We start from the raw sequence: 121896 nt of genomic DNA on the forward strand, positions 1-121896 counted from the left end.
CAGCACGGAGGCATCAGGGATCTAGGGGATTGGATTAGTCTCCCAAACCAGTCAGGCCAGAGCTGGGCGGGGTGCCCTGGATGGCCAAGGAGGGTGGGGAGCCCCATGAAGCTCAGCCTCTGGGATCCTGGCCAAGTGGGTGGGGGCAGGCCTCCATTCCTCAGTCCAGCCACAGACTGTGGGCCAACCATATCTCCTATAAGGGGCTTCTACTGTCTAATGCCCTCTGGTGGCCTCCAAGACAACGCCTCTGTGCTACCTGGGTGGGGCTTGCAAGTGTGGGACATCTAAGCCTTAGAGAGTTCTGGCTCTACCAGACCAGGACGCTCTCAGCTTCTGTGCTGGCCACGCAGAATCAACACAGTAGGTCTGAGAAAGCTCTGCTGCCTGCCTTAAGACCTAGGCGGGAGAGCCTCCTGGATGCCGAGAGCCTGATGCATCTGTTTGCCTCCCAGGGCTCCACAGTACACCAGAGGGGTCTTCTCGTGCCCCCTCCCCAAGGCCAATCTTCACAACTCAAGTCTGGCCTAGCATCTCTCCCCGAGGGAGCAGTTTATTTGACGGAGAAGGGATGAGAGGCACCTTTGCCCAACAGCAGGACCACAGGGGAAGTGAAGCAAGGGGTGTCTCTGATTAGGGGGTCCTAGATCTCCCCTTTCCTTGCAGGCAGGCTCCTGGCCAAGTAACAGGCTTTGCTGTCCTCAGGTCTCATCAAAGTCTACACCAGCAGCTGGTTTCTTACTAGAAGACAAGAGTATGTAAATACATAGAAGAAAAGGAAGGGACCAGGGCAGGGGAGACAGGTGGCAAGTACCTTTTGAAGCCAGGGTTAATGAGAGACTCCCCTGGACACCGTCTCCTGACCCCAGGCCCAGAGCTGCCTCTCTGGTGATCAAGTTCTGCCAGAAAATAGGATCAGGGAAATCTTGAACTCCAAAGAACCCTGGCCAGAACTCTGTCCACATGGAAAGATTCTCCCATGAGACATCTGGAGAGGCAGTTCCAGAGAAAGAGCAGCCCCAGCCCACATGCCAGGCCCACCCCTTACCTGGTAAGAACTGAGTGCCTGCTGGCTGGGTGTTCTTCTTGGGGCTAGTGATGGTCTCTTCTGCAGCTAAGAGAGAGTCGTGGCATCTCACTCAATGCCAGGAGGGTCTGCAAAAGCATGCCCCTGAGGGAAGGTACAGGTGCCCACACATACAGTACCTGCCAGCCGCCTCTCTAGGTTGCATACATGCTCTGCCAGGCTGAGAGTCAAAGCCTGCAGCCTGGGGGCTGCCTCCGGGCTGGGCACCTTGGAGAGGTCAAAGGCCAGGGCAGGGGTATCCCCTGAAAGGGTTATCAATGCTCTGTCTTCTTGCAGGCTTACAGTTACTGCCTGCTGTTGGCAGGCTGCCCTAAGGAGGGAGATGTGTGTTATGGCCAGGATGTGTTAGCACTACCCCAAGCTTCTCATTCACATGGCCTCCCTAACTGGAACTCACCTGAACCGGGAATGGATATCTTCAGCCCCACTTAGGCCAAATCGGGCTTTCTGCTGGGAACAAGGAATTGTCACTAACCCCGCCCAGGACCCTGGACCCACTGGACATTCCAAACTGCCCTACCCTGGAAATGCTATTAGAACCACTGCCACGGGGAGGGGGAGGGTGGCAAGCTACCAGCTGTCTCCTATCCCCAGCACTGTTACTCACGAGCCTCGCCAGGCTGTCAGGCGAGAAGCAGGTGCTCCAGAGCTCGGCGGCGTCCGTCACACTGGGTGGGAGGGGCTGTCAGGCACCGTGCCCGCTATGCTCCCGCACCCCACATCCCTAGACTCCACTCACTAGAGGTTGAAGTCGTCGCGGTCCCCGTCTCCACCACTATCCCGCTCGCAGTAGCACACCAGGCGGGGGGAGCCCGAACCCGGCGGCAGAATACAAAGCGGCAGCGACAACAACGGAGGAGCCATGACAGCAGGGCGGTCTCGCCGCAGGAGCCAAGTTAGATGTGGGCTGAGGGCGCCTGCGCAGAAGTACAAACTCGGTGACTCACAATCTAAGGTGTTCGCTCGGCGGCGGAACTTCTGGTTTCTGGAGGGACGGAAGGACGAGGCGATGGGCGGTACTCAAGGTTGACATTGTTTCCGGGTACCAGGCATTAAGTAAGAGGCTGACTAAAGGGCGGGGTTTAGCACGTGGGGCGGGGCGGGAAGCACTCGGAGGGCGGGGCTTAGCGCATTAGCTACTCAGTGCTATTCTGGGCTCTGTTCTTTGGCCCTTGCATCCAAACAGAGATCTACTATGGTCTCACTCCTTGTGCTCTTCCGCTTTTCTGGGTCCTTCTTAGCAACATATCTGCCGCTCTTCAATGCCGGTCTTCTTTCCTATCTATCCCCCAAGGGCTTGTACTGCAGGGCCTCCAAACTGTTGGTCACTTGTCCCTTCCTGTCACTTTAGATATAAACACATCTCTTTCTAAAGCTGAGTTGTAACAAACCAAAATACAAGAGTAAGTACAGTACATGTGGAAACGTTTGGAGATGCAGTTTTCTCCCGGGCAATACCCTCCCATTGTCTGAGTCACCACCCTCTGTGTGATACCTGTCAGCCCTGAGGACACCTTCACCAACAGGAGGTCTCTGGAACCTGAGATCTAATGGGAGAGATGACTAGTCCGACAGGACAGCACTCACACTGCAGCAAATGCTCATGAGAATCCACACAGGGCCTGCATAGTAGGGGCTGATGCCACCTGCAGAGAATGGAGCCCAGCAAAGGGTGTGCTCAGGAGGAGGCCTGATGGGAACAGAAGTCTTCCCAAGGCTGTGGAAGAGGGCTAGCATGAACCTATGAGAACCATGGTGAGAGTGGTTAGTAACTTGGTGAACTGTGCTAACATTTGAAAAGTGCCATCAGCCAAACATACTCAATTCCCACTTTCCTCTAGTTTTGCTCAACCCTGCTGAGGCTCCGGACTAGAGCCTTTGCGTGCATGGGTTTTTGCCTGTCTCCAGCCGGGTGTACTTACCTGTAGTTCTTTTGAAAGTGTCCTCTTGAGGATCCATGTAGAACATTTCACCTCTGCTCAAGTCTCCATCCCTCTCTCCCATGTCTTACTTTCCCTGCTTTTCACTGTGTACCGTACATCCTGGTTTTAGGAGTTTCTGGCTCAGCCTTGATGTCTGCCTGCATCTCCACCATTGTCTGACCCCCTCCTAGAAGCTGCATCTAAGGTCTTGCTTCTATTCTAGCCACTGGAATATGGCAGAAATGATGTCTGTCATTTCTCCCATCCCTACTGCATTGCTCACCACAGCACAAGGCAACCCAGGAAAACCTTTGATATTAAAGTATGGAGGCCTGCCTGTGCCAGAGCCAGAGCCAGAGCCAGAGCCAGAGCCAGAGCCAGAGCCAGAGCCAGAGCCAGAGCCAGAGCCAGAGCCAGAGTCAGAGCCAGAGCCCCAGAGCCAGAGCCAGAGGCAGAGGCAGAGCCAGAGGCAGAGCCAGAGGCAGAGCCAGAGCCAGAGCCAGAGCCAGAGCCAGAGCCAGAGCCAGAGCCAGGAAGCAGAGTCCTGTCCAGGCCTCAGGTCTGGGAGATGGTGAACGGCATCCTCTTCCACTCGAGGGGCCTGTCCCAGACCTTAAGGACCTGGAGATATCGCTGCTTCTTGTTCTAGGCTGCTAAAGTCTGCAAGGATTTGTTTCTCAGCCTCCCATGGAGCTGCTGGTTTTGTTTGTTTGCTTTGTTTTGTTTGTTTTACCAATTTGAGTGAAAAACTTTAAACCGACTACAAAGCAGAAATAACAGCATAATGAGCCCCAGATGGACGAATTATCAACATTTTGACAAATTTACAATCAATATTTTTATTAAATTCTATTTTATTTTATTAATTTTTGCATAATATTCACATTACAGGTGTCACTGAACTATACCCTCAAACATTTCGGGACAATTTTGTCTCTTCAAACATTGGTACTTCAGGGCGTGGTGGAACACACTTGTAAATCCAGATGGAAAGGCTGAAGCCCAAGGATCCCAGGTACCTGCTCAGCAGGAGTACACAACAGGGTCCTAGCACACACACAAAAGCCAAACAAGTTATACTGTGTCCAGTATAAACACAGAAATAATACACTTACCTTCCTGTGTGTGTGTTCTACATATTCACATGTACACACATATGTGCAAGTAGAGACCAGAGCCAATGTGAGCACCTCCCTCAGTTTATTATTATTATTATTATTATTATTATTATTAAGCATTTCTATTCATTTTATTGTGAGTGGGTGTATGTGTGTCATGGTACAGAGGTCAGAAGTCAAAGGGCAGTTAGTTTTCTTCTTCCATCCTTAGGTCCCAGGGATCAAACTCAGGTCATAAGCCTTAGTAGCAAGTACCTTTACCTTTAGAGGCATCTCAGTGACCTTCTATTTGATGTACTTGAAAGCTGAATCTGTCTACAGTGGCTCCCGGGACCCAGGGCACACATGGAACAGGGTGGAATGTGGCTTGCCTCATGTAATTGCTGTTCCAAAGCGGGAGCTTCTGGGCAGCTAAACCAGCCGTATCATACTCTTAGGCTAGATGCTGGGGACTACAGGGTCCAAGAAGGGCCTTTAGGCACCTTGGGTCTTCCCACGAAGAACTAAGGTATAGTCCTTTCCCTGAAGGTACTGCCCTAAAGGACCCAGCCTATGTGGTTTCCAGACTTAGACAGGCCTTGCCACCCACCACCCACTCTCTGACTCCCCTATGAAACACTGCTTCTGTCAGCCTCACCAAAGTGTTTATTGTGCCTGGGGAGCTGTAGAGAAAAACAGGGAGCTCTTTGGGTGAAGACTCAGCATAGAGGCATCATGAGCCAACTGACCCCGCAGGTGGCTGGACCCAATACAAGGAGCAGGTGGAGCATTACTGAAAACTCCCCAAACATTACTGAAAGTGGGCAGTAAGGATCTGGAGGAACACGGTAGCTGTTTGAAGCTATGGTGGCCAGGCCTCCCTGCCTTCTCCATGCTGGAAACCACGCCCAATGTAGTTCTATGTTGGTGTTAGAGTGGGGCATTGGGAGGGACCTCTGAGGACACTCATCTGTGCCCAACACACTGATTTGTTGAGAAAGCAGATCTCATGAATGCCTTTGTCCCTTCCCTAAGTCCTCCACCCTCAGCCAGTGATAGTCTCTTGTGTGTACTGACTTGGGCATTCTGGCCCCTCACTTGGCCTAGACACCTGGCCAGCCTGCTACAGACTCATAAGCATGGAAGTCTCAAGAAGACACTCTGAGAAACAAAGTTTCTTTCTCCATGAGTGAGCAGGTGATGAGATGTGTCCTGGGCAGTACTCCCACCCAGGCTGGGGACACTGCTCCAGGAGAAGGAGCCTGTGTCTGGTACTGGGGGTTATCAGGACCAGCTCCTCTGCCAACGACTGGAGAGTGTTGCTTCTCTGTCTTGAAGTACATCACAGCAGAAGCTCTGGTTTGTCCATGAAGGGCACAGGGATGCTACTCTAGGTCATGACTAATAGTGAAAGGTGGGTGCTGGTCAGGACTCAAAGATGCCTGCCTACTTAGGAAGCTCCCCAACATAGAAGCCACCCCTGGGACACTTCCCAAGATGGCCACCCCAGTCCCGCAGCCTACACAATGAGCTTCCCCACCCCACTTCTTTCCCTGCTGCCAAATGACAATCTTTTGGCCATCCAAACTCCTTACCTGGGTTGCTGAACTGCCTGGCTAGGGCACTCTTGGTGAAGGTTGCTTCTCTCTCCTGTCATCTGCCACCTGGCCTGGGGAGAAAGATCTCCACACCCGAGCCACCAGTGACCCTTGAAGGTGCTCAACCCCAAGATCTGCCTTGCTTTTTCAGGCAGCCCCGGTGAGCTGAGGACATTGCCCATGCACAGCTGTCATGGGGTCTCCTGTTGGCCTTCACAAGGGGACTGAGTGCTTTAGTTTACAGGGCGTCGGTGATGGGAGCGGGAAAGGAGGGTGTGTAGAATCTCCAGCCTCCTCCGTAGATGCACACAGACATACAGACCTTGTTTCCTCACACAGGCCATAGGCAGACTTCAGTGTAGGCCAAGGTCCTTCGGAGAGCGGGCTTCTGTGGCTCTTATTTGGGTCTCCACGGCCCAGGCTGTCTGGAGTCTCTGGGTTGTACTTTTGGTATGCCAGAGACAGATCTGATCCCTGCCCCCTGACCTTCACGGAGTTACACACTTCCTCGTCTGAGGATACATTGAAGGTGGGTTTCATAGGATCACTCATGTGAGATACCACACGACAGCCAGGCCACCATTGGGCATGGCGTTCACTAGGACCATGTGTATCTTTCATAGTCCTGGAACCCCTGGTTATCTGATGTAGCCCCAAGTGTGTGCTGGGTCCTCTGAATGGCAGGGTAGGGCAGGGAAGCTGGGTAGAATCCTCTGCATGCTGTAAGAGCCCACTTCATCTTGTCATGATCTCTTGCTTTCCTGCCAAGGCTCAGTGTCCAGTGCCCATAACCTCTGTACCTAGAACAACTGTAAGCCAGTGTTGGGAGACTGAGACAACTTATTCCAACTTCTAGTCCAGGATACTGTGTACACAAGACCATTTATAGTCCATTGTAGCAAATGGATGGAGGCCTTTAAGTCCAAGACCCTGGCAGGCTGGAACCAAAGAAAGTATGCACAAAAGCTTGGGGTGAAGAAGGTGAGACGAGAGGGTGTGGGGAGGGTGTGGACTTCCCTGGCTGACATCAGGCTGTCCTGCCTGGGGACCTGAGCCGGGGACACTCCAAGCAGGGCAAAGAACAAATCAGCAGAGCCACGGCATTCCTAGGATCCTCCAGGCCAAGGGACTGTCATGGCTTCTTCTCAGTGGCCTTCATATCCCCAAGATGCCCTGAGACAGCCGGCCTGTCCTGGAACACAGTGACTGTGCCAGACCGTTGACTGAATTGTACCTGGCTCGGCTCTTTCTACACTCACCACACCACATCCTGTCAGCCCATGTTTCCTGTGGGAGGGGTAAGGAGCTCAGCAGACGGGGGCAGGGGCCTAGTGGCCTCCGGGCCTGAGGGCTGCCAAACAGTTCTGGCATGTCAGATCAGGCATAGTGTAGCCCCCTTCTCCCGGAAGACTTCCCAGAGGCAACCCTCTCCACTGACCCAGGACTTGGTGTGGTCTGTTGGGCCTGGGACCTGTTCACTATGAACCAGGAGGGAAAGAGACAAGGGATTGGGAATAGCTGCTCAGGCGGAAATCTGGAAGAAAAGTGGGGCTAATTAGGTGGCCATCTGTGGCTTTGGTGCCTTTGACTAGGGCTCTAGTCAGAGGGCTGGAGTAGGAGCAGAGGTACAGGCAGCCAGCCTCTCTTCAGCCCACTCTGTTAATCTGTATCAGGATTGTTGTTGTAAAAGGAACAACTCCTTTTTGTCCTTCCAAATGTATTGTCTAATACAAAGATTCTTACCCCACATTGAAAGCTTATGGGATCCGAGGCTCCCCAGATGCACAGGGGTGGACACATGTTTGAAGGATTAGCAATTGAGTGACAGCAGCCTAGCCGAGGTCTGTGACTAGATTGGCTGGGCACGTGGTGAGGTTGCAGCCTCCCTATGCAGAGTAGCTGCTGAACCAGGCACATCAGTCAGGCTGTTCCTAGTCAGGGCTTGAGCAGGAGCAGACATCTTTCTGGTCATTATATTGAGAAATTTATAAGAGGGATATAGGACAGCCCAGAGGCCTAGAGGACAGACAGACAAAAGCAAAGATCTGACTTGCTTTGGACTTTTATTTCTTTGTCAAGGCAAAGCTGGAGGGTGTAGAGGTACTTTGGGGAGCCAGGGCTGGGATCTTGAGAGTGACAGAGCAAAGGAGTCCTGAGGCCAGGTCACCTGGACAAAAGAACAAGAGGCGTCAGTGACACAGCAGCACCCTTAGCCCCAGTGGGGCCCAAACAGCACTTCTGGCCAGGGCCTCCTAGAATATTCCTCCAGAGCCTATGGTCCCAAAGGCACAGTCAATGGCACTAGTGTGGAGCCCTCTGACTTGCCATCTCTATCCCTGGCCATTCCCCTTCCTGATCTTGCCCATCCTGGCTCCTTGGAGACCCCTGCTGCGGGATAGGCTTCACGGGACGGCGGTCTCTCCCCATCGCCTGGACTGTTATCCTTCTCCTCACGAGCCCTGGGCCATTGATACCCTATTTTAGCCATTGGTATTGAAACTATACCTTCTTTTGGACTGCCTCACTTGGATGCGTGTGCTTGGGAGCTGTATCCCCACCACTCCGGTCACGTGACCACTCAGTGGCCACCTATTGATGAGTAAATGGCCAAGTAGCGCTTACCATGTGACCAGCCCTCTGACTGACTTCTCTCACCTGCGTTTACTCTTGAATGCACTTATCTGCCAAGAAAGAAGCCCAGGGAAGTAGTGAGCACCAGGCTTAGACACACATTCACCAGGACTCCATGCTTCTTCCTGGACTCTAAGAAGCCTCCCCAAGGCCATGGAGAACTAGCTTTGGCTGAGCCCCCAAACTTCAGACTCCACCCACCTCTGCCCCAATCTGTCCTTTAAAACATAAAAGGTGTCTTTCTCCATCTGTTTGTTCCAGTATCACCCCTGCACCCCTAGCTAGGGGGCTGGCAGACAGGGGAGCTAGGTGTCCACCAGGAACAGGATTCCCAATAAAGGGGGCTGTAGGTAGATGTAATAATGTCGGACAGACTGACACCTCCATTTATTTCCTTGAAGCCCCCTGGACTAGCAGGTAGTAGGGCAAGGCTAAGCTCGCCCTAGTTGCCCTCACTTGCTGCAACCAGAGGCTGCACTAATCTGACTATAATTCCCTCCCCAGCAGCTTAGCCCCCCTCACCCGGTTGGGGCAGGAAAACAATGTCCTCCTCTGTGAGGCCCTGGGCCTTGCTAAAGGTGGTGAATTTCTCCTTCAGCTCGTCCTTCAGAGTCTGGGTTCTGCCTGGTAGATAAAGAACGGTCTGGTGTCAGGAAGCAAAAAGCCCCCGCCCTGCTCCCACACACCTTTGTTACTGTTCTCTAGGGTCAGGTCTTGGTCTGTTTCCAACCCCAGGCATCTCCCCTGTGCGTGGACCTGTGGGCTGGGATACCTACTGTAGAGGGTGGCCATGCGGAAGTCCTGGCCTGGGCCCTTGGTGCCTCTGCTGAATAGCAGAGCGTACTCGTCATAGTTGGCCTCCACCACTGACACGGAGTGGATGCTGCCCGAGTCTGGGAACCCAAGAAATGACACTGATTGGAACATGTGGCTCCCACATCTCCGTCCCTCTGCTCAGAGCGGGTGGCCTTTGGGGGCTTCTCTGTGGGGGGGGGTCTCAGGTCTTCTTCATCCACCTCTGCTCTGGCTGCCCTCCCTGTCCCCCCCCCCCCGCGTCCCCCCCCCCCCCGGGTGGCCACCAGACAGTTTCTAGCTCCCTGCCTGAACAGCCTGGGAACACTGTCTCCAAACCATAAGTCTTAGGGAGAGAGTAGAAAGCACTTAGACCGAAGACATCAGCAGGCTGGGTTACAATATAGCCGGAAGGCAAAGGGAATAGGGTTCTGGTGGGGAGCCAGAGCTCAGGTGAGGGGTGGAAAGAGGTCCTTGGATAGAAGCTATGAAATGTGGGTAGGATTTGGGGAATGCCTGTATGTGACCCACTTGAGCAGCAGAGTACTGGAAAATTCCATTTGGGCAGGAAAGGGACCTTGAAGAATGTGGGTGGGCCTCAGAGAGGCTAAAGTCCCCAGAGAGAGGTGGCCCCGTGTGCCTGAGGCAGACTCACAATCAGACCTGGCCTTGGATGTGCTGTGACCATTATCCCCACAATTTTGGGACAGAGGGTTGTACCCAGATAAGGAAGTGGCTCACTCACGGGGGCTGCTGTAGGTGTAGTGTCCAGGAGCCCCCGCAGGCTGCAGTACCATGATCTTGGTCTCACACTGGTTTTTCCTGTGGGTAGATTGCCCTTGAAGTAAGGGACCAAGCCCCAGGATGTCTCCCAGAATTTGCCATAACCCCTTGTCTCACCTGAGGAAGGTAGAGGTGAGATTGAGGCCGCCTTCTGTGGAGGGGGCTACCACTGTCTTGCACATATACAATACAGCTTTCTTCTCCCGGAACCAGCTTGAGTTGGAGGCGAGGCCCGCGCTGTACCAGCGCCCCAGGAACTGCGACCAGTGGATGCCTGGGTCTGCTCCATGAGCCCCTCATGGGCAGACCCTGGTGGGCTGGTCTTCCCTCCTCTGACTCCTCCCCACACAGGTCCTAGCAGCATGCCTCTCTCTCCACTCCCCTCCCTTTCTAGCAGGCTGGCTCATCGCCCCATGGAGGAGTGGGTAGCAGAGACCCCCCTCTTTCCCCAGGGTGTTGAACTCCTTGTCTTTGTCACAGCCCTCATCCTAGTCCACTATATCAGAGCATACCACATTCCTGACAGAGTCAGGTGGACCAACCAGGCTGTGTGCCAGGGTGGTTCCAGCTAGCTCCCATGCACAAGCACACAGGCTGACAGTGCCCAGAACACCCTCTTTGGTAAGAGAAAGCCTGGCTCTGGCCTGAGGGCTCTGCTTCTTTGGGTGTGGGGTAGGGGGCCTTCTCACCTTGTCTTGTTGAAAGTTGGGCTGCACTGTGTCATGGCCCTGGGCTGGGGTCTGTGGGAATCCCAAGAGACCCAGGAGGACCAAACCCATCCACAGCATGCGAAGAGCAGCCATTTGCTCAGAGCAGAGCAGGTGCCTGGGCCTGATGCCAGCAATGTGGACAAAGCAAGGAAAACTGGGCAGAAGGAGCAGAGGGCACTGTGGAGACCCCCTATTTATGAGTCAGGCTTGGCCTCCACCCAAAGCCCAAGGACTGCCCACTGAAGGCTCGTGATGTTGGTGTGAGGGAGGGTGGCTGTCCCAGCTGCAGCCTCATCTGCTAATTATGTAAGAGGTTCCAGCTGAGCCCCACACCTCCTAGAAGAAGAAACCTCTGCCTGCCCCCATCCCCAGCTCCAGAGGCAGAACTGGCTCAGACCTTGCCCACTCCTGCCGGCAAAGCCCACATACCTCACAGTGGGGATGGTGCCGGGTGTGTACTCTGGCGCTTCCCTGCTGCTGGAAAATCTAGTCACTTCCCACCTAGGGCTAAGACCTGCTTCTCACAAGCCCTACCTATCATCCCTCTCCAAGTCCCATGACCCCAGCAGGGAACACAAAGCACCATTTGTGCCTTGAACATTTGGTCCTGAAAGGCTAGCAGTCATGAGGCCATGAGGAACCCTCACCAAGATAAAGAAGCTCACGCACTCTACCCTGAAGCAAATCCAAGAACCGGCATGTTGAGTACAGCCTCCCCCGTGGTCAGCTTCTGGGGTTCACATGGTGGCCCTTTGGGCTCCCATAGAGGTGGTGGGTGGGAAGGGTGAAGCGGTGGGCTTCAAGCTACTATAGGTGAGGACAGAGTCTGTGGCTTCCTCCTGGCTTCCAAGATCTGTCTCTGGATGGGACACCAATGACCACAGAAGAGAGAGAGAGCCAGCCCACACTGCCCTTCATCCCGTCCCTGGGGCCCAGGAACATTTATTTATCCTGGGTTCTGGGGCACAGGATCATTTAACATGAACATCTGAGTGGTCTTTGTGAGGAAGGTCTCTTGCTTTCTCACTAATGTTGGGGCTACCGGAAGTGGGTAGATTCCAGAACCCCTTTACTCAGCCCACCTCAGCCCCTCCCTGCCCAGAACACTCAGCTCCATCCATGCCCAGAACCTAAGGAGAGAGGATCTGTCAGAGGGAAGCTGACCACAGAGCCCGACCCCAGCCAGGCCCAGCGGCTGATCTGGGAGTTTTCTCCAGAGGGGCTGAGGATGGGGGCAAGAAGAACAACATGCCAGGTGGTGGTGCCGCACGCCTTTAATCCCAGCACTTGGGAGGCAGAGGCAGGCAGATTTCTGAGTTTGAGGCCAGCCTGGTCTACAGAGTGAGTTCCAGGACAGCCAGGGCTACACAGAGAAACCCTGTCTCAGAAAAACAAACAAACAAACAAACAAACAAACAAACAGAAGAGCAACATGGCAAAACCTGGGAGCATCAACCTGTGTGTGGGGTCCTGTAGATGACTGAAGCAGAGTAATGGGAAGTACTTCCAAGTGTGGAAGCCTCTTGTGGTTTAGATCTGACATGTCCCCAGCACTCTGCTTAAACGTCCTCTGATGGATGACAGTTCTCTGGGGATCTGTGGAACCTTTAGGAGGTGTGGTCTCGCTGGGAGAAGTAGGTCGCTGGAGAAGGGCCTTTGAAGGTGATTTTTGGCCTCTGTTCCTGCTGCTTTCTCTTCTCCATTGTTCCTGGTTCCATGCCTCAAAATAAATCTTTCTTCTCTAAAGTTATTTCTGCCCAGATACCGTGGTTTGATTTTTCCCCCATTATTTATTTATTTATTTATTTATTTACAGCTCGATTGCTGCCCCTCTTCCTAGTCCTCCCTCCCACAGCCTCTCCCTCACCCCCACCCCTTCTCCTCTGAGAAGGTAGTAGCTCCCCCTCCCATCTCTCTCCTCCAAGGTACATCAAGTCTCTGCAGGGCTAGGCAGATTCTCTCCCACTGAGGCCAGACAAGGCAGCCCACTTAGGGGAACAGGATCCACAGGCAGGCAACAGAGTCAGGGACAGCCTGACAATTCCAGCAGTTGCAAGGAATACTGTGGTTTTTAATGACAATGAAGTAATCCAGTCCTCTTGGAAGGACCATGGCACTCAGACTGACTCTTGGTGGTTCTACTTCCAAAGTCAACCCTGCCTGGTGAGGTAGGGGCTGCCTTGTTTCCAAGCCATTATGGGCCTTTTGCTGACCACACACTCCTGTGTACCCCTTCTGGACCAGCCCCAGGACCCCACCTTACTCCGCACCCATCCACAATGCTGCTCAGGCTGGACTGCTCCACCGGAGAAGGAATGGTGCCGATCCTGGTGGGACCTTGGGTAAAGGTCACTGAGAAGGGACAGCACCCTTGGTCCTAGGCTGCCTCTGGAGGGGACAAGCTTCTGAGGTCCGTAGGCTTGCCAACCCCCACCACAGTAGAAGGCTTCTCCCCACCTAGATTTTTGCCCCCGAAGTGTCCTGTCCCAATCTACTCAATGGCCCAAGCCATAGTCATAAGGAGTGAGGTACCTATAGTCCTTTCAAATCCTCCTCTGGCCCTGTCTCCTGTCTGAGAGGGTTGCTGGTTTCATCTCCCAAGTGTGTCTTTATCAGCACCTGCCCCCTGTACCTCCCTCCTAGAGAAGCCTAAACACCTGCAGGAAGCCTTCCAGGAAGTTCAATGGAGTTCTGACTGTACTGGGGGTCCCTCCTCCCCTGCTCTTACCATCCCATTTTGAGGATCCTGGTGTCCATTTTCACTAGTGTCCTGTGAGGGAAACAAGCTCACACAGATGAACGCACAGCATGCCAGAACTCAGCCGGCGCTGTGAAGCAAGTCCCTAGGTCCCCCAGGCTGAGCCTCTGCATGCTCCTGGGTGCCAACTCTGCCACTGAGGTCTTTTCTCCTAAGTTCGTATGAGGTTGAGGGTATCTACTTCCCATGAACCATAGGACAGCTGTGTGTTAAAGCATAGCTTCTCCCCAAATCCCCTCCTGCCTCCTCTGGTGGCTCAGAACCAGGAGGAGATTATCTGAGCAGGACAGAGGTGCCATTCTGGGTCAGCAGAGGCCAATGTCACTCAGGCCAATGTCATTCAAGTCAATGTCACTCAGGCCAATGTCACTCAAGCCAATGTTACTCGGGCCAGTGTCACTCAGGCCAGTGTCACTCAGGACAGAGGTGCCATTCTGGGTCAGCAGAGGCCAATGTCACTCAAGCCAATGTCACTCAGGCCAATGACACTCAGGCCAATGTTACTCGGGCCAGTGTCACTCAGGCCAATGCCTTTATGCACCTCAGTTTCCTTATCTGTGCAAAAGGAGTGGAGCTATTCCTTCCCTGCAGGAGCTCTTGGAAGTTTGTTAAATGTGGGCCTATCAAGTCATGGGGACTTGTTCATGGTAAGTAGGGGCCTCTGTTGGGCTGAGATGAGGCCTCGGACTGTCTTCCTCCCCTCAGCCTGGTTCTGGTCAGGCCTTCCCTCTCAGCCTTACCGGTAGCATAGAAATCAAGCTGCCTGAGGATTCTCAGAAACTGAGGGCAGACTGACCTAGAGGCCCTACCCCCACCTAGTCTCAGGCCTGCCTCGCCTTTCTCCAGGCTGTCCCCAGTGGAATGAGCCTGAGTCAGCACATGGGCCACACACTACTGTTTGGCTGGGGTAAGACCTGGCTACTCTGAGCACCAGGGAACTCTTGGACTTAGCCTTGAAAGGATCTCAAGGTCTGAGCTTCCAGAAAAACAGTCCCAGCCTTGTCCTATAGGGAAGCAGATTCTGCTCTGGGGATATTCAGGACCCTCAGTGGGAGGCCATCTCTGTGACATCTCCAGACATAACTTATCCTCAAGACCTGGTGGGACCTGAGCTACGATAGTGACTGCTGGCTGAGTGACAGCAGGGGCAGAGTAAGTCCCCGAGTCCCTCAGCCCACCAGCTGCCAGAGCATAGGCCCTCTGTATTAAAAGGGCATGAGTGTGTGAGTGCACCTAGGCCCCCACCTTCTCAGGCCTGCTGTCGTCTCAGAGCCCTTCCCAGAAATGTTCCTCAAAGGGCTGTAAGTAGAAGAGTGTCATTGCCCTAGGTCACAGAGAAGCAGCTGAGTGGAATATTTTGGACTCTGAAAGTTGACCTTAGTGTGGTACCCTGGTCTTTAGCATGAGAAAACTAGGGACTGTGTGGAGGTTCCAGGCTGTGCCCACTGACCAAGCTGTGAAGGCCACACTCTGGGCTGTCTCTGAGTCTCCATTCAAGTCCACAGCCTGCTCCTCTAGCAGCTGTGTTCTGTCGCTGCTGGGCTCACCTTTGGTGATTTGGACATGGCTGTCTCTCCCTGACAAACTTCCAGGCTGCCTACGCCCTTTCTCAGCTATGTAGTGTCCAGGACCCAGAGGAAGCAGGAAGGCTGGGGTAAGATAAGTCCCTGGATTGGAGTCTCTTGTGCCAGAATGAACAGGCCAACTGCTGCTCAGAAAGTTGGGTCTGGGCAGGCAGGTTTTGGAAGTCAGGGGATCTGGTGGGACCCTCTCTTCTTGTAATGGAGTATCCAGAAAGCTGGTGAGCTGCCAGGGGGCCTGGCCTGGTCTCAGCAGGGAGCAGGCCCACATTCTTCAGCAGCGGGGCTCTCTGGGCTATCGTTGCTGGGGGATGATGTAGATGGCAGTATGGCTCTCCAAGGCCTACCCTGGCTTCTAGAAGCAGTCAGCAATCAAGACCAGAGAATAGCCTGAACAAGGCATGCCCAGGAGGGCTACAGCATCCTAAACAGTGTTCTGGAGGGCCAGGGAGACTGGGGAACAGCTTGCTCCTCTCTGGCCAGGCTGAGTCTCCAGGGCAAGATTGGCTGGCAAGGCCTTTAGTGTCCCCTGGCTCCCATATGTGGGTTCACAATAGCCACAGGGTCTGGATTTTTATTATCTATCTATCTATCTATCTATCTATCTATCTATCTATCTATCTACCTATCTATCTATCTATCTTTCTATGTATGTATGTATGTATGTATATATGTATGTATGTATGTATATATGTATGTATGTATGTATGTATGTATGTATCTATCTATCTATCTATCTATCTATGTATCTATTCATCTATCCATCTACCTATCTATCTATGTGTTTATTTTTGCTTTTGTTTGTTTTAAGGCAGGGTCTCACTGTGTAGCCCTAGCTGGCCTGAAACTCCCTATATAGAGAAGGCTGACCTTGAACTCACAAATGTCCACCTTCTGAGTACTAGAACTAAAGGTGTATCTGGATCTTAATGTAAGTCCAGCCCTGAGACAGAGCCCTGACTTTCACTATGAGGTCTAAGAGGACTCAGGGAAACTGGCCCCCAGCTCTGAGAAAGCCCGTACAGTGCCTAGCAGGGTGTGGTAGCTGGGCACCACACTCTGAAGCACTGTGTTTGGACACTTCCTTTTCAGCCCCACCTAGGATCTGGGCTTCAGGAGATCCCTGGGGTAACATCAGGCTCTCTGCTCCCTAGCCTGAAGCCAGGTCCTGTTCAAGTGCATGTGTCTATCTGCTTCTGAGCTGAAGGAAGGAGTCAGGTCAACAAAGGAGAATGAACAAAGGCAAGTGCCCCAGAGGACATTGCAGCCCCCAAATCAGATACTCGAGCTTCTGCCTAGGTCTGGCTCACCATGTTGAAAAGGCTGGGAGCCCCCACCCACCCAGCTCACTCTCCCCGTGACAGCAAGGACAGCCAGCCCATTCCTCTGTCACAGGCATTTATTGTGTTGGGGCTGAGTGAGCAGGGACATTGTGGGTCTAGTTGGGATGCGATGAGAGCCGAGCCTTCCATAGTCAGTCAACTCTGACAGCCTTCTAGCCTAGGAAAGAAAGGGAAGAAGGAGAAGAAGGGAAATGAGAGAGAACCTAGAGCCAGAAGGACCTGAGCAGAGACACAACCCAGCAGGAGGGGCCTAACAGGAGCTAGCCTGGTGCAGGGAGAGCGAGAGGAACTAGACATAGGAAGGTCACGGGAGCAAAGGATAGGGTCTTAGCTGATGCCTCCCCTCCCGCATGGCCTTCCATCTTTACCAGACAGACTCACAGATAACTTATGACTGGATCATCCTCCTCTAGGGGGGCAATGTTAGGGAGCCCAGCATTCTAAAGACACACTCGCATGATCTCGCCTCCAAAGCCCCTTCCCTACTCAACCCAGGCCTGGTTTAGCACCTTCAAGTGGAACAGGAAGGATGACCCAGACCAGGGTACCCAGAGACTTGACAGGAGGCACATTTCTGGCATGACCTGCCTTCCTCCCCTGCCCCCAATTTTCATGCATACTTGATTCTGGTATAACTATGAAGCCAAAACTTTGGCTCCAACCTTACCAACCATAATGCCCCTTATGAACCTAACTTCATGTCTCATTTCCAATTCCTTCACAGTGTGTAGCCCAAGTTGTCAGTGTCAGGCCTGGAGGTGGATCTGTACAGTAGACCCCACTCTCACTTTGCACAAGACTCTCTATCTGGTGCCTCCTGCTAGGGTTTGTACCTGCTGAGACCTGAATCATCGAGCCCTGAGTGTATCCTGCCTTCATACTGAGATAGAAGTATTGTATCTCACTCACTTGTGGGCCTTCCTCCTGTGCCCAGGACCTACTGCTTGGCTGTAGGCTTTTCCCCCCAGGCTCTGCCTCAGACATTCCTCTTGAGTCCCAGTACCTGCCCTATGTGTAACTGGAGGACCTTCTCCTAATCTTCTGCCCTCTAGCCTTCAAGGATCAGGGCCGTGTGATTCTCTTAGTTTGTCAGAGTCCCCAGCTCTGATGCACAGTCATCCTCAGGGATCAAGGCCACCTCACAGACATCTGTGCAACCCAGCACCCCCTCCCACAACTCCTGGGCCCCTGGACCAGTTTTGAACAAGAAGGTGACCCAGTCCTGGAGGATACCCAGTGTCTCAGCAAGCTTAATAAGCCTCTTCTCTGATAAGAGTCCAGGTCCTTCCCTGCTGTGTCAGGATGAGAGATGAGCCTTAGGGAGAACCCTCTGATTCAATTCCTTCCTTGGGGGGGTCTTGGGAAGGATCCCTCTTTCCACTAAGGGACTGATGCCTCACCCAGGATGACCCCCCTCTATCCCTGCTGACCCATCTTTCACCCAGCATCTTACCCAGCAGCACGGCCTGGTATCCTCCCTGGTCCTTAGTCCTTACGTGGAGGACCAGAGGAACACTCTTGTAGTTCTGTGCCAAGTCCACCTTGTAACTTTCTGACACTAATTCTTGGAGGAGCAGGCTGGGAAGGGGACTGATGGTCACAGCCACTCTGAGTGTGGAACCAGAATGCTCTCTGACTCAGGGCTGCTTCTGGCCTTCCTTGGGGTTTCAGACAGGAAGAACTCACCTTCCCAGTCTCTGAGGAGGTCCTGGCTCAGCTGACCCAGTGTTCATATGCCAGGGTCCTGGGGAGAATAGAAGAAAGCCGAGAGGAGGGAGCCTTTGGTTGAATTGGTCTTTGAGGGGAATATGGGATGCAATAGGAGGAGGAGAATTTGGGGTCTTCTAGAAGGGCCCTGCTTCTCATGCTTCCAAGACAGGTCATGCCTCATGGCAGCCTGGATTTCCCAGAGCTCCCACTGGTCCCTGAGCTGAAGTCACTCACTGTGTTACCTGGTCCTGACTTTTGTGCCTGTCTTAGGCTTGAGCATCTTCCTGGATTCAACCTTTCACTGTGCCTGACCCTGCTTGCTGCCCTGCTGATTTCTCCTCCAAACCGCAGGTTCCAGGACAAGCAGGTGCATGTATTTGGAAGTTGTCCATGAGCTCATTCAAGGCAGACAGTTCCTACTGTTGTGTGTGTGTGTGTGTGGGGGGGTCTCTCACTTGCCTGTCGATGCTGGATTTTCCACTACCAGCTACCCACCGTTCTCTTATGTGGCAGCGGCCATGAGAACTTGGTCTCACCTGAGTGGAGCAGATGCAGTGGCAAATGGGCTGTCGTCCACATTTAGAACGGGACCCCATATCCTACCCTAAAGGTGTGGCCCATCAAGCCAAAGATGGACTACTCTCCTTGGAACTGTAGGACTAGTGACAGACAGGCCCGGCCCTCTCCCACCCCAGATGTGGCCCCAAGCCACATCTCTTGCATCTGGCAGAGACCTAATGACTTTCAAAGCCTCAGATTCACCACATAGACAGAGAATGTTGTCCCCACCTGGACGGTCTTGAGGGCCACCGGGGAATGTGAAGTCTGCGCCGGGATGCCATTGGGCTGAGCTCCCCGTTTCTTGTTTCTACCCATGGGAACTGGGCCTGCCTGGCCAGGGTTCATAGTTACTATCTCCTTCCCAAGGCTGGGCAGAAGACAGATCTTGTGGAAAGGTATGTTGGGCAGCAGGGCTTGAGGAAGCCCTTCATGCCTTCTTGGGCCTTGGGCCTGGGTCTGCATCATTACCAGCAAGGTGAGACCTATCCCCAGGGGCTCCATGTGTGTAGAGAAGGCTGATCCCAGGCAGTGGAGTCCTGGATAGCAGTGGCCTGGCTGGTGGAGGAGGTAGTGAGGTGTTAAATTCAACCTGTCACTGAGGTTACACTAGCCCTGCCCAAAGCAGACAGCTCCTGCCTCTACATCCAATAGGAGAAAATCTGTACCGGTTGGCTTCCTCACACTCCTGCGCAGGGCTCCATTCCACAAACACCTCTCTGGTCCTTCCTGTCCACTCCTTCTACATGTTCCATACTGTTCACTGCTCATACAAACACACACAGAGCTCTTAGCTCCAAGCTGGGCAAGATGACAGCAGATACCTGATAGGGTCCACCGTGTGCACAGCTTAACTGGCCACTCCAGAATCCACCCCCACTTGTCTTGGTTTGTTGAGCATAGGCTCTGCACCCACTCTCACCCCCTGCCTGGGAGCAGATTGAGCTATTCTTTGGACTAGGCAAAGAGGGACAGAGTGTGCTGTGCCAGAGCTGGCCCAGGGCCACCTGCTCAGGCCACATAGCCAATCTGGGCCATGGCCATTCATGGGGCTACAGCTCTGCAGCTCTTTGCTCTCTCTTGACCTTGAATGTAGCCCTCTACTGGCCCTGAAGCCTCTGGCTGTGGTGGCTACCTGAGGTCCATAGAAGCCTCCTCTTGTCTTCTTCCCCTCTGGCCTCTTTTCCATTTGCTGGGGGAGGTGGTTGCTGGGATTGTATCACCCTGGTTCTGAACTGTCCTCTGGGGAAACCCTGATGACCAACTTAGATGCTTCCTAGATACCTTGGTGGTTCAATTCTCTGCACTACCATACGTAATCTGGGAAACTACATTGGATGCCCAGGCCAAATGGGCTCTGGAAGCAGGCTTCAGGGAGGTTGCTGTCTCTGTTGCCATTCATTCTGTGAAGAGCATGGAAGAACAGGCGCCAAGAGGAGGAACCCAGGCAGCTCAACCTTGGGCACAGGAAAAGGCAACACAAAACACCTAACACAAATCAACAACATGAACTTTAGCAATGGAAGAGACGCCCACGAGAAGGGAGAAGGTGCTGGGAGACCATCAGGCATGGTGAAGTGAAAAGGGCACATAGGAACTCATCTGTTGCCTAGAGACTGTCTTTTAAAAGGGAATGTTCAAGGTGGGGGGTCCTGGCACCGGCTTGTAACCCTAGCACTCAGAAGGCTGATGCAGGAGGATCTTAAGCTCAGGACCAGTCTAGGCAATACAGTGTCTTTTAAAAAATACATACAACCTTAACAATAAATATATAAGGACTGGGAATATAGCTGAGACAATAAAAGATCTTGGCTGGGACTTACGGTACATGTTTCCAATCCCTGTGCTGGGGAGGTGGAGACAGACAGCTCCCTGCACAGGGGGCCAGCGCAGCCTAGTCAGCAAGTTCCATGCCAATGAGAGACCTTGTCTCAGAGGGGAAAAAAAGCCATAAAAGTAACAACAGGTGGATAACACCCAAGATTGTCCTTTGACTTACACATGTGCTTGCACACACAACAACAACAGGTGATACAAATACATACATATATTTTGATTTTCAAACAGTGATAGATTTGGCTGGAAAATGGGACATTGCTCCTGTTAAAGCAGCCGGCACTAGTGGAACACTGGCATAGTTAACCAGGCCACATGAAGCAACACTGAGTATTGAGATGCTAAACCACGGAAAGTTGTATTTTAATCAAAATTCTAGCTCACTTGGTGGAGTGCTGGGCTGGCATGCAGCCTGGAGTCAATACAGAACAAAAACAAAAGAAAAATGCCCTGGCCCATTTAAAGGCTTGTTTAGTTCTGTGTCTGATCCAGGCCCCGCAGGAGGAGTTGCTTCATGGTCCTTGGGCTCCTCTGGGCTGGGGAAGGTCTTTCAGTTATTACTTCTCAGCCATGATGGTATCGGACAGTGCTAGTCAGGTGTTTTGCAAAAGTTCCTGCATGGCTCCCAGATCTCTGAACCTGGCAAGTCTCTAGGAAGGGAAAAAACACTGGTGCAGCGAGCTAGGTGCAGGCTTTCTGGTTTGGCTGCTTTCGGTTCACACTCCTGCCTGTAAGCTTCCCTCAGGCTCTGTGAGTAAGCCCAATAAATCATTGGTTCCTCAGGAGGAACCAGGATTCGTGGTTTGTCGTTGGGGCCTTTGGAGGCAGATGTTGCTTGGGCTCATTTCTCACTGTCTTCTGGGAGGACTGAGATGTGCTCAGCCTGCCCTTCGAATGAGACTGCACTCGGCCTTACAGGGTGCCAGTCTCTTCTATATCTATGTTTTGTTATTCACTAGCTTATCTATCGCAGTATGGACTCAAGGATCTCTGTTTGTTCTCCGGGACTTAACTTTGTACTTCCTTAGTCACTGTGCTGCTTAAATTGTTTCAGTATCAACCAAAGGGAATGCATTGGGACTGTCCTTGGGAAAGAGGGCAGAAAGAACTACTCAGGTGGCTTAAAGCTGCCATGGTGGAGAATCAAGACTGCTTCTGCTCCAGCTTAATGACAGTCTCTGTGACATAACTTTATCTTTGTGGTTTTGGGTTTTATAGGATTTTATTTTTAATTTTTGAGAAGTTACAATAGACCTGTGTATTCAGGAAGCCATAATCACAATGGTGAGATAGTGCATGTGGTGGTCTGAATAAAAATGGCCACCATAGACTCAGGAAATGGCATTATTGGGGGTATGGCCCTGTTGGAGTAGGTGTGGTCTTGTGGGAGGAAGTGTGTTGCAGGAAATGGGCTTTGAGGTTTCAGAAGCTCAAGCTGTGCCCAGTGTCACTCTCTCTTCTTGCTGCCTGCAGATCCAGATGTAGAACTCTCAGGTCCCTCTCCAGTACTATGTCTGTCTGCATGCTATCACGCTCTCTGCCTTGTTGATAATGGACTGAACCTCTGAACTGTAAGCAAGTCCCAGTTAAATGTTGTCCTTTATAAGAGTTGCTGTGGTCATGGTGTCTCTGCACAGCAGTAAAATCCTAATTAAGACAGTGAGAGCATCTACCAATCTACAAAGATTCCCTCATCAGGAGGCAGAGGTAGGTGGAGCTCTGTGAGCTGAAGACAAGCCTGGTCTAGGTAGTGGGTTCCAGGTTTGCCCAGGCTGTGGAGAGGACCCAGGCTTGCCCAGGCTGTGGAGATGACCCAGGCTTGCCCAGGCTGTGGAGAGGACCCAGGCTTGCCCAGGCTGTGGAGAGGACCCAGGCTTGCCCAGGCTGTGGAGAGGACTCAGTAGTCAAGAGGACTTGCTGGTCTTCCTGAGGACCTGATTTTATTCCCAGCACCATGTCAGGAGGCTCATGACCACCTGTAATTACAGAAGACTGAACAGGGCCTTTGCAGACATCCCTCCATTCCCACATACATAAATAAAAGATAGAAATAAGTAGCTTTTTAAAAGAATCCTTGGTGCCAGAGGGTAGTGGTACATGCCTTTAATCCCAGCATTTCAAGACCAGCCTGTTATACAGAGTGAGTTCCAGGACAGCCAGAGCTACACAGATACACAGAGAAACCATATCTCCAAACACACACACACACACACACACACACACACACACACAAACACACACTCATTCCTTGAGGCTGGAGAAATGACTCCAAAATTAGAGAGCACCGAATACTGCTCCAGAGGACCCCTGTTTGATTCCCAGCATCCACATGGTAGTTTACAGTGCACTGTATCTCCAGTCCCAGGGCACCCAATACCCGCTTCTGGCTTCTGAATACACCAGGCATGCAAGCAGTACACAGACAAACATGCAAGCAAAACACCTACATAACATTAACTTTAAAAAGATTCCTTCAGCTCCCTTGTGGATTCCTCCCTCCACTGCTCCTGCTGCCCTCCAAGGCACAGCAGTTGTCAGTCCCTGCAGAGCAGTTGCTCTGTCTGTAAGGGGAGCCATACTGTACACATCCTGATGGGTTGTGAGCTCAGTGAATTGTTATGGTAGCAGCTCACAGCATCTGGCGCCGTGTGGAGCCACCTTCTACCTACAGTTGGTGATTGATGGACACCGTGTTATTTTCAGTTTGGGGTCTCTCACGTACAGCTGCCAGGAACATGCAAGCACAGGTCTTTGAAGGGCCACATCTTGCTTCGCTCATTGGGAAACCCACTAGAACAGCAAAAGAGGTTGGTTGGGTCCCTGGTCCATCCGGAACCACAGGAAGGACACAACAGATCAGGTGGACATTTCCCGCTACTGTAAAAATACAGGCAGATTTGTCACAGCGTGTGAATCTCCCATCTGATGCTGACCCAGGCCCAGGTGAGGGTCAACATCATAACTGAGTCACTTCTGAGAGGTGTGAGCCTCGTGCCTATCTCACCATCCAGGTGGCCACAGCTAGTTGCAAAGAGAATAAAAACCCTGTAAGATGATACCCAGGGGCTGCCATCAGGCCAGAGCAGAGGCAGCCTGAATCCTCACCACAGCCTGACTTTGTGGGCACCCAAGTACCTTTTTCTGTTCTCGCTCCCAAAGGTAGCCACTGCTGCATCCTTGCTATCTCCCTGAACAGGCTAGTGCTTCTCCCAGTGCTCCCTTCCCAGTGTTCCCTTCCCCAGCTCAAGACAGGGTTACTTGAAGTGGCTCCTTCAGAGCCCCATGGTTTGGCATGAGCACTGGCCATATAGAAGACCCATGAAAAGCCCCCTTTAAGCCAAGGAGTAGTGGGTGTGAATCACTCTGCACACTGCAATTCTGAACTCTACCCAGGAGGCCAGGGAGAGTCCAGTTGATTCTCTGGCAGTTCCTGGTCCTGGATTCCAGGGACTTCCTATCCAACTTAAGGTCAACTCCTTGTACTTCCCAGCGTTTGCCAAGAGTATCCTGTGGCCACAAGGGTGCCATGTCATGATGGCCATGATGCCCACTGCCCTAGAAGATGAGGAGCAGAAGAAAACTCACTTTAACCGTAGACCCTTCTCCAAGGTCACTGTTAGCACCTCAACCTGCTTTTCCCTGATCCCAGGTCTAAGAAGCCTTTTCTGGGTCTGTCACAGGAGGTGGGAGGATCCAGACCTTTATGACAATTTCAGGCTTCTCTGGAGGCCCGAACCTAGTGTGAGATCCATCAATTGGAATCTCAGACCCTATGGCAGTCTGCACGCCTCTGGCGCCCCCACCTGGCTATTATCTTACTCACCTACAGAACCTATAGGTTCCTGCTGACTCTGGAAGCAACCTACTCCTAGGTCCTGACGGGGCTGCATCCTCTGCGCCAAGAACCCAGCTTCCTTCTCACCCCGCTGCCCAGCCTCTTAGCCCAATTGTCATTTTCAACTGGGAACAACGTCAAACAGTGGGCAGTGCCTCTGACCAGCTGTTTGAGTTGTTGTCATGGTGGTGACAAACCATAGATAGACAGACAGCCCTGGGGCTATACAGCTTGGGGGATCTGAAGGTCTATGGCCTCCACAAGGCCATCCTTCCTGCTCACCAGGCCTGGCTCCAGCTGAGCCTCTGGTTTCCCGAGGTTAGGCTCTGACTCTGTGACCAGGTAGTCCAGGCTCAGTCTTAAGCCCCAAGCCTGCAGAGCACAGAAGTGAGCAGGGTTGGGGGTAGATCTGCAGCACGCAGAGTCTTCCCTGACCACAGGCAAGCCCTTAGCTGAGCTGATCAAGCATGTTGGCTGATTATCACAGTCCTCAATTACTGAGCATGCCAGGGAACCAGGACCTGACACTCTACACCTACCAACCCAGGTAGTGACAGGGTAGCTCCAACCCCAGAGCTGAGAATGGACCTAAGAGCCAAGGAGAAATCCTCAACTAGGGACTTGACTTTCCTCCAGAGAGGTGTGAGGGCTGCTGCTGATGTTGCCTGTCCCATTTCCCACCCAGGAGGGTGGCTCGTCACTCAAGTAGGTCCTCTCCCTCCCTTCCAACCCTCCGCCCCACCCTGCTTTGGCCTGCTGACCCCCATGTCCTTCCAAGCCCCTCTGCTTCTCTACCCAATCCTCTGTCAGCTCCCATGCCGGCCACTTATCTGACTCCTGCTGAGGCATTAAGGGTTCTTACCAAGCCTGATGGAAAGGGCTATCCCTGTCATTGGTAGAACTTAGGGACCAACCTCCCTACTTCCTCCTCTAGTCCCCCCTCCAATGAACAGCCCAAAGGGCTAGGACTAGACCCCGACATCACCCACTTAAAGCATGGCAGGGTTGTCTCAGATCCACACAGGCCTGAGAAGTGAGGTGGTTCTATCTCCTTACTCTTCCCTATGGGCCATGAAGAGCAGAGGGACCCCTGGGTCATCCCAGCAGCAAAATCCTAACCCTGTAGGTGTCTCCAGGGAGCCTCATGCCTGTGGGGCACATGGGACTGACTCTAAGAGAACTGCAGCAGGGCAGGACCAGGGTAACATTAGGGAAAGCAGTTTCCCCTGGGGAAAGGGTAGCAATAAGACCTGGAGGCCTGGGCAAAGTGGGAGTGGGGACAACATTTGGAATGTAAGTAAATAAATATTAATAATAAAAAGGGGACTGGAGGCCTTAGGGTCCAGAAGGGAGGGTCTTTTTTTTTTTCATTTTTTTATTAGATATTTTCTTCCTTTACATTTCAAATGCTATCCTGAAAGTTCCCTATACCCTTCCCTCGCCCTGCTCCCCAACCCACCCACTCCCACTTCCTGGCCCTGGCAGTCCCCTGTACTGGGGCATATGATCTTCACAAGATCAAAGGCTTCTCCTTCCATTGATGGCTGACTAGGCCATCTTCTGCTACATATGCAACTAGAGATGCAGCTCTGGGGATTACTGGTTAGTTCATATTGTTGATCCTCCTATAGGGTTGCCGACCCCTTTAGCTCCTTGGTTACTTTCTCTAGCTCCTTCGGAGGGTCTTGAGGAAGGGCTGCTCTGTGGTATTGAGTCAGATCTTTCACACGCCCAATCTCCCGCCCAGCTGCAAACTTCCACCTCCAGGAAACTGCAGGTTCAGCTTTGGAGCCCAGCAGGCCCAGGTGGCGATGGGAGGGGCCCCTTCACAGGCCTGGTCCTCATCCAGCTGACCCAATTTCACTTCCAGCAAACTGCAGGCTCAGCTCTAGGGTCCAGCAGGCTGGTCCAGGCCCAGCAAGCCCAGGTGGTGATGGGGAGGGCTGCTCATAGGCCAAAGTAAAGAGACTTATCTGGCCACCTGGCAGGGGCTGGGTTTGTTGTCCGGGCAAAGTTAGGCAGCTATGTGTGATACAGGGTTTCCTTTTGTGGGGAGAACCTAGAAGGGAACCAACCTCATTTGGGGAGCAATGCCAAAGCCCCATTCCCACCCCACATCTAGCTGAGGGTCCCAGATGAGACTATGACGTTTCCAACCCCACCCCTCGGACCCCTCCCCCAATGCCGACCTCTGCCCTCTGGTACAGCCCAGCTCCTGCATGCACACTAAATCCTGCAGGACCTAGTCCCTGCACGCTCGCCTCTGGACATTGACCCCTGAAAGCCTGAGTGTAGGGGAGAGAAGTTCACAAACGTGCCTCGCTCCCATATTGGGAGGCCTCTGCATTTCCTGTGTCCCCATAGCCATGACTAGGAAGAGTGTGAAGGGGCAGGTGGGGAGAAGCAAGCAGGCTGAGGCAACAAAGTGGTCAAAGAGGCCTCTCTGAAATTACCCCTGCCCCTCTGCACTGCACTGCTCCTGTCTCCCAAGACTGCACAAACAAGTGCAGGGGTTCTTGATGTGACAGTCATATCTTACCGGAGGCTGCCCTGGACAGCAGAGATAGAGAGCCTGGCTGCTCTGTTTTAAGAGCAACAGTATGGTCAATCGTTGCCTTCCCACTGCTGGATCCCAAGAGCCAGCCAGTGCAGGAAGGTCCTCCCATTCCATCACCAACTCACAAGGGTTGGTTTTCTATCTGGTCAGCTAGCCTTCAGCACTCAGTACACAAGGAGTCTATCTGACTGGGGTCTTCATACTACAGAACTGGCCAGTCATTGTCACACGACTCAACTGGAGTCATTGTGTTGGCTAGAGGGACTCATCTCTCATTGCCAAGAGGAAGTGGAGTTCTGTTTCAGAGTAGAAGATGCTCACTGTGTAACTGGAGGTGCCTGGGGTACCTTTTGAACCTACTGGTGAAGGTCACAGCACACAAAACACCCAAATTTAAGGTCAGTAAAGGTAAGGTCTTCTGGAAATTATGGCCTTGTGAAGGCAGAGAGGAAGCTCAGCATGGTGCACACGCCTGCGAGACCCTGAGTTCCTGGGATCCAGTCTCACTCAGTATCACTAAAAGGAAGACGAGCAAAGTGCAGCCAGCTGAGGCCACCTCAGCCGGGCAGAGGACACGTGGAGCTAGCTTAGCGACTGGCCTGCTGCTCCTCACTGCTTCACCATGTTGATGGAACGGAAATTGGGAAGAAAAGAATATAAAAGGGACACCACAATGTCTAGAGGCTGTGTGGTTTCTGTGCTGCCGTGTGCCGTCTGCTGTACCCAGCCCCGTACACTGTCTTCTGCACGCTGATATGGACACAGGTCAAAGCAGGAGCCTCCAACTGTGTGAGAGATCGGTGTCTCTCTCTGGAGTAAAAGGTCTGTAGCGTTTCAAATGTGTGTTTCAGGCTGAGAGACACATGTAACACACACACACACACACACACACACACACACACACACACACACCTATCTCAGACTCTAGGGTGGTGGTACCCTCAGTGACAGCCTGTTGTTGTGACCACCCTTCTCTTCTCTGCCTCCTCCATCTATCGCACCAGAATATTTTCTCAGAAATTGCTTGGTTACCCTGTGCTTCTCCAGATTCCTGTCTTCATTATGTCTGTGCTCTGCCATTTCTTCCTCTGACTTCACCAGGGCCTCTTCTGCTGGTCTTTGCCCAGTTTATAGCCAAGGGCTAGTCCACCTGCTTATGGGAGACCCTCATTCTTTAGAAACAATTTACACAGAAGGATTGTTGTTTTCAAAGCAAACATTCCTAAGCAGACCGGAATGGGCAGCTGCTGCCGGGAGATGAGGAACTTCCTGGGGTCCTGCCTTGTGGATTGTATTATTGTTATTGTTATTATAGTTATTGTTGTTGTTTAATATTTCTGAGGTGGTGGCATAGTCTTGTGAGTGACCCTTTCCCCTATCAAGTCATAGTGGAGTCTATCTCTTTTTATAGGAATCATGGCATCTTCCACCCATGATTTCTATAGAAGGATGTGTGAACGCCGCAATACAAATGGTATTATGATGGTGTCGAGTCTAATGAGGATCAGACCTCTTGTTAGTGTTGGACAATGTCCTGGTGCTTTAGTTCCTGTTATGGAAAGAGGAGCCTCACCTCAGCTCCAAAGGGAATTCTCTGTGTCAGGAGACACAGCCATCTAGGAGATCGGCAGCCATGTCTCTGTGGATCCAGCTCTAGGATGAAAACAGAGGTCGTGTCTCCATGGATACAGCTCTAGGATGAGAACGGAGGCTGTGCTGTTCTCAGGTCTGAACTTAGCGCCCAGCGAGGTCAGGCTCAGGTAATCATGGATGGCTACAACCCTCTGGTATGGTCACCTGCCCCTGATGTCAAACTCCCTTCTCTACAAGGAAGGCTTGGTTTATAGAAATGGAGGCTAAGTCCCCTGGCAATGGGCAAAGGGACACATTGTTGGTGGCGCTCACGCCCAGCCTGCAGCAGGAACCACCACAATGTGCATGTATGTGGTGGATAGATGGGAGGGAGAAAGAAGTGGAGCAGCGCGAGTATTATGAAGAGAGATGGAATGGAGACTCGAGGATGAAGAGGAACAGCCTATAGTGAGTGGCCAGCCTGCCACCTGGAGCCATGGTGAGAGCCGAGTTGCAATTGACGGCCATGTCTGGGACTGTCGCTATACAGTGACAGGAGTCAGTGATGATGCCCATGGCTCACTAGAGAACATGGGGATGGCCCTGTTGTGGGCAGCTAGCGTGAAATCTGTAAATGTCCAAGAGCCGTGCAGAACTGCCCCACCCCTCACTGACTGGATCACTCTGGAGAGCTGGCCCCACTTTTTACTGGTGGCAGCACTTGGGAGAGTGTGCCTCATCCAGGCAGCACAGAGGAGCTGGTCCTGGAGGGGTGGGGTGCAGGATGGGCGAGTGAGCTGGCCCCAAGGGTGTGAGTGAAGGAGAGCTGGCCCCACCACACATCTGCCAGTGAGGTGGCTTAGATAATGTAGGTACAGGAGTGATATCCTCTGCCACCTCACACACACCCCGCCCTGCCCTACCACCTGAAACAGTCAGGAGAGCAGGAGAGCTAGCCCTGTCACCTCACTGACTGTACCACCTGGGAGAGCAGGTCCTGCACCTCACCTGTGCAAAACAGTGAAACTGGCCCTGAGGCCAATGGCTCAAATGAACCAGCTCTGAGGGTGTGAGAGTGGGAGAGCTGGACCAGCCCATGCAAAGGCTGCAGCACTTGGGAGAGTGGGCCCCACACCATGACTGGGCAGCACAGTGGAACTGGCTCTAGAGGCGTGGCTGTGGGTGAACCGGTCCCATGGCAGAACAGGAGAGCTGACCCGGCTTCCTGCTGATGGCAGTATTGGGTGGTCTAGCCTGAATAGTGCTGGAGAATTTGCCCTGGTGATTTGGATAAGAGAGGGTTGACCAGTTCACCTACCACCTAGGCCCAGATCCAGGGCTCCAAGTTGGCCCACTCCAAAATCTATATCAACTGTGAACGTTTGGGATGTCTAAAAGGGACAGTCCCGCTGATCCAAAGCTGTAGGATCTCTGTGACATAGGACAACAACAGAATAACCAGGAGGGAGTTCAATATTGAGGGTGTCACAGAAGCCAGAGATCTCAAACCAGACCGATGACTCATGGCCATGAATATCCGCCAAGTGAAGATGTGTGGACAAAGGGAAATACTGTGGGACACGCTGTGACACACTACAGCCTCCACAGTGAGATGGTTTCTATGCTTTTTGTTTGTGTGTGGTTTTTTATTTTGAGGGGAAGGCTACAAAGGTGAAGGGCGGGTATGAGGGAACGTGATGTTAAACTCACAAAGAATCAATAAAAAATTTAAAAAAAGAAGAAAGAAATGAAGGCTAAGCCTGCTTCAGTGCTTGGTGAGCCTGTGTTATTCCTTTTCTCATTGCTCTGGCAAATATCTGACAAGAAGCAGCTTAAGAGAGATGAAAGGTTTACCTCAGTGCAGTTCTATCGTAGGTTCATCACAGTGAGGGAGAACAGAAGCAGGACTATGAGGCAGCTGATCGAGCTGCATCCACCGTGGGAGGGAGGGGGGGTGATTGACAGGGCTCAGCTCACTTTCTCCTTTCTATCTCGTCTGAGACCCCTCCCAGTTTATCCATTCATGCATCTGTTCAGCTACATACCTGTCCATCCAGCCACCTACCATCATGCAGCCACCAGCCACCCATTCATGCATCATGCAGCCACCATCCATCCATGCATCATGCAGCCACCAGCCACCCATTCATGCATCATGCAGCCACCAGCCGCCCATGCATCATGCAGCCCATGCATCATGCAGCCACCAGCCACCCATTCATGCATCTTGCAGCCAGCCAATCATCAGTCCAGTCATACTGAGTCAGGTGCCTGTCACTTTCTCCATGAGAGGTGCCATCTTGGATACATCTGGGACACAATTAAGGGTGAAAGAAACCAGGCCTCCCTTGTTGAGTTTGATTTGGAGGTCAGATAGCAACAGAATGCTGAACTGTGTTCCAAGGCTCTACTTATAGTATCCCTTGAGACTTGAATTGGGGTTGGTCTTATTGGTGTCATCAGGAAAGTCCTCAGGTCTGTACCCACCATGCAGCCATGGTCCAGAGTGTGCTTGATTTCTCTACGACTTGCTCAGTAGGAAGTGGGCATGAGGGCATACACCTAGGGGGCGGGGAAGATCTACCATGCTCAGTAGGAAGTGGGCATGAGGCCATATACCTAGGGGGCGGGGAAGATCTACCATCAGAATAATTGTAAACACTTCCACTCCCACAATCCTTGTGCCACCCTCCCAAACACTAAAGTATTTTTAGAAGGGTAGAGGTTAAGTCTGGTGGCCCGTCTCTGCTGTTTGAGTTCTATCAAGGCCAATGACTATGGAGTCATTGGAGTCATCTCTATGAATGGCTTTGGGCCATGACCTACTCTGCCTGTTTGTTGAGACTGAGATAGGCTTAGGCATGGTTAATGTCAAGCAGTGGCCTGCTGTTGTGGACCAGATAATGTGAACATTATGCTGACAACCTCTTGCGCATTTGAAGCTGGGATGCTTAGGTTCCGAACCCACTGCTTTGGACCTTCTGTGTCTCTCTATTTCTTTTCTTTCTTTCGAGGCAGGGTCTCTCTGTGTAGCCCTGGCTGTCCTGGAACTCACTCTGTAGACCAGGCTGGCCTCGAACTCAGAAATCCACCTGCCTCTGCCTCCCAAGTGCTGGGATTAAAGGCGTGCGCCACCACTGCCTGGCCGCCTCTCTATTTCTAAATGACTTCCCTAGAATGAAGGTCAGGCCTAGAAATGTTTGTCTCCACATCCCATAGAAGGAAGGCATGCCCTGTCCATTTTCCAGCCCGGGGCATCATCATCAAGGGTTCATCTGCCTGCTCTGGGGTTCTGAGTATTCCTGTCTGCCACACGGGACCCAGTGCTGCAAGGGCACGCCCTGGGCCTACCATAGTCCATTATGTCCACCTTGGAGCTCTGCTAGGTACAGGGGTGACTCTTAATCTCACACAGGGAAGGAGTGGAGTCTTGTATGGGGTGAGAAGCCAGTGTGGGGTTACTCAGAGGTCATGCTCATGCCTCTCACCCACTCCATGATCACAGTGGCCACATCTGGAGTCATAGGCAGTGTGTTTATTTGTGTTGAGAGCAGAGGCAGGGTGAGGCTCTACTGGCAGGAACCTGTTCCTTCTTCAGCAGACTTGTGGATCCGGTAACCAGTCTAATGGGGAGGAGACAGTATTGGGATGGTGGATAAGGAGGAGGATCCAGGGAGTGAATTAGGAGGGACAACAGGCAGACAAACTGGAAGTTAGGCAGGGAGATGAGACCAGAAGCGGCTGCAGGGAGGGGTTTAGGAGACATGCCCTGTAGAGTGGCACCAGGCTCTTCCAGAAGCCCCTGCATAGCACTGCCTGTCCCCACAGGATCCTAGACTTGTGGTACATGATAGTAGTATGATACTGTGAGTGCTAAGGTTAGTACAAACACACATGTAATCACATGTGAATGTATGAGATGTGACCCGGGTGTGGTGGCACAGGCCAAAAATACCAGCACCCAGGAGGCTAAAGCAAGAGAATCATGAATCCCAGAACAGCCTGGGCTATGCAACAAGAACCTATCTAGAAATGACAAGGGTGAGAGGTGAAGGTGCATGTGTGAGCAGATGTGTGCAAGCATATGCCTGTCTGAGCGCTTGTAGAACATGCTTGTAGAACATGTTCAAATGTGGCTGGACAGTTTTGTACCGGAGGCAGCATGATGGGAAATGGCCCCGGACTGGGTGGAGATTGGGGAGAGGTCCTAACGCCAGTGATAAGAGGCATGAGGCTGAAGACAGGGCTCAACCCTGAAGCCTCTAGGCCTTAGGATCTCCAAGACTTTCCTACTAGGAATACACTGTCTGCATTCAGAGACTTCTATGGAGGAACTCCAGTGTCCTGTGAACAGGGAACCAGAGTAGAGAGAAGTGTCCCAGAACTGGAGAATCTGTGTGGGGAGAGGGCAGCTTGTGACAGGGACACAGGATTGGAACAAAATGGCCTAGGACTCAGATAGGACCATAAGCCATGAGTACCTCCCTTCTGGCTCAGGCTAAACTCTGTGAACAAGCATTTGGTTCAGACTGCCTGGGACTGTAAGACCCCACACACATCCCCAGAAGATCTGCAGTGCCTGCCTGGAGAGTGGCTATGGGACTTGTGAAGGCCAAGGGAGGTGCCACCATAGTCCAGGTTCTCCAGACCCCATCACCCACTGCATGCAAACCATTACCACTCAAATCAGGAAAGAGGAAGTTATCCTTTGTGAGGTTTTGGGTCCTGGTCAGGCAGATGAACTTGTCTATTGTCTTATGAGAAAGTCTCCAGTTTCTACCTGTGGCCAGAGGACAACATGGCTCTCAGTACTTTTCGGTAGAGAGGTATTTGCCCCCAAGCTGTCCCAAACCCAGGAAAGCACCCTCCTGAGGAAGGTTATGCATAGGGCCCAGGGAAGCAGGGACTCACCCAGAAGGCTGACCCTTGTGATGTTCTGGCTGCTTGTCTGTCTGAGGGACAGCACCAGGGCAAACGTGATGTAGTCTGTCTCTATGACCTGTATATTCTCTCTGTCTGCCCCAGGCCCTGACCCTGAGGGACACACATGTCAGGTTCCCAAGACAGCCATGTCCCTCCCGCACACCCATGTCTCTCTCACCTCTGTTGTCCCTGGTGAATTGCCCAGGCTTGGTTGCTGGGATCAGGGTATAGGACCAAGTGTTGCAGTGCTTGCCCCTGTGGGAGGGATAGGCAGGGGCAGAGGTGGGGCAGAAGACTAAGGAAGTCAACCAGGCCCATCTTGGTAGACCACCAAGAAAAAAAAATATCCAGCTATTCATTTGGAGGGGTCTGCATCCCAGAAGGATGGAGAGGACTGGAGGCCTCCCCCGTTCCCCAGGCCTTGGCTCTGGGATCCTCTCAGCTACTCTGTGCCCTTCCTAGAAGTCTGGCCCAATGCCACAAGAGTGGCTCCTGCTCAAGCAAGCACAGGGACTCAAATCTACAGGGACTTGTCATGTTAAAAAGAAAGCGTTTCTGGGTCTCAGCAGCTAGCCCCCTCTGGCACCCAAGCCAACTAGCTCCAAAAAGGGTCAAGAACAGACTACAAATTGGAGCTGTCTGCCACTGTTGAGACTAAGAGAACAAGAACCTGCCCAAGAAATCAAGGTAGGGCAGGCAGAACCAAGACAGAGACCGAGAAAGGGTTCCCTGACCACACAAGAGTCTCCAAAACCCATCTGGTAAGTCACACTGGCCCGAGTAAGTCACCAGATGCCTTCCTCTGGTCTTCAGCCCATCAGCTGGGTTGGACTTTATGTCATTAAGCAGGCTGTGCTAGGCATGGCCTCCAAATGTGGTTCCTCAACCCGCAGTATGTCTAGGCCATGCCAGGCTCCCAGAACACAGCCCCAAGTCCTTGACTGCTTGCACAACAGACACCCCACTCACCGAGTCATGGAGTTGGTCACCTGAAACTGACTTTTCTCTTTCAGCTCAAACAATGTAGTGAAGAAATTCAGCAAGGCCCGGTGCTCTCTCCTGAAGGTGTTGTCTGCCAGACCGAGGACAAACCACTCTCCCTGAAACTGCATGGCTGGTGGTGGGCATAGGTAGCCCCTGCCCACCCTACCCTGAGCAGCCCACAGTCAGCTAGGACCTCTCCTTAGGAGGCAACTGCAGGCCAGGTCTATGTCAGTGACATTGGCAGACCTTCAATCTGCCTTTGATCTGCCAGGTAGAAGGTGGCCTTGGCCGGGAGCCAGGTGGTGGTCCCAAGTCTCTGCTCATCTCCTTTCATGGAGGAAGCTATTAGTGTAAGTACAGAAAGTTATTGGTCATGGGTTCACTCTTAATTCAGGTTCTGCCCTGGCCTCCCTGAGCAGTGCCCACAGGCCTGCATGCTCCCTCCCTCCACAAGCCGGGACCCTGGCCAGCTGCCACCTGCTTCTTCTCCTTTGAAAGCCCTGTACCTGGTCACTTTGGAAGCTTGTCATCTGGGGAAAGCCTTGAGACATGGCTGAGATCTGACTCTCCAGGATTTGGGGCAGGGTGAGTATCAGCCACAGAGCCCACCAAGGGCCCATCCCAACAGCCACCAGGCTCCAGAAGGACACAGCCTGCCCGAGGAGCGGCTGCTGGTGAAGCTTGCTCAGAAACCTGGTTCTTCACAGCCTACGTGGCCAGGGCCCTGAGGGTTACAGCAGACAGGTGGGTGTAGAAACAGGGCAGGGCTGACCCTCTCAGATCCTAAACACTTGCCAGGGTCTCTTGATTCCTAGCCAAGGAAAAGAAAACTTACTGGACCCAACTGGGGTCATCCTGTGACTCCAAACACCTGTTCTAAGTGCACCTACAGGTGAGTCAGAAACGTGCCCACATTCACCCTATCTAGCCTTTGTGCCAAAGAACAACCTGTTCTAGGTGGGCATCGTAACTCTCTCTAGTGTCCACGGCTTCTTATCCATGGATCAGGCCTGCTGGCCCCCAGGCCGTTCCATGCCCCCCACTGAACTTGTGCTAAAACCGGTGTGGGCTTAAGCACTGTCTGTCCATTATCAAAACACAGCGCTGGTCAGAGGGAGAGGGAGGGTCTCGGGAACCCCAGGGTTGGGTAAGAAATACTTGAGGATTTCAAAAAGGCCTCCCTTGCAGATGGGAGGGGTGGGGCTGGGGGAAGGACAATGTAGGAGACTTAAGAGAGGAGGCACAGTGGGAGCAGGACCTTGTAAGTCTCATTCTTTAAGAGCAGGACCCTATAGGAGTGCAGGCCCCATGGGATGGTCCAATGGGGATGGAGCGCTATGGGCGTAGCCTTCAGTGAGTGGGGTCCTATAGTTCAAGGTGCTATAGGAGCAAGATGCTGGTACAAGCCCAGCCCCAGAGGCTGTGAGCGGTTAGTGCCATCTTCTTTCTGGTCACAGGTTGTTGATTCAAGAGAGAAGCTATGCAAACTTAGTGTAGGTAGTTCCTGTCTGAACGTCCTGAAAGAGGTTCAGTGCCATCCCAGCCAGTTCTCCGTGCTGTCTTTCCTGCAGAGCAGGGCACGTAGAAGACTTGGAGAGCAGGAAGGCCAGGCTTGCAGGTCTGGCTCAAGCTGGCCTTTGATGGACCAGGCTTTCCCACGCCTGCTGAAACTTCACAAAGGGGACTTGGCCTCAAGAGCTGAGCCCTATGGTGACCCAGTGTCCTACACAGTGTCCTGGCTGTGCTTTTTTTTTTTTTTTTTTTTTTTTTTTGTTTTCCAAGACAGGGTTTCTCTGTATAGGCTGTCCTAGAACTCACTCTGTAGACCAGGCTGGCCTTGAACTCAGAAATCCGCCTGCCTCTGCCTCAGGAGTGCTGGGATTAAAGGCGTGCGCCACCATGCCCAACTAGCTGTGCTCTTTCCCAGGTCTTGGAGGTTGAGTAGTTATTGTACTCCATTTCCCTTCAAGCCTGTCCTGAACTGGAAGCAGCGCAGCTCCTCTCACCTTTAATATAATTGGTGGAGTCTCCAACCAGTGGGGTTTACAGCAAAGAAACTGTCTGACCATCTTGGGACAGAAAGAGATCTGGGGTCCTGTGTAATGTTCTGAAGTTGACCAGTCCTTCATACAAGACCAAGATTGTGAGGAGGGGGGGCCTCACATGATAACATCACAAAGTTCAGACCAACCCACTCCACAACAGCCACCCTGGAAGCCAGCCCTCCTTCCCTCCTTCTGGCTCCTATGCCCTGTCTAGGATCCCTCCCTGGTGCTCCTCTTTCTTCCTCCTACCTGCCCACTGTTCTCCTTGTCCTCCTCAGCCATCTTCCTCTTTCCTTACAACAGGAACAGGCAGAACAAAACACCTCTTCAACGTGCTCTGTCTCCTCTCTCGGTGAGGACTCACTCCCTTGCCCCAGAATTCTTTCCCAGGACACTGGGCTGAGTGGCAGGAAGCCCCTGAGCTATCCTCATAGCCAGGGTGCTACCTGTACATGAAGCACCTGGGTGGACAAGAAGGGCATGTGCCCTACTGCTTGGCCCAGCCTCTTGAGAAGGGGCACAACCCCCTAAGTCCAGGTAAGCAGAACAGGCCACCTTCTCTGCAGCCCCTAAAGGTCAAGTCCTCTAACCCTGTGGCCGCTACATATTTTTAAAGGTATTTTCTTCTTAGATGTTATAAACTACCTATTAGAATTCAAAGGTGAGGGCTGGCAAGATGGCTCAGCGGGTGAGAGCATTGACTGCTCTTCTGAAGGTCCTGAGTTCCCAACAATAACATGGTGGCTCACAACCACCCGTAATGAGATCTGACGCCCTCATCTGGGGTGTCAGAAGACAACTACAGTGTACTTATGTATAATAATAAATAAATCTTTGGGCTGGAGAGAGTGGAGTTGACCTAAAATTCAATTCCCAACAACCACATGAAGGTTCACAACCATCTATATAGCTACAGTGTATTCACATACATTAAATAAATAAATAAATAAATAAATAAATAAATAAATAAATAAATCTTTAAAAAATTCAAAGGTGATATACAAATTAGAAGAAACATTTGTGTATGAATATGTGGATGCTCTGTATATACCTCTGTGTGTTTGTGTGTGTGTGTGTGTGTGTGTGTGTGTGTGTGTGTGTGTGTGGCTGTGCAAGTAAGCAGAGCAAGGGGACACTGGTGGCCCTCTGCCTATTCCCCGGAGGTGCCATTCTCACTGGAACCTATGCTGAATGCAGCAGACTCTGTAGTCCTGCCTCTGGCCTGCCTCTAACTCAGTGTAGGGTTGTGGGTGGGACCAGCCGTGCCAATATTTTTAGGTTAATTCTGGAGCTCCAAACTCATGCCCACATGATTGTGCAGCAAGCATTCTTACTCACTTCCAGAGGTCCTGAGTTCACTCCCAGGAACCACACGGTGGCTCACAACCATCTGTAACGGGATCTGATGCCCTCTTCTGGTGGATGTGAAGACAGCTACAGTGTACTCAGATACATAAAATAAATAATTAATTCTTTGAAAAAAAAGAGATAAGTAAAAAATATGTGCATGGCTAGTGAGTTAGCCCAACAGGTAAGGATGCTGCCTCTAGGCCTGGTCTTCTGCATGTGATCCCCGGAATCTATTAAACATGGAAGGAGAGAACCAACACCTGCAGGTTGTCCTCTGTATCCACAAGTATCCTCACACACACACACACACACAACGTGTATGTGTGTGTGTGTAATATAGTTATCACTAAAATACCTAATACTTTCAAATTTAACGGAAGTTTTTGTTTTGTTTGTTTGTTTTCGAGGCAGGGTTTCTCTGTGTAGCTCTGGCTGTCCTGGAACTCACTCTGTAGACCAGGCTGGCCTTGAACTCAGAAATCTGCCTGCCTCTGCCTCCCGAGTGCTGGGATTAAAGACGTGCGCCACCTTGCCCGGCAAGACACTTAAAAAAAAAAAAGAAGAAGACTAAAATGGGTGTCAATTCTAGAGCTCTATGTCAAAAGCTAATGGCATGGCCCATGCTTGGCCCATTCAGACCCATAAGGCAACGAGGCAAGGGCCACATGAGCCCAACCCCTACCAGAGTGGAAACATCACTTTCTGTTACAGAACACAAGAAAAAAAGGGAAAAGTGTCCCTGGAGCTAGGGTAGTGAGCCCAAGCCAGGCAGCACAAGTTCATGGTGCTCCGTCAGTGAGCTCTATGTTTGTGGACAGGACAGTCTCCTAAAATTCCTCCTTCTAAGGCCCCTGGTGGTTCACTTACTCTCCAGTCTATTTTCCTGCTCCCCCAAAGTCCAGCTGCCCAGAGACCCTGTGTGATCAGAGCCTCCTCTGGGACAGCTGTGGCCCCGAGAGCAGCCACCCACCAGGATTCCTGTAGCTCTTGTTCCTAAAAACATGTCAGCAGACAAGGCCTCTGACTTTGCTCCGGGAATCATACAGCAGTTCTGCTAGTACTGCAGCTCACTTGGGGCACTGCTAGAGGGGAGGACATGGTGGACTGGGGAGCGGAGGGGTTAGTCTACCTCTGCCTTCCTGTCATCAGTAGGTGGCTGAGCCTGGACTTCACACTCCCTGGAAGAACAAGGACTTGCCTATTTTGTGTCCTCAGGGCTTGGGGCATTTGAGAAATGCTTCTTAAATAAGTGCTGGAAGTTGTCAGGCCAGCAGCAACGCAGACAGGAGCCCAGCTACATCTGGGATGATGCCCAGTTCCCTGAACTCCAGCCCTATAGGGCCAAGCAAACCAGCCCAGGTCTTGAAAGAACACTGCTTCTGTCTGGAGAAAAGGCCTAGCTCCTCCTTTAAGGGCACGCTGTGAGGCTTCCTGCTTCCTGTTCCCTGGAGCTGGTAACCTTGACTACAGTCGGTCAGGTGATCCTGGGGGCCAGCTCTATCAGAAATGAAACCCACATTCCAGGAGCCCCATGCTCACCTCTAACCGGTTCATTAAGTAGTCTGCCCACTCCTTGCTCCTGGGGTACAGCTTTCCACTCTATGTGCTCCAACCACGTCCTCAAAAACATCCTGGTATCTCCCTAGCAAGTGCCCCTGGGCCTCTGGCTCTTTAGCCTCCAGGGTCAAGGATTAGGAGGGGTCTAAAGGGCTTCTTGGTAGGCCTACGCCCCTCTCCAGGGAAGATACCCTAGCAGGACCCTGAGTCCCACCCCACCCCCATGGGCACTAAGCCAGAGCAGAGGGCTGGGGTTGGAGAATAAGGGAAGGTATGTGTCCTCATTGCAGAGAGGAACAGGCTCAGGGAGAGAGCAAGAACTCAGTGCTGTTTCTAGCCCCACCACCCTAGGACAGAATCCTCAAATAGCCAAGGTGTGTGTGTGTGTGTTCGCACGCAAATTCCCTTCGCACCTGGGCCTGGTGGAACTCCTATCCAGGTTGACAAAAAACGACAAAAGACCCAGGGCCAAGTCTGATGTTTAATGAAAAGACCTAGGACAACAGAGCTGTATGAAGGGGTGCTTCTGGGGACAGAAAGGAGAGACTCCAAGAGTGCATTCAGGATGCTCAGAACTCTCTGAGGGTAGCCCACTGTCCACAGCTTCTCCACTAGATGGCCTTATCGCGGCACCTCTGCAGTAGATAAAAACCTTAGCAGGGGCAGGAAAGACCTTGACCACAGCCCTTCACTGCTCTGCCCTACTGACCACTCACCGTTCAGGATGTGTAATTGGTCCGCAGTCTCGCAGAAACCTAGGGGCCCAGGCAGTAGTAAGAGGGGGTCGGGCGTCACCCAGGAGGGTCACGGGCTGGGGACACTCACCATACTTGGGAAAGAAAAGAATCTGATCTTCTGTCAGGTTGGCTTCCCTGACTCGCCGCTCAAACACATCCAGGACAGAGTCATTCACTGGCAGTGAGCGGACTGTGGGGTAGGCAGAGTTCCAGTGCTTTCAACATGGCAGGGAACCCAGGACACACAGCCAGGTCAGCTGTGTGTCCCTGCCCCATCCAGTTCCCACCCCATCCCATGTGTAGCTGTTCATCAAGGGTGCCTACTGCCAAGAGTATGGGGATAGAAAAGGAATGAGAAGGGGTGTGTGTCCATCTGGGGACGCCCTGTCCATCAAGGTGGACCTGGAGGATGCAGAGCACAGGTCATGTGTGAAAAGCACAGGCCATGTATGATCACAGGACTAGTCCGCACCGTATAGTTTCACAGACAGCTTCCTTCCCTGTTCCAGGTACAGGATGGCAAAGCTCTGATAGTCAGTCTCAGCAACCACCATATGCACTGGTCCACGGGCCCGTGAGACTGCGGCAGAACCACAACAGCACATCAGTCCTTTCCCCTCTGCCTCCAGCCCAGAGCCCTCTCCCTTGATGCCCCTGCCTCACCTTGGAACAAGAAGCGGCCAGGGACCCCTGTGTTCTCAAAGAGTTGGCGTACCTGCCAACATATCCCATCTCTGGGGAGGGGAAGAAGGTATGTCATAAGAGGAGGCACCCAGACTCTAGGAACCCCAACCCAGGAGAGGCCATATGGGATAGCTATCTAGGCCACAGAAGAGCTAGAGATGAGGTTTAGAGTCAGGAGGGCAGAGTAAGATGGGCTCAGGGGCTGGGATGAAGTCCTGCTGGGACTCACAGCTTTCGGAAGGTGCTGACAGCCATAGCTGCACCCTGGGGAGCTGCGTGCAATGTGGTGGCCTCAGCTCGGTGTCCCTGCTCCTGAAGAAAGCGGCACGAAGAGCCCACAGCCACCAGGAGCCATGTCCCTGCAAACTGGAAGTTGACTATGAGTGCTCAGGACTGGGGAAATGGGGCACCCTGGACCAATCCCGCCAAGCTAGGCAGGTTCTTATTGCTCTTTTACCTACCCCCACTCACTCCCAGATTTTACCTTCTGAGCACTGAAATTGACCTGGGCCTGGATAGTGCTGATGGGGGAGGTAGACCCAATAGGCTTTCGAGTCCTTTGGCCCAGCGAACTGGCTGTCAAGAGCAGGGTGAAGAACAACACAGCCCCTGGAGACAGCATGGCCAACCTGCTACGGACAGTAGGTGACAGGACAGCGAGGTGGAGGGGTGCACTGTCCTAGGTCAGAGTCCACTGTCCAGTGCCACAGGAAGCACAGTCCAGGAAGTCCACATCTGTCTTCCGATTACTGAACCCCTAACCCAAGCCAGGGTCCATCCTAGAACCTAGCCTTGATAGGAGCTGGGCATTGTGTCCCAAGTGCAAAGTTAAGAGTTGACCTCTGCACCCCTATTTCCACTTGTGGTCAGTGCTCAACCCTATGCATGCAATAACTGTCTTTAACTCCACAACCAACAAGAACGTGCTCATAAAGTCACTTGTTCAAAGCCCAGCAGCAGAGAGAGCAGAGGCAGAGTCTCGAACCGGCCCAGCTGAGCCTGGCTCAATCCTCCGTCCTTTAGGGTAGCCAGGAGTGAGTACTGTTCTGTGAGTCAGAACGCTCGGAAAGTAAGAGTTTGCGCAGGCGCATAAGAAACGCTGGCTGCTAGTCGGAGCCTGAGGCGCAGGCGCAAGACGGGGAAGGGGGGGGGGGGGGAACGGTCCATCGATGCCTCGGGGCTCTCAGCGTCGAGCCTGGCGCCTCCATAAAGACGTGGAGGTGGAGACTAGAGCGGCGGCGGAAGCCGGGCGCAGCGCAGCGGGCAGAGGCACCGCGGTGAGTCCCGGCTTTGGCCCCGCCGTGCTCACTCACCTGTGTCATCTGCCCTGTCCCCAGTCACCAGCCTTGTGCCCCATTACTCCCAGTCCTGCATTCACCAGCCTTCTGCCACCTTCGGTGTCCCTTGTCCCCGATCGTGGCCTTCGTTTATTTTCTCGGGCCTGGTCCCGGTCATGGGCCTCGCTCTGCCTTGTCCTACTTTAACTGGCTTTTGTCACCTTCACGGGCTTTGTTCACTGTCACCATATTTTTTTCCTGCAATGTCTACACTTGTACAGCCTTTGGTGGCCTTATCTGGCCAGTGATGGCCTTGGCAGGTTGACGTCGTCCCAATCCACCCTCCGGTGTTCAGTGGGTGAATGAAGGAGCTGCTGCCCACTCTAGCTAAGCAGCAAAGCGTGGTCCCTGATGTCTCCTCTGACATTCAGAAACCCCAATCACTCTTAACCACCCTCCTGGCCAGGCTGTCTCCTGAGTCCAGAACGACATATGCCACTGGCTAGCAGGAACCCCTTCTCAGAAGAAAGTCAGCCTTGGCCTGAAGTCCTATAGCAGCAAGGTCAAAGACAGGGTGGGCTGCTAAACCTTGGACCTGCCAGTTTGAGCAGCCCAGACCTGTTTGCTTGTCTTGTGCTCACCTGCCTCCCTGTGCCCTGTAGCATTGGGGAAGGCATCAAAGGCCCCCACCTGGAAAGTGGGGCTGCCCCCCACTTCGCAGGTTCTACCTGGCCTAGTAGTACTCAGGGGCTTGCTGTCTGGTCCAGCAAGTCCTTTGGTGTCCTGGAGAATGTAAGGTGGTGCAACGTTACTGCCTGGGTCCTTCAAGAAGTGTTGGGTCTGTGGTGGGGCAGTGCTACTTGTACACACAAAGAGAGATGCACACATCCCTCCCCTCCCCCCGCACATGCTCAGTGCAGTGGAATTCTCCGGTGGGCAGTTGGTGGGGCTAGCTAGGACTGCCATGTCTGGAACCCCAGACTATCAGTCTCTCCCTGGGGTTGGCGATGAGGAGGCTTGGGTTCAGAGCCGCCACTGGTGGGTTTCAGGACCGTCTGGGCAGAATGTCACGATGGATGAGGGGGGCCTGCCCCTGCTCCCCGACAGCCTTGTCTACCAGATCTTCCTGAGTTTGGGCCCTGCAGATGTGCTGGCTGCTGGGCTGGTATGCCGCCAATGGCAGGCTGTGTCCCGGGATGAGTTCTTATGGAAGGAGCAATTCTACCGCTACTACCAGGTGGCTCGAGATGTGCCCCGCCACCCAGGTCAGTACACACACCCCTAAACCTGCTGGCTCAGGGCAGGGGCTCATGGCCCAAGGACACACGGGCCATATTGGGGAAGAGGGAGTCTCTGTGAGCAGAAGGGTGCCCCCTGTGGCTGAGACCTAATTAGTGAGTCGTGAGTTCCAGAGTCCCTACAAAACATCTCCCAGTAGCCATGCTGTCTGTCGGCTCTCAATCTTGACTAGTGAGGGAGCCTTGCATGCAGGAGTGACACTATATTGCCCACAGCGGCCACATCCTGGTATGAGGAGTTCCGGCGGCTCTATGACATGGTACCCTGTGTGGAGGTGCAGACACTGAAGGAGCACACTGACCAGGTCCTGCACCTCAGCTTCTCCCACTCGGGGTACCAGTTTGCCTCCTGCTCCAAGGACTGCACGGTGAAGGTGAGGGTGCCTCTCCCATGCAGCAGAACTCAGTGGGAAGAGAAGCCAATGGTGAGAGAAGCAGAGAGGGCCACATAGTGCCTGGAGGCCTGCTCTGGACCACACAAGACCCAAAGCTTAGAACAGCTCTAATCTCTAGCTCCCAGGGTCAGCCCTCTACATTGGTACGATGTCATAAGAGTGGGTGGTAAAGACCTAGGCCAAGGTTCTTGCCCCATGAGGACCCAGAACCCTCAATGGAGAAGAGTCAGGATTTGCTGTGCTGCCAGAGTGAACTGGCCTGGTAATTACCCTGCAGCCTTTCTGGAACAGATCTGGAACAACGACCTGACCATCTCACTGCTGCACAGTGCAGATATGAGGCCATACAACTGGAGTTACACCCAGTTTTCCCAGTTCAACCAGGATGACTCACTGCTGCTGGCCTCAGGGGTGTTCCTGGGGCCACATAACTCCTCCTCAGGCGAGATAGCTGTCATCAGCTTAGGTAAGTGTGGGCATTGGGTTGGGCTACCTGTCCCATTGTGCCCTGCCAGCAGTCTGCCCAGCTGTGGCCTTCCCCCCAGACTCCTTCGCCCTGCTGTCCCGTGTGCGAAACAAGCCCTATGATGTGTTTGGCTGCTGGCTCACAGAAACCAGCCTCATTTCGGGGAACCTGCACCGCATTGGAGATATCACCTCCTGCTCAGTGCTGTGGCTCAACAATGCCTTCCAGGTTCAGACCGGGACAGGGACAGGCTGGGCAGACAAGTGGGGTAGGGCAGGGAAATAGAGAAGAAGGCATGGGCAGGGCTGGGCATGGAAGGGCAGATGCAGAGCCCAGGGTAGGCTGCTCCCCAGACATGGCCCTCTGACCAGCACCCAACTGTTATCCACAGGATGTGGAGTCAGAGAATGTCAACGTGGTAAAGCGGCTCTTTAAGATCCAGAACCTCAATGCCAGCACCATCCGCACAGTGATGGTGGCTGACTGTAGCCGCTTTGATAGCCCGGACCTCCTGCTGGATGCTAGCGACCAGGCTGGGCTCCCCTGCCGAGTCTTTGACCTAGGTGGGGACACTGAAGAAGAGGCCACTGACCCAGGTTTGCACACTTCTGGTTCTGACCACGTCAAGAAAGGTTTACGGCGTGTGTTTGATAGCGTCTTGGATGGACACGGACAGCTATCGGATTGTGCACTGGAGACCAAGGTGGCTGAGCTGCTGGCCCAGGGCCACACCAAGCCTCCAGAGTGCAATGACGCTGACACCAGGAATAAGTACCTCATCTTCACCACTGGCTGCCTCACGTACTCACCGCATCAGATCGGTAATGGTGGGCAGGGCAGGGCTGGGCCTGGGACGGTCACCAACCACTGTGTTGCTCCCCAGACCAGCAAGTCCATAGGCAAAGCTTGGCTCATGCATTGAGATACTGTTCTGCCTTGGCACACTTGATCCTGTGTAAGAGTGGTGAAAACCCAGGCAGGGGATTGGTCAGCAAGTGAGCGGGTGCACAATTGTGCTTAAGTCTGAGTGTAGACAGTGTTTGTGGACTCTTAGGGCTGTTCTTGGATTGGGAGTGCCCTGGTGGTAATGTCCTTGCAGGCTCTGGATGACCCCTCACCCTGGTCTCCATGCAGGCATCAAGCAGATCCTGCCACACCAGATGACAACTGCAGGGCCCGTGCTGGGCGAGGGCCGGGGCTCTGATGCCTTCTTTGATGCCCTGGACCATGTCATTGATGTGCATGGGCACATCATTGGCATGGGCCTGTCTCCTGATAACAGGTGGGCCTGGTGAGCCAGGTGGGGCACCACAGCTGGCCCTGTATCTAATAGCATGCTTGTACCTAAGATGTATGCTATCCCTTGCTCAGGTACCTGTATGTGAATAGCCGTGCCTGGCCCCCTGGCTCAGTGGTAGCCGACCCCATGCAGCCACCACCCATTGCGGAGGAGATTGACTTGCTGGTGTTTGATCTCAAGACCATGCGAGAGGTGAAGCGAGCTCTTCGAGCGCACCGTGCCTACACACCCAATGACGAGTGCTTCTTCATCTTCTTGGATGTCAGCAGGGATTTTGTGGCCAGGTGTGGGCTCAGGTGGGCTCCAGGGCTTGGGTATGGGCTTCAGCAGGTGGGTGTGGGCTCATCCAGATGCTATCCCACAGTGGGGCTGAAGATCGGCATGGCTATATCTGGGACCGCCACTACAACATCTGCCTAGCCAAGCTGCGGCATGAGGATGTGGTCAACTCCGTGGCTTTTAGCCCCCAGGAGCAGGAACTCTTGCTGACAGCCAGCGACGATGCCACTATCAAAGCCTGGCGTTCACCACGCATTGTTCGTGTTCTGCAGGCTCCACGCCCTCGCCCCCGCCCTCGCCCCCGCCCCTTCTTCTCCTGGTTTGCCAGCCATAGGCGCTGAAGGCTTCAGTGATTTGAGCCATTGGAACCTACTGGGGAAAATGGTACCCCGTGGTTCTTTATTGCACTGGGGCAGAGTAGCTCATAGCAGCAATGCCTTAGGAGGGGCAGCCTGACCCCAACACACACACACACACACACACACACAAAACCTGCTCACTTAGCCATAAGGCTTAGCACTAGGGTAGCCCTTGTTGGCAGCACCAGATCCCATGCTAGCCTCTTGGCTAGCTTGGGGTACACAGGTCATTGGGAACCCTGTTCTTCACCTACCCTCTTCCCTTGGGTTGGCAGCTCACACAGGTCCAAGCTGGCTTCTGCCTGGGTACCTTTCATATTCAGCCAAACCCACACCCTTGGATGTCTTGAGTGTACCCTGGGCAGCAGGCCACAGGCACTGGTCTCTGATAATTCAGTTTTTGCTACTGAGTGGCCTGCAGTGGACTGTGGGTGCTGCATGCTGCACTCCTGAACTGTTTGGGCCTGAATAAACAGTTGGCAACAGCACATGCCATCTAGTCTGTTTGTAGCGAGGGGCCCCAGGCCTTGCTGGCCAATGTCGTCATGGTGATGTCTGCCTCTGGTCCTCCAAGAGACTGAAGAGTGAGCTGGTTCGGGTGCGTAGTCCTTTGACTTCAGGGATGCCTGTGCATGGCTGTGAGTGCTAATGGGTGCAGGAAGATTGACCAGCCCAGCCTGGACAAGCACCCAAAAGAGGGTTGGCTCCATCCTCCCTCAGGAGAGTTCCCTGGGCAGAGTATAGTGATACAGATCTGTAATACTTGCTCCTCGGGGGGCTGAGGCAGGATGATGGGGAGTTAAAAGCCTGCTTGGATACAAAACAAATCCAAGGTTGATCTAGGCTACTTGGTTAGACCCTGGCTTGAGAAAGTAAGAGGTTTGGGAATTGTGGTTTGTGTTAATAGTGTTTGCCTGTCATGCCTTGAGTTCAATTCTTGGTGCCACCATAAGCTCTGAAAATGTGTGAGGTCCCAGGGTGCAGGAGGGTAGCTCTAGGCCATCCTAGGAGCTTACGTCATGCACCTACACTTAGCGGCTCCATGCATGGTCCTGGCAGTAGGGAAGATTTGGGACTTTGACAGGGCCAGCCTCCAGAGTGACCACAGTGTGACTGGGCAAGCAGCCTGGTACAGTAGCGTCTCATTTAAAAGCTGCTCTCCTACCAAGAACAGAAAATGTACCCAGGGCAAGTGAATGAACAAGGCAAGTGCCCTTCCAGGTCCAAGCTAGCAAGTGAGCAGGGATTACTTCCCATCCTTCCGCATCTGGCTGCATCAAGGGGACTAGGGCAGAACCCCAGGGACATATGGGACCAGAGAAACCAGGCCTGGTCTGTGACCCATTGCTGATGTTGGAGAGCAAGATGCAATAAGCATCCATCAGCATGAATAGCGGTGCCAGCAGGATGGGAGGAGCCTTGGCTGGAAAGCACCAGGCCTTGAGAGGATGTGAGGAGGACCAGTGGTGTGGAGGCTGTGCCAGGGCTCGGGGTGGTACATGTGTCTAGCATGGTTACCCCCACCTAGGCCCAAAGGCAACAGTGCTAAGCATTCTTCACAAGGTGAGCATGAAACTGAATTCCGAGCCCATAAGAACCTGTTCTTGCCCTAAGAGAGCAGCCCAAGTTTGAGTGCAAATATACTTCTGAGGAGTTACAGCAAAGTCCCAGAAAGGACTTTGGATTTGTCTAAACCTAAAGTAAAAAGAGAACAGTGGTATCTGTAGAACTGAAGCAACACATTACACAAAACCAAATAGAAACCAGCGGCATGCAGAAATTTGAAATTGAACCGTGAAAACTAACAGTAACAAACTACAAGTTCAGCCTTTTAAGTGTTGGGCTTTACACAGCGCAGGCAAGATGGCTCAGTAGGGGAGCCTGCCACCAAGCCTCAGGACCCACATGTTGGAAGGAGAGAACCTCTATTGGCCAGCCACGAGGTATGTGTCCCCATATGAACAAAATGAAAATATAATAACTTTAAAGGAGGAGACTTTAAAGGAGGAGAGATGTCCATACCCCACCTGTAGCGGCTGGGGTGAGCGATTGAGTGTTTAACTTGGCACATTACACACATCCCTGTGAAAAGCAGCTCAGTGAGGACTCAGGAGAGGTGGCACAGCTCTACAGATGGCGCTCTAAGTGATGGATGCAATGGCTGAGTGCCTGGGGACTTGCAGGGCAGGAGGCCCCATATCCGCAATGTCTTGGCACCCTGGTGGTGGATGCAGACCTCTGCACTGTCTTGCAGCTACAGTCCCAGGAAGGTGGGTTGTGTATTACTCTCCCCCACCGCCCCCCCCATCTTCTTGCCATATGAACCCTACTGTGGTTCAGTCAGGAAGGGCAAGGCAGGGCAGCCAGGTGGTTAGAATTCCAAATACCTGGCTAAATGGCCAAATGAGGAGCGTGAAGGGGAACCTCAGAAAAGTGAAAACAACAACAAACCCTCAAGTCTGTTGGTGGAGTTTAAGTACAGGTGTAATTGAACTGTGGGACTTCTACACTGGACTTAAAGCTCAAATAACAACTCCACGGAGACCACTGAAAACTTGGTGTGTATTTAATTTTTTTCACTTTTTTTTTTGGGGGGGGGAGCACTGATGCAGTACTTCGGGGGCCAGAAGGCAACTTGCAGGAGTTGGTTCTCTTTCACCTTGTGGGTTCTGAGGACCCTTAGATCATAAGCTTAGCAAGCCCCTCACCTAATGAGCCTTCTCACTGTCCCTACAGAGCAAAAGAGAGATAGTTAAAATTGTAATAAACTAAAGTACACTAAAATGTTCAATTAGCCATTCCATTATAGGTAGGAAAACCAGAGAACAGTGCACACAAAAACTAAGCATATCAAGTGTCATATAAAAAATAACCTTTCAACTTTCTCATTTTTTAAGATTTATTTATTTTATGCATATGATTACCAGTAGAGAGCATAGGATCCCATTATAGATGGTTGTGAGCCACCATGTGGTTGCTGGGAATTGAACTTAGGACCTCTGGAAGAGCAGTCAGTGCTCTTAACTTCTGAGCCATCTCTCCAGCCCCTCAAGTTTTTCTATAACAGGGTATCACTGTGTAGCTCAGGCTAGCCTGAAACTTGAGGGCCTCCTGAAAGGTAGGATGGTAGATGTGAACCACCACACACAACTCAAAACACATACTGAATAAAAACTCTGATGTGAGGTCTGGCAGCAAGCCTGGGGTCTCCCTAAATAAAGCCTGCCAGCACAGCTGGGTTAGAGGAGGGACAAGCGAGGGACAAGTGTCACCCCAGAACCCAGGTCAGAACTTTTAACCACCTTAGGCCATCAAAGTCGGCACATGGAGAGGCAGCACATGGAACAGTGCTCTGTGGAGAGGAGACTTTTAGCAAGAGCCTCAGATGGAGCAAAAACTAAAGCAGCCCAGGGCAGGGAGGCAGCCCAGCGACAGCCAGCATCCAAGACAGAGCTGCTGCTGCTGCTGCTGCTACTGCAGCAGAGGACACTCCAGGAGGCACAAATAATAGGTGGTGTGTTTATAAAAAGATAGAAGGAATATGTTTGGTGGATGTGTAGTCAGTTATGGGGGAAGGGGGTACCTCCGAGGGCCCATGCTGAGGCATTCCTTCCCCCTGAGGGACCAGCCACATGACGGTATAGTATAGAATAAGAGTTTATTCAGGGCATGGGGAGGGAAGTTGAGAGGTAGGAGATGGAGGGAGGAAAGGAGGGAGGGAGGGAGGGAGGGAGAGAGAGAGAGAGAGAGAGAGAGAGAGAGAGAGAGAGAGAGGAGTTGAGGCTGGCCATAAGCATGTGGAGGGGAGGTGGTGAGAAGGCACAGGGAGCAAGAAGGTAAGAGAACAAGAGAGAGAGGAGGGGGCAAGCAGCCCCTTTTATAGTGAGTGAGTTGACATACCTGGCTATTGCCAGGTAATTGTGGGGCAGAGCTTAGACAAAATGTTAACAGTAGAGTCCTTGGTTCTGGGGAAGGGGGGGGGGGGTCAGCAGGGCCTGGAGTGTTGTCCTTGCTTTCCTTGGCTTCTGGTGACTCACCCATCTTGGTTTGTGGCAGTTCCCCTGTTCTCTCCTCACCCAGGTGTCTGTCCCTATAACCTATCACTTTTGCTATATGTGTCTATGTCAAAAGCTCCGCTTTCACAAAGACATTGGCCATAGTGGATTCGGAGTGACTGATGACTTTTTAAAAGTTGCTCAGCATTCTAAGGGCCCTAGTTCCCATTCTGAGGCCTGGTTCTCAGGGGGTAGTGGAGGGCGTACAATTCAACCTCTGAAGATCAACTACCTGTATGGGACAGGTGTGCACAGGCAGAACTTCCTACCTACTCCAGGACATACCCTTCTACAGTTCCCATGGAAAAATCTACCAACCTAGACAACAGCTTAAGTCACCAAGCAAATCTCAGCACTTCCAAGCATTTTATTTAAGGCTGAGCAGCCCTATGTCTTAGACCACTCTATTGTTTTGACAAGACACCACAGCCTGAGAGGCTCACAAACAGCACAAGTTTACTTCCTACAATTCCAGAGGCCGAAAGTCCAAGACCAGGTGAACAGACTTGGGGCCTAATAAGGGCTGTTTCCTAGGTAATCAAAGGCCCTCTTCTGACCAAATTCACATGGTGGAGGGCTGGATACACTTCTCCAGGCCCGCAAAGGCTCTATTTTCATAATCCAATCACCTCCAAATACTGTCTCTTTGGAGACATGTTTCTACATATGAATCTGTGTGAGTCAAAAATCTTTAGTCCTGCTGGGCAGTGGTGGCCCACGCCTTTAATCCCAGCACTCAGGAGGCAGAGGCAGGTGGATTTCTGAGTTCGAGGCCAGCCTGGTCTACAGAGTGAGTTCCAGGACAGCAAGGGTACACAGAGAAACCTTGTCTTGAAAAAAAAAATTTTAGTCCTGCCTGGCAGTGGTAGCTCTGCGCAGTTTGGGGTGACAGCCTCAGGAGCTCACACAAGTCTGTTGACTGCAGGTCCCCTAGGCAGGGGTTGCACCTGGCAGCCCTACCTACAGTTTTGACAGCCCAAAGATTTCCAAGATTTCACTAGGTACTGTCCGGATGGTCAGGAGGATTTGCCCCTGTAATGTCTAGTGCCCTTTACTGACTGCAACATACTATGACAGCCAGCTGGGGTCACTATGGCTCAGCCGCTGCCAGAGTCAGCCATAACATATTTCAGATGTTTCTAGGGCTACCTTCTGGTACCCTCACTAGAGTCTCCCTGGTCACCCATTGATGAAAATCCAGGCCTTTCTGGTCAGTTTTTCTAATCCTCCCAGTTCCAACCATTATCCAGTTCTAAAGCCATGTCCATGCACATACACATGTTAAAAGCAAATCTGAAAGGCATCTGTGGCCAGCCAGGGTTACACAGTGAGACACTGTTTACAAACAAAACCAAAAACGGAAACAAAAAATCACCAAATCACTTGACTTGGTGGTGCACACCTGGAATCCCAACACTCAAAAGGCAGAAGCAGACAGATTTCAGAGCTTGAGGCCAATGTGCTCTGCTTACTCTGTGAGCTCCAGGTCGGTCAGGGACACAAAAAGAATCCCTGTCTCAAAACAGGGTATCTGTGTCAGTCGTTGTGATGCACTCCTTTAACACCAGCATTTAGGAGGCAGGTGAAGGCAGACCTCTATGAGTTCAAAGGCCAGCCTGGTTTACAAAGCAAGTTCCAGGCCAGTCAAGGTTACATAGTGAGATCCTGTCTCAAAAAATAAACCAACCAACTAAAGGTATTGTCTTAGCTAGGGTTTTACTGCTGTGAACAGACACCATGACCAAGGCAAGTCTTATAAAAAACAACATTTACTTGGGGCTGGCTTACAGGTTCAGAGGTTCAGTCCATTATCATCAAGGTGGGAGCATGGCAGTATCCAGGCAGGCATGGCTCAGGAAGAGCTGAGAGTTCTATGTCTTCATCCAAAGGCTGCTAGTGGAAGACTGACTTCCAGGCAACTGGGGTGAGAGTCTTAAGCCCACACCCACAGTGACACACCTACTCCAACCAGGTCACACCTATTCCAACAAGGCCACACCTCCAAATGGTGCCACTCCCTGGTCCAAGAATATACAAACCATCACAGGTATCTATGTGTGTGTCAAGAAATGGCCTCCTGCTGCCTCCCAGCAGTGAGCTTCTTAGCCTAGGTCCCAGCAGCCTTTGTTTCCAGTGGCTCACTTGTGGCCACTCGGGACCACCACAGGTGCCAAGGGCCTGGGCCCCTGGTTCAGCAATAGCACCTGTAGAAAGTGCCATACTCAGGGACACAGTGCCCCAGCACTTAGGCTTCCCAAGGCTGATCCTGGCCACTAGTCACCCACTCCACTCCCCCATTCATGGGTACCACCCCACTGCACCCCGCCCCACCATTCTGCAGTATGCTCACTGGTGGCCTGGCTCCTCAAACTGTGCCAAGCTAGCCAGCCAGCCAATCCCCACAGGCCAACATCAGGCCTCACTCATCCTGACCTCAGGGCTCTGTGGGGCTAGGCTGCATCTGACTCCCTGCCCCTTTCCTCCCATCCCACAGAGCTTCCCTGATCCCAAAACTGTCACCTGCACAAAACAGAAAATAAGTTGCAGGCAGCTGTCTTCCCTACTCCCAAAAAAGTAAAGATATAGAGAGAAGACACATGATGTCAACTTCTGGATTCTACATGCACATATACCACTTGTACCTACAAACACATTTTAAAAAACCAAAACCAGGCTGGAGAGTTGGCTCAATGGTTAAGAGCACTGACTGCTCTTCCAGAGGTCCCGAGTTCAATTCCTAGCAACCACATGATGGCTCACAACCATCTGTAATGGGGTCTGATGCCCTCTTCTGGTGCATCTGAAGACAGCTACAGTATACTTACATACATAAAATAAATAATTCTTTAAAAAAATACAAAAGCAAACCCCTCCCACTAATGAGTACTTAAAAACACACAATAGACAAGTAAGACACTGCAGCCCCAGTGTCTCTCAGCAGGCCTGAATGGCAGCAGCGCTGTGCTCAGGCAGTCACTAGGTAAAACAAGGTCACAGAGATAGAAGGCCTCCATGCACATGTCCTCTGGTCCCTGAGATGGGCAAGTGCCCAAGCATGCAGGAGACAGAGTGGAGATGCTAAAGGGAATGGGTCACATCTCAGGTGCCACGGGTGGGAAGCCGACACCAGGATGGGATGAGATTTCATCACAACACTAAGAATTTACAACTTATGGATTGTACAACCTAAGATGTATGAATTGCTTATTTTTGAAAACTTTTCCATTTAATTACTTTTGGCTCTCAGAATTAATCCAAACCCTACACCTTGTGCAAACAAATGGGAAACAATATACCCAACTGTCACATGAGAAACACTGTCATGACAAGAGATCACAACAGAAAACTGTCATGATCTGATGTTAACAGAGAGTTTTGAAAGGCTTAGGGAGATATTTCCGTTGGTAAAGCATTTACAAGGCAAGCGTAAGGACCTGACCCCAATCACTCAATCTCCAGAAGTGTACACACACACATACACACACACACACACACACACACACACACACACACACACACACCAAGCTGGGAGAGCCCTGGGTGGCTGTGGTAGTGCACACTCCGGAGGAAGGGGCAGTCAGATCTCTAAATTCAAGGCCAGTCAGGTCTATAGAGTGAGTTCCAGAGAGGCTACATAGAGACACCCTGTCTTGAAAAACAAAATGAAACAAAACAAAACAGGCTGGAAGTGGTTGTGTGTGCGCATGATTCCACCACCAGGGACACAGAGACAGGTGACTCCTACTGTTTATTGGCCAACCTAGCCTACTCAGCATTCCAGGCCAGTGAAAGACTTGGTCTCAAAAAAAAAAAAAAAAAAAAGTGATTGGTGCCTGAGGAAACCTAAACATGTCTCTCCCCAGAAGTACGTGTCATGCATGCTTGCACGACACACAAATTTGAGACAAGACACTGAAAACATAACCCACACAGAGCACTGCTAAACATCCCATCAAATCTAAAAGCTTTCCCTACAGAACAGACATAAGATGAAAAGATAAAGCTAAAAAAAAATCCAACTAAGTTATGTATTCAACCAGACTTGTATCCAGAACAAAAGTCTTAAGCTCAACCTAAGAGAATATGCAACTTAAACATAGGTAAAACACATGGTAATTTAAAGCATGGCAAGACAGGACATGCTGGTTAGGGGCTATACTGAAAACACACTGAGGCCCAAGGGCTACTGGGGCTGTGGGGCAACAAGAGTGCAGCTTGCAGGGTACTTCACTGGGGACACAGCCACATTTAAAATAAATTCGCCAAACCGGGGGTGGTGGCATAACCTGTAGCCCCAGCTATTCTGGAGGCTGAGGGAGAGGAGCCACTGAGTCTGAGATCAGACTGGGCAACACAGGAAGCCTATCTCAATAAGCAAAGGAATGAGATGAAATGTATTCTCTATGGGGCATGGTACTCTAACCCAGTACTAGGGAGTCTAAGGCTCTGGACAGTAAGACCCTGCAACAACAACAACAACAACAAGAATGTATTTACAACCTGGAGACGCACCTCAGGGAAGTGCTCACCACAGCATCCCAGCATTCAGCGGGCAGGAGCAGGCAGAACTCTGTTTGAAGCTAGCCTGGTCCAGAGCGAGTTTCAGGACAGCCAAGGCTACAAGGTGAGAGCCTGTCCCTAAAATGGATGATAGATAGGTAGACAAACAGAATCGCAGCACTGCATAGATCTGGTGCTGTGCCTACAATTCTGGCATTTGAGAGGTGTCTCAAAAGCAAACCAAGTCATATGAACTTAACACATGACCTAGCAGCTCCCCTCTTAGGGTAAACGTTTGAGAAATGCTGCTTGCCTCATGACAATCCCAAAACACCGATGTCACCCTGCAGAAAACCTGAAAACCACCCAAGTAAGCTCCCCCAGGTGAGCAAAGTGACACACTCACACAGCGGGACTAGCCTGGGAAAGAAACACATTCAACAGATTTTTTTTTCTTTGAAATCTCATTATATAGCCCTGCCTGGCCTGAACTTGCTATGCAAAGCAACCTAGACTTGAACTCACAGAATCCAGCTGTGTCTCTGCCTCCCAAGGGCTAGGATTAAAGGTGTGTGCCATCATTCTCTGATACAGAGTGTTCTTTAAGAGGAAAACCTGAGTGTGCTCAACAGTTTGATGTCTACGTGGCACAAACTAAAGTCACCAGTAAGCAACACCCCTCATAGCCTCTGCATCAACTCCTGCCTCCAGGTTCCTGCCTGTACTGGCTGGTTTTATGTGTCAACTTGATACAAGCTGGAGTTATCATAGAGAAAGGAGCTTCAGTTGAGGAAATGCCTCCATGAGATCCAGCTGCAAGGCATTTTCTCAATTAGTGATCAAGGCGGGAAGGGCCCATTGTGGGTGGTGCCATCTCTGGGCTGGTAGCCTTGGGTTCTATAAGAGATCAGGCTGAGCAAGCCAGGGGAAGCAAGCCAGTAAAGAACATCCCTCCATGGCCTCTGCATCAGCTCCTGCTTTCTGACCTGCTTGAGTTCCAGTCCTGACTTCCTTGGTAATGAACAGCAGCATGGAAGTGTAAGCCGAATAAACCCTTTCCTCCCCAACTTGTTTCTTGGTCATGATGTTTGTGCAGGAATAAAAACCCTGACTAAGACACTGCCCTGGCTTTGATGATGACCAGTGATTTGGAAATGTACACTAAAAAGACGCAGAGCAGGCTGCTTTGGTCATGGCAGTTCATCACAGCAAAGGTAACCCTAAGACAGGAGGACAGACTGAGGTCCTCCCAGTGCTGGCCGGGCAGGAGGGCTCATCTACATCATGTTTACACTGCACTGCTCATGGCTTAAACTTTTCATCTCTTCACCAAGAAGAAAATCTGATTTTATTAATGATGTTTAAAGAAGAAGAAGAAGAAGAAGAAGAAGAAGAAGAAGAAGAAGAAGAAGAAGAAGAAGAAGAAGAAGAAGAAGAAGAATCAGGAAGGAGGCCAGCCCATGCCTGCAGTCTCAGCACTCAGGAGAATCTCACAAGTCTGAAGTTATCCTGCTCCCATCTACAGTTTCAGGTCAGTCATGGCCACACTGAGACTGAGCCAAAGGGAGACAGGGGGGAAGCAAACAAAGAAAGAAAATTAGGGCAGGGGCTGTAAAGTGCCCACTTAACAGCTCCATCTTCCAGGAACCCCACACCCTCTTCTGTCCTGTCCAGGCACCGGCACACAGACCCACGTACACAAAAGAATAAAACCTTTAGAGGCTGAAGAAAAAGAAGCTAACAGCATGTGTTCTTTCAGAGGACACAGGTTCAGTTCCCAGCAACCACTGGGTGGTTCACAATCACTTGTAACTACAGTTCCAGGGATCTGAGATCCTCTTCTGGCTTCCTTGGGCACCAGGTATGCACATAGTACATATACATACACACCAGGCAGATATGCACATAGTACATATACATACACACCAGGCAGATATGCACATAGTACACACACATACACACCAGGCAGATATGCACATAGTACATACACATACACACCAGGCAGATATGCACATAGTACATACACATACACACCAGGCAGATATGCACATAGTACATACACATACACACCAGGCAGATATGCACATAGTACATACACACCAGGCAGATATGCACATAGTACATACACATACACACCAGGCAGATATGCACATAGTACATACACATACACACCAGGCAGATATGCACATAGTACATATACATACACACCAGGCAGATATGCACATAGTACATATACATACACACCAGGCAGATATGCACATAGTACATATACATACATGAATACATGCATGCACTAACACATACATCTGGGTGTGTTGGTGCTCAGGAGGCATAGGCAGGTGGATCTCTGTGAGTTCAAGGCTAACCTGGTCTACACTGTGAGTTATAGGACAGCAAGGGCTACATGGAATGATCCTGTCACAGAAGAAAAGTCAAAAACAATTCCTTGGCAGATTATGCAATGGTGTGGCCATGTAAGAGCTTGGCACTTTTTAAAAACAACAACAACAACTTGTTTTCTTATTTATTTATTTATTTATTTATTTACTTACTTTTTAAAAAAGATTTATTCATTCATTTTATGTATATGAGGCATTACAGGTGGTTGTGAGCCACCATGTGGTTGCTGGGAATTGAACTCAGGACCTTTGGAAGAGCAGTCAGTGCTCTTAACCACTGAGCCATCTCTCCAGCCCTGCACTTTTTTTTCATTTTTCTGAGGTCTGTTTGCATCTTTGTTTATGGCAGGGTTTTTAATGTAGCCAACACTGAAGCTGGGCGTGGTGGCGCAAGCCTTTAATCCTAGCACTTGGGAGGCAGAGGGGAGAGAGTGATGGCAGACTCTAATAAACTTCAGAATTTCACAGGTACTCACAAATGTGTACACAAGCACACCACACACAGAAAAAATACTATCACAGGTTGGGCAGTGGTGGCTCACACCTTTAGCACTCAGCAGGCAGAGGCAGGTAGATCTCTCCGAGTTCAAGACCAGGCTGGTCTAGACAGAGTTTCAAGACAGCCAGGGATACACAAAGAAAACCTGCCTCACCAGGTGGTGGTGGCGCATGCCTTTAATCCCAGCTCTTGGAAGGCAGAGGCAGGTGGATTTCTGAGTTCCAGGTCAGCCTGGTCTACAGAGTGAGTTCCAGGACAGCCAGGGCTACACAGAGAAACCTTGTCTCGAAACAAAACAAAACAAAACAAGAAACCAGCATGTCAAAAGGCATTGTGATTCTATTACTATTATCCCAAATGTGCTGACAAGAGGCAGTGGTGTGGTTAGAGGGCAATGCTGGTGACTTTAAAATCTGGGGGCCTGTGAGGTGCATGTGTAGGCAGTCCCCTCGCTGGGAGGTGATGCACAGCGATGCACACACCTGCTTATGAGCTGTCTCCAGAGAGCCGGTTTGGCAGAATCCCCCCCTTCCCTGTAGAAGAGGACAATTCGACATCTGTCTCATTTGACAGCAAACTGACTTCCAAGGCATTGCTCAGAAGTTCCTCCCCAGCCACAGGGAGTCAGTAGGCAGAGAGCTGACCACCCTCACTCAGCCCTGTTAGTCCTCCTTGGCCTCAGATAGGTTCAGATTCTGTCTGTCACAACTCCGTTCCTCACACTGCCCTATGGATTCTGGTCTTTTTGGTCTGGGCTCTTGAGAAAGGATCTCACCGTGTAGCACTGATTGGCTTGGAACAGATTTCCACCTGCCTCTGCCTATTCGTACCGGGACTAAGGGTGTGTGCCAGCATGCTCGGCCCTGTCGATACCTTTCTATTCTTCCCACTCCACAGTTTCAGCTCCTGTGTGCTAGATGCACACACAGTAGGGATGGAACCCAGGGCCTTGAGCATAAGAGTGTTCCACCACTGTACTACACCCTGGCCCCCTCCATTCCCTTTTAAAGGAAAGAAAACACCTTTAATGTAACAGTCCGCCACTCTGGGGTTGGAAATCCAGCCGAGTTGGTAGAGAGCTTGCAGGAGGCCTGGAGTGCAAGCCCCAGTACCACACTACCCAGGCACGGGGACATACATTTTTGGTTTTGTTTTGGCTTTTGGTTTTCCAAGACAGGGTTTCAAAAACCTGTATAGCCCTGGCTGTCCTGGAACTCACTCTATTAGACCAGGCTGACCTGGAACTCAGAAATCCGTCTGCCTCTGCCTCCCAAGTGCTGGGATTAAAGACATGAACCATTACTGCCCTGCTAGCTTTGAAATTTTCCACATCAAAAAAGTTCAAACACGGAGCTGGAGAGATGGCTCAGTGATTAAGAGCACTGATTGCTCTCTTCCAAAAATCCTGAGTTCAAATCCCACCAACCACATGGTGGCTCACAACCATCTGTAATGAGATCTGATGCCCTCTTCTGGTGTGTCTGAAGATAGCTACTTAAATAAAAAAAAAGAAAAGAAAAGAAAGGTCAAATACAACCAAGAATCAGTCTTAGATCAAAAATGTTTACAAAGCAGGAAGAAACTAAGTAGAAAAAACGGACAGAAATGGGCAATGTCTATGGAGAAATCCTAGAGCAATAATCCTGGTTAAAATGTCCACTAGAGTCCTCAGAGAAGTACAACTTACTCCAGAGCCCATGTAAAATGCTTAGGTCCTGCCCACATGCTGTGAGGTCCTAGATCTCTGCAGAGCAAGCACAACATGTGTAAGAGATAACCAGCTCTTCTGGGTCCACTAGGTGACAGGTAGGCCTAGCTTCCAGCGTAAGAACTCACAGGACAGAGAGAAAGAAACAAGATGCACCCTTCTCCAGCAAGTTACGGGGCCCAGCCAGAGTGAGGTCAGTTTGCCGCCACGATGACAGCTGTGCTGTTTCTGTACCTTTTAAAACCAGTAAATCCAGTGTGAAAAGTCAGAGAAGCCATGAGCACAACAGTCCACAGGGGACATGAAGGGGTCTAGAGGGCAGTGTCTCCTCCTCCTCCATCACAGCATGCTCGCAGCTGGGCATGTTTGCAGCTGGGCCCCGGCAGGGTCCACCTCCATCACAGCATGCTCACAGCTGGGCATGTTTGCAGCTGGGCCCGGCAGGGTCCACCTCCATCACAGCATGCTCACAGCTCACACCATGCTGCCCACCACATTTCCTATTGTGCAAACCAGGCAAGGATCCTGAGACAAAGGCCTGTACATTGGCCAGGTCAAGGTCAGACCTTCATCTCTACCCAGGCAGACTCACAATGGAGTGGTCACTGGGCTTGAAGGATATAAGGAATAGAGGTGTCCAGAATGAGTAAGGCAGAAGTGATAGCCAGAGGGTCATCACTACCTAGACACAGCAGGAGCCAGATGAACACCACTCAGCACAGACATCTCAACATTTAATCACTTCTCCCCCATACAGGCCACCTGGCAAGGCTGTGCAGCCCAGGCAGGCCCTTCTCCAGTGAGGGCCTATGTCTCAGAGAGCTTCTCTCTTGGGCTACACCCTGCAGGCGCATGCCTTCTCCTGTGTAGCCGCTACCTCTTTTCCAAAGGATGGGGTGGGGAAGGCCAGTCACTTTGCTCCTGCTGCAGCTCTTGAGACTCTCTCTGGAGAGGCCCTTTCTGAGCACCCACCTACAGGTCTCTCCCTTCCCCAGACAGAGGAGACAGCAGGAGCTTTCCTATTGGAAAGCTGAGAAGCTCCCCAGCGGGCTCCACCAGGCCCTTGAGCTCAGTGGACCGTCCAACTCAGTTTGCCAGCTGAAGGCCAACTGGAGGCTTCTTCCTGCCTTTCTGTGTGATGGTGATTGGCTCTAGGCTGAGGCCCTCCCCAGCATTTACACCAAGCCTGCCCACCCGTGTGTGGCAGGGCCTGGCTGGCCTAATGTGACAGCTCCTCACTGAGCTGCTATTCTTAGCAGGGGTGGCTAGAGTCCTGTTAGGTCCACAATAGCTTTGATGAAGATCGCATCATCCCGCACATAGGAATTCTTGGCCTCCATCTTGGACACAGGGCAGAAGAGGGGGCAGCCACTGGCGATGTTCATGTCACTGACAGGCCTCTGGAAGGAGGACGAGGTTACATCGGGCCTGAATGCGTCGATCACATGCTCCCGGTTGTTATGGTCCAGCAACATCAATGTTACCTGCGAGAAGTCAATCCAGGGAGGGAACATGCTCATGAGTCACCTGAAGCCCACAGCCATCCTGTCCTGCCTCTCCCTCAGCAGTGTGCCTAGACAGCTGGCCCGTCTATTCAGCTTCTCATCCAGAAACAACGCATGCCCACGGTGGTACTGGGTGCTCACAGGGCCTGGGAACTGAGGCTAAAGCTTAGTGCTGTACACATGCTCCCATGTGCTGTTTCTTTGTAGTGTTCGTCTACTGATTCTGAAGCTTGCCTGGGAAGCAAAGTACTTCACATGAACAGGGGTCTGAGCAGTGATAGCCAGGATCTCTGGGCCTGCTAGTCCTCATCCCTTGCTCTACCTCCTGTATGGCTTCTAAGGAGAGAGCTGGGCCCTGAGCGGTGAAGGAAAGAGACCATGTTCAGTAGAGTCTACTCTCTGGAGTTTCAATTCCTTAATTAAGGAAGTCCTGGTTCTGAATACTGACAGAGGGGCTCTGGCTGTGGCCTCCCCTGGAAGCATACTTCCCCAGGAGATTCAAACATGTGTGGGTCATGAAGCCAATCAGGTGTCAGAATCGGCACTGAGAAATAATCACTGCAGAACCACAGCCCGATGTGCATGGATTCATACAGCGTCTTGGAGAACCTGGCCACTTGGAAGCTGTACCCAACGCCACCCACAGATCTCCTAGAATCCCGGGGCTGCCTTCTATACCTTCTGATTAAAAGGCCACTGCAACAGAGCATCATTGGGGCCTTTCATCACCACGAAGAAGAGAGACAGATGAGTTCCCCGCCCAGTGCCGTCGCCATTCAAGTAGACTCGTAGACACATCTTGTAGCCATATCTGCTTGTGTAGAAGGCTGGAGGTATGGAGACGCATCAGTGAGGACAGGGCAGGACACAGCTCCTTCCCTGCAGCCCACCCTCAGGAAGGGGAAAACAGGAGCCATCACACAGCTTTAGCTAAGTATCAAGAAAAGGGTTTCCTCACAAAAGAAACAAACCTCCGCCGGGCGTGGTGGCGCACGCCTTTAACCCCAGCACTCGGGAGGCAGAGGCAAGCGGATTTCTGAGTTCGAGGCCAGCCTGGTCTACACAGTGAGTTCCAGGACAGCCAGGGCTATACAGAGAACCCCTGTTTCAAAACAAAAACAAACAAACAATCAGACAGAAAGCCTCCCTCCACCCAGAGACTCTTGCCATGCAGCTCAGGATGGCCTCCAACTTCACTTCTTCAGGAAAGTCATTACTGTGTGCACTCATGTGCAGTCCTACGGGGCCGACCCTGCCAGGGTGTGTGTGGAAACCAAAGGAGAGCTCTGGGAGCTGCTTCTCCTCCCAGCCTTTTGTTTTGGCTTTTGAGACAGGGTGTCTATGTAGTTCTGGAACACTTTTAGGCCAGGCTGGCCTCTGCCTTCCTGTGCACTGCTTGCTGCCTGGTCTCTCCTAACATCTATTTTTTAAAGATATTTTCTTTATTTACATTTCAAATGTAATCACCTTTCCTGGTTTCCCCTCCAAAAACCCCTTATCCTCTTCTCCCTCCCCCTGCTCCCCAACCCACCCACTCCTGCTTCCTGGCCCTGGTATTCCCCTACACTGGGGCATAGCCTTCACAGGACCAAGGGCTTCTCCTCCCATTGATGACTGACTAGCATCCTCTGCTACATATGAGTCCCACTATGTGTACTCTTTGGTTGGTGGTTTAGTCCCTGGGAGCTCTGGGGGTATTGGTTAATTCATATTGTTGTTCCTCCTATGGGGCTGCAAACCCCTTCAGCTCCTTGGGTCCTTTCTCTAGCTCCTCCATTGGGGACCCTGTGCTCAGTCCAATGGATGGCTGTGAGCATCCACTTCTATAATTTTCAGGCGCTGGCAGAGCCTCTCAGGAGACAGCTATATCAGGCTCCTGTCAGCAAGCACTTGTTGGCATCCACAATAGTGTCCGGGTTTAGTGATTGTATAGGGGATGGATCCCCAGGTGGGACAGTCTCTAGATGGTCATTCCTTCATCTCTGCTCCACACTTTGTCTCTGTTAACTCCTTTCTCCCTCCATCTTTAATGTGGGTTCCAGAGATTGAGCTTACAAATCCAGTCAGGCATCTTTCTACGTCCATCCTTTAAAGCTAACTGATAATTCCAATAACCTCAAAGTGACAAAAATGGTGGCAAAAACCCAGTAGCTAGGGTCCTCAACAAGCTATGAAGGGAGACCAGGCCACAGGAACCCTGCCTCAGCAGAAGCATCCGAGAAACAGAAACTTAGAACAGCACAGTCAACCTTCCTCAGGCCCTAGAGCAGCGGCTCTCAACCTGTGGCTTGTGACCCCTTAGGAAAGCACGTATCAGATATGTACATTATGATCTATAACAGTAGTAAAACTACAGTTATGAAGTAGCAACAAAATCATTGTATGGTTGGGGTCAGCACAGCATGATGGCCTGTAGTGAAGAGGTGCAGCATTGGGAGGTTGAGAAGCACTGGTTCACAGGTAACAAACAACAGCCCGGACATGGGAAGGCTGCGTAAGAGGAGACTTGGACGTAGTAACACAAGCTTCCCAACATGAGTTCAGGTTCAGCCTGGGCTACATAATGGATCGGAGTCCACCATGGGCTATAGTGTGAAACCATGTCCCAGCACTCGGGAGGCAGAGGCAGGCGGATTTCTGAGTTCCAGGCCAGCCTGGTCTACATAGTGAGTTCCAGGATAGCCAAGGCTACACAGAGAAACCCTGTCTTGAAACCGCCCCCCACCCCCCCAAAAAAAAACAAAAAACAAAAAACAAAACCATGTCTCAAAAAATAACAAACGATACATGATCTACGTAACTAGTTGGTTGTGAGGCTGACTGGGTCAAGGAATACCTACGGCTGGAGCAGCACTATCCCTGAACGCCTTGAGGACACGTTCTAAGCCACTGTACATGGGTGGTAGACCTTGTGCGTGGGAGCAGCACCCTGGGGCAGGTGCAGCCAATGAAACTCAGAACACAAATAAGAGAAGAAAATCAAACTGGTCTCCTTGCCCTGAGGTAGGACCTGTCTATGAAGTTAGACAGCAAGCTTTTCAGTATTTGGACTCCAGAATTTATACCAGCATCTCCACATAAAGTTGGTCTACTGTGGACCTCAGCCTCAGTAATCACAACCCTTAACAACCCTTAGGCACCTGCCACTACACTCTTTAGGGTATGTAGGTCCGCATGTTCCACCCCATGCCCATTTGTTAAACATCTGGCGCTGCCTGCAGATGGAGGAACTTTCTAATGTGGGGCCTGAGAGGAGGTGTCTCAGTCACGGGAGTGGGACTTGAAGAAGACAGTGGGCTCTCCACTCATTGCATCCCTTTCTTTTGCTTCCTAGCTGGGAAGTGAACAGCTCTGGACCACAGGCTGCTTGCCATGATGTGCATCCATAAGTGAAAAGCAGAGAGCTGTGAAAAGCTGTGTCCTCTGGGCGGAGAACCCAACAATACAGTCTCAGCTGGCTTCCCAGCAGCTCTCAGCCACACAACAGGACTAACCCATGCTCTACTCACCAGAGCTAAGCCTCTGCAGGCAGTGTCAATACCCACCTTCCTGTTCCTTGTACCTCTGCCTACTACATGAACCCGATTCACCAACAATATTAAAGCAGACCTTTACACAAACCAGCTTTTGCCTGGCTATGGCCCCAGGAGACTGCTGCAAGGGACTTGGGCTCCTGATGCTGGACCCTTAGCAGACTCACTGTGGAACTCTGTTAACCTGGGACACCTCCCAAGTTAACATTTACTAAGTCACCTATGGGGGTGGGAGGCAGTGCCAACATGGACTACCCAACTCTAGAAATCATATCTGACTCCCAGGCTGCCCACATGTGCCTTCGGTTCCCACCTAAGACACTGGTTTCCTAGTCTCCAGGTTTGTTTACTGCTAGCCCTCACTGAAGCCATGTTACAGAGATGAGTAGACTGCTCCATCTTCCCACCCAAGGGCAGGGACCACCAGTGTCAAGGCAAGCCAGTAAGGAGAGGGTCTCCTAAGGGCTTAGCCTTGATCCTAGAACCTCTACTGCAGAGAAAGTTTTGTAAAGGAAGCCTAGAAATAAATGCTGTGCAGGTCACTTTCTGATAGACTAGACGATGACTAAGTTATGAAGCAAACTACTGAGCAGGAAGAAGAGGCTAACAAGGGAGAAAGACAAGGCCTGGCCCCTCACACCATCTGTGGGGACCTCAGGGGTACGCTGAAGTCCACAGAAAGGTAGCCACTGTGGTACGGTAAGAAGTGCAAAGCAGGCAGCACAAGGGAAGCAACCATACATAGCCTACAATGACACACCCAGTCTCTAGCACGTGGCAGGCCCTGCCAGAGGAGCTCCAGAGCCCCTCCAGAGCCCTGCAGGTGAAGGAGAGTGAGGAACATTCTCACAGGGCTCCTGCTTACAGGAAATACTAATGCTCAATCCAACTGGGCGGGAGTCAGGCAGGCTTGAAGCTGTGACCGGTTTGCAAAGGTCTGTTTTCCATTATCTACTCTAAAGCCACCATGCTCATCTGCGCAGGTGACAAGGGGCATACTCTGCACATCTAACCTGGCACCCCATAGCTCCTCATGCCTAACTCCCAGGAGGAGTTAGATGCAGACACTCCTGGTGCCAGCTGAGCATGTGCCCTGCCCCAGCTAGGGAGCCGTTCTGTTGGGCCTCTGAAGCTGATGGGAAGAGCACAAATGGCACCTGGGGAGAAGATAGCTGGTGTCCGGCCAGCTACGGCTTCCTGACGCTTTCTGGTGAAGTCAGAGATCTTCCAGATGAAGACCCCATCATAGGTGGATACTTCCAACTCGGAGACCTTCTGCTCCAGGTCAGCCATGGCCAGGTCCTTGAGGCCGATGCTCCTCTCCAGCTGTTGCACCTGCAGAGCAGAGACCACTTAACTCTGACCGTCATGTGATGTGGCCCTGAGCCCCCTCCTCCCCCACTGCCAGCCTCTGGAGTCTTTTCTGTCCCCAGGGTTAGGAACAGGTTCCAAGTTCACGTGGACGGCTCTGGATGTACATGCACCCGGGAGCTCCACAGCCCCAGCACAGTGTCATGACTGATGCTGTACCCTCCTAGGCCAAAAACCAAATGCTCTGACTGAGCCTCACAGAGTATAAGATTCAGAAAGCAGATGGCCAAAGCCCAAGTCATGCAGTGTAGACGGGTTTGACACTGTCCAGGTGCCAAAGATCCAGGACTTACTACTCCAGCTAAGTACAAACCTTGTTACTCAGGGCCTCAATCTTGTCCTGGTCTAGCCGGTGCTGCCGGCTACAAGCCTCTGCAGTCACTGCTACCCTCTCTACTTCACGGTTCAAGACGCAGACAATGTTCTCAAAGGTTGCTATCTTCTGCTCCAAAATCTGGCACCGCTGGAGTAGCTCTGGCCCCACCTGGTTCAAGGTTCCTGGAGAGGCTTGGGCCTCCAAGAATGAGCTCAGCAGTAGGGCTAGGTGTTCCCGTAGCCGCTGCAGCTCATGATCCTGCAGGTTCTCAGTCTCCACCTGTGGGACAGGACAAGAGCTCTTGGCATGGTGTCTGTACAGAACTAGCCTGAACAGTGCGGCACCATGAGCCACACTGGACTGACATCCATTAGGACATGTGCTTCTCTCTCAGGATGTGAGCACTCAGCTATCGCTCCAGCACCATACCTGCCTGCCTGCCTACCTGCCTGCCTGCCTGCCTGCCTGCCTGCCTGCCTGCCTGCCTGCCTGCCTGCTCCCGTGCTGCCCATGATGATGGACATAGATTCTAACCTTCTGAAACTGTGTAAATCTTTACACAGCAACAGAAAAGTAATTAAGTCACAACTAGGTACTTTCAAACTTGCTTTTTTGTTTGTTTTTTTTTGAGACAGGGTTTCTTTGTGTAGTCCAGACTGTCCTGGAACTCACACTGTAGACCAGGATGACCTTGAACTAAGAAATTAGCCTGCCTCTGCCTCCCAAGTGCTGGGATTAAAGGCAAGCCACTATTTGAGCATATTCAAGCTTGTGCAAAAAAATTTAAGGTCTTACATTTCAAAATGACTATAGTACCATTAGACTATATGCTAATTAAGAAAGATAAACAGGTACAGTGGCAAATGCATTCAATCCCAGTACTTAGAAGGCAGAGACAGAAGAGTTTCTATGAGTGCAAGGCCAGCCTGGGCTACATAATGAGAATCTGTCAATTAAAAACCAAACCCGGAGCCGGGCAGTGGTGGTGCACGCCTTTAATCCCAGCACTTGGGAGGCAGAGGCAGGCAGATTTCTGAGTTCGAGGCCAGCCTGATCTACAGAGTGAGTTCCAGGACAGCCAGAGTTACATACAGGGGACAAAAAAAAACCCTGTTTCAAAAAAAAAAAAAAAAAAAAAAAAAAACCAAACAAACAAAACAACAAAAAAAAACAAACTCAGGGCTCACATGGTGGCTCACAACCATCTGTAATGAGATCTGATGCCCTCTTCTGGTGCATCTGAAGACAGCTACAGTGTACTTAGATATAATAATAAATAAATCTTTAAAAAAAAAGAGCAGCAGTATACTCACATAAAATAAATAAATAAATCTTTAAAAACAAAGCAAAACAAAGAACAAACAACGACAACAACAAAAACCAACAAACCCAATCTCAAGCAACACTAGGGAAGGCTTAGCATGTAGATGTGCTGTCCGCAAGCCTGATCTTTGAGTTCAGCCCGGGACCCATGTGTTGGAAGGACAGAGTCAGCTCTAAAAGCTTCTTCTGGTTTCATGTGCATGCTGCCATGGCTTACATGTACCCACAGATGTAATAAAAAATAAAAATCATAACAAAATAAAATAATTTTACAAAGACACTCAAAACGTAAGTAAACAGAAAGCAAGACATCTGTGTTCCCAGTGGGGGCACAGCCTCCTGGACGACAGGGTACATAAGCAGGTGACCCTGCACCTCCTGGGCAGGCACTAGTCAGCTTAGTGGCTTCCTCAGCATGGGTCAGCAAGGTTCCCACAAACAAGGTCAGAGACGAACTGGAGCTCCCCACGAACTGAACACGCACAGATCCTAGGCTCAAGGTTACAGCAGCTCAGTTTCCTGGTAGCTTCTAATCTACCTTCTGCAGGGAACTCAGCTGCCTTGAAATCGAGGCTGTAACTATCCCCACCACTACATATAAGAGAGCAGAGACGCCCTGCCCCAGACACGGCATCCTCAGCTTGCCTCCTCCTCTTCCCCTGAATGTTCACATCCTATAGGCCCACTGTGGACCAGCACATGTTCACTCGTCATGAAAGGACATGGGGGGTCCCACTGTACAGAGAAAGAAATAGCCTGTGACAGGCTGAATATGAAGGGGCAAGATAGGCTAATACATAAAGCCTGTGTCCAGGCAAGAGATGATGAGGTGACAAGATAGCAGTTGGAGGGACAGGATCCATCTGCCAACAGCCAAGGATTTGTCAGTATGCATGTGAAATATGACACAAGAGGAAGATCTGCCAGACCTCTGGGCTCGGGGACTTTGGCTAGGCAGCTGAGCTAAAGTGTGCTCTCCTTTCATGGGAGAGATGGGAAGAAGTAGACAGCAAGAACACAGAAGACCAAGGTGTGGCTCTAAGGCCTCCACTAGGCATTCTGGGAAGTGCAAGGTGCCAGGAGCACATATACTTGTGTGTTCTTAGATCTCAAGAGGGCAAGCCTGGACACCTGAGGGCAGCAAGAAGGGGTGCTGAGAGATAGCCAGGAGAGATAACAGAGAGGTGGAAGAACCTAGGAGGAACCAGAGCTGGAGACTGTTTATCATAAGGGAAAGACCCACCCAGGTTCCTAGTCCCTAAGAGCAGCCCCATGGCTTACCATCTCTGAACAGCCAACGGTGTGGAATCTGCAGAGAACCCGGCATTTGCTGCATGCTCTAACATGGTCCTGAAACTGGAAGGTAAGAAGAATGAAGTTACCAAGGGTTACGACAGACAGACACACACACACACAAGAAACTCATTATTTGGGGTAACTAAGTCTATGTCCTTAGGCCAGTCTTTTGTACTCAACTCAAAAATAAACCCTCTTATTTCTTTGTGGTGAGAGGTGTACTTCTGTCATCAAGAGGGAAGTCCAGCTCAATGGGAGAAAGCTTTGAAGCCCTGAATTACAACCCCACACTACACGCCCCCCCCAAAAAGGAACTTGCCCAACAGTAACAATATAAACCAGGATTATGGGTGTATGCCTATAATCCTAGCACTCCGCAGTTGGAGGCAGGAGGATCAGGAGTTCAAGGTTATCCTTAGCTTATACATTAAGTTCCAGGCCAGCCTGGGCTACATGAAATTCTGGTAGAGGGTGGGGTGGTGGGGAACATCAGACATGGTGAAACATGCTGTTAAGGCAAATCTCCATGACTTTAAGGCCAGCCTGGTCTCCAGTGCAGTTTCTAGGCACTCAGGGCTATTAGTAAGACCCCTGCCTCAAAACAAATGAACAGCAAAAAATGTCAAATGAATATTGGAGGATAAGCCACCGTGCCCAAGAACATGCCCATCGTAGCAATAGCACAGAAACCTCACTCTGCTGCTTCTGGCCATAAACCACCCCCCTGGAAGCAAATGCTTTACCGTCTCCCGAGGGATCTTCTTCTTGCCACAGCCATCACAGGTTAAGGGAAACTTGGGGCAGACCTCATAGTGTACCTTAAAGAGAAACAGGAACATTAGTTGGGGATGCCAACATCAGGACAGGGAAGTAAAGGAGGAGGGAGACAGGAAGTAGTGAAGATGGCAGCCTGCACCTAGGAGAAGCCTGATATGCTCATGGTCCCTCTGACTCTCTTGAGAGTTGTGACTAACCCTGAGTGAGAGCCTACAGGCACCCTCACAACTTCACACTTAAAGACTTCTTCCTCTGTAACCTCCAGGAAACACAAAAGGGACCAAGGAACACCATCTTCCAACACCTGACTAGAACAAAGGATCCATGTAGAGATCAAAATGACTGCAGCACTTAATGTTAGCACTAGACTATCCTGTCTTCACATGGCCCCAATGCACAGCCAAACTTCCCTGAGGAGAGACCCTGATAAACCACTATAGAGCACCCAACATCCAATATCATACAACAGAAGAACAGTGCCAACACCCAAGATGTGGAAAGCAAATTCAGCAGGCAGCTAAGAAAGAGAAGTTGACGTCCCCGTCTCCAGCAAACCTGAGTGATGGCTACCTTCTCACAGTGAGAATGGGCAAGCCAAGAAAGGGACACAGCAAACACTGTTAAATTTTAGATATGCTCTGGCTTGCCAGTGTCCCCCAAAGATCTACGTGTTGAAGGCTTGGTCCCTAACATAGGACTACACATGGGCATGTGATGCAATCTAAGTGGTGGGGTCATATGAAAATTCCTTAGGCCACTAGGCGCATGTCCTCACAGTCCCATCCTCTCTCTCAGTCCAAAGCCAAGGTACACCTTTTCTCTATGGAAGGTGACCGTCTCAGACCCTTGTTCAAGTGATGGCACATTGCTACCAATAACGCACCCTGAACTCCATAGATGAATGAGAACCTGTCTTGTAAGATCTAATCGGATCTGCTCATTAACAGTCTAGAGAAGTGACACATAGCTGCTGTTTTCTCTGCCTTCTGTGCTTCAACTTTTCTAAAATAAGACATATTTTTCTTGTCATTTGGAGAGAGGTGGGATCATGACAGGGTCTTACCATCCAGTTCAGGCTGGCCTCAACCTCCTGAGGACTGTGATTATAGGCACCAATTCACCACACTCAGGTCTAAAATACCTGACAATTCTTTTAGCCCTGTAAGGTGGCAGAAGTCATTAATCCCAGCATTTTAGAGCAGAGACACAAGGATCTCGGTAAGTCTGAGGCCAGCCTGGTCTACATAGCAAGTTCCAGTTCAGGGAAGGCTACAGGTGAGAACCTGTCTCAAAATATACATGTTCTAGATTTATTTATCTTGTGTATATGAGTGTTTTGCCTGGTAAACCATGTGTTTGCCTGGTGCACAGAGAAGAGAGAAAAGGGCTCTCATAGAACTGGTGCTATGGGCTGGTGAGATGGTTCAGTGGGTAAGAGCACCCGACTGCTCTTCCAAAGGTCAGGAGTTCAAATCCCAGCAACCACATGGTGGCTCACAACCATCCATAACGAGATCTGACTCCCTCTTCTGGAGTGTCTGAGGGCAGCTACAGTGTACTTACATATAATAAATAAATCATAGAACTGGTGCTATGGGATTGTTGTTAGGCACCTTGTAGGTGCTGTGACCTGAACCCAGGTCCTCTGACAGAGCAATAAGTAATTTTTGGTTTGTTTGTTTTTGTTTTTGAGACAGGGTTTCTCTGTATAGCCCTGGCTGTCCTGGAACTTACTTTGTAGACCAGGCTGGCTTTGAACTCAGAAATCTGCCTGCCTCTGCCACCTGAGTGCTGGGATTAAAGGCGTGTGCCACCACCGCCAGGCTATAAATCACTTTTTAAAGTAAGTCAGTACTAATTACCCAGTTCCACCAAAAACCTTCTAAACTCCATGACGACATGGAGAGAAATATGAAGAAGTTAAGCAAACTTCAACCATGGCAGTAAATGCTAGGCGACTGCCCATGCTGTGGACACTGCCTCCTAGGCTGCCCTGCCCTGCCCCACCCCGCCCAGCGCACCTCCAGGTCCACGTGGCTACAGGGTGCTCTGCAGTGCTGGCAGCTCAGGCTCCTTTTGGGGCATTCCTGCTCAGTGTGGTGCTCCTTCTCGCTGAGGCGGACCAGGCCTTTACATGCAGGACACTCCGTCAGCAGGAATGGGCAAAGTCCTTCGTGGCAGCTCTGGCAACAAAAGAAGTAAATGAAGATAGCACGCAGACACGCAGGTGGCCACAGCACATGCAAGTGGCTTGCTGTCCATGCTGTCCAGCCTGCCCATCATGGAGACTGACCCCTCAGAACCACTGTATAGACACAGGCCACTGTATCCTCTCTCACTTTCAGAAACCAAGGATGCTGACTCCTAGCTGTGCTAGACTGAGCTGCTTCATTACAGCTGCTCTCTAGTGAATGATACCCCCAGGACACCCAACTCTTCAACCATACACACCCGGACACCCCACCCCACCCCCATATCAGCTTCTGTGGTGATTTGAATAGGTATGGTCCCCATAAACCTATGTGTTTGAATGCTTGGCCAGTAAGGAGTGGCACTATTAGGAGATGTGGCCTTGTTGGAGGAAGGATGTCACTTTGGGGGCAGGCTTTGAAGTCTCCTATGCTCAAACTATGCTCAGTGTAACAGAGCCCCCTTCTGCTACCTGTGGATCAAGAGACAGATGTCTGCCTGCATGCTGCCATGTTCCCCACCATGACAATTAGGGACTAAATTTCTGAACTGTAAGCCAGACAGCTCCCAACTAAGAGCAATCCCCCAATTAAATGTTGTCCTTTATAAGAGTTGCCTGGGTCATAGTGTCTCTGCACAGCAATAGACCACTAAGACACAGGTGACCAGAGGAACATGGCATTAGCAATTTGTTGGCTAAGCTATCTTTTTGTTTTCCTCCCTATACTATTGGGGGTGTGTGTGACAGGGTTTCTCTATATAGTCCTGGCTGTTCTAGAACTCCCTCTATAGACCAGGTTGGTTCTGAACTCTGAGATCTGCCTGCCTTTGCCTCCTGAGTGCTAGGACTAAAGATGTGTACCATCTATGCCTGATGGCCTACATTAAGCACACAGGTCAGTACAGGAAGCACGGTGTAGCCTCCATTGCTCATCCACAGAACTCCCTTCTTCCTAAGTGCTAACTCTATCTCCATGCACAGACTCCTCCACCCCTGGAAACCTTCACCATTGTCTCTCTCTTGCTACGGTCTTTTGTGTGTGTGTGTGTGTGTGTTTGGAAGCAGAGACACAGAGCGAACTACAGAGGAGGAAAACTTCTAGGAGAAGGTTAATAGGCAAGAGGCAAGTTCCTGAGGCTGAGACACAGTCCAGAGTAGGCGAGAAAAGACCCAACAGCAGAGCCATAAAGATCAAATCAGCTGTTCAGAGTTATCCAAATGACTCTGGAGGAAGGTTGCTCTAAGAAGACAACAGGGTGAGAGACCCTCAATCAAATCCTAGGACGGAGGTGGGACTGTAGTCGGGAAAAGCAGAAGTGGTGCATTCAGTCTAAGTGCTTGGCAACCCCCAAGCTAGGACACATAAGGGCTTAGACAACCACACTAACGCTCCAGCCCAAGGGGCTCTGTGTGCCATGATCCTGTAACTCCCTGAGTGTGCAACAACTAGTTATTAAACAAGCACAAAGAGGGGCCTCAGCCAGGCATGGTGGCGCACGCCTTTAATCCCAGCACTCAGGAGGCAGAGGCAGGCGGATTTCTGAGTTTGAGGCCAGCCTGGTCTACAAAGTGAGTTCCAGGACAGCCTGGGCTATACAAAGAAACCCTGTCTCGGAGGAAAAAAAAAAAAAAGGCCTCAAGCTATTATGCTATAACAGTTTACAGAAGGTAAGACTAATGTACAAAAACAGTTAAGTTGGGGCTGGAGAGATGGCTGAGTGGTTAGGAACACTGACTGCTTCTCCAGAGGTCCTGAGTTCAATTCCCAGCAACCACATGGTGGCTCACAACCATCTTTAATGGGATCTGATGCCCTCTTCTGGTGTGTCTGAAGACAGCTACAATGTACTCATATACATTAAATAAACAAATAGTATTTGAAAAAAATTAGTTGTTACTATAATTTAACTAAAAGGCTACTTATGACTTGGGGCTGGGGAAATGGCTCAGCTGATGAAAGTACATCCCACACAAACATTAAGACCTGAGTTTTGACCCTCAAACCTCCTATTTTAAAAAGTCACATATAGCAGTGTGCTCTTGTAATTCCAATGTTGGGTAAACAAAGGTAGGAGGACCCTCAGGTAAGATGGTCAGGAATCCTAGACTAAGTGCTGAGCTTAGGCCAATAGGAAACTATCTTAGTAAAGTGGATGGCTCCTGAGAAATGACACCCAATGTTAACCTCTGGTCTCCAAATGCACATGCACACATGCGCAGCCACATGGAGACACACACACACACACACACACACACATACACACACACACACACACACACACTATACAAAGCTGTTATACGGTAGAAGAAAGCCTAGAATGCACAAAACCCTGGAGTTAATCCTCTATACTAAAAAATAAACAAGAAAAATGACGAGGCATCTTACATTTGCTTTGAAGTAGTCCACAAAGGCCAACACGGGCTGAGAGACAGCTGACAGAAGTTCTGGAGGCACCAGGAGCCTAGCACTGACTTGGCTCTCAGTCCTCTGCTCAGAGTTTCTCTATATTTCTCATACTGGTTTTTTGAGACAGGACCTTATGCAATTCATTCTATGAAACCTGGATTCTGACAAATTTCAATAAACTGTTTCTCTCCTGGGACAGGTGAGGCTCAGTGGGTGAGTATGTGCTTTGTGTGTTCATGGCCCTGTGTTCCATGCCCTGCACTGGCTGCTTCAAATCCCAGCTAAACTCAGAACCTGAGAGTGACTTGAATATTCACTCAATACTCCAGGCTGGCAGGCCACCAAACCCCAGAGATGTTCCTGTCTCTGCTTCTCCAACTTTGAGATTACAGGCGTATGCTGCCGTACCTGACTTTTTTAGATGAGTCCTGGGGGAGACCAGGGAATGAATGCTTGTCCTCAGGTCCTGACCATAAAGGATTACAGAAGACACACTTGTAACAACACATTCAGGCAACAAAGACAAAGCTCAAACTCCCCTAGCAGACACAATCTAAATCTATCAGCATTTATTCAAGCAGAATTCAAATTTAACATTTTAAGAAAATATAGTTGTTAAAACTGAAATTTTGGGGGGTGGGGTGGATGGGTGTGGTTGAGAAAGGGTCTCACTATATAACTTTGCCTGGTCTGGAATTCACTATGTAGACTATAATGATGGGCTGGAGAGAGAGCTCAGTGGTTAGAAGCACTTGTTGCTCTTGCAGCAGACTCAGGTTCAACTCCCAGCTCCCACATGGTGGCTCACAGCCAACCTTAAGTCCAGTTCTAAGGGAGCCAGTGCCCTCTTCTAGTCCCTCTTTGGGCACCAGGTATGCAAGTGATGCACATATACATATACAGATAAAAGCCCATACACATAAAATAAATAAATGTGAAAAGCAAGTCCACGATGAGGCCATGCCGACTGGCACACCTGCCTTCCCAGTTTCAGCTGTTCCCTGGAATCTGTAGCCTGGCTGGCCTGGAACTCACTATGTGGGGACCAGGCTGGCCTGGAACTCACAGAGATCTGGCAGCCTTTGCTTTCCCTAGTGCAGTACCAGGCTTTGCCTTCAGGACAACAGACTTTAATACAGCTTTCAATTCATCTTCAGAATGAAAGACATTATCATAAAGGAAAACAGAGCCAAAGGCTAAGCAGGATTTTTTTCCCATCTTTCAAACATTTTAAATAATTCAAACCATAAAAAAAATGTTTTAGTTACAACCTTAGTTCCAGTGAAAGCTAAGAAATAAAGAGATTTGTGACAGGCAGAAGAGAGGATTATCTGTGGTGATGACTGCACAAAGAGGGTGTAATTTCTTCTCTGGCTTGTGACATTTGCCACCAGCGACAAGTTTTTATCAATAAAATCAGCTAAGGCTGAGCTGTGCCTGCCCTCCCATGTGACCAAACCCAACTCATCTCAGGGACTTTCCAGAGCTCTCAAAGGGTGCAGCCAGGGACTTTCCACTCTGCATGCCTACAAAGCCACATGGCACCAAGCCCATGGCCTGGCTGCAGTTCCTGGCCATCAGTCAGAGGCCCACACAGTCACTGACCTACAGTACCACAGGCCTGGAAGCAACAGAAATCTTGGGGGAATCTAAAGCCTACCACAGGCCTGGGAAGAATTATTCCACTTGCCCCAGGGGTCTCTCAAAACACCTTCAAGAGCAAACAGGTTCTATAGGCCACCATGCCCTACACCCACATTTTCCTGCATCCACCCAATACACCAAGCATGTCACTTCCCTAGGAGCCGTCTCTTTCACAGGCAGCACTAAGCATTTCATTTTAAGGATACAGTGTGGACTATGACTCTTGATCAGGTCCTGACACCATGCTTGAAAAAAATGAGTTTCTTGTTCACCCAAGTGAAGCCCAAACTGCTCAGCTAGAGACTGAAACCTAAAGTGTGACCAGTCAACAGGTCACGGGACATATAGCCAGACACAAGAGGCAGGCATAGGAAAGACAAGGCCTCACTAGCAGCCTGGGCCACCTCTGAACACATGGTCCTCCTGTCTCAGCCTTCTAAGAATAGGGATTATAGGTGTGCATCACCATGTCCAGCGGAATCAAAAACTTCTTTGAAGGTTGTTGACTAAAGCAACAAGAGGAATGAGAAACTTGGTAGACTGGAGGAGTGTCACTTAACCACGTGGCCTCTGTAATGCAGGTTTAACTCAAGATGCCTAAAGGTGACATACTAAAAAAAAAAAAAAAAAAAAAAAAAAAGCTCATGCTAATGTCCACACTACACTGGCCCCTTTCATAGACCACCTCTTCCTCTGGCCTTCTAGATGACTTTCTGTGACCAAAACAAATATACCCATTAGTTAAATAACTTCCAGAGTCAACACAATTCACAGCAAGAAAACTCTTGTGAGTGAGGCAGGGTAGTGCACATCTTTAATCCCAGAACTCAAGAGGCAGAGGCAAGTGGATCTCTGAATTCCAGGACAACAGGGCTATAGAAAGACTGACTCACACCGAGTGTGGTGATGCACGCCTTTAATCCCAGCACTCGGGAGGCAGAGGCAGGCGGATTTCTGAGTTCGAGGCCAGCCTGGTCTACAAAGTGAGCTCCAGGACAGCCAGAGCTATACAGAGAAACCCTGTCTCGAAAAACAAAACAAAAAACAAAAACAAAAAAAAAAAAGACTGACTCAAAAGAAATAGAAAACAAATAACAATAGAGAAATCCCTGGTGGGTATGATATACACCACAGACTCCCACTGAGCTTAAAAGCTGCAGCTTCCTGCAAACAATGAAAACTTTGCAGCCAAAGCAACACAAAGGTGTTACCAAGGCCAGCCTGGCGCTAGCTTCTTATGTAAGGCACTCCCGTCCTACTGTACCTCTGGGGAACTGGAGTAGGACGTGGAAAGAAGTGACAGGCTTATGGTACAGGCCTACCTGCACTATTTGGGTTTCAAAAAGGGTACTCTTTAAACAAAGAAAGAAACAAAATAAAACAAAAACAAAATTCGCTAGGTAGGCCCAGCTAGCCCTCAACTCAGCATTCTCTAGCCTCACCTTCCCAAGTGCTGGGGTCACAGGCATACTCAGAGAAAAAAAGGTCCTTCTTTTCCTTTCTTTTCTGTTTTTTTGAGACAGGGTTTCTCTATGAAGTGATGGCTGTCATGGAACGTTCTCTGTAGACCAGGCTAGCCTCAAATTCAGAGATCTACCTGCCTCTGCCTCCCGAGTACTGGCATTAAAGGAGTGTGCCACCATGGCCAGCTCTGAGGAGGAACTTTTTTCACATACATTAGCCAGGCCAGTTCTAGCAAAACTAGAACACGGCTTCTATGAGAAATGTTTTGTAGGGGTTGAAGAGATGACTCAAAAGCATGGGAGCTGGAGAGATGGCTCAGCGGTTAAGAGTACCATCTGCTCTTCCAGAGGGCCTGAGTTCAATTCCCAGCAACCACATGGTGGCTCACAACCATCTGTAATGGGACTGGATGCTCTCTTCTGGAGTGTCTGAAGACAGCGACAGTGTGCTTATATAAAATAAATAAATAAATCTTAAAAAAAAAAAAGAAAGAAAAAAAAGTTAGGAGCACTGACTGCTCTTCAGAGGACCCAGCTCAATTCTCGGTAGGCAGCTCACAGCTGTCCATTATTTCAGTTCCAAGGGTCCAATACACTTGCACAGACATACATGCAAGCAAACCACACATGCATAGAAATAAATTATTTTTTAAAGTCCACTGCTGGAGACTCAGCCACCGGGCCAGAACAGAAATGTCCATCTACCTCGTATTCTTTCAAGGTCCCCTTCCAAGTGCATCCATCATTGGGACAGACAGCTGGCAGGCTCTCCACCTCTCTGCGGGCAGCGTTATCTGGAAAGGCCTGGAACAGGAATGTCCTTGGGTTACACCCTCTCCCAGTACCCTACTGTCGATGAAGCAACGTCTAGATCAGAGACCCTACCCAAAACTAGCTGAGCCACCCTTTTCAGCAAGCACGTGGGGCAGAAGGTAACTAAGGACCAGCCGGCCCACACTTAGCCTTTCCAACCCTAAAGGTCATGAAGAGGCCACTCTCAACGCCCAAATCCTCATTCCGTTACCAGTGTTACAGAACAAAACCGCTTGCTAAACATTTCTGTTCATTTTGACATGTTTCTCTCAGCACTGAGTACTTACCGAACTACTCTCTAAAATAGAAATGCCTTCTTCATACAGGCCTTCATAGACACAGGCAGCACAGTTCTGGGGCCCAGAGCTGGTGGGAACACAGGAAACACAAAGTCCGCTCAAATGCCCGCTCTGGAGAATCTCTGAGCACTGCCTGCTCAGCCCACAACCCGGCTCCACACTGTTCATTCTTTGTTTTTCTCATCTTTGAACAAACTAGTATATCAACTGTACAATATCATGAAAACCCACAAATGAGAAGCTTCAATATAGAAAAGGGTATCGGGGCCTGAACTTGTAAGGCTAACCATCTCCTCCTTTTTCTTTTTGAATTTGTGATGTCAGGGATCTAGCTAAAGCTTCATGAATGCCAGGTAAGTGCTTTGTCACTGAGCCTTGACTGTAGGCCCTGGCCTCCAAACTACATGGTAGAAAAATGTGGGTGTGTTTATTTCTCCATGTGCACTGCTGCTGCCCTTTCAGACTATAGCAGTGACACATGTCAGCCACCCACTCGTGTGACATTCAATCTACCCACCCAGAGCAGCCTAAGGGAGCTATAATCCTCACACTAGCTTTCTAGTGCCTGTGAAACCAACATGCAATATTTAATCTACATGTCCAAAAATAGTGTTCCAATATATAGCCAATGTGTGTGTGGGGGGGGGGGGAGAAAATGAATATGGGTGCATATACATGTATCTGAGAAAGCTCAAGGTCACATATCAGGTACTGCTCCTTAGGTGCCATCTACCTTTTTCAGATAGAACTCTTACCGGGACCTACAACATGCAGATTAGGCTAAACAATGAGCCCCAAGACCCCTCCTGACTCTATGTCCAGGCATTTGATGTGATTTCAAGTGCATATTTCCATGCCAGGTTTTTACATGGGTGGAGAGGACCAAACTCAAGCCTTGATTTCATAGGAAGCACTTTATCTACCCTGCCTCTTTAATTTTTTAGTTACATTTTTAAAATTTACTGTGTGTGTATAAACATGTACCAAGGTGTGCTGATGGAGGTCAGAGGACAAGTCAGCTCTCTCCTTCATTAAGTGTGGATCACAGGGCTCACACTCAGCCTGTCAAACCTGCAGCAAGTGCTTTCATGCACTGAGCCAGTTCTCTGATGTCTTATTTTTTGAGACAGAGCTGAGGTTGGTTTTGAACTTTCTACATAGCCAAGGATGACCTGAACTTCTGATCTTCCAGTCTCTACCTCCCAAGAGTTGGGAACAAAAATTTAGAGAGAGACAGAGACAGAGACACCAGACACACACACGGGGGGGGGGGGGGGGGGGGAATATACTACCATACATTGCTATGATCAGTTCTCCATTCTTTCTTTTTTTAGGTAGCCCTAGAACTCAGTTGTAGGCCAGGATGACCTTGAACTCAGAGGTCTCCTGCTTCCGCTTCCTGAGTGCTGAAATTAAGGGATGTTTCACCTCACCCAGAAACAATCAATGTTTTTTATATTTTTTAAAAAGAATAATTTATTTATTTTACGTATATAAGTACACTGTAGCTGTCTTCAGACACACCAGAAGAAGGCATCTGATCACTTTACAGATGGTTGTAAGCCACCATGTAATTGCTGGGAATTGAACTCAGAACCTCTGGAGTCAGTGTTCCTAACCGCTGAGGCATCTCTCCAGCCCAATAAATTTTACATTCTTGATTTGAGCTAAGCCTCCAGAATCCATGAAGAATTTGTACTGGCATCCACTCTACAGGACAGTGTGCAATCTGACTTCAGAGCCACCCAGCTGCCCCACCCACCTGGAGAGAATGGATGCACACCTGAGGATGCTGGTCAGGCAGAAGGAGCAGTAGCGGTGCCCACACTGGGCCTGGAAAGGCCTCCGCAGGATGTTTTTGCAGGCTGAACAGAGGTACTTGGCTTCTAACCTGGTCCCCAGGAGGGTCTTGGAGAAGCCAGGCTGTAGCAGTTCTAGGGAGCCAGGGGAAGTCACACTGGCTGCAGCCATGTGAGTTACAACCCCCACACACCACAAAGCCCTAAAAAAAAACACAGACCATATCACACCTCAATTCAGAACAATCCTCTAGAGCAGTGTTCTCAACCTTTCTTACTGTCCCTTATGCTGTGGTGACCTCCAACCACACAATTATTTTCATTGCTACTTCCTAACTGTAGTTTTGCTGCTGTTGTGTAATGTAAATACTTATTTTCTGATGGTCTTGGGCAACCCCTGTGAAAGTATTGTTTCACCCTCCAAAAGGGTCTTGACCCACAGGTTGAGAACCACTGCTCTAGAGGGAGAAAGAGAGGAGAGGAATCTACCAGGAGGCAACCTGGTGAGGTACCTGGGTCATTATACTACACTGACCTTGTAAAAGGATCTAAAAACAGGATTTTAAAGTTCTGGAAAGCTTCTGAGATAAGGCAATTAAATCCCCTGCTACAAATGTGGGAAGAGATGTCAATCAGGGTGACAGATCTGGTGGCTCCCACAATAACTAATTAATGAGCTTCCTACCTGCTGGTACCAATCCTGGCTGGAGCAAGTACTTCCCGCTGACACTAACAGTCAGCGTCTTCCACCCCACACTCACGTCTCTACAGTAAACATGGAGACGGCGACTGAAGCTTACCACAGGCCAGCAGGGCAGGTCCTAGACAACACCCTGGTGGTGGCCTTACCTGGGCACAAGACACAACCAGACCAAGACACTGACCACTGTGCTTCCTCTTCAGCATCAGTTCTCCACACACACAGCCTGCAAGCCCCTCTTCCCGGCAGACTAGATCTAGCACTTGTCATCTTCTCCAAGACACTTTGCTCAAAGCCAACTGGAGCCCATTCTTCCTACATCCTTTAAACATCCCCCGCCATGCCAGAAGAGCCACCTCAGCCTGGTCCATCGCGCTTTCCTTTTCTATCCACTTTGGCTCTTCAATGCCACGTTCCTCCCTTATCCTCTAGCACAGCAGCCTCTACTAGGCTCCCTCTCAGCTCCGAGTAATTACACAGCAAGTGGGCTTTCCTCTCACCCATTTTCTCAGGTAGCTCTCTGGGAAGAAGTCTACTCGGGCTGAGGCAAGTGTCCTGGACTACCTAAGGTAGCAACATGGTACACTAAGTCTTCCAATAGCTTCTCACATCTGGGGACCACCATTTCCCAGTGACGACCTCCTTGCTGTATTTCCATCTCCAAGACAGTGTAAAGGCTGGGGGCAGCTGCTAACCATCCTTTCTGCCAACCAGGGTTCCTTAGAGCCTTTGAAGGGTGTGGGAATACAGCTGGTTCTCACAAAAGAGCAGGCTAGTCCCTATGAGACAAGGAGGCATCTGGGGATGTGGGTTGGGAGGATGGCCACGACCTCCCAAGGTCTTAGCTCTGAAGTAGGGGTTCAGTCTCAGCTGAGCTTAAGGAAGAGGTGGGTTATATGTCCTGAGATATAGATTGTAAAGTGTCTGGTATCTGAGGTGTGCTGAAGGCAGGGAGGTCATGAGCAGCAGCAGCCCAGAGTCCTCTTCCCAGCAAAACCCCAGTCACATTTCATTCAGTTAATGAATCACCTTCCAGAACCATTCCCACACTTAGTGCCAGAGGCAATCACCCGGCTCTAGGACAACAGCAGCGATGGCCACCTCACGCCTGTACAACTGCTGGACAGGGTCTTGCTGTCCTTCAAACCTTGTTGGCCCCACTGACCTGCTGCCCTGCTGTCTTCATGTCCCTCAAAGCCTTGGGGCATTCACACCCTGACATGAACAAGGCCTTGTCCAGCAAACCACTGGTGGAAAGCTACGGTGTGGGAAATCAGACTGTGGGTCTGCTGCCACAGTGAGTCACTTGGCTCTAGGTCTACTGGCCTGCAAAAATGAGTGACTGGCAAGTCAGCCAAGGCTGGACCTCCCTCCTCCCTGCCCTAGTGTTGGGAACAAAAATAAAGGGGGTCCCTGGGGAAAAGTGGGGAGGAAAAGGGGCCTAACGTCCGGCCAGAGTTCCTGTGCTCTGGGCAGGTAGATGCAGGCAGAGCTGCGGGACACTTTTCCACTTGGCCCCAGGTGAGCATGCCTGACCCATGCAACATGGGATGGAAAAGGGGCAGCCCCTGACCGGGGACCCTGGAGCTACCTTGCTAAAGCCCCAGGGTTGTAGGAGAGAGGGAATAGGGGAAGAAGTTCCCAACACTGACCAGAGTGCGCAGTGGGTCTTGATGGAGCAGAGACTCTCTATGGTTTAAGAGCTTTATTATAGAAATGCATGGAGAAAGAGAGAAGGTAGAAAAAGGGGGGGGGGGAGACAGACAGACAGACAGAGAAGGCTAGAGAGAGAAAAAAAAGAGAGTAGAGGAAAGAAGAAGACAGAAAGGGAAGAGGAGAGAGAAGTGAGAGGTAAAAGGACAAAGGAATAGGTAAGAGAGCAAGGTGGGGGCTGAACAGCCCTTTTAATGGTCTTCACTGTTGCTAGGTAACTGGGGAGGAGTTTAGCCTGAAGGTCAGAAGCTTGGGCCATTGCTTATGTGACTACTGACCATGCTTCTCTTGTGGGGCTGTGGGAGGTGGTACCTTAGGCAGGGGCTAGAGTCCCAGGAGCATGAGGGAACGCCTACCATGTCATGTAGGTGAATTATGACCATCGGGGTTCAGACCTCAGCTCAACTGGATACCAGCCTGCAATTCCCCACACCCTAGGGACCTATCAAGCCCACAGGTTCTGAGTCTGCTCTGTGCCCAACCCTTGCAATCCTGCCTCCTCTGACGGACACCCTGCCCTCTGTTCTGCACACCTAAACATCACTGCCCACAGCGTCGAGCCACACTCAGAACAACACCAACTACACAACTGCTACACTGACTGTGCCCTGACGCCTGACCTTGACCCCGCTGCTTCCTTGTGCTCTCAAACACTCCAGCCCTAGGCCCTCCTTCTCAGGTGCTCAGAGACCCAAGCACCAACAGGCCATGACTGAATAAACAGCAGCATGGCCTTTCAAAGCGATGCTCATCATAAAGCCAACTCTTACAAGTAGCTCACTACTCCTTCAAGCGTACTTTGATTCTGATGACACATATTAAAACAATCCCACACCATTCACAAAGCACTGGGGACAGCTGTCACCTGCCACCTTCTTTTCATTCACCACATGTTTTTCATGAGGCTCAGAACTAGTGTCTTGTTTCTGCCTTTCGTGCTGGTTTCTATGAACCAACCTTTGGCTGAGGGTGAGTCCAGAAGCCAGAGTCCTAACCTGAACAGAGCCTAGCAGCCTGCAGAGCTCACATGAAACTGTTCTGTGTGTCTCAAAGAAGAAAATTCATCTGTTCCCCGAAAATGGGGGAACTTACTGGCGAGCACAAGCAGAAAGCCTTGAGATCTAAGACAAGTACACACGACTTCTGCACCATGAACGGCTTGTCCTCTCTCCCTGTCCACCCCTGGGAACCACTCAACAGCAGCACAGTGACCCCTACACACTCATGGAGGTACCCTTTACAAAGGCACTCATCCCTGTCTAAGGCTGAGATTCCCGAAGGGGACCTGCACAGTGGTGACAGCACCAAGACAAGTCTGTATTGTCTGTCACCTGCAGGACACAGCTGGCACATCCCCACAGACAATCATAATCCTGTATCCTAGCTCACAGAGAATATCTATAACTTACATCTGCTCTAAGCACCCAAGAGGGTGACTAGCCCTGGTTAGGAGGGCAGACCTGACTCTGTCCCTTTCTCTGTGGTGGCATCACATTTATATCTGCTTTGTGAGATGAAATTCGCTAGAGCCAAGGAGCTTACAGGTGTCCGGAGCAGCTCAGTGAGACCCTATGCCAAAGCCCCCAGCTGGCACAAAAGAACTCTAGCAAGACTTGAATGCAGGGTAGGTTTTATATGGAACACTGACCTGTGGGGGGTGGGCACCAGTAATCGGAAGGCATTTATATACACAACTGTCAAAGAGCAAATTAATTTAATTAACAGAAAATGTAGGGCTGGAGAGATGGCTCAGCAGCTAAGAGTGCTCCCTGCTCTTCCAGATGACCAGGATTTGGTTCCCAGCACTCACAATGGTAGGTAACAATCCACCTATTTAACTCCAGTTTCAGGGGAACCCAATGCCCTCATGTAGCCTCTACAGACACTGCACTCATGCGGTGATCATGCAAACAAACACAAAATATAAAAAATAACTTTCAGTAAACCTTAATTTTAAAAAGGCCACAGGGCTGGCAAGATGGCTCAGTGGGTAAGAGCACTGACTGCTCTTCTGAAGGTCCCGAGTTCAAATCCCAGCAACCACACGGTGGCTCACAACTAATGAGATCTGATGCCCTCTTTCTGGGGTGTCTGAAGACAGCTACAGTGTACTTATGTATAATAATAAAAAAATAGGATTTTTGGCGTTCAGTAGTCGCGGTTGGTGGCAACAACCGGGCCAAGATGTTGTGGAGTCTGCTGGCCGTTCGTCAGATTGCCCAGAGGACCATCAGCACCACTTCACGAAGGCATTGTGAAAACTAAGTTCCAGAGAAACAAAAGCTGTTTCAGGAGGACAATGGGATGCCAGTCCATCTGATGCCCTCCTCTACAGAGCCACAGTGGCTCTGACAGTTAGTTGGTGGCACAGCCTATGCCATCTATCTGTTAGCTACGGCTGCATTTCCCAAGAAGCAGAACTGACATCGTCATCCCAGTCTTCACATGGTTCAGTTTCATCAATGCTCGATGAACCAGGAACCTGATGAGTAACTGAGCTCTTCTTTGGGGATTAATATTTATTGATGTCTATTAACTGCCACCAATAAAGCAGTCCTTAGCCAAAAAAAACAAAAAAACAAAAATAATAAAATAAATCTTTGGGCTGGAGTGAGCAGGGACTGAGCGAGTAGAATTGACCTGAGTGAGCAGAGGTCCTAAAAATTCAATTCCCAACAACCACATGAAGGCTCACAACCATCTGTACAGCTACAGTGTACTCATATACATAAAATGAAAATAAATAAATAAAAAAAAGAAAAAGGCCACAACACACAGTAGGGCTTTAAACTCCATGTCTATCCTCCCAGATATGCCCCTTAGCAATCTCTTCTGCTTCAATCTCACATGCCTAGCAATAACAGATTTGGAATCTCTCCCTCTCCCTCTGTGTGTGTGTGTGTGTGTGTGTGTGTTTGTGTGTAGCACCAGGGCTCTGTTAGAACCTCAACACTCAAACATAATGAACGGACAGCTCCAGCTCTGACTGCATAGCTTCTTTGCTGCTACTGTGGTCTCCTGAGTCAGAGGGACCTTTATCACAGCATGAAGTCTGGGCCTACTCAGCTCAGAACCTCAATGGCTTCCCAGCTCTGGTCATTAAAGCTACAGCTGCCCAACTCCACCTGTCTTCCCTATCCCTGGTTCCCATCAGTTCTTACAGGTTTGTACCATGCCCAACATAAGCCCAGGTACTGGCCGTCAGAAGACAAGGAGTGCAGAGCTAGAGAGAGGAAGGAGGAATGCCAGCTTCTATAGCTCTCCCCTCCTGGATCCTTTACTGACGGCTGCAGCCACATCAATAACTAGATGGCCCAGCTGGTAATGCCATAAAGTGATAGTAGGTACACAGCACAGAATCTGTTTGTGCAACACAACTGTCCAGCCTGTCACAAACTCACCTCCTCTCACAACCCATGCCCTGTGCTCTAATTGAGCACGGCAACCCTAAGACTATGTCCAGGTTCCAAATCCTTGACTTTCTTTAGCTGAACCATCCACCAAAATTACAACCTGCCCCAAATACTAACTCCACTGCCCACCTGGGTCCCAGATCCTAGATGCAGCAGCCACCGTGTCTCCTCCTCTATGGACATGAACAGGGCGAGCACACTACAATTATGAGATGGATGTCCAGTGTGGCATCCAAGCTGTCTCCAACCCTCTATGTAAAGGGGGCAAGGCCAGTACACAGGGACAGATGTTCAGCATAAGCCTGGAAGCCGCACAGCCCATCCTTGGCATAATCTGGAGGATCTATGGACAACTCTTTCTAGATTTTTCTTTCTTCTCCAGGTCATCCTGTCCATGCCTGTAAAAGCTCCCACCCCATGAAACCCACCTGCCAAGCTACACTGACAATCCATGTAGCAACCACATGGGAAGTGGAGGCCTGACACCCCACTGTCAAGAAGGAAACCCCAAACCAACTCTCAGAAAACAGTAGTGAGAGGAGAGGCAGGAAGCATCTCCTTCTTGGAAGAAGGTTTTCTCCAAGTTGGCTGCTGCCATGTCCTCTGTGCTGTCCAGCCTGCTGCTACTTCATGGGTGCAGGAGGAACCACAGCAGGGATTCCCAGAGAGCTCTGACTGGAAGTGCTCAGTGTGCTGCAGCCCAGGAGCCAGTGAGACTAGGTTATGAATGCACATGGCCCTTGCTCAGGTGTGTGGACATAGTGGAGAATCTCCTGAGGAGCCCATGGTGACTGGCAAACAGGAGAAGAGTAACAGGGTTCCAGGCAGCCTGTATTGTCAGAGAATAGTCAGTTTAGGTACGGACTAGAGGGTCCCAGGGAAAAAAACAGCCAACAGGTAAACACCTCACAGACCTGCTAGGCAGGCAAGGAGCCACCAGTTCAGACCAGAGACACAACTGCTGACAGCACTCAGCCTTCCAGATGTACACACAAGGCTTGATAAAAAACAACCCTTCCTTCAGCTTTTAAAACTCAAGTATTTATAAATCCATCATTAAGTATTCAGCAATAAAGTTAATTTTTAAGACTTAAACATCAATTTGAGATTGCTTGGGGTCTCCACCTGATAACAGTTAACTTTGGGTCACTAAATACCACCTTTCTCAGTCAGTTACGCAGGCAGGAAGGGGCCGTGGTGGCAAGGTCAACTGTGACTTCTCTGGGGGACTGGTAGCCAAGCTAGTGAGTTGCACACAAGACAATGATGACATTGCATTGTGTCCACGGAGCTGAAAGTTTGTTTCTCCGATTTTGGGGCCCGCTGGGAGTACGTCTGTGAGTTCTAATCAATCTCATGTCCTTTCCACCTACTCAGGGCTTCAAGTCCATCATGTGGAATATACACTAGGTCCAACCTCCATTAGGCAGGCGTCAGGAGGTTAAGGGCCCTGGGATCAGTCTCCACACCCTGACACATATGCATCTATCCCATCAACATAGTTTCCAGGGCGGTGGTGGCGCAGGCCCTTTAATCCCAGCACTCAGTAGTTCGAGGCCAGACTACTTTACAAAAAGCAAGATAGTTTCCAGAGAAACAGAGGTTCTGAGGGGCAGAAAGGTGAGATCTGAAAAAATAAAGGAGGACAGGGAAGGTAAACCACCAACAGGGAAGAGGCCTTATGGGGGAGGTGGTGTCCGTGATTTGTGTAGCCGGGTGTCAGAAAAGGCGACGTAAATTTGGCAGACCAAATTTGACTGCCCCATCCAAAAAGCATAAGTGGGTGGGAGGTGAGCGGTAAAAGTGGCCTGGGAGACCAGGTATTCGCTCAAGGCCAGTAAGGGCAAGTGGGGCTCGTGGGTCCCTCGGGCGCGATGCCGGACCGAGATCTGGGGCAGGGACCGTACTGCTGTAACCCCGAGCCACCGCGGTAGGCGCGCAGCCAAGCACCGCTGCGGACGTCGCGAACTTTTCCGGCCCCCCTCCCGCGACTTTCAGTTTCCGGCTCCGCGGCTCCGAAAAGTCTACCCACCCACCTCACCCAGACAGCGGCGGCCCCGCATCTGACCCCCAACCGCCACTCCCACCCCGCGCCTGACCCCAGCCCGGCCGCCGCTGAGAGTAGACCCCCCGCTTAGATCCGCGCCGCCTCACCCAACGGTCTTCGCGCGCCCGGAACTCAGCGCTCGCCGGGAAACACCCCCGCTGCCGCGGCCCGCCCCGTCTGACGGACAGACGCACGCGCCTACCAGGAGCTCACAGGGAGCAGCAGCGGCCGTCGATTTGTCAAATAGGCCGCCTTGACTCTGCCCGCTGACAGACGGAAGCAGGAACCTACCAGGAACGAGCACGGAACCGCAGAGAGCGGTGATTAGTCAGAGCGGCGCAGGGGGTGGGGGCTAAGCCGGTTTCTCCGGTTCCTAGCAAGGTTGTTGAGGAAGCTGCCTTGAGCCTCTCTTCGTGGACGTCAGTCACTTGCAGTCACTTGCCACCAAATGTAACTCGAGTTCGAGCCCTGGGTCCACATCGTGGAAAGAGAGCAGGGGTTTATGCATTATTTAGTCATACACACAAATAGACGAATAAGTGTAATTTAAAAGTTTAAAGAGTTAACATTTCAATGAATATTTGCGAACAAAGAAGTGTAGACAAAAGGGTATACTGTGGAACAAACTGACATACTACAGCTTCCGCGACGAGATTTTTTTCCATCTGTTGTGGGAGAGGTTGCAAGGATGAAAGGCAGGTACAAGGGGAGGGGGAGATGGGTGGGATGGGGTGCATGATGTGAAATGCACAATGAACCAATAAAAAGGTTTTTAAAAAAGTTTGAAGGATTCATCAAGAGCACCTTCAACCACATGAACAGGGAAATGTCCCCCAAGAAAGCTTATGTTTGGAGACTTGAGTCTACGTCAACATGTAGATTTGTACACCTCTGACAATTGTCTATTCTCATCTCTGCAGTCCTGTTAAAAAGGTATTTTAAAAAAATTATAAGTATGTATGTCTGTGCACATGAGTGAAGTATCCAGGGATTCCATACAAAGAGGCCATTGTATCCCTTAGAGCAAAAGTTATAGGCTCAGGGCTGAAGAGATGGTTTAGTGGCTAAGAGTACCGACAGCTCTTCCAGAGGTCCTGAGTTCAATTCCCAGTAACTACATGATGGCTCACAACCATCTGTAATGGGATCGGATGCCCTCTTCTGATGTGTGTCTGAAGACAGCTACAGTGTACTCATAAAATAAATAAATAAATCTTAAAAAAAAAAAAAAAGTTACAGGCTCTTGTGAGCTGGGACCCAAACCAAACTTCAGAACTCTGAGAGAGCTCTTAACTCCTGAGTCATCTCTTCCTGCAAAAAAGAAAAAAAATATATATATATGCTGACACATATCTCTATATATCTCTAGACATCACACACACACACACACACACACACACACACACACACACACGCTACACACATAACCACATATAAACAACACCATACACATATATGTATATACACACAAAGTATTTAGAGCTCACCATCAGGGGTGTCCAACCCACAGCATGTATCCCAGGATAGCATCCCAACATTTGTAGCTGTTATATCACAGTGTGGAAGGATGGACACCTCTGCACTCTACCCTCTGTGTCTTGCCTGCATTCATTCTGTAACTGACTTTAAGAGATACTTATGCTCTTCTCTTTGGCAACCAGTCTCTTGAAACAATGTACCCCAGGAAATTTAATTATTCTCCAGGAGTCTCAGAAGGAGAAAGAAGGCTGAAGCCTGGGGCCAACCGAGGAAGAAACTTGTCTCCTGGGAAGAGATGTGCAGCTTCAGGCCATCTTGCAGGCTAGCCGAGCTCAGACAATGATGGGTCAGTGATGGACAGGACCACACCTTGACCCAGCCTACTTAGTGATGCATACCTCCAGCCTCTACTTGAAGTTAATTACTTCATCCAGGAGCTGGAAGGTAGATATGGTGAAGGCTGTGTCATTGAATCTCTTTGTTTTTCTTTCTAGTATGGATACATTGAATAGATCTTTTCTGCTTTTCACTGGTAAAGTTCACCTCTGATTAGCTTATTGAGGACAAATGATTGAGCAGGGCTTGTTCGGGATGCCAAAACAGGCTCTGACCCTAATAACTCTGGTAGCAGTTTAATGAAGATTGCAAGGATTCTGGGAGCCGAGGGAGTCCAAGTGAGATCCTGCAGCTATGAAAACTGTTCTGGGACAAGAGCTGCTTGCAGCAGGCACTGCTGATCCAACCACATTGACTGCACACCCTTGCTCCTGTGGAAGTTGGAATTCCCCTAACTGAATCAGGAATCCCACCCATAGGACAGCAAAGTTGTCCTCTTCTGCTGAAGTTCAGGCAACTGCTGGGTCACGTAGCTTCCTGGAGCCTTTGGGGCTTATTCACGGTAGTGAGTCCACACCTGTGGAGCCTTCTTTACCAGTGGGAGGAGGTGTTTCCTGAGAGCCCCGAGGAGCCTGAGAAGCTAGCCTGAACGTAAGCTCATTCGCTGAGAGCATCTGCTCCCTCAGGGCAAAATGCAGGTGTGCTCCATGCTCCAGACCTTCCCTCACCCACATCCACCAAAGATCTCATTGGCAACTGTGCCCACAGACCTTAAAGGCAACAGAGCCAGAGACCATCGTTGCCATAACAACCTTAACCATAGCCTACCAGTACAACACCTGCTGCCACAAAAATGTCACTTTAGACTTTTCTACTTGGAGATTTTATGTGCACTCTTTGGGGGAGGGGATGAGAGGGGCTGGTCTGTAGAGTGTGTACCAGAATTAGACCAGATCAAGAGAATGGGAGGTGCTCTCACTGCCCCACCCACCAGTACAGAATTGGGTGACATCCTGGGGACTCATTTCACTCACTGGCTGGGAAATGGGTGAGTCACTGTGATTGTTGGGGATTCCCATGTGGGTTTCTTCCTGCTAAAAAGAAAGCAAAAGTTACTCAGCAAGACAGCCACTGAGGGCGAGGCAGAGGTTGGGGTGTCCCTTGGGCAGACTCAGGAGGACCCACACAGCACCTGCTCACTCCCTGAGAACTAGCGTCAGCCAAGAACCACTGACAGCAGGACCTGGAGGCATGTGACTGTACCCAGGTGCCAGGGTACTAAAGAGAAAGCTGCTGTCTTAGGTCACAATGTTGTGAGCTGAGGGCCTGTGGGCTTGACTATAAATCAAAGCCGATGTAATGGACACCAGCTGCCTTGACTTGGCCAAGACCAGGACACTAGGCAGCTTCCCACTGGTTCTGAGGAGTCAGCTTCCAGTGTGACCCTCCTCCCACCCCTGTCCGAAGGCTTCTCGAAGCAAACTGTGGCCCTTTGGGCAACGTGGTTCCCTGCTGTCTTTCTCTTTGCTGTTCTTGCCTCTTTGGTGTGGCTTGTGCACTGGGGTGCCTGGTTCTGATTGCTCACTCGGACCTCCAGGCTGAGCTGTCCCTTTAGGACCCCTCACCTCACTTCAGATAGTCTGCCTTTTGGGACAGAGCCCAGTTTGTGCCAGGGACAGGAGGCGGAAAGGCTGACATGGTCCCTCACAGTATCCTGCACAGGGGATGCTCCTCTGGTGTTGACAGTGGTCCCAGAGGTGCCGTGTCCACTCACCTCAAGAGTTTACTCTTGTGTTCCCTTTCCTCGGGCATCTAAAGTCCAGCCCCATGCTTGCTTCCGAGAGAAGACAGTTTCCACACTTACTCTGCAGTCAGCTGGCTAGAGCTTTCCAGAAAGGCCCATGCCAGTATTAATTCGCAAATCGCCTGCACTCATGCAACTGCCTGGGGAATACAGGAGACTTGAGGGCCTTTCTGGATGGCTCCTTGGGGGCCATTCTAGGGGTTCATCAGGCAGTGATGTTCACTTCATAGTGAGTACTTTTAGACCAGTGTCCTCCTGGCAGCAGGAATGAGGGAGTCTCTGGAGGCACAGGAATGCAGGGTAAGTGATGAGCTCTGTATGGCTTAGTAGGTAAGATGCTTGCCGTGCAAGTGGTAGGACCTGAGTTCAGACCCCCAGGACCCGTGTAATGCCAGATGCAGTAGTTTACCGCTGTAGTCCTGTGTGCCTTATGCAAGACAGGAAGCAGAGATGAGAATTACTGGACGCTTACAAACCAGCTAGCCCAGCCTAAGTTAGCAGTGTCAAACAAGAGACCCTGTCTCCAGGTGTAAGGTGAGGAACGACACCCAAAGTTGTACTCTGACCTCCACATACATGTTACTGTACACACTTGTCCTGTCCAGTCATCATAGCCCACCCCAGCACGCTCTGGCAGATCACTTGGTTCCAACCTGCTTCAATGTGTCACATCTTCAGCACACATGCCACCAACCCCAGGCAGAGAGAAAGGCCCAGCCTGGCTTCAAAGCCTTTGCATCAAGCACTACTACCCTTGTTGCGTTTGCCTTAGACCGTCTTCAGGTTTTAGAGCCTCAGGATGAAGCTGCTGTCTTTCCTGGTGATCCTGAGTTCTCACGACCACAGACCCATCATCTGTACAAGATGTAATGGGAGCATTTATGAACTGTGGCCCATGTGGTCCAGGGCCCCGTGACATCCATCCTTCAATCTGGCTGGCTGTCAGATGATGGGCAGAGAGAGCATAGGTCTTCCTAAACTTCCCAGAAAACAGCAAGTATGCCACCTGTTGGCCAGAGAGGAAAGTGGCGTGGGAACACTGAATGGGCCATGGGCAGAATCTTGGCATCAGACAGGTGACTGGGATGTCACAGGGCAGGCTCACAGTGACCCACCCACCTGCACCGGTTCTCCGTACACTCAGACCCAGCAACTGGAGTCCCAAGGCCATTCATCCACATGTCTGAGATGCCTGTGGTGACTCACAGCTGTAACTCAACACAAAAGAGGTCCCAGGGTCTCCTGTCTACAGCTCCTGTCACAGCTGGGTGTCCCTGCCCCTCCATACCATATTCTCCGTAGGTCCTCCAAGCATATCAGCCTTTACCACCAGCATCAGAAGTAGCTGTGACTATTCACAGGTGATCCTCAAGATACACCCTCATAGAAGAAAGGGCTTGCGATCTCAGTCCCTCCTTCCTTCAACCCCCTGCCAGATGTGTGCAATTCTGTCTCAAATATTCATAGTCTTTGTTCTCAGGAAGTGCTAGAGTATATAAGGAGGAAGGCTTGCTGAAAGGGAGACTCCATCTATACAGCCATAAGGAAGTCAATATCTGTGCTGGGGTGAGACTCTTACAGATGTTTTGTTTGTTTTTGTTTTTGTTTTTGTTTTTGTTTTTGGAGACAGTGTTTCTCTGTGTAGTCCTGGTTGTCACGGAACTTACTCTGTAGACCAGGCTAACCTCGAACTCAGAAATCCACCTGCCTCTGCCTCCCAAAGTGCTGGGATTAAAGGCGTGAGCCACCACTCCCGGGCTCTTATAGATGTTTTGAGATTTGCTCCTCTAAGTAACCAGTCATCCATGCTTTGTAAATATCCAATAAACTCATTGGTTTGCCAAGCTGGACTGCAGTAGACTTGTACTTTTGGCTGTTGTTGGTCCCTTACTTGGAGAGAGTAGGCACCTCTATATGTCTCTGGGAAAACAGAGCACTAACATCCTCTCAGCCATTATGCCCTGGGCCAAAGAACAGGCCAAAATGGAGCCTCTGGCCCTGGCCCTGGCCCTGGCCCCGGAACTTGGACAGTCTTCTGCTTCCTTAGATGTTAGGCCATCCTGACAAACTCGTTCAGCTAGCAGGATCCTCTCTTGTAGCCTCTCCTTCTCATGGCACTTTCTGCATCTGGCAGGGGCTCACAGTCGACTGGTGGAGAAGCACAGCTCCATCACCATCGTTATACTTTGTCTGCACCTTTATAAACTTTATGGTGGGTTAAACATTCATTCCTCCAAGCATGGCAGTGTATGGCAGTGTATGCATGTCGTCTCAGAACTCAGGAGGCCAGCAAGCGCCGGGGCTTGAGGTACACAGGAAAGCAAGATAAGCGTGAAATTGAAACCAAACAGATCAGTATTTCTGCTTTGGTTTGTTTTTGGTTTTTCCAAATGGAGTTTCTTTGTGTAGCTTTGCTGGTCCTGAAACTCTATCTGTAGGGCAGGCTGGCCTCAAACTCACAAGAGATCCACCTGTCTCTGCTTCCTGAGTGCTGGGATTAAAGGCCTCTGCCAACCACTGCCTAGCACTTAACCGAGTTTTGAAATAACAGTATAGTCCGGTTTCTTTTTCCAGGTTTGGGGTGTCTTGTTTTGGTTGGTTGGTTTTGTTTCTTTGATATGGTGGTTTGAATAGGTATGACCCCCATAGACTCATGTTTGAATGCTTGGTCTATAGGGAGTGGCACTATTAGGAGGTGTAGTCTTGCTGGAGGGAGGTATGTTACTGTGTAGGAGGACTTTGAGGCCTCATAAATGCTCAAGCTATCCCTAATGTGGCACACAGTCTTTCCTTGCTGTCTGTGGATCAGGATGTAGACCTTCCTATTCCACAAGATTCCCTGAACTCTGCTTAATGTTTGGCTGTGGATCCCTGCCTCCGTTTCTATCAGCTGCTGGGTAAAGCCTCAGATGACAGCTATGCTAGGCTCCTGTCTGCTAGTATAGCAGATTATCACTAACAGTATCAGGGGTGGGCTCCCTCTCATGGCATGGGTCTCAGGCTGGGCCAGTCATTAGTTGGCCATACCCTCAATTTCTGCTTCCTCTTTTTTTTTTTTTTTTTTTTTTTTTTGGTTTTTTGAGACAGGGTTTCTCTGTGTAGCCCTGGCTGTTCTGGAACTCACTCTGTAGACCAGGCTGGCCTTGAACTCAGAAATCTGCCTGCCTCTGCCTCCCAAGTGCTGGGATTAAAGGTGTGTGCCACCACTCCCAGTTCATCAGGGATATTTCTTAAGGATGTCTCATGGTGCTTGGATTCTTTTATTTTTATTTTTTTTTTTTTTTGGGTTTTTGAGACAGGGTTTCTCAGTATAGCCTGGCTGTCCTGGAACTCACTTTGTAGATCAGGCTGGCCTCGAACTCAGAAATCCGCCTGCCTCTGCCTCCCCAGTGCTGGGATTAAAGGCGTGCACCACCACGCCCGGCCTAGTGCTTGGATTCTTAAGTCACCTGGAAGTGAAGGGGAAAAGATCAGCAGCGGGGAGTCTTTTCTTCTGTTGTTGTTGTTTTGTTTATTTGTTTTCATTTTACAGCTGAACTTTAATAGACTGTAAATTGGAATTGTTACATTTAAGACAGAACCTTAAAATTATTGACTGATTCATTAGTTCAAAATAGCTTTATAAAAAAAAATTAATCTGAGTCGAGCGTGGTGGCGCACGCCTTTAGTCCCAGCACTCGGGAGGCAGAGGCAGGCGGATTTCTGAGTTCGAGGCCAGCCTGGTCTACAAAGTGAGTTCCAGGACAGCCAGGGCTATACAGAGAAACCCTGTCTCAAAAAACCAAAAAAAAAAAAAAAAAAAAATCTGTAACAAACTTAACATCAAATGCAAAGGCTCCGATGTTTTTGAACAAGGCATAGGTACAAAGGTCCAGGGACAGGACCAAGAACAAGGGGCTCAAACATTTACCACAGCCCCTAGGATAACTTCATCCAAACACTGGCTGGAGGCCTCATTGTGTGAGTGATGAACACTCCAGGTATTTGACAGCACGGATCTCTTTTGCCCTGGCTAGCTCCTGCAGGTAGGTGATGGGAATCAGCTTCTTCTTCAGCTTCTCAGTTGTGTCCTTATCATCCCTAAGATCAAGCTTTGTCCCCACTGGCATGATGGGGGGACTGGTGTAGCACGTCAGGATACCACTTTGCAGAGACATTTTCAAAAGATGCAGAACTCGCCGGGAGTCTTTTGCAGCCAATCATTCAAGGTACAAAAGTTAAAAAGAATTAATCCCTCCCGCAAGCCACATCTGAGTAGAGTTAAAATGCTCAGGCTGTTGAGATGGTTCTGAGGGCCAAAGCACTCGCTGCCCAGCTTGCCGACCTGAGGCCTTTCTCCATGACCCACATGGCAGAAGAGGACTGAGTCTCAGAAGTTGTCCTCTGAAGTGTGTCTCACTACTCCTGGGAAGCCCTCCACCCACACATGAATGCATGCACAAAATAAATACAACATTTAAAAAAAAAGAAACACTCCTACCAGCCAGCTACTCACCTGGGTTTCCAGGGGGCTGAGAAAGGAGCTGAGTTCCAGGCCAGACTGAGCTCCATAATGAGCAGCCAAAAGATCCTTTACCGTTCATGGACGCAATTGTATTTATCAGAACTCTTGTCTCAGGGTCAGCCCTGTAGTGCCTGTTACCACTGAGCTCATCAGTGAGATGTCTTGAATTTTCTCAGGATGGAGAAACCTGGACGAACCCTTGGAAAATGTCTGAGTTATCCTCTTAGGAAAGAATTCTGCCAAGCTCATGAGAGGGCAGAGAACACAGCTGAAGACAGCAAGCAAAAACAGAGAGAGGCACACAGTTTATACGGCTTCATAAAACTTATATTTATATATATATTTATAATTTATATAAATATAAATTATATAAGTATATAGTATATAATTTATACTTATATGCTATGTATAGAATATATATTTATATGCATATAATTTATATAAATATAAAATTTTATATTATCACTTTTTTATTTTGAGACAGGATCTCACTGTGTATCTCTGGCTGACCTGGGACTCTGAGAGATCCACCTGCCTCTGCTTCCCAAGGGCAGAAATTAAAGGTGTGTGCCACCTTGTCCTCTGACTTACACACATACCATCCCTCCCCAAATTGAAAACAAATGCACATCAGGAGGAAAAAAAAAGTATTTCTGTAACTTACTGTTAAGATTTGTTTTAAGGGCTGGAGAGATGGCTCGGGGGTTAAGAGCACTGACTGCTCTTCCAGAGGTCCTGAGTTCAAATCCCAGCAACCACATGGAGGCTCACAACCATCTGTAACAAGATCTGGCGCCCTCTTCTGGAGTATCTGAAGACAGCTATAGTGTACTTACATAAAATAAATAAATAAATCTTAAAAAAAAAAAAGATTTATTTTAAAACTTTTTAGCCAGGAGTGGTGGTGCACACCTTTAATTCCAGCCCTCCAGAGGCAGAGGCAGGTGGCTCCCTGTGATCTTTTAGGCCAGCCTGGACTACATATCAAATTCAATCCAGCAAAAGTTACATACTGAGACCCTGTCTCAAAACAAAACAAAACAAAACAAAACAAAAACCCCACAGATTTTAAACCTTTTATTTTCTATTTATGGATACTTGGTCTGCATGTAAATCTATGCACAGCATGTGTTCCGTGTCTGTGGAGGCCAGAAGGCATCTGAGCCCCTGAGATGAATTATAGATGCCTGGGAGCCACCTTGTAGGTGCTGGGAATTAAACTCAAGTCTTCTGGAAGAGCAGTCGGTGCTTTTTACTGCAAAGCCATCACCCCATTTTTTAATTAAAAATAAAATTAAAGTGTGATTTTTTAAAAATTTTATTTTATTTTATTTTTTGGTATCCAGAGTGAAGGTGCATGCTTTTAATCCCACTAGTCAGGAGGTAGAAGCAGGCAGATCTTTATGAGTTCCAGACTAGCCAGTCCACACAGTGAGCCTTTAAACAAACAAACAAACAAACCAACCAAACCAAACCACCACCACCATGTATGTGTGGTGTGTGTGTGGAGTGTGTGTGGTGTGTATTCCATCTTGTTTTAAGTGTATGGGCATTTTGCCTTTACATGTCTGTACACCAACTGTGTGCCTAGTGCCCTCAGAGGCCAGAAGAGGGAATCAATGCCGCTGGAGTTAGAGTTACATCCTGCTGTTCTCAGGTTCTCTGCAAGAGCAGCAAATGCTCTTAGCCACTATGCCTCTATAATCATTTTGTTTTCCTCCCCAAGCAGGGTTCCATGTAGTCCTGGAAGGTCTCAAACTTGCTTTGTAGCTAAAGATAACCTTGACCTTCTGATCCTCATATCTCCACCTGGCAAATACGGGTGTTGCAGAAGTAATTTACATTATTATTATTATTAATTTAATGTATATGAGTACACGGTAGCTGTCTTCAGACACATCAGAAGAAGGCATAGTATTCAAATACAGATGTCAAGAACCACTATGTGGTTGCTGGGACCTCAGGATCTCTGGAAGAGCAGTTCCTGGAGAGAGAGCATCTCTCCAGGCTCCTTTTTTTGGTGTGTGTGTATTTTTGTATTTATAGGGTGTTTTTGTTTGTTTTTTGAGACAGTTTCTCTATGTAGCCTTGGCTGTCCCGGAGCTCGTTTGGTAGACTAGGCTGACCTCGTACCCAAAGATTCTTCTGCCTCGGCCTTCCGAATGCTGGGATTAAAGACCACCACCTCGAGGCTGAGTTGCTTATTTTTAAAGTAATTTTGTTTCTATGTATTCCAAAGAAGCCATCAATGGTTCACATGTTTCTGGCCCCACAAAATTTGCCAGCTGCTGTTTCTCTCCCAGAGAGCACCTCCAAAGGAACTTCGAAGTACTGGTATAATGCCAAGCTACAAGCACAAGAGAACCTGGATTCTATCCTGGGATCTCCTAAGGCGTGGCCTGGAAGACAGGTGTATACCCACTGGTGTGGGGGACGCTGGCCCAGGTTCTCCAGAAGTAAGGTGGTGGAGACCGGCTGGGATCAGTAGGATCCCACTTGTACGGCACCTGTGCTAGCATGGCGTGTGTGTAGGTCTCCAGGGCCCCCTTCTCCGTGCCTCACTCCCCTCGCAGATACCTGTGTTCCCTCTCCGCCCCAGCTCTCTTCCGGGTCCCCACTCTTTTTACTAAGGTTCTTCTCTCTTCTGCACTTTTTTTCTCGGGATCCTCCACTCTCTTCTTCGGTCCTCCCGTCTGCTCTCCATGTCCTCTCCGCTCTTCTCTCCTTTAGGGTCCCTCACTCTCCGCTCCCTTCGATCCCCACACAATTCCCACCCCTGGCGCTCCGCCCTGCGCAGCCACAGGGACACGGGACTGGAACCGTGGCGGCGATCAGGCGTCGCCCTCCACGCGCCGCCCGCGGGCAGCCCCCGCGGGTCCCTAGACTAGCCGGGTGCGGATTGGCCGCAGAGCTCGGGAAGTGCGGGCTCCTGGAACCACCGACCAATGGGAACCAGGGGCGGGACCGAGGCGCTGGCGCCGGAAGCGGGGAGGCGACGAAGGGACGTCGCGTCGCCGCGCCGGGTCTCGAGCAGCTGCCAGAGCCGCCGGACGGATCGCTGCCCCCGCCGCGCCATGGCCGAGAGTGACTGGGACACCGTGACGGTGCTGCGCAAGAAGGGCCCCACGGCCGCACAGGCCAAGTCTAAGCAGGTGCTCAGCCAGCGGGGGGCGGCGGGAAGCTGCCGGGCCGCACGGCGCTCTGCGGTCGCTGGGCCGAGCCGGGGAATCCGGCAGTGGGTGGGGACCCGAACGGATCTTTCGAGGGTGGAGACCTTGGGGGACAACAGGTACTCCTTGGAGATGGAGTACGGGAAAAGACTGGGGTAGAGGGCAGCTGACCTGCGCGAGGCTGGGGCAAAGGTCGGAGCAGGGGGATGGGAATGTGGCCTGGGCTCTGGACTGGGACAGGCCTGGGTGAGGACCTGGATGGAGATGAAAACAGGATTGAGAACAGGTGCAAGTGTGGGTCAGAGAACCTGGCTGGTCACTAAATGTGGGGTGGGCAACGTGGGCATTAGGCGCAGGAAACTTGGGAACCAGGGTAGGGGCAGTCCTGCTGAAGGTTTTGCCCTTACCTGGTATCAGCCTGTGCTGGCATCACTGGTGGCTTCCTGCCCATGATGCCCACCCAGGCGATGTCAGCCTATAAAGAGGGCTGTGTGAGACATTGGTCTGATGTCCTCTCCATAGGTGAACTCTGTGTCCCTGAGCCCTGGATGCTGTGGTTCCCTAAGTGGTACTGACCAGAGCTGGAGTTATTTGCCATAGTTGAAGCCAAGTCCACAGTCCTCTTTTCAGGAGAACTTGGAATCATCCTTAAGTGTGTAGAAAGTCTGAGCATATTACACAGAGACGCTCACATGCCACTCCTCTGAAGCAGGATGTTAATACTCAGTTACTGTGGCCCAGGCATCATCGTTAGTGGTCCTACTTCCCAGGGAGACTACTGAGACTACTGTGGGGTGTGTCATTTCTCATTAGGAACCGTACTGGCCGAAGAAGCCAGGGCAGCATTCCACACCTTTCTGCTTTATAGCAGAGTTTGGAAGAAAACTAGCTCTGTTTCCAATAAAGAACCTGGTCGCCTGTACTGTGTGTGCGCATGCACGTGCTCTGATATTGATTTCTGGGTCTAGTGTATCTAGCACTAAGAAGGCTTGAATCAGCCTTCTGAGGGCTAGGATCACAGTCCTGTGCCACCATACCCAGCTCACACCTGTCTTAGTGTAAAAGTGAGTTGGTTCTTTTAGCAGTAGTTCAATGCATGTTATCTAGATATGTGTGTACAGTGTACCCCTGTTTCTTTGGGGACACATTCTGAGGCTGCTCAGTAGATGCCTGAAACTGAGTTGTGCTGGATCCTGTATGTAGTGTGTGTTCTCCTACTCATATATACCCACCCATGAAGAAGTTTATAGATTAGGCACAGTAAGAAATAGTAATAAGGGTTGGAGAGTTGGCTCTGTGGTGAAGAATACTTGCTGTTCTTACAGACCCAAGGTCAGGTACCAGCATCAACATGGCAGTTCACACCTGCCAGTAACTCCAGGTCTGGTGGACCCCAACACCCGCTTCTGGCTCTATGGGCGCTGTATGCAGACAAATACTCATGTAAGCCAGTCATAAGTAATGGTTGAAAAGAACAGCTGTAACAGTACACTGTAATAGGAGTTGTGCCAGTGTGGTTTCCTGGGGTCCTATATGCACCCTTCTTTTAGGGATGGTGTGAAGTGATAGATTATCTCAATGATATTCTGAAGCCATGCGAATCACCAAGCCGTGATTATGTAGCATCAGGCTCCTCCATCATGATTTCTCGAACATGAAGTCTGTTTTGGTGCCTTGACAGTTATCTGGGATCCAAAAAGGTTGACAGATGGATGAGTAAGAGGCAGGTAGCATACACTGCTGAGACAGCACTGGACAGAGGACAGACACTGGACACTGTCTTAGGTGAGACAGTGGGTACAGTATGAAAGCGCATCACACTTTTCAGAAAATACACAAATTTTAAAATTATGAATTGTTTATTACCTGGAAATTCCCAGGTATGTGTCTGAACTAAAGATGACCATGTGTTTACCAAAAACATGGGAAGTAAAACCAGAGCCAGGCAGGGGACACTCTTATGGTGAGTTTGGTTGGCTTTACCTAGCATTGGGTGGCAGGCTTGTAGATTTAGCACCACATGATCTGTAAACAGCTGCTTAAATTGTGCTCCGTGCTCCCCCAAAGCTCATTTTGATTGAAAACTACTTTTTGGTTTTCTAGGCCATCTTAGCGGCTCAGCGACGAGGAGAAGATGTGGAGACATCCAAGAAATGTAGGTACTCAAGTTTCTACTTGCAAAGCAAGGGTGTGCTGGGAATTGCTAGTCTGATGATATGGTCTGGTGCCCTGGGGTGGTACCCTGAGGACCTGTCAGGAGCAGAGACTGGACAGCCAGGAAATATTCTTGACTTGTCGGCACAGCTCTGTGTGGCGTGAAGTCAGTGGGGACTGTTAACTTTCTTCCTACCACTCTGGGAAGATTCAGATTCAGGGCTCTGAGGTCTGGGAAGCCCACCGGACCTGGCCTGTCAGTCTGGTTTTTATTTGAAATCTTTCCCGTGTGCTGATTGCAAGCCGTCATTGCTCTGTTCTGCTCACATTGCCTCCAGGGGCTGCTGGCCAGAACAAGCAGCATTCCATTACTAAAAACACAGCCAAGCTCGACCGGGAGACCGAGGAGCTGCATCACGACAGGGTGACCCTGGAGGTGGGCAAAGTGATCCAGCGGGGCCGGCAGAGCAAAGGCCTGACCCAGAAGGACCTGGCCACGGTGAGGCTCTGGCAGCTGTGGTGCGGGCACAGGTGACAGGTGACTAGACAGGATAGGGAAGGTGGGCTCACTGCATGGTAGCTTTGGGACCTTACCCTAGCACTCCCCAAATCCTCTGGGAAAGCCAGGTCAGAGAAGCTCTCTCTTGCACAAGACCTGTCTGTATGGGGCTACCAAAGACCTCAAAGGTGGTTGCCTGTGGCACCTCCCCTGGCTTCTGCAGCACATCTCATTGAGTTAGCTTGGCTAAGGTGCATCTTTTCTTCAGAAAATCAATGAGAAGCCGCAAGTCATCGCAGACTATGAAAGTGGACGGGCCATTCCGAATAACCAGGTTTTGGGCAAAATTGAGAGAGCCATCGGTGAGTGTCTTCCCTAGCAGGTTTGGGCAAAGCATTGCCCTTCTGTAAGGGGTGGTGAGGGCTGAGATGGCAGGCCCTCGTCCTCTTGAGGCCATACCACCAGAGTCCCTCCTAAGGGTTTGATTGTTGGTGGGACTCCAGAACCCTAAGCAAATGGTGTCTTGGGGTCTTCTGAAGCTAGCGTCCAGCCAGAGCACACTGCTCTCAGGATCCCTAGGGGGGGCTTGTGCTTACTTCTGCGTGCCCCTCCGTGGAGGTCTGATGCAGTGGTCCAGATCTTCTGGGGCAAGATTACAAGATGTTTGTCTTCTCATCTTTTTAGGTTTATTATTATTATTATTGTTGTTGTTGTTATATACTTAATTACTTTTTGGCTGTCCTGGAACTCAACTATGTAGACGGACTGGTCTCGAGCTCATGGAGATCTGCCTGCCTCTGTCTCCTATGTGCTGGGATTAAAGGCGTGCGCCACCACGTCTGGCTTAGATTTTATTTTTTATATAGAGACTCACTGTAGCTCAGGCTGGCTGCAGACTCACATCAGCCTGCCTACCTCAGTCTCCTGAGCTCTGGGATTGCTGCTGTGAGCCACCATGCTCAGCCTGGCCCTCAGCCCTTTCTGAGATGCTTGACCCACACTCTGAGGTCAGATGTGAAAGCAGCCTTGTGTGTGTGTGTGGAGGCCCTGTGAGGAGTGGACAGTGGTGATGGAAGGCTCAAGCCGAGCAGGGAGGTTGGGTGGGTGCAGGAAGTGGCAGAGTGGTCAGCATCTCGCTGGCTCGTTTCAGGCCTCAAGCTCCGGGGGAAGGACATCGGGAAGCCTATCGAGAAGGGGCCGAAGGCGAAATGAACACAAAGCCTCGAAGCCAGTGGTTCCGGCTGAGCTCTCCTGGCTGGTCCCCCAGGACCACCAGCACTGCCGTGGGTCTCCTCACATGGTCAAACGGAACACGGGGGGTTAGGCCTGTGTGCCCCCTCAACCCATAACTGCTGTCAAACAAAGCAAACCTTGTAAAGTGATAGCCTCCTGGATTTTTCCTCCCTGCCTTCTGACGCTCAGCAGGGGTGTGAACCTGCACCTTCTGTCCGATGGACAGATGGCTGCAGAGGGAAGTTCAGGCCTGGGAGGAGTGGATGTCCTCGGCCTTTGCCTCCTGTCCATCTAAGGGCCTGTGCTCTGCTGGAGAGAAGCAGTACGTAGCATTCTGAAGTCTTCTCTCCTCACCGTTGACCACAGTTGTGGAGGGTGGAGATGAGTGTCTCCCTTCATGATACGTACCCCAGAGGGACCTCGGGAGTTTGAAAGTTCTTTCCCTGTCCGCTCAGAGAAGTGGGCATCAGTCAACCTTTGCCTGAAGATGCAGGGTGGCGCCTGGCCACGCCCCACCGCCTCCTCCCATGCAGCTGAGTTTTGGATAGGCAGGAGCCTAGCTTGAAACACATAGTATCTTTGGTGAGGACAGGTTTCCTTTGTGTAGGAAGGGATCGTCTGGATGTCCACTCTCCCTGAGGACAGCCCTCGGGGGCCCCCAGTCCTCAGTGAAGCCACATCTGAGGCATCATGTGGAGGGAGCCATTTGTGGTTCAGATGTGTCACCCTCACGTCATTAGGCCCCTGACTGGGTGTGACAGTACCAGATCTGTTCATAAAGCTTTAGTCCAAAGGCTGAAGTGCAGTTTGCCTTCTGGTGCCCTGCTTCGAAGGGGAATGGCCACACCCAGTGACCTCAGTTTCACCATCTGCAGCCCTAGGGTTGTTTATCTGGGCTGGTAACGTTTCTCCTTACCAGATCAGTTTCATGGTACCATATCCAGTTGCTTTTATACTTCCAAGACCCCCATTTGTGGGGTAGCTTTATCCTCACTGGGTACAGAACCGCCTGGTAAGTTAATGCCACGCACTCCAGTCGAGTCAGCTTGACAGGCCTGAAGCCTTAAAGCCAGCCACTATTCCTTGCTGGCATGGGTGGTGGGTTCTTAGGGTCCTATAGGCCAGCTACAATATACCCTGCCAGGTACATAATACATGTATGGAGTGCAGCCTGAATATCTGGGTTGCCCTCACTGTGTAGAGCATTTATTCTTGGTACAAGGACCCCTCTACCCTTCTCCATCACACCAGAGGGCAAAGACACCAGATAGAGAAAGAGCTGGCGAAGGTAAATATGACTCAGTCCCTACATCCAGGCCCACATGTAGACAGTCAGGTGCTTGTGAGGTTTAGATGCTGCAAGAGATGCCATGTCAGGCCAGGTCTGGAGGGCTCTGTGGGTTGCTGGTGATTGATTCTGGGAGGGTAACATGATCCTAGGAAGAAGGAAGGAATATTGGACAGCTGCTGTTGAAAGGCAGTGTGGTTCTGACAGGATGGGACATGGTGTCTCTTCCCGCGTCCTGGCCCACTACTGCTTTCCCCTCATTAAACATGGAGGCAGGATCTCCCATGTGCCCACATTTGGTGGTTCCTACCGCATTGAAGAGGATATTGGCAAAGCCAGAGGCTGCTGCATCTGTACTCCTCTGGCCGGGGCAGTGCTGCTTCTGCAGCCAATGCCAGCCCCCAAGGCCCATGAGCACCAGGAACATGAAAAAGAGGAGGGCTCCTCCAACGGCAACTGGCACAGACACGGGTGCTGCCACTTCACCTGAGGACAAAGAGGGCCATCTGAACCTCCACATAGTTCCCAGTTCTTTTGTCAGGTTCTGTTCCCAGGATTACTGTCAAGGAGTGAGCCTGGGGCTGCCTGATCCCTCCAGTGCTTGCTGGCGCCAGGATTCTTGTTGATCTGTATGCACAATTCGGCAGACCTGTTCCACCTCTTCCTCTGGACATACATGATGGTAGCCAGTGACTGCCACACCCACTGGGGTTTCTGGTGTAACCTGGCAGTTCCTTCGAGATAGTTCTTACCCAGGAGGAGACAGTAAAAGCTGATATAGCCCCTGTGTTCAGCCCGTGAGGCATAGTGGGGAGAGCACAGAACTCAGTCTTGGTTCCGCTGGTCTCCCGAGCAGGGCACAGCGTACTTCCAGCTATCTGGGCCGCCAGCCTAAGCCTGGCAGGGTCAGGGCAAGTCTGGCCATCCTGGAGTCCAGTGCTTACCCTGGCTAGGTGAAGGCTGCTTGCACTGTTGTCCAGCCAGGTACTGCACATCATCAATGGCAATGGGCCCCAGAGCTGGCTGGCCACCCAGAGTGGCTTCAAAAACAATCTGACAGAGAAGGGAAAATCTGAGTATCTGGAGGTACAGACGAGACGGAAGGGAAGACAGCTCACCTGGGACCTCACCTGGAACTCCTCAGAGTTGGACAGTTCAATCTGGACTTGTAGCCACTGGTCCCGCAAGTGCCCACCCTGGTACCACACAGCTAGCTGGCCTCGGGCACTGCTCAGGAGCACTCTCAACTCACCCTTGTCTGAGAGTAAGGACCAAGGCAGGTCAGGCTCCTGGAAGATGCCTTTGTGCCTAACCTGAGCCCCTGTTCCCCTATACCCAGGGCCCAGCCACTCACAGAAATGCTCAGGAAAGCCCATGTAGTACCAGAAGCGGAGGCATGAGACTGTTGTTGCTGGCAGTGGCTCACTGCGCAGCCAGGCTGCCTGGCCCCCAGGACCTAGCACGCTGGTTTCAAAGAAAGCAAAATGGCCTGGAAATGAGAAGGGGAGATGCATCTGTATCTCGAGCTTGAGGGAAGTTGAGTGAGCACTGCCCGGTTTTGTGAGATGGTACCAGCCCATGCCCTGCTCCAGCCAATGCACACCTGCTTCTGTGCCCAGGGTATGGTCCACTGAAGGCTGGGGGTAGCGGGATGGGGTGGCTCCACTACTCCAGTCCCAGCTGTACCCGCCCAGGCTGGGCCAGGGCAGGTGGCTCCACCCACACAGGCCAGTTTCAAAGTCACAGGAACCTGCAAGGAACTGGCAGGTGAGCATAGCTGCCCCAGTGAGTAGCACTACTCCCAGGCAGGGCTAGGTGGAAGTCAGAGTTTTGGTATAGATATAGTGCTACTCAGGCCATAGCAAGCAACTCACCTGGCTGAGGACAGGGCCCATCTTGGAGGGAAATGTCATCTAGAGCCATGTAGGAATATTCTACACCAGCAGCCACAGCCTCAAACACCACCTATAGGATACAGAGCCACACAGATCCTGCAGGCAGGTCCTGGCAACCCTTGGGAAATAAGGTGGCTCTCCTCTTTTCTGCTCAGGTACTCACCTTCCAGGCTTGCTCAGCCTGCACATTGACGCTGCCCAGGCGCCAGGCAGATCTACCATGGGCACTGATGCTGAGCTCTTGACGCCTTGTGCTCTCTTCCACGTGGACCCTCAAGGTGCCTAAACACCAAGAACCAGCTAGATTCACTGCCCTGGTAGCTCCCAGTCCTGGACAGGGGTCCTTCCCTTTCCTATAGCTTCTCACCTGGATTGGGGACGCTCATGTGGTACCAGAAGGTCAGACAGGCAGGCTGGGACAGGGGCTGGTGTTCCTCTGAAGTCAGAGCGGCCACATGACCCTTGGGCAGTACATTTGGGCTGGTGTCCACCACCATGTAGTGCCCTTGGGGAAGAGAGACCAGCATCAGCTTGCCTTGCCCTGGTTAGCCCTTTCAACAACCTACCCCCACCCCCGTTTGCAATACAAAGTACCTTGGGCTGTCCCTGTGGTATGGTCTATCCAAGGACCCCAAGAAGCAAGGCCTGAGGCATTACTCTGGTGCGTCCACAGACCCCAGCCCCCTGGGGAGAAGCCACAGTCAGAGTCTTCAAAGGAACAGCTCTTGGGGGCCCAGCAGGGGCCAGGCCGCACAGCTATGTCATCCAGGGCCATTGTGCCATGGTACCCATTCCGGAGGCCTTCAAACAGCAACTGAGGGTGGAGAGTGGTAATTGGCAGGGGGGGTAGTGGTGGTGGTGGGGCGACCCTACACTGTTACCAAGTGCTAAGCTTGCCCTCACCTGGTACTTGGTGCTGGCCTCTGGCTGGTGATGAAGAGTGACCCAAGCCTGGTGCCAGCGGTTGCCATGGGTGCCCGACCGGGACCACAGTAGTATGTCTTCCTCCCGCTCCCTCCTCATGGCCAGGCACAGTGTCCCTGCAAAGAAGTGAAGTTTAGACGGGACCAGCCCCAACTCCTGCTGCCTCGGGAAATCGAACAGAGGCTCTGACAGCTGAGGCGCTCACCAATCTGGGGCCCATACAGGCGGTACCAGAAGCTGAGACATTCCTTGGGGACAACTGGCACCTGAGGTCTTGTGAGCAACAGGGCACCTTGGCCTCGAGCAGGTGGGTCCGTGGGATCCAAGAACATGAAAAAGCCTTCAGGGAAGGAAAACTGAGCTACAGAAAGACTCAGGTTGACCCCTCCCAGGCCGGAGAGACTCCCCTACCTTGGCCAGTTGTGTGGTCAAGCTGAGAGCCGTGGCTTTTTATACGGTGCCAGTGGGCATCTGTGAGGTGGCCTGTATGCCAGCTGCAGGAGTCCCGTTCAAAGTTACAGGAGAGCTCTGGGGGGGGGGGGGGTAGGGGGTTGAGGGGGGTGAGGTCAGCACTGCTGTCTGCCCCCTTCCCAGCTGTCCTAAGACAGGATTAGAGGTGGGCTAGGTAGTAAGTAGCTCCTGGGTAGGGATGGGAGATGGGCCAGAGAAACCTTGGTCACTTTCAGTGGTCACCATGGGGTTGCAGTCTCTCAGAGTCACATTGTCCACCCCAGCCCCCTGCTGGCCAGGGCCATCCAAGTCCACCAGACTGACAAACTCCAGCTTTAGGCAGATAGGGGAGAACGACTGTCAGTTAGGGGCTAGCTCAGTACAGATTTCCCATCTTGCACTGCCAGCCTCACCTGGAACGGCCGGCGCCGTGCCCCGAGAATAATCTTCTCCTCTGTCCAGCTCCCGCTGCCGCCGCCTGGGGCTTGCCACAGCAGCTCCCGGAAGCCATTCTCCACCACAACCAGTGCCAAGAAGCCTGATGAAGGGAATTAGTATGGATGGGGGTGGGTCATCCTAAGAACCTGTCTGCCATGCAGGAGGCTTCTGGGGACTGGGACCAGGGACGTGTAATACCTTGGGGGTGACTTTGAAAATAGTAAGCCATGTGGAGTTCACAGTGAGGGCCAGAGGGGCCCAGAGCAGGTGTGAGAGCCCGGGCCTCAGATCTTAGCTGCCCCCAGGCCTTCTGCAGAGATAGGAAGTGCCCTGTGGGAAGAGCAGGGTACCCCATCACTGCTCAGGTGCCTGTAATTTACAAACGCTCTGAGGAGGGGCTCCTGTGGGGACGTGCGGGCCTCACCAGGAGCATCCCGATTGGCATCCCCGGCAGGCTTGCTCTTCTCCTGGGCTTCAACCCATTGCCACTGCAGCTTCCCTACACTGATGTCCTCCCAGCCCCCAGCAGAGGCGGACTCAAAGTCTGTGGTGCCTGTAACAACAGTAGCCTGCTCTGAAAGCCCAGCAGTGTCGCGTTCTCTGGCCAGCTTGGGCTCCCTAAACGTGTGGAGCCATGCAGGCTCTGACTGGCCTCACCACACTTGTGTTCATCCTCGCCCTCTGCACAGTGCTTCTGGAAATCACACAGCTGCTCAGGGGGCACACACAGGTCACCACAGGAGAGATGTCCTGGCTCACAGGTCTGCTGGGGCAGCTTGATGGATGTCTGGGGATAGAGGGCTAATGGCACAGGTCCAGAAAGTGATGACTGCAGGGTGGACATAGCTACAACAGAATTGAAGTCAGGTCAGAGTGGGTGATGGCCTTGCTTCTCCTGGGCAAGCCAGGGCAGGGCCTTGGGCAGCTCACCTGGAACAAGCATGCAGTGGCTAGACATGATAAGGTCGTCTAGGCCCACGACGCCTCCTGGACCCGTCTCCCCAGCTAGAAGGATCTGAGGACAGGGAGGGCTCAGCAAGGACCAAGGACTATTCTGTCCTGTCTTCTCTCTGGTACCCTCCCCATCTGTTTACTGCTATACTTCATAAATTTCCCAACACTCTGAGCCTCTCCCACTGAGCAGTCTTCAGGAGTGACTAAAGAATCCTTGCTGTTCTCCTGTGTGTGCTCTAGGCCAGACTCCCTGGACCCTGGATCCCACCCCCAGATCTCAGTCACTGCCTGACTAGCCTCACCCGAAATGGATGGGCACTTTGAATGTCAACCCGGTCTCTGACCCAGGCTGTCCCCAGTTCTCCATGGCGGCTTCGAAGTAGAACAGGGACCTGGGGGGTGTTGAGCCCCTGTGCCTGCAGGAACAGCTGGAAGTGGCTGGCCTCAGACCCGTGCAGGTAGTAATAGAAGGTGAACTGGAACAGAAGAAATCTCAGGTTGTGAGGGGTCTCTGGCATCTAGAGAGTCAGAAAAGGCAACTCAGTGTATCTCATTTTCTGACACATCCAGCTCACCGAGCAGTTGTTGGAGACTGAGCCTTGGAACTCAGGGCTGTAGAGGACAGCAGTGGTGCCAGGCTTGGCCACAGAGATGAGGAAGAAGCCTATGAGAGGCCAAATATGGGCCAGGGTCATTGCAAGAAGTTGGGTGGAAAAGGCCATGGCCAGGGCCCCTTGGAGACCTCACCGTATGCACTGTTGCGGCTGTGATCTCGGTGGGGCCAGGCAGGGCTCACCATGCTGCCAGCACTGTGGTTCCGGGTCCAGCCCTCTAACTGGTTCCACGGTCCCAGGCCTGTCTCAAAGTCAGTGGCCATGTGGTGGCCTAAGGAGTCAGAGTTGGGGGGGGGGGCTCTCAGGGCCACTGAGCAGGGCTTTCTGCAGTCAGATGGCCCTGTTTCCAGGGAAACAGTGGCTGCCCCACCCAGATTGAAGGACTCAGAGGTCAAGGTCTAGTCTCCCATGTTCATTCTGTAATCCCTCACCCTGCCCGGCCCTAGATGGCCCCAGCCTCACTGCAGATGAGTGGGTCTTCATCAGATCTGTCTCCACAGTTGTCTTCACCATCACAGAGCTGGTGGGGCTCCACACAAGCCTTGTTCTGGCAGTGGTGATGCCCCAGGGGGCACCTGGCCTGAGGGACTGGGGTGGGAAATAGTTGACACACTCTCATTCTCTTTGGCCCCAGGATTCGGGGGGTGGGGTAAGGTGGGGGGAGGTGTTGTGTTCAGGAAGGTGGGCAAAAGGGGGTCTCCCAGGTTTGGACAGGATCGTGTGCAGCCTTACTGGGTAGCCCACAGTCCCGGAACTCCACATCATCCAAGGCCACAGCGCCCCTGTGTGTGGCATTTCGGGTGGCAGAAAATGTCACCTGGAGAGAGGAACAGTCCTTAGGACCAAAACCCTCCCCACAGTGTCCAGCCTGGCAGACCACCCTGCTTACTTTGAAGTCACCCTGGATGCGGCCAGTGTTCACTGCCAGCTCCTGCCAGCCAGGGCCCCAGGGTCCTGAGGTCTGCCATAGAGTCAGTGTCTCCACACCATGGGTCAGGTCCAGCCGCAGCTCAGCGACATCTGTAGTATTTTGAGTGGTCCTGAGGCATCTTCAGCCCCTGGTGTCTCCCTCCAGTCTACCAGCTATACCTTGGCCCTCATTTTGGAGCATCCTCCTGTTTCTCTAGCTACCTTTTCTTCACCCAGCCTTTTCCCAGAGCTACTCAGCTTTGGGTCTCAGGGATCCAGAGCATGTACCTCTAGAGGCAATGTGGTACCAGAGCCTCAGTTCACAGGTAGGGGCTGCCTCACGCATGACAGGAGAACGCAGAGTCGCAGTAGATGGCTCCTTCCCACTGTGGGTTCCCACAGCCATATACCAGCCTGGTCCAGGTTGAGAGGTTAGGAGACCAGACAAGAAACCAAGTTAGTAGGGAGGGGATGAGTGGACGTGGATTCCCTAGGCCTTACCCAAGTCAGTGCCATGTGTATGGTCAGAATGAGGCCCAGGACCATGCAGCACTGCCCCTGCCCGGTCTCGAAGCCATCGATAGCCTGAGGTGCTGATGTCCTGCCAGCCACAGGAGTCCTGCTCAAAGTTGCAGGTGAAGGAGGTGCTTGGGATAGTTGAGGCTCCATGGAAACCTATGAGAGTGGGTTAGGGGTCATGGGTCTGCCTTTTATACTACCACTCCCTGACACGCCCACCGGCCCAGCTCACCACACTGAGTTTCGTCTGAACAGTCTCCACAGTCACACACAAAGTTGCATACAGCTTTGATGGGGCTTCTGCAGTGGTTGGGGAGCCAGGTCTTGCCTAGCGACTGTGCAGCTGGCAGGGTAACTGTGGGGCCAGGTAAGCAGAGGGCAAGGTGATTACCTATTTGTGTACATATATGTGTAGTGCAACAGGCGTTAAGGTCAGAGGACAGCTGAGGTGGGAATCTTTTATTTCCTTCCACCATGTGGAACCTAGGGACTGAATAAATGCCATCACGCTTTGCAACAAATGCCTTTACCTTTTGAGCCATCTTGCCAGCCCTGATTGGCTATTTTGAACAGTATGAATTCTACATCCAGAGAAACCTCAGACCTGAACAGGCCAGGATACTTGTCAACTGACTTTGGAGTTCAGCCCTATAAGGTTATATAGAGAGGAACCTGACATATACCAAGAACCGCCACAGGGGATCTACACTGAAAGTCAACAGAATGCCTTCCCACCTCCCTAGCCCCTGCATGCCAGGGACAGGAAAAAGGGTCGTAAGAAGGAGCCACATGACCAGGAACTAGAAGGTAACCAGTAGGGTCGTCCCCACCCCCCACCCCCCAAGCAGACACATAGAGCCAGGCACATGCCTTTAATCTCAGCACTTGGGAGGTAGAGGCAGGCAGTTCTCTAAGTTTGAGTCCAGCCTGGTCTACAGAGCTAGTTCCGGGACATCGAGGACTACACAGAGAAATCCTACCTTGGAAAATCAGAAAAGAAAAAGAAAAGGGGAAAAAAAGAAAAAAGGACGACACACTGATGGATAGATGACCAAGGGACTTGTACAAGTTCTACAATGGGAGCAGCAGGCAACGGCTCAGAGAGCCAGGGAGATGGTCACTTATGATATCCTGTGGCCTCTCCTCTAGGACAGGGAGATAAGATTTAGGTGGGCAATCTGCAGCCCTGTTGGCTTGTCCTGCATGTCCCCATCACACCAACTAGCATCAGGCAACGGTTTACTCACCCATAAACAGGACCCAGGTTGAAAGAAGGTGGCTAGGCAGGCACATGGCCAGGCTAGAGGAGGTCCCAGTTCAAGTGAGGCTGTGCAGTCTAGAGGAGACTTCTCAGTTATCAGTCCACCGTGGCCTCACAGGCTGACTTAGCTCTCACTGGGAAGGGCTCAGCTCCTTTATACTTGCAGCCCCTTGGCTGGGTCCCCATCCGATGATGACAGGCCAAGCATCTAGCTGTAAAAGTATTCCTAGAGGGGGCCTCTACTTGGCTCTTTCTGACCAAAGGTCGGCTCTTGGACATCCTGTGTGTCTACCCAGCCCTGCCTTACCCTTCCCACTGAAAGTTTCTATTGGAGCTTGGAAAGGCAGGGGACCCCACTCGCAAGGCTCTAAGATTCTCTTGGGGCCTACAGCCTACCCTGGTGCAGGTCAAGGACATCTGGGCAGTCTGCTCAGTGGCTACACATGGCCATCCAGCACATGGTCCAGAGCTTCCTCTGCTCTGTGCTTAGGGGGACCAGATCAGGACAAACCCAGTACCAGCAGCCTGCCGCTGTGGACCAGTACAAGTCCCATGTTGGGGTGTGGTGTCTTCTCTTTCACAGCACCTATAACTCAAGCTGTGCCACTCTGCCAACTGTTCTGATTGTGTGTGTGTGTGTGTGTGTGTGTGTGTGTGTGTGTGTGTGTGTACTGACACAGGGTCTCACTTAGACCAGGCTGGCCTGAACTTGCTACGTAGCTGGGAATAATTTCCTTCTGCTTCCACCTCCCAAGTGCTGGGATCATAGGTGCACTAGTTTATATGGTACTCTAGGTTGAACATGGGGATTTCCTGTTCCTGGTCAAGCTCTAACAGCCGAGCTCCATCTTTAGTCTCCTATTCATCTTTAAAAACTGCCCTGAGTGGCCAAGTGTGTGGTGCATACCTTTTATCCCAGCACTCAGGAGGCAGAGGCAGGGCAATTTCTGTGAGTCTGAGGCCAGCCTGGTTTATAAAGAGAGTTCAGGGACACAGAGAAACCCTGTCTCAAAGCAAAACAAAACAAAACAAAAAAAACGAACAAGGGGCTGGAGAGATGCCTCAGCAGTTAACAGCACTGACTGCTCTTCCAGAGGTCCTGAGTTCAAATCTCAGCAACCACATGGTGACTCACAGCTGTCTGTAATGGGATCTGATGTCTGTAGACAGCTACAGTGTACTCATATGCATTAAATAAACAAATCTTCAGAGAAACCCTGTCTCCAAAAAAAAAAAAAAAAAAAAAAGGAGGAATCTTTTAAAAAAATGAAGCAAAACAAAAACTGTTCTGAGATATCATGTGCTGTGTGGTTGGTGATTGGAAAAAGTCTTGATGAGCCCACAAACTCATTCTCCCATGAAAAGGCCCACAGCTGAGGCAAGAGGAATGTCAGAGTTATGAAGATCTTGTCACATGGAACTAGAATCTGCCTATGACTGACTGACTGAGACCTTGGGGCTTGTCTCGCCTTAGGTCAGCCCCCTAGCCTATACAGGGTATCTCAGCTGCCCCCTAGCCTATACAGGGTATCTCAGCTGCCCCCTAGCCTATACAGGGTATCTCAGCTGCCTCCTAGCCTATACAGGGTATCTCTCTCAGTAGTGTCTGTGTGCCGTCTACAGAGCTGACGAAGGCTGGCTCAAGTCTGGTGAGGGAGGCCCCAGCCCTGGCTCTCCCTAGGACTCACTATAATGGCACAAGGTGTGTGAGACTTTTTAGAGCAGGGGTTAAGCTGGTGCCTACCCACTGTCCTGTATGGTGAAGTGGGGTTAGTGCAGAGAATTAGAGTGTAAATGGTCCTGGGACTAAGATCCATCTAAGTTAAAGTCCCAAGTGAAGGAGACACAAGCATGACTGTTCCTGCGATCACTCAGGGATATCAGGCTTGGCCTGAGAACAGATGAAAAATGTAGCCTGCCAGCTGGCGGGACAATGGCTGCCAGGACCCTTTCCTGGTGGGACTCCTGGATGAACTACAGGAAGGGGGCACTTGTGGGCACCCCAGGCCTTAGGTGGCCAGGAACTGACTTCTTGTGCAAGGCCTGTGGGGCCCCCTCCCAGATGTCCTTGGGGATAGCAGCTTCATGGAGGAACAATCAAGCCATAAATGGCTGCAATGCAGGGGCCCCCTTATCTGCACCTAGGGGGCTGAGTGTGCACCAGTAGTTCCCAGGGCCCCTGAAGCTGAGCAGGTCTGTCCGGTGCAATCCAAAGGTAAAGAAGGCAAGACACAAGTCAGGGACTAGTAGGCATATCAATGCTTTTAATTCCTATGGACCAGATTGGTCTGGCCTCTAAGGCCTGGCAGGTGCTATGCTGCCTAAGGTACAAAAGGAAAGCACAGGGCCAGCCCCTCAAAACAGAACACAGCAAGAGCAGAGACCTGACTTAGTCCGGGGGGTGGGGGGTGGGGCAGAGCTTCAGTAGCCATCGTCAGCCCAGGTGACCTCATAGTCAGGATACTTGGCTTTGATCTTCTCAGTTGAAACAGAGTGCTGGGCACGACCGTAACCCTAGAGAAAGGATGACCGCCAGTTTGCTAGTTTTTTGCTTTGGGAGCCCACCCAGAAGCCGCAGCAATAGCAGCCCTGGGGAAAGTTAGCAGATCCTACCATCCTAATCATACTGGGATCATGATGAGGACTGAAGAGCTCTTCAGGTGATGCCTGAGGGTCTAAGGTGGACTTTATGAAAAAGGATCAACATAGAACTGTGAATTTGACCCCAGTACTGGTGGCTCCAAGGGCCCCTAGAGAGTCAGGACACAGACCCATCAGGATCTGGAGCAAGTCGGGGATGTAGCCCAAGGTGTCATTTGGAAAACGTGGGGAAAGGAAAACCCATTCAGCCCTTAAGTAAGGGTTCTGTAGCTCCAACTTTCAGAGTCCCAAAGGTGGCCTGAATGGTGGTGTGAGGGGTGGGGTGGGGTGGGGTGGGGGTGGGGTCAGGCTCACAAAGGTGAGCTTTGCAGTCTGGCTGAGACCTGGGGACTGGAGCTCACCATAGAGTAGCCATACACGTGTATCTTCCTGTCCTGGCTCTGATGGGAGATGCGCCCGCCGCCTAGGCACTCACAGTCATAGCCATTCCTTTGCAGCTCGCCTGACACTTTGTCATAGATGTCCGCTGGGGTGGGGAGAGTGGCCTCAGGATATGCCCTAGCCGCCCTTGTTGGCCCCACACTGAACTCTAGGGCTGGATATGGGGTCAGAAGCTCCAGCTCTTGGTGGTCTTTTTCCCAGAGAAGATGAGCCCTTCCCCCGCTGGCAAAAAGATGAACGGGAGGAAGAAGACACTTTCGAAGTGAGAGACGGGATTAAGAAGATCCCAGTCATGGCACTCCTTTCTGCCCAAATCCCGACGTTTCTAGGTCAGCCTAGCTATGTGTTAGTACAAGTCATGATATATTAGCAGTCACTACTCCGCTACCAGCAACTGTAAGGCCCCGCCCCTAACCTTCGTCCCGCCTCCAAGGGCACAGAGGCCCCGCCCTCACCGTGGTACTCAGCCCATTTGTAGCCACGCACGATTTCCTTGCACTCCTTCGCCGGATCCCCAGAAGGCTCTGCTAAGTGGACTCGAATCAGCACATACTTGAAGACGCCATCCGAATCAATGTCTACATCAGGAATCTGACCGAGGTCCGCCGCCATGTTCCCCGAAGCGCTCGATCTCTGGGCCCCACAGCCCCTTACCAAACCCGACCCAGGCCTATGCGTAGGGAGGCGGGCCCTTTGGCAGCCACGGCCAATCCCGTGAGGGAATGCTTACCTAGCCCAGAGCCTCAGCCAGTTGTACCTCCAATCTGAGGCACGGACTGGCCAATTGCAACCCAGTTCTTTGCAGCTTTGGGATCGGGCTCATGAGTCCCAGTTAAAGGAGCCGAGGCATAGGTTAACCCGTGGTGCTGTAAATCAACCCGCTGCAGGGCAGCAAAAGGATGCAAGGACGCACTCCGGTTCCACTCCTGGGTCCTAAGGCTTCAATCCGTAAACCATAAATCCGAAGTCCTCTCTTCCCCAACACCTGTAAACCGGAGGATCTCTCTCCGGTCTCTCCAAATTCAAGTACTCCCCTGCATACTCCACTTCACACCCTCGGGCCTCCCCTTCCACAATACTCCGGTTGCGGGTTGTTAAGCTCCTACTCCCGGAAGCTTTGACGCAATGCTCCCCCCCCCCCCCCCCCCCCCGGCCACGACGACGACCACCACCACCACCACTACCGAGTTATTAGCAGCAGCTACATTCAAGTTCTATTTTACTTGGTTCGAAAGCACTTGCCCTTCTCGTCAGAGGCGTTCTTGCCAGTCTGCCGCAGGAGGGACTGTGGAGCCCCTGGGGAGGGCGGCAGGCGGCGGGGCAGCAAGTGTTGCAAGAGCGGCATCCGGGCATGTGCTAAGACAGGGGCCAAGGAGAGAGAGCTGGAGTGTCCCGGGGACATCCAGTCGAGGGTAGCTGGCGCGTGTGCACACCCTCGTGCATAGGTGTGTGTCCCAGGTTCTTGCAATTGAACTTTCAGAGCTCCTAAGGGCTTGGGGCTTCTTCTTCTCCCAAGATTCTTGGAGAATCTGGTCGCAAGCCCTCTCTGGGTCACACCCTCCACAAAGTCCTGGGCTCAGATCCAGGTACGGGGTCAGGCAAGGGGCTTAGGGAAGCCTAGACCTCTCCACAACACGTCAGGCTTTGGCTTCTCTCTCAGCTTGGAGTGCAGCCAGGGCACTTTTGCACACAGGATTGGATTCGGGGCAGGCCTCGGCACCGACTCCTTAACCGTACCCACACTTGGTGGCTCACTACTAAGCACCTTTCCTAGTCCAGTTCCTAATTAGGGACAGCCCTGTTCCTTACTCATTCCCAAGTCATTCCGTGGTAGGAGCTGCTCTCAGTAGGGTTGTCTGCTAATTCGTCAGCACACGCTTCCCACCTCTCCATCTTCTCTGGAAGGCAGATTTTTAAGGCCATCTTGTTGGGTAGGTGTTGGGAGCTCAAATCCTTACCCAGATCTTAACTCTGGTTGGGTCGCCGCCCACACTGCTTCCCCTGCTCAGGCTTCCATCTGGCAGGGTGGATTGTACCTTGGCCTTAACCTGAAAATTCCCCAGTATTCCAACTTGTCTACAAGTGCCCAGACTAAGGTGAGAGTATTGAAGGACAGGCGGCACTGGTACGTGTACAGTGCTGGCTACGCCCATTGCCTCAACCTCATAGGGGTGCACAGGGAGTAGCCCTCTGAGCCTGATACACCCCAGACAGGAGGGTTAGGGGAAGTGCTCGAAGTAAGGACATCGGGCTTTGGTTAACATGGATTTCTGGACTAGAAGGGTTGGAGAGCTATAGCAAGCACCCACAACATACACCAACTGAGTTTGTCCCCATGGGATGAGTGTAGCAGGCAGAGCCCAGAGGTCCTCAGTCCCACCCCACCTCCCAGTGGGGAGCACCGAGGGCGAGGACCGGGCCCTTGGGGAGCCCCCTCTCCTTGACTGGCTTGGGGAGAGCCCAGGATGTGGAATTTGGATGGCCCGGTTACGAACAGAGAAGAAAAGAAGCAGCTGGTTGGAAACGGGACAGGGGTGGGGGTGGGGGCTCCCAGGCAAAATTAGAGGTGTGGAGTGGGTGGAGCTCAGGGCAGAGAATTTGTATAAGACTAAAGGAGGCCCAGGGGATTTGGAAGGCGCTGAACCAACTGGTCCAGACTCTGGGGGCCTTCGTGATGGATCAGGCAGGGCCTGAGTAGAGTAGGCAGGGCTCGGGGTCGGGGCCTGGGCCTAATAGTTCCATGGTTCACATGATGTCGTCCAGCAGGTTGGCGCTGGCTACCCAATCTAGTGCACGCGGCTCCGATGCAGCCATGATCATGCACATGAAGGGGCGGCCAGTGCGCCGATCCGTGGGATAGATGGTTGTGGGCGTGAAGCGCCGGTTAGCTTCCACAAACTCACAGAGCTGCTCATAGACCCGTGGGAATTCGTGGCGGAGGAAGACGCCGCGCATTCGAAGCTCACGTTGGATATGGATGAAGGCTACTTCACGTGCGCGCCGGCCGGCCTCACCTTCTTCGTCCAGGCCCGCAGTACCTGGGGGTGGCGTCAGGATCAAGGTTTCCATATCTGGCTCTCCGCCACGCGCAGGAGGAGGACGCGTCGGGCTGCCAGCGGCCAGAGCCACCTTGGCGAACTTGCGCACCGTGGGCCCAGGAGTGCGCGGCGCGGGCCGGGCAGCGGCTCCGGGGGGTGCAGCGCTGGGGCCCACAGCCACGGACACGCTAAGCAGGAAGCACTCTGCCGGCTCATAGAGCCTTCCTGCTGCCGCCAGCTCTCGTGCATAGCTACCCAGGGGCGCCGCATGTGTAGCCAGCTCACGCAGCGACAGGTAGGTGGGCGATAACAGCAACCCTTCGAGGCCAAAGCGTAGGAAGTTGTCGGCAGAGCCTGGGCTCGGGAAGCCCAAGAACAGCACGCCACGGCCTCGCGACAGGAATCCGACGCGCGCTATGCGAGAGAAGGCGCGATGCACTGGGCTGCTGTCGCGGCAGAACTGCAGCACGTGGCGGCACACGCTGCCCACGCGGCCGTACACGCAACGCGCCTTGTGCGCGTCCCAGTCCTCTCGGCGGCACAGACGCGAGCAGTAGTAGGTATAGCAGCTGTGGCACGACTTGAAGTAGAGGCAGGCGTTGAACATGGTCTCTGTCCGCCGGCAGCGCGCGTTGGAGCAGGTCATCAAGTCATCCTCGTCTGCGCTGGGCTCGGGGGAGGCGTCCGCTGCCTCCCCCGAGCCGGTGGGCTCTTCAGTGCTGCCAGCCGAGGCCGGGGGCGAGCGCGATGGCGCCAGCAGGGTGGCCCCTCCAGGGCCTGCAGCCCGTGAGTCCAGCAGGCGGCGTAGTTGGCGGCCTAAACCTTCGGCGGCAGGCTCCGGGGCCTGGGCTGGCGACCGTGAGTCGATGACCAGGTCAGTGATGAGCTCGTCCAGCTGCTCGAGGCTGCGCTGGCGGCTTGAAGCAGGACCCTCAGGGACCGTGGATACGGGCTGCCGTGGTCGGCCTCCAGGCAATTCCCAGCCCTTGGCAGTCGGGCGATCCACTGAGCGCAGGTCGTTGTCTGTGATGGTAATCTCTGGCGTGACGTACCAGTTGCGGCCCAGGCTCTCTCCCGCGCGGCCCTTCTCTGTCAGCGACGTCTCGGACAGCGACAGTGCTGCATAGCGTCTGGGTGAGGTGGACAAATTCACTACGACTGGTGGACGCCGACCTTCAGGGGATGAACCCCTCGTATCCCGAACCTCGCGTCCCAGGAGGTTCTCATAGCTGCGGCCGCGTCCTAGAGGATCTTCACGACGAGGACCAGGAGCTAGGATGTTGTCCCAGGATCGAGAGTAGTGGCGGCTATCGGTGGCCAGCCGGGGTGGGCTTGTGCCGGTGCCGCCGTGCCACGAGGCCAACAGTGGTCCAGGGGCGGGAGGCGGCATTACCTGAAGGGTGCGGTAAGGCCTCGGACCCCAGTCAGCCCAGGGTGGGCTGCTGCGCGGGTGCGGGTAAGTCCGAGCCAGTACATCGCGTTCTCGGTACCTCCCAAAGTCCTCGGTGTAGAAAGTGCGGGCTCCAGGGTGCGCCCGGGGCTCTTCTGGGACATACCGGGGAACGAAAGGCATACCGTAGGCTCGAGTTGTCTCCCCGTAGTAGGAGCGGGAGGGGGGCTCCTGGATCGGGAAGGTGCGTACTTCGCCAGCATAGTAGCTGCCCCCACGCCTTGGACTGGGTCTAGGGGGTTCTTCGGACAAGTAGGGCCTGGAACAGTAGCCATCAAAGGGAAGGCCGGGGCTTGTGGTAAAGCTGCCTGCGTAGCCCTCTGGCTCCTCGGTGTAGAAGAATTGGGTGGGACCTGGAGGCGTTGTGAAGGGTTGACTGCGGTGCTCCAAGTAGTCCCGGGGCCCAGGCAGTGGCCCGTCACAGTACAGAGTTCTGGGGTCAGTACAGTACAAGTCACTGGGGGTAGGAGTGCGTGACAGGGCCACGTGGCGAGGGCCGGGAACTGTGAGGCCATGGAACTGTGGAGCTGTGCGAGCCCAGGACGTCGTCTCTCTAGGTGCGCAAGATCGCGAGCTTCGGGCGGCGTGCTGCAGCACTGCCTCGTCCGGCTTGATGTCCAAACGGCAGCGGACATGGGGGACAGGTCCAGAGGGTGGTTCCGGTGGTGCGCAGCGGCCTGGGGTGGCGCATAGAGGCGCGATGCGTCCGGGGCCTCCCCGCTGTGGCTGGAGCTTGATGGGGTGCAGCTCATTAGCGAGAGCTCTCAGCGCAGGATACGAGGGCTCCCGGCGCGGCGACCCCTCCACCCGCACTGCACGCTGGGCTTCCCGACCTCTGCGTTGCAGTACGGGCGGCGAAGCTGGAGCAGTCGCCAGGCCTTGGGACGCACGGGGCGCGCTCTTGGAACGGGTGCGGCGCCGAGGCTCGCTGTCTCTGGGTCGGGCGCGCGGTGGCGCAGGTTCAGGAGGTGGCGGCTCTGGGTGTGTCTCCATGGTGGGCTCGTCCAGTGCCTCTAAGAAGTCAAAACTACGGCAGTGGCGCTTGTTGAAAGGCGTGGGCGCAGCAGGCCGGGCCACGGATCGCTCACATGGCTGGCGTTTGGACGTGAGCCCTGGGTCCACCACCTTGATGTCCTGGTACACGGTCGACACCAGCAAGTCCGGCGGGTCCGTGCGGGTCATCTTAAAAGACGTCCCCAGGCTGGCAGCTCCAGTCACACGGCCTTTCGGGGATTTTGCCCTGGGAGGAGATACCGGTCAGGGCAGCCTCCTCTGCACCCCAAGCCCTTTACCCCACCCCACCCCACGTGCTGGTCCGGCTTACCTGGGGCATAGGGGATGGTGCAGCCTTGGCTGCAGGTCATGGTCAAGGCTTCTGGTGCTGCCTCCATGCCTATGTTAGATGTACCTGCAGGAGAAAGCTCACAGTCCATGCGACCTGTGGGGTAGATGGGCCAGGAGAATTTAGGCTACTGTGGACCTTCTTTGTAGAGGGAACTCCTGAGTTAAACCTGCCAGGCATTCTCTCCCCCTACTAGGGTCGGTTGGGCAGGCTTAGGTAGATCAAAGCGGGACGTGATCTCAGCACTACTGCCCTCTGGTGCCTACAGTTGGAACGATGCACTTTTAGATTTCCTTACAGGTAGACCCTCTGATAATGCAGAGTCCCAGGTGAGTCAATGAATGGTTCCTGCCTGCCGACTAGGCTGGGCAGAGAACTCTTCTCCTAGCACTCAAGTCCTTTTTAACTAAGCGTAAGTCCCCTCAACTCGATGAGGTCCTAGGCAGAGGAATGATCCCAGAGTTTTCTTGGGTCTCAAATCCCTCTTCCTTTTGCATAAATCTTGGACCCCAGTTGCTTGAATGAAACCCACCAAGCTTGCTGGAACAGAGAAGGCTACAGCAAGACTCTCCTGCTTTGCAGAATTGCACATGGACCCTTCCCCCACCCCCAGTGTGTGCTAAAGCCAGGTTTAGGCTACAGAACCACGTGGGGCCATGTGAGCCACGAGTTCATGGTGTCCTTCCTCTAAGCTGAAAACTACCACTAGTGTACCAAGCCAGGAGGCTGCTAGCTAGGAGGAGGCAGAGGAGAGGGCGGGAAAGCCCCTCCCCAGGACAGAGTCCTTCCCACTCTGGCT

At 51.5% G+C, this 121896-nt stretch overlaps 10 protein-coding genes, 2 long non-coding RNA genes and 1 pseudogene across 38 annotated transcripts in view; 3 read left to right on the forward strand and 10 right to left on the reverse strand.

The window, feature by feature from the left end:
* Paxx (non-homologous end joining factor) overlaps window positions 1-3694 on the reverse strand; it is a 7535-nt gene extending 3841 nt beyond the window's left edge. Inside the window, exons 1-7 of one of the 11 annotated variants that reach the window (XM_030249613.1) lie at window positions 1827-3694; window positions 1695-1755; window positions 1485-1534; window positions 1207-1397; window positions 1049-1114; window positions 815-955; window positions 522-741 (exon numbers count right to left, since the gene is read on the reverse strand). In XM_030249613.1, coding sequence (XP_030105473.1) covers window positions 719-741; window positions 815-955; window positions 1049-1114; window positions 1207-1397; window positions 1485-1534; window positions 1695-1755; window positions 1827-1951 — 657 coding nt within the window. In that variant the 5' untranslated portion in view covers window positions 1952-3694 and the 3' untranslated portion in view covers window positions 522-718. Of the gene's footprint in view, window positions 1-516; window positions 956-1048; window positions 1115-1206; window positions 1398-1484; window positions 1538-1694; window positions 1756-1826 lie in introns of those variants that run through there. The other 10 variants (XM_006497866.4, XM_017317186.2, NM_153557.1 and 7 more) reach the window with 10 other exon arrangements.
* A 4054-nt stretch (window positions 3695-7748) lies between these two features.
* On the reverse strand, window positions 7749-11150 carry Ptgds (prostaglandin D2 synthase (brain)). Of its 3 annotated transcripts, none has more exons than XM_006497787.3 (8): window positions 11050-11150; window positions 10600-10774; window positions 10028-10167; window positions 9873-9949; window positions 9112-9228; window positions 8858-8959; window positions 8360-8385; window positions 7749-7871 (listed from the first exon to the last, which is right to left on the reverse strand). In XM_006497787.3, exons 2-7 carry the CDS (start codon window positions 10711-10713, stop codon window positions 8366-8368), a joined length of 570 nt encoding a protein of 189 aa, XP_006497850.1. In that variant the 5' UTR covers window positions 10714-10774; window positions 11050-11150; the 3' UTR covers window positions 7749-7871; window positions 8360-8365. The 3 variants fall into 3 exon arrangements, with proteins under 3 accessions (XP_006497850.1, XP_006497849.1, NP_032989.2); XM_006497786.4 differs by having other exon boundaries at window positions 8327-8385; window positions 11050-11149; NM_008963.3 differs by lacking the exon at window positions 11050-11150 and having other exon boundaries at window positions 7752-7871; window positions 8327-8385; window positions 10600-10789.
* A 5193-nt stretch (window positions 11151-16343) lies between these two features.
* Gm35287 lies at window positions 16344-19588 on the reverse strand. 3 transcript variants are annotated; one of them, XR_374157.4, is made up of 4 exons: window positions 19394-19588; window positions 18801-19127; window positions 17988-18045; window positions 16344-16458 (listed from the first exon to the last, which is right to left on the reverse strand). It is a non-coding gene; the product is annotated as a predicted gene, 35287 (long non-coding RNA). The 3 variants fall into 3 exon arrangements; XR_374156.4 differs by lacking the exon at window positions 19394-19588 and adding an exon at window positions 19238-19377; XR_866042.2 differs by lacking the exon at window positions 19394-19588 and having other exon boundaries at window positions 18801-19227.
* Window positions 19589-31884: 12296 nt separating this feature from the next.
* On the reverse strand, window positions 31885-35101 carry Lcn12 (lipocalin 12). Of its 3 annotated transcripts, NM_029958.1 has the most exons (6): window positions 34783-34951; window positions 34262-34398; window positions 33471-33547; window positions 33281-33403; window positions 33048-33149; window positions 31885-31992 (listed from the first exon to the last, which is right to left on the reverse strand). In NM_029958.1, exons 1-6 carry the CDS (start codon window positions 34894-34896, stop codon window positions 31964-31966), a joined length of 582 nt encoding a protein of 193 aa, NP_084234.1. In that variant the 5' UTR covers window positions 34897-34951; the 3' UTR covers window positions 31885-31963. The 3 variants fall into 3 exon arrangements, with proteins under 3 accessions (NP_084234.1, XP_011237513.1, XP_017174826.1); XM_011239211.1 differs by having other exon boundaries at window positions 31885-33149; window positions 34783-35101; XM_017319337.1 differs by lacking the exon at window positions 34783-34951 and having other exon boundaries at window positions 31885-33149; window positions 34262-34404.
* A 4588-nt stretch (window positions 35102-39689) lies between these two features.
* On the reverse strand, window positions 39690-42817 carry C8g (complement component 8, gamma polypeptide). Of its 3 annotated transcripts, none has more exons than NM_001271777.1 (7): window positions 42568-42759; window positions 40879-41015; window positions 40629-40699; window positions 40438-40545; window positions 40054-40155; window positions 39945-39983; window positions 39690-39863 (listed from the first exon to the last, which is right to left on the reverse strand). In NM_001271777.1, the coding sequence occupies exons 1-7, from the start codon at window positions 42601-42603 to the stop codon at window positions 39850-39852; spliced, it is 507 nt and encodes a 168-aa protein (NP_001258706.1). In that variant the 5' UTR covers window positions 42604-42759; the 3' UTR covers window positions 39690-39849. The 3 variants fall into 3 exon arrangements, with proteins under 3 accessions (NP_001258706.1, NP_081338.1, XP_011237473.1); NM_027062.2 differs by lacking the exon at window positions 42568-42759 and adding an exon at window positions 41134-41546; XM_011239171.3 differs by having other exon boundaries at window positions 39691-39863; window positions 42655-42817.
* Window positions 41790-46510, forward strand: Fbxw5 (F-box and WD-40 domain protein 5). 3 transcript variants are annotated; one of them, NM_001356408.1, is made up of 9 exons: window positions 41790-41926; window positions 42976-43191; window positions 43441-43598; window positions 43897-44085; window positions 44165-44313; window positions 44477-44906; window positions 45220-45367; window positions 45457-45669; window positions 45750-46510. In NM_001356408.1, exons 4-9 carry the CDS (start codon window positions 43956-43958, stop codon window positions 46003-46005), a joined length of 1326 nt encoding a protein of 441 aa, NP_001343337.1. In that variant the 5' UTR covers window positions 41790-41926; window positions 42976-43191; window positions 43441-43598; window positions 43897-43955; the 3' UTR covers window positions 46006-46510. The 3 variants fall into 3 exon arrangements, with proteins under 3 accessions (NP_001343337.1, NP_038936.1, NP_001343336.1); NM_013908.5 differs by having other exon boundaries at window positions 43911-44085; NM_001356407.1 differs by lacking the exon at window positions 43441-43598 and having other exon boundaries at window positions 43911-44085.
* A 12511-nt stretch (window positions 46511-59021) lies between these two features.
* Window positions 59022-87980, reverse strand: Traf2 (TNF receptor-associated factor 2). 4 transcript variants are annotated; one of them, NM_009422.3, is made up of 11 exons: window positions 87902-87980; window positions 79906-80124; window positions 78111-78189; window positions 77716-77814; window positions 71327-71488; window positions 69272-69346; window positions 68514-68588; window positions 65907-66188; window positions 65380-65557; window positions 61368-61516; window positions 59022-60668 (listed from the first exon to the last, which is right to left on the reverse strand). In NM_009422.3, exons 2-11 carry the CDS (start codon window positions 80091-80093, stop codon window positions 60450-60452), a joined length of 1506 nt encoding a protein of 501 aa, NP_033448.2. In that variant the 5' UTR covers window positions 80094-80124; window positions 87902-87980; the 3' UTR covers window positions 59022-60449. The 4 variants fall into 4 exon arrangements, with proteins under 4 accessions (NP_033448.2, NP_001277342.1, XP_006497912.1 ...); NM_001290413.1 differs by having other exon boundaries at window positions 79885-80124; XM_006497849.2 differs by lacking the exons at window positions 78111-78189; window positions 87902-87980 and adding an exon at window positions 85877-87901 and having other exon boundaries at window positions 59898-60668.
* On the forward strand, window positions 84421-84790 carry Gm13433 (annotated as a pseudogene).
* A 984-nt stretch (window positions 87981-88964) lies between the features above and the next one.
* Window positions 88965-98694, reverse strand: Gm35476. 2 transcript variants are annotated; one of them, XR_866044.3, is made up of 4 exons: window positions 98495-98568; window positions 95909-96185; window positions 90644-92419; window positions 88965-89105 (listed from the first exon to the last, which is right to left on the reverse strand). It is a non-coding gene; the product is annotated as a predicted gene, 35476 (long non-coding RNA). The 2 variants fall into 2 exon arrangements; XR_003954005.1 differs by lacking the exon at window positions 88965-89105 and having other exon boundaries at window positions 89203-92419; window positions 98495-98694.
* A 169-nt stretch (window positions 98695-98863) lies between these two features.
* Edf1 (endothelial differentiation-related factor 1) lies at window positions 98864-103124 on the forward strand. Of its 2 annotated transcripts, NM_021519.2 has the most exons (5): window positions 98887-99069; window positions 101191-101242; window positions 101580-101740; window positions 102009-102102; window positions 102891-103124. In NM_021519.2, the coding sequence occupies exons 1-5, from the start codon at window positions 98992-98994 to the stop codon at window positions 102950-102952; spliced, it is 447 nt and encodes a 148-aa protein (NP_067494.1). In that variant the 5' UTR covers window positions 98887-98991; the 3' UTR covers window positions 102953-103124. The 2 variants fall into 2 exon arrangements, with proteins under 2 accessions (XP_030107780.1, NP_067494.1); XM_030251920.1 differs by lacking the exon at window positions 102009-102102 and having other exon boundaries at window positions 98864-99069; window positions 102891-103122.
* A 1030-nt stretch (window positions 103125-104154) lies between these two features.
* On the reverse strand, window positions 104155-112356 carry Mamdc4 (MAM domain containing 4). Its single transcript, NM_001081199.1, has 29 exons — window positions 112212-112356; window positions 111197-111319; window positions 110947-111120; window positions 110734-110859; window positions 110426-110556; window positions 110269-110353; window positions 109999-110124; window positions 109670-109807; window positions 109498-109586; window positions 109225-109398; window positions 108899-108983; window positions 108626-108814; window positions 108393-108521; window positions 108167-108298; window positions 107944-108068; window positions 107752-107863; window positions 107492-107608; window positions 107286-107420; window positions 107060-107196; window positions 106751-106970; window positions 106524-106661; window positions 106320-106438; window positions 106136-106226; window positions 105865-106011; window positions 105616-105750; window positions 105392-105519; window positions 105206-105314; window positions 104572-104747; window positions 104155-104409 (listed from the first exon to the last, which is right to left on the reverse strand). Exons 1-29 carry the CDS (start codon window positions 112255-112257, stop codon window positions 104347-104349), a joined length of 3699 nt encoding a protein of 1232 aa, NP_001074668.2. The 5' UTR covers window positions 112258-112356; the 3' UTR covers window positions 104155-104346.
* Window positions 112357-114469: 2113 nt separating this feature from the next.
* On the reverse strand, window positions 114470-116554 carry Phpt1 (phosphohistidine phosphatase 1). 2 transcript variants are annotated; one of them, XM_030252166.1, is made up of 4 exons: window positions 116510-116554; window positions 115723-116252; window positions 115228-115352; window positions 114470-114739 (listed from the first exon to the last, which is right to left on the reverse strand). In XM_030252166.1, the coding sequence occupies exons 2-4, from the start codon at window positions 115877-115879 to the stop codon at window positions 114647-114649; spliced, it is 375 nt and encodes a 124-aa protein (XP_030108026.1). In that variant the 5' UTR covers window positions 115880-116252; window positions 116510-116554; the 3' UTR covers window positions 114470-114646. The 2 variants fall into 2 exon arrangements, with proteins under 2 accessions (XP_030108026.1, NP_083569.1); NM_029293.2 differs by lacking the exon at window positions 116510-116554 and having other exon boundaries at window positions 114471-114739; window positions 115723-115911.
* Window positions 116456-121139, reverse strand: Ajm1 (apical junction component 1). Its single transcript, NM_001005424.2, has one exon. It carries the CDS (start codon window positions 120935-120937, stop codon window positions 118013-118015), a length of 2925 nt encoding a protein of 974 aa, NP_001005424.2. The 5' UTR covers window positions 120938-121139; the 3' UTR covers window positions 116456-118012.
* Between the last annotated feature and the right edge of the window lie 757 nt (window positions 121140-121896).

This window comes from Mus musculus, chromosome 2 (genome assembly GCF_000001635.26).
Source record: "Mus musculus strain C57BL/6J chromosome 2, GRCm38.p6 C57BL/6J".
Lineage (NCBI taxonomy): Eukaryota > Metazoa > Chordata > Mammalia > Rodentia > Muridae > Mus > Mus musculus.

What these genes read in the sequence shown, in the direction of transcription:
- Lcn12 (XM_011239211.1), bottom strand. Translation starts at nt 34,896, where the DNA reads ATGGGCCCTTGGTGGGCTCTGTGGCTGATACTCACCCTGCCCCAAATC. An exon ending in CAAGCTTCCAAAGTGACCAG is followed by an intron (nt 34,399 to 34,782) that starts GTACAGGGCTTT and finishes CCAGCCATGCAG; the next exon opens with TTTCAGGGAGAGTGGTTTGT. An exon ending in GTGACCAACTCCATGACTCG is followed by an intron (nt 33,548 to 34,261) that starts GTGAGTGGGGTG and finishes TCCCTCCCACAG; the next exon opens with GGGCAAGCACTGCAACACTT.
- Phpt1 (XM_030252166.1), bottom strand. Translation starts at nt 115,879, where the DNA reads ATGGCGGCGGACCTCGGTCAGATTCCTGATGTAGACATTGATTCGGAT. An exon ending in CAAATGGGCTGAGTACCACG is followed by an intron (nt 115,353 to 115,722) that starts GTGAGGGCGGGG and finishes TCCCCACCCCAG; the next exon opens with CGGACATCTATGACAAAGTG. An exon ending in ACGTGTATGGCTACTCTATG is followed by an intron (nt 114,740 to 115,227) that starts GTGAGCTCCAGT and finishes TCCTTTCTCTAG; the next exon opens with GGTTACGGTCGTGCCCAGCA.
- C8g (NM_027062.2), bottom strand. Translation starts at nt 41,271, where the DNA reads ATGCTGTCTCCAGGGGCTGTGTTGTTCTTCACCCTGCTCTTGACAGCC. An exon ending in GCTGTCTGTGAAACTATACG is followed by an intron (nt 40,156 to 40,437) that starts GTGCGGACTAGT and finishes CCTACCCCACAG; the next exon opens with TCCGCTCACTGCCAGTGAAT. An exon ending in TCTTTTCTTTCCCAAGTATG is followed by an intron (nt 39,984 to 40,053) that starts GTGAGTGTCCCC and finishes CTGGGCCCCTAG; the next exon opens with GTTTCTGCGAGACTGCGGAC.
- Traf2 (NM_001290413.1), bottom strand. Translation starts at nt 80,093, where the DNA reads ATGGCTGCAGCCAGTGTGACTTCCCCTGGCTCCCTAGAACTGCTACAG. An exon ending in TGTGCATCCATTCTCTCCAG is followed by an intron (nt 78,190 to 79,884) that starts GTGGGTGGGGCA and finishes TGTTCCCACCAG; the next exon opens with CTCTGGGCCCCAGAACTGTG. An exon ending in GGACCTTGAAAGAATACGAG is followed by an intron (nt 71,489 to 77,715) that starts GTAGATGGACAT and finishes TTTTGTTGCCAG; the next exon opens with AGCTGCCACGAAGGACTTTG.
- Edf1 (XM_030251920.1), top strand. Translation starts at nt 98,992, where the DNA reads ATGGCCGAGAGTGACTGGGACACCGTGACGGTGCTGCGCAAGAAGGGC. An exon ending in CACAGGCCAAGTCTAAGCAG is followed by an intron (nt 99,070 to 101,190) that starts GTGCTCAGCCAG and finishes TTGGTTTTCTAG; the next exon opens with GCCATCTTAGCGGCTCAGCG. An exon ending in CCCAGAAGGACCTGGCCACG is followed by an intron (nt 101,741 to 102,890) that starts GTGAGGCTCTGG and finishes GGCTCGTTTCAG; the next exon opens with GCCTCAAGCTCCGGGGGAAG.
- Fbxw5 (NM_013908.5), top strand. Translation starts at nt 42,999, where the DNA reads ATGGATGAGGGGGGCCTGCCCCTGCTCCCCGACAGCCTTGTCTACCAG. An exon ending in AGATGTGCCCCGCCACCCAG is followed by an intron (nt 43,192 to 43,440) that starts GTCAGTACACAC and finishes TATTGCCCACAG; the next exon opens with CGGCCACATCCTGGTATGAG. An exon ending in GTACTCACCGCATCAGATCG is followed by an intron (nt 44,907 to 45,219) that starts GTAATGGTGGGC and finishes GTCTCCATGCAG; the next exon opens with GCATCAAGCAGATCCTGCCA.
- Mamdc4 (NM_001081199.1), bottom strand. Translation starts at nt 112,257, where the DNA reads ATGTGCCTGCCTAGCCACCTTCTTTCAACCTGGGTCCTGTTTATGG. An exon ending in AACCTGGGTCCTGTTTATGG is followed by an intron (nt 111,320 to 112,211) that starts GTGAGTAAACCG and finishes CTGGCCCCACAG; the next exon opens with TTACCCTGCCAGCTGCACAG. An exon ending in CATGAGCGTCCCCAATCCAG is followed by an intron (nt 106,439 to 106,523) that starts GTGAGAAGCTAT and finishes CTTGGTGTTTAG; the next exon opens with GCACCTTGAGGGTCCACGTG.
- Ajm1 (NM_001005424.2), bottom strand. Translation starts at nt 120,937, where the DNA reads ATGACCCGCACGGACCCGCCGGACTTGCTGGTGTCGACCGTGTACCAG.
- Ptgds (XM_006497787.3), bottom strand. Translation starts at nt 10,713, where the DNA reads ATGGCTGCTCTTCGCATGCTGTGGATGGGTTTGGTCCTCCTGGGTCTC. An exon ending in CTCACCTCTACCTTCCTCAG is followed by an intron (nt 9,950 to 10,027) that starts GTGAGACAAGGG and finishes ATCTACCCACAG; the next exon opens with GAAAAACCAGTGTGAGACCA. An exon ending in CTACACCTACAGCAGCCCCC is followed by an intron (nt 9,229 to 9,872) that starts GTGAGTGAGCCA and finishes TTGGGTTCCCAG; the next exon opens with ACTCGGGCAGCATCCACTCC.